The following is a 118,212-nucleotide window of genomic DNA, read 5'->3' as shown; positions in this document are numbered from 1 at the left end:
TAGAAGCCCTCCAGAAGGGGCAGAGTGCTGTGATGTGAGGGCTCCACCCACTATTGCTGGCTTTAAAGATGGAGGAAGGGGGCCAGGTGCAGTGGCTCATGCCTGTAATCCTCGCATTTTGGGAGGCTGAAGTGGGCAGATCACCTGAGGTCAGGAGTTCGAGACCAGCCTGGCCAACATGACAAAACCCTATCTCTACTAAAAATGCAAAAAATTAGCTGGGCGTGGTGGTACACGCCTGTAATCCCATCTACTTGGGAGGCTAAGGCAGGAGAATGGCTTGAACCTGGGAGGCAGAAGTTGCAGTGAGCCGAGATTATGCCACTGCAATCCTAGAACTTTAGGACGCCAAGGTGGGAGGATCTCTAGGACCCATGAGTTCAAGACTAGCCTGGGCAATATAGTGAGACCTCGTCTTCACAAAAACAATTTGAAAACTTAGCTGGACATCGTGGCACATGCCTGTGGTCCCAGCTACTCAGGAGGCTGAGGTGGGAGGATTGCTTGAGCCCAGGAGCTGGAGGCTGCAGTGAGCTATATGATTGCACCACTGCATTCTAGCCTGGGCAACAGAGTGAGATCCTGTCTCAAAAAAAAAAAAAAAATGGGGCTGGGCATGGTGGCTCATGCCTGCAATCCCAGTACTTTGGGAGGCCGAGGTGGGTAGATCACCTGAGGTTGGGAGTTCGAGACCAGCCTGACAAACATGGAAAAACTCTGTCTCTACTAAAAATACAAAATTAACCAGGCGTGCTGGCACATGCCTATAATCCCAGCTACTCAGGAGGCTGAGGCAGCAGAATCACTTGAACCCAGGAGGCAGAGGTTTCAGTGAGCCGAGATCACACCATTGCACTCCAGCCTGGGCAATAAGAGCGAAACTCCATCTCAAAAAAAAAAAGGAGAAACGGAGAAAAGGACCAAGAGCCAAGGACATCAGGACATCAGTGGCTGTTTCAGTCTTGGGAAGCTGAGGCAGGAGAATTGCTTGAACACAGGAGGCAGAGGTTGCAGTGAGCCGAGATTGTGCCACTGCACTCCAGCCTAGTGACAGAGTGAGACTCCATCTCAAAAAAAAAAAAAAGGTTTTTAATTAGCTGGATGTGGTGGCACATGCCTATAGTACCAGGTACTCAGGAGGCTGAGGTGGGAGGATCCCTTGAGCCCAGGAGTTGGGAGGTTGCAGTGGGCTATGATGGTGCCATTGTACTCCAGCCTGGGTGACAGAGTAAAACCCTGTCTTTGAAAAAAAAAAAGAAAAGAAAAAAGAAAAGGCCTTCTTATGTGTACCCCATCTGTCCTGTCTGATCAGACAGAAACTTAGTCCTAAAAATACAAATATATTTTAAAACAACTTTTTCTGAGATAGACTATCACTCTGTCATCCAGGCTGGAATGCAGTGGTGCAATCGTAACTCATTGCAGCCTTGACCTCCTGGGCTCAAGTGATCCTCCTACCTCAGCCTTCCGAGTAGCTGGAACTACAGGCACACACCACCATGCTTAGCTTTTTTTTTTTTTTTTTTTTTTTTGTAGAGATGGGGGTCTTGCTACGTTGCCTAGGCTGGTCTTGAACACCCGGCCTCAAGTCATCCTCCTGCCTCGGCCTCCCAAAGCACTGAGATTACAGGTGTGAGCCACCGTTCCTTGCTAAAAAAAAAAAAAAAAAAAAAAAAAAAAAATTTTAATTAGAAAAAAAAAAGAAAAATTTGGCCAGGTGCGATGGCTCATGCCTGTAATCCCAGCACTTTGGGAGGCCAAGACGGGTGGACCACCTGAGATCAGGAGTTCGAGACCATCCTGGCCAACATGGCAAAACCGCATCTCTACGAAAAAATACAAAAAGTAGCTGGGCGTGGTGGTGCATGCCTGTAATCCCAGCTACTCAGGAGGCTGAGGCAGGAGAATTACTTAAACCTGAGAGGCAGAGGTTGCAGTGAGCCGAGGTCACGCCATTGCACTCCAGCCTGGGTGACACAGTGAGACTCTGACAAAAGAAAAGAGAAAAGAGAAGAGAAGAGAAGAGAAAAGAAAAGGGGAAGAAAGGGAAGGAAGGAAGGGAAGGGAAGGAAGGGAAAGAAGGGAAGGAAGGGAAGGAAGGGAAAGAAAGGAAGAAAGAAGGGAGGGAGGGAAGGAAAGAGAGAAAGAGAGAAAGAAAAGAAAGAAAGAAAAAGAAAGAAAAGAAAGAAAGAAAGAAGAAGGAAGGAAGGAAGGAAGGAAAAGAAAATTGTCATAGTGAAATGTTGGGGTTCAGGTCATGGTTGCTGCCCTCCTGGGACCCACAGTCTGGCAGAGAGAGGAAGTGGTGGTGAGGACAGATAGAGAGGGTGTGCCCACATGGTGAGGTTTGACATGAACAATTCTGGAAAAGCAATGCCCTCTCCGCTGCATTTCTGGCCTGGGGAGTGGGGTGCTGGGAGAGAAAGTAGGGTCTGCCCTGGAGAGACCAATAGGGGTTTGTGCTGGAAAGCAGGGCATGGAGGCAGAGAGGAGCACCTTCCAGCCACTCCCTGATTCTTTTTAGGGGGTGACCCCACCAATAGCCCCCTGAGTGACCACAGGACAACTCTCTCTGGGGCTCAGTCAGCAAGTTGTTGGTGACTTTGGAGCCCAGCTAGGGTTTCCTGGATAGAGTAGCCCCATGGTGATCTCACTTTCCAAGGTCATGACTTTGAGACAGAGTAGTCTGTTCTTATCAGCCTCCCACCCCTCTCCCCCGATCCCAGGAAACCCCCTCAGATCCCGAGGGCTTCTTCCTAGGAAGGCTGGGGAGTGTGGGGGAGTCCCCAGGGGGCTCTCCAAAGAAGCGGGGGCAGACAGTCTCCTCGTCAGGCCTGTCCCCCAAACCCCCATGAGGATTCTTACCTTTCCTGTGTCCCCAGAGCCAGACACAGCTCAAAAAGATGAATGTAGCAGACGCCAACAAAAAGCCCAGAGTTTGGGCCGGGCGTGGTGGCTCACTCCTGTAACCCCAGCACTTTGGGAGGCTGAGGCGGGTGGATTATTTGAGGCAGGAGTTCGAGACCAGCCTGGCCAACATAGGGAAACCCCGTCTCTACCAAAAATTAGCCGGGCATGGTGGTGCATGCCTGTAGTCCCAGCTACTGTGAAGACTGAGGCACGAGAATCACTTGAACCTGGGAAACGGAGGCTGCAGTGAGCCGAGATCACGCCACGGCACTCCAGCCTGGGCAATAGAGCGAGACTCCTCTCAAAAACAAATAACAATAATAATAATAACAACATCTGTCTCCTAGAGTGTAGTGGTCAGCTGAATAACAGCTCCCCAAAGATGTCCACATTCTAATCCCTGGAACCGGTCAATAGGTTGCCTTATGTGGCAAATGGGGCTCTGCAGATGGAATTACGTTAAGGGTCTTGAGATGGGAGATCACTCTGGATTATCCAGGTGGCCCAATGTCATCACAGAGTCCTTACATGAGGACACAGGAGGATGAGAGTCAGAGAGAGACTGGAAGAGGCTGTGCTTCTGGCTGTGAAGATGAAGGAAGAGCAGGACATGGTGGCTCATGCCTGTAATCCCAATGCTTTGGGAAGCTGAGGCAGGAGGATTGCTTAAGGCCGGTAGCTGGGGACCAGCCTGGGCGACATAGCGAGACCCTCATCTCTACAAAAAAACAATTTTTTTTTTTTGAGACAGAGATCTCGCTCTGTTGCCAGGTTGGAGTGCAGTGGTGCGATCTTGGCTCACTGCAACCTCCGCCTCCTGGGTTCAAATGATTCTCCTGCCTCGGCCTCCTGAGTAGCTGGGATTATAGGCATATGTCACCACGCCCAGCTAATTTTTGTATTTTTAGTAGAGATGGGGTTTCACCATGTTGGCCGGGATGGTCTCGATCTCCTGACCTCGTGATCCACCCACCTCGGCCTCCCAAAGTGCTGGGATTACAGGCGTGAGCCACCACGCCCGGCCTACAAAATAATTTTAAAATTAGCTGGGCAGGTGGCCTGTGCCTGTGGTCCAAGCTACCCAGGAGGCTGAGGTGGGAGGATCGCCTGAGCCCAGGAGGTAAAGGATGCAGTGAGCCGTGATCATACCACTGCACTCCACTCCAGCCTGGGCAACAGAGTGAGACCATCTCTCCAAAAATAAAACAGAAAGGCAGGCCATTGTCACTGGACGGGCATACAGAGGCAGCAGTACAGAGGAGAAGGTGTCAGCCACACAGGGCCTTGCTGACTGCCGGGTTGGGAGCTGCTTAATTATGTGTGAGATATTTTTCAGGAAATTGAACTAAAAATGCTCCCATTTTTAGAGCCTCCCTATATCTGGCATTGGGCTGAGGGCTTTATGCACACAGCAACCTATGTGAGAGATTTTACAGATGAGGTTATCCCCATTTTACAGATGAGGAAACTGGGGCCCAGAGAGAATTAAGTCACACAGCAGGTAAAGGGGTGCAGCTGGGCTGGGAACCCATGGCCTTTAGTCACCCACATCAGGGTTACACAGTGGTGGCAGTGACCAGGTGTGTCCAGCAAATAGGCAGCACCCGTCACTGTCCTGGCAGACCCAGAAACCGGCATGAGATCAGCAGGGACAGAGGAGAAAAACACACGATCCCACAGCAAAGTCCCTAGGGGTCTGGGGGCCTGGGTCCCTGAAGATGAGGTCTGGGGGCCTGGCTTCCTGGGTCTTTAAGATACTAAGCCTCACTCACGCCTGTAATCCCAGCACTTTGGGAGGTCAAGGTGGGTGGATCACCTGAGGTCAGGAGTTCAAGATCAGCCTGGCCAACTTGGTGAAACCCCGTTTCTACTAAAAATACAAAAATTAGCTGGGTGTGGTGGTGGGTGCCTGTAATCCCAGCTACTCGGGAGGCTAAGGCGAGAGAATCGCCTGAAGCTGGGAGATGGAGGTTGCCGTGAGCTGAGATCACGCCACTGCACTCCAGCCTGGGCGACAGAGCGAGACTCCATCTCAAAAAAAAAAAAAAAAAAAAAAAAAAGAGGCTAAGCCTGGGTCTCTGAGGGTGGGGTCTGGGGGCCTGGCTTCCTGAGTCTTTAAGAGACTAAGCCTGGGTCCCTGAGGATAGGGTCTGGGGCCTGGCTTCCTGAGTCTTTAAGAGGCTAAGCCTGGGTCCCTGAGGGTGGGGTCTGGGGGCCTGGCTTCCTGGGTCCCTACGGGGCTGGAGGCGTGGGTCTCTCAGGGATTGAGAGGCTGGAGTCCTAACCTCCTGGGTCCCTGAAGGGCTGGGGATTTGAGTTCCTGAAGATGGGGTCTGGGGGCCTGGCTTTCTGATCCTTAGGTAGCTTAGCCTGAGTCCCTGAGGGTGGGGTCTGGGGGCCTGGTTTCCTGAATCTCTAAGGGGTTAGAGGGCCTGGGTCTCTGAGGGTGGGGCCTGGGGATCCGGTTTCCTGGGTCCCTAAGTAGCTGGGTCTCAGTCCCTGAGAGTGGGGTCTGAGGGCCTGGCTTCCTGAATCCCTAAGGGGCTAGGGGACCTGAGTCCCTGAGAATGGGGTCTGGGGACTTGGCTTCCTGGGTCTTTAAGGGACTAAGCCTGGGTGCCTGAGGGTGGAGTCTGGGGGCCTGGCTTCCTGGGTCCCTAAGGGACTAGGGGGCCTAGTTCTCTGAGGATGGGGTCTGGAGACCCGACTTCCTGGGTTCTTAAGTGACTGGGCCTGGGTCCCTAAATGGGAGTCTGAGGGTCTGGTTTCCTGGGTCGCTAAAAGGCTGGGGACTTGGGTTCCTGAAGATGGGCTTTGGGGCCCTGGCTTCCTGGATCCTCAGGGGGCTGAGCCTGGGTCTCTGAGGGTGGGGTCTGGGGGCCTGGCTTCCTGGGTCTCCAGGAAGGTGAAGGCCTGGGTCTGTGAGGGTGGACCCCGGAGTCCAGGATTTCAGGGTCTCTGAGGGCATTCTTGGAGAGAAATCCCCAAGTCTCCCAGGCTGGGCCTGCGCTGCCCTCAGAAGTCTCAGGACCTGCTGGCTCAGCAATCTGGTCCCTGGAAGTATCCTGGGGCCTTGAGGGGAGGGGTCAGGGAGGCAATGAGTGGTCCAGGACTCCCCTCCTGGAGTTCTGGGGGGCCCTCTGGAGGGAAGGGTGTGGACAAGCCCATCTCTGTGTCCCCTCTTAGCCTGAGGATTCCCAACCACACATACCAGTCCCCCCAAGCTCTCCCCGCTCCACTGCCACAATCCACACCAAAAAAACAGCCTGGGTTTGGGCTCCAGATCCCGAGGTTCCCGGAAGACGAAAGTGCACATCCAGGCTCTTCTCATCCCACACACCCCTTTCCTCTTCCTGTTGACTGGCTCTCTGCCTGAGTGGGGGTTGGGAAGCGGAGGGAAAGGGGTGCATGTGACTGTGACTCAGGGCCGCCCTCCTGGCCCTTCTAGGAGTGGGGCATAGGTCCTGCCCCTGGGGAGCCCCCAGTCCTAGGAGGGGCCCATCCAGTGAAGGAGCTCAAGGCTGGGAAAAGAGGGGGCCTTAGGACTATGGGTGGCAGGGAGGGGTGTCAGGAAGGCTTCCATGCAAATTGGTGCTGCGGGTTGCCTCAGCACTTTAGGCAGGGAGCTGCCCGTGCGAAGGCTTGGAGGGAGCCTGGTGTTTCAGAATTGTGTGAAGTTCAGGCACTCTGTGGAGTCTTGGAGGAAGAGATACAGGTGTGGCTGGAGAGACCAGCTTCCAGGCCTGAGCAGGCAGGACCCTTGAACTCCAGGACATCGGGGAGCTGGAGCTTTGGGCCCAGGGCAGAAGGGAGCCATGGATGGTTGTAGGCAGAGAGAAGATACGGGCAGGTGGTTGCCGTTCAGGGAAGACACAGAGGAGGGGTTTCAGGGAGACCCTAAAGAAGGCTGTCATGAAGGTCTGGTGGGGTTGAGGACCCTAAGGGGAGCCGTCATGGGGGCTGGAGTTGGGTAAATACGGAGTGAGTGTTTCATGGGGACACAGTTTCAGTTTGGGAAGATGAGAAAGTTCCAGAGATGGATGGTGGTAATAGTTGCACAACAGTGCGAAAGTGTTTCATGCTGCTGAACGGTGCACTTAAAAATGGCCACGATGGTAAATTTTATGTTATGTATATTTTGCCACAATGAAAACAAAATAAAGCGTGATCTAGGAATCGTGTTTTCAAAGCAGTGCTTTTCAACCACGGTGACTCTATTGGCGACTAGTGGCCAGAGATGCTTCTAAACAGCCAACAATGCACAGGACGGCATCCCAATGAGGAATCATCAGCCCCAAAGTCAACAGTGCAGTGCGGGAGAGACCCAGCTTTGAACATACCTCCTCCTGGAAGCCCCCCTGGATTTGACACACCTACCGTCCTTCCTCCCCACCCCTGCACCCTTTCCTTCTCCCCTTCGTAACCCCAGGAGAGGTTAAACAGGTAGGGGAGCCCAAGGCTGTGCTGGGATGGGGTTAGAGTCAGGGTCGCCAGGCTCCATCCCTTTGGGACACAGCGCCAGGCCCTGTCCCAGTGTGGGGGTTCTGTGATTAGAGCCGTGGACGTGCCTCCGTCCCGTGCAGAGCAGAGGTTAGGGCTGGGATCAGAGCATCATGGGGTGAGGGGATCCAGTTGTAGTTGAGCTGGGGTTACAGTCAGGGCCGGGGCTAGGATGAGAGCTCAGCTGGAGGTGGTTTAGGGTTGTCGTCGCTGGACGCCCTGAGCTCCTTCCTGTTGAATTCTGATCTAGGTCAAAGGAGGAGTGAGACGCGGCCTCCCCCAACACACAGAGGATCCCAAATCAGAAAGAAGAACCGACACCCACAGATCTGGGGCCCACATCCGCACAATTTTCTGTTTTTCCCCCGAAGTGAGCAAGAGGCGTGTTAACACCGCAGAGGGGAAGCGGGTGGGGCAGTCCCGTGACTGAGTCCCTGGGGCCCCAAAGCATCCAAGTGTTTGAGCTGAGTCTTGGCAGGGACCCAGCAGGCAGGGGGCTTTCACCCCTGGGAAGGACATGATGGAGCCGGTGGGGTTGGGCTGGGGCACCTGGGCTTGTAGAACTCAGAAACACCAAATTCCAGCTGGGCACAGTGACTCATGCCTGTAATCCCAGCACTTTGGGAAGCTGAGGCAGGAGGATCACTTGAGCCCAGGAGTTTGAGACCAGCCTGGGCAACATAGTGAGACCCCATCACTACCAAAAATTTAAAACATTAACCAGGCGTGGTGGTGCGTGCCTGTGGTCCCAGCTACTCAGGAGTAGAAAGTAAGAGGATCTCTTGAACCTCAGGAGGTTGAGGCTACAGTGAGCCGAGATCACACCACTGCACTCCAGCCTGGGAGACAGAGTGAGACCCTGTCTCTAAAAAAAAATATGGACAATTTTGTTGTATAGTTTAATTTAGTAGCAACGGATGCTGGGCACAGGAATTTGTTTGTTTGCTTGTTTATTGGGATTGCCCAGCCTGGAGTGCAATGGCACAATCTCAGCTCACTGCAACCTCTGCCTCCCAGGTTCAAGCAATTCTCCTGCCTCAGCCTCCCGAGTAGCTGGGATTACAGGCACCCGGCACCACTTCTGGCTAATTTTTGCACTTTTCGGTAGAGACCGGGTTTCACCTTGTTGGCCAGGCTGGTCTCAAACTCCTGACTTCAGGTGATCTACTCGCCTCAGCCTCCCAAAGTGCTGGGATGACAGGCATGAGCCACCACGCCCAGCCGGACACAGTTCTTAGTGTCTCGTGTGCATATTAACACATCTAATTTTCACCACCACCCTAGGAATTTGATGCTTTGGTGATCAATGCTGCCTTATGTGAGGCACAGAGAGGTTAGGTGACTTGCCAAAGGTCACACAGCACTTCAATGGAAGAACCAGGAATTTGAACACAGGTAGTGTGGGTCAGGCATCTGCAGCCCTAGCCACTATGCCACCTAGACTTCTATATACTAAGACCCCTTGGCACTTTGCCCACCCTCCTCATCCTTCCTAAAATGTGTCTCCTGATCCTTAACCCCCTCCCCACTCTCAACTGGGGAACTCCAAATCCCCACTCCTGGGTGGGCTACCTCCCATGTCTCTCACTCCAGAAGACACCCACCTGTGCCCCTACGACCCACCTCCCAACCAGGAGGAGGTTGGGCTGGGCCATCCACTAGGGCTGAACGTTCCCACCATGTCAGGGAGGGGCCTGGCTGAAATGTCCCCTGGACCCTGCACTCCAGAACAGCTGGGACCATGCTGCCTTGTCTGTCACCCTGGACCAAGTGGACCTTGGTGCATGCCTGTTGAGTGAATACTGACTCTGGTGGTCTGAGGCTGTTCATTTTGGGTCCCAAAATGTCCCCTCCACCTTGATCTGGGGTAATGGCCAAGGACCGAGATGGTAAAGAAGTGAGGGAGGGGCCGGGTGCGGTGGCTCACACCTGTAATCCCAACACTTCAGGAAGCTGACGTGGGTGGATCACTTGAGACCAGGAGTTCAAGACCAGCCTGGTCAACTTGGTGAAACTCCATCTCTACTATAAATACAAAAAATTAGCCAGGTGTGGTGGCACACACCTGTAATCCCAGGTACTTGGGAGGCTGAGGCAGGAGAATCACATGACTCTGGGAGGCAGAGGTTACGGGGAGCTGAGATCGCACCACTGTACTCCAGCCTGGATGACACAGCAAGACTCTGTCTCAAAAAAAGAAAAAAAAAAAAAGGAAGGGAAAGAGTTGGCTGCTGAGCATTGGAGAGGTCACTGGGGGCTGCTGGGTGGACATAGGGACAGCATTTGAGGCCAAGCAAGGGTGGGGTCACTGGGGGATTTGTCATGGGGGCAGGTAGGGTTGGGGACCCTAAGGAGGTCCACCGTGGTGGCCAGGTGGGAGTGAGGACCCTGGAGGGTCTGTTTTGGGGGACAAGACAGGAGGTGGAGCCCCAAGGAAGGCTGTCATGGGGGCAGGATGGGAGTGGGGAGGCCATAGAGGAGGCTGTCCCAGGAACAAGGCAAACCAGGCAAGGGGAACCCTAACAGGGGGATGTCACCTGGTCCAGGGGGAAGAGGGAGTGGCCAGAGGCAGCGGCTGTGGGGATGGGGAGAAGCAGGTTATTTTTTTGAGAAGAGCCAGGCCCTAGTGTTGGGTGAGCAGTGGGGTGGAAGATCAGGAAGTGCTTGGACAAGGCCTGGGCCTGGGCCGGGGTGTCTGGGTGGATGGACGGACTGTCCCACCAATGCGGACACAGGAGGAGGAGGAGGAGGAAGCTTGGGCATAAGTCCAGCTGGGCCATGTTGTGAGGACATGGGGATGAAGTCTTAGTTCCAGGATGGGGCTGGGATGGAGTATGGTGTTTCTTTTCTGTTTTTCTTTCTTTTTTCTTTTCTTTTTTTTTTTTTTTTTTGAGACAGAGTTTAGCTTTTGTTGCCCAGGCTGGAGTGCAATGGCGCGATCTCGGCTCACTGCAACCTCTGCCTCCTGGATTCAAGCGATTCTCCTGCCTCAGCCTCCCGAGTAGCTAGGATTACAGGTGCCCACCACCATGCCTTGCTAATTTTTTTTCTTTTTTTGTATTTTCAGTAGAGACAGGGTTTCATCATGTTGGCCTTGAACTCCTGACCTCAGGTGATCCACCTGCCTCGGCCTCCCAAAGTGCTGGGATTACAGGCGTGAGCCACTGCACCCAGTCTCTCTCCCTCTCTCTCTCTTTCTTTCTCTCTCTCTTTCTTTCTCTCTTTCTCTCTCTCTCTCTTTCTTTCATCTCACTATGTTGCCCAGGCTGATCTTGAACTCCTGAGCTCAAGTGATCCACTCACCTCTGCCTCCCCAATAACTGGGACCACAGGCATGCACCACCGTGCCCTGCTAATTTTTATGGTTTTTGTAGAGACAACGGCTTGCTATGTTGTCCAGGCTGGTTTTGAACTCCCAGACTCAAGTGATCCTCCCACCTCAGCCTCCCAAAGTTCTGAGATTACAGGCGTGAGCCACCGTGCCCAGTCAAAATTGTCCATATTTGACCTGAATATTATCTCATGGATCTTTCTTTTTCCCCCTCTTCCCTCCTTCCCTCCTGCTGCTCCTTCTTCCTCTCCTTCCGTCTTTTTTTCCCTTCCTCTGCCTCTCTCCTCGTCCCTCTTTTCTTGCTGGGACTCAAACCTGGGACATTTGACCTGGGAGCCTATTTGCTCTATCATCAAGAGACATAATCTCATGGTGGGGTGTCTGCTGGTAAGTGTTGGCTGGCAGGATCCCAACTCCAGGCCGTCCTTCTAAACCAAGAGGCCCTGCCTCTGCCTAGAGCCTTCCGTGGCTCCCCAGGGCCCTCTGTGATCGGCCATAGTGGTATAATGATTCAGTGTGCAGTAACAGTGGTTCAAATCTTGACACTACCGCTCACCTCCTTCAGCCCTGTGGGAATTTGCTGCTTAACATCTCTGGTTCTCACCCGATTCTCTTACCTGAGAAATGTAGATAATAATAACACGGATGTCACCGGGGTGTGGGGAGCACCAGGAGAGGCCATGCATGTAATGTTATCCGGGTGGCAAGCCCATATTTAGGTCTATGAAAATAGAGGCTGTCAGTGGCTCTACTTTCAGAAGAAAGTGTCTCTCTTCCTGCTTAAACTCTGTCCCTGACGGTCCCTGCCAATCTCTCTGGTCGACCCCACCACACTAGGAGGACAGACACAGGCTCCAAACTCTACTAAGTAAGTACGTATCTGTCTGTGTCGGGGGTTGGTCATGGGAAGTGGAGATCGAAGCGCCCTTGGCAGAAACGACCTTGGGCTGAGCCTCAAGGGATGACCAGGAGGAGGTCACAGTCAGAGAAGGGAGGTGGTGGGTGGTGAGGGGGCAGGGGTGGGGACCGCAGTGTGGACAGAATCTCGAGGCATTCAGGTCCTTGATTTGGGGAAGTGAAAGCAGGCCATCTGGTCTGAGATGAGCTTGGTGAGTGTGCTGGGCTGCTCATAGAGGGCCCTGGGGAGCCACGGAAGGCTCTAGGCAGAGGCAGGGCCTCTTGGGTTAGAAGGACGGCCTGGAGTTGGGATCCTGCCACCCGGCACTGACCAGTAGACACCCCACCATGAGATTGTGTCTCCAGATGATTGAGCAAATAGGCTCCCAGGTCAAGGATCCCGGGTTTGAGTCCCAGTCCCACCACTGCATGATGGGGACAAATGACTTATCCTCTTGGAACCTCAGTTCCACTGAGAGAGGCCCCACAGAATGAGGACACTCCCCCAGCAACCTGCCAGTAGGTTTACTGAGCACCTACTGTGTGCTGGTGCTTTGAATACTCCCAATTTGCAGATGAGCAAACTGAGCTGCTCATCCAGCGAGAAGCCAGGACTCGGGCTCAGGTCTGTCCAGCTGCCTCCCTGGACAGTCCCAGTCCCAGGATGGTGACACCTCTGGGCTCCTCTCACAATGTCAAAAGGGCCAGCTTGAGATGCCGCTAATGAGAGCCTAGCCGCCCCACACCCCACCTCCCTGAGGCTCTGAGAGAAGGGACTTACCTATAGTCAGGCGGCGAAAGAAGGTAGCCCGTGACCTCCAGGACTGAAGGACCCCAAGTCCCATGCTCCTCAGCACATAGTAGATGCCTTAAAGTCAGAGGACTTGGTTGGGCGCAGTGGCTCACGCCTGTAATCCTAGCACTTTGGGAGGCTGAGGAGGGCAGATCACCTGTGGTCAGGAGTTCGAGACCGGCCTGATCAATATGGTGAAACCCTGTCTCTACTAAAATACAAAAATTAGCCAGGTGTGGTGGTGGGCGCCTGTAATCCCAGCTACCCGGGAGGCTAAGACAGGAGAATTGCTTGAACCTGGGAGGTGGAGGTTGCAGTAAGCCAAGATGGTGCCCCTGCACTCCAGCCTGGGCAACAGAGTGAGACTCCATCTCAAAAAATAAAAAAATAGGCCATGCACAGTGCTCACGTCTGTAATCCCAGCACTTCGGGAGGCCGACGGGGGTGGATCACGAGGTCAGGAGTTTGAGACTAGCCTGGCCAACATAGTGAAACCCCGTCTCTACTGAAAATACAAAAATTATCTGGTCTTGGTGGCACATGCCTATAATCCCAGCTACTCGGAGGCTGAGGCGGGAGAATCGCTTGAACCCAGGAGGCGGAGGTTGCAGTGAGCCGAGATTGTGCCCCTGCACTCCAGCCTGGGCAACACAGCGAGACTCCATTTCAATAAATAAATAAATAAATAAATAAAGTCAGAGCACTTTACAGATGCCCTGGGGACATTGGCAGAGGAGAAGGCTGAGGCCTGGGTTATGGGCTCTTAGTATTTCTCAGTGGGACGTGGCACAGAGTAGATGCTTCATAAATGTTTAGAATCTGAAGACCCACTGTGCGCAGCCCGCACCAAAAGCCTCAGGTATACTGTGGTCTCATTGGATCCGATCTTGGCCTCATGAGTTGGGTGCTGTCATCAGCCCATTTTACAGAGGGGAAAACTGAGGCTGAGAATGGTTGAATCCTTGGCTGAGGTCACACAGGCAAGGCAATTATAATAAAAGCTGGTGATATTTTTAGCACAGATCACCAACCAACAAACAGTATAGGTGTTCTCAGTGTCATCATTTTACGAATGAGGAAAGAAGTTTCCAGGTTAATTAAGTCATTTGTCAAGATCTCATGGGTGCACCTGCTGTATAGCTCAGCTGTGATGGGCTCTGGAGTGCCCCACTTCTGATCTCAGGCTGCTATCTCTCCACACCAGCTGTGTCTCCCCGCTAACCACACTAGTGAGTCCAGATTGTAGACTAAACAAAATCAGCAAATGGCCACTGAGTCCCACCAAGTCCCAGATGCCATCTGGTGCTGGTAACTAGGGTTTGACGCCTCACCCTAACCATCATTAAATCCCAGATGAGCCAGAGCTGTGATTGTGCCCGCTGAGTGGACTGCGTTGTCAGGGAGTGAGTGCTCCATCATCGGGAGAATCCAAGTAGGACCGCCATGGAGGAAGGTCAATATTCAGGTAGGAGGACTCTCTGGTTCTAACATTGGCAGAAGCAATGACCCTTAGCTACTGCCTTTCACCCAGAAGAGAAGGGGGGCTCCCCACTCCCTCTCTGGGAAAGAGGGTGAATTTCTAAGAAAGGGACTGGTGTAAGGAGGTGAGGCCGGACTGACTTTCGTGGCGCAGAGCCAGGAAGGAGTGGAAAATTGAGGGCCCCCCCTTTTTCTGACTCAACACCCTCCTGACAAAAAAAGAAAAAGAAAAAGAAAAAACGGCTCCAGCTAGGGAGCTGGGAGCCCAATAGATTCAGAGGCCAAGTAGAACAGGAACTTGGAACAAGCAGAATTTAGCATAATGAATCCTCCAAGCCAAGGTGAGTGCAGAGGGCCAGGGGCTTGGGGTGGGACATCCAGATAAACCTTTGGATGGGGCCTGGGAGAGCTTTGGAGGTCTGGATGTTGGATGATACCTGGGAAAGCGGCTGGGGAGTGGCTCCGATGTTGGGGAAGAACTGGGACTCAGTGTCCTGGGTTTAGGGAAGGGACTCCAGGATGGGGACAGGTGCAGAGGTGTAAGGGTGGGCGTTGGGGGTCAGAGGGGAAGGAAAAAGCAGGACCTAGTCTTCTGGAAGTGAGGCTGGGGGCCTGGCATTGGTTGTGGGGGCTGAGAGAGTCTTAGCTCTTGGTCCCAGATCTGTCTCTGTGGACAGTGACCCAGCTCTAAGTCAGGTAAGGAAGCTGTGCAAATGGAGCTGGGGGTCCACTGAGACCCTCTGCTTCAGTGTGGGCTCTGGACAGGCTCCCAGGCTGTCGGGGGTTCTGGGTAATGGGGAGATGGACAGAGCCAGCGTCCAGCTTCACCCTGCACCCATAGTTAGTCCCTCCACCCCCGGCAGAGATCGAGGAGCTTCCTAGGAAGCGGTGTTGCAGGCGCGGGACTCAGATCCTGCTGCTGGGGCTGGTGACCGCTGCTCTGTGGGCCGGGCTGCTGACTCTGCTTCTCCTGTGGCGTGAGGACACCCCTAGCCCCATGTGATCCCCCCAACTCATGGGGCCCTTCTGTGTTCCCTCCCACATCCCCATCTCAGAGCCATCTCAATGCACCCCTCAAAGCCCAATTTTCCCATCCTGCCTCCCACCTTGCCACTGCCAGCCCTTTCCCATCCCCCACCCTGCAGCATCCCTGTCCTCCACCCTTTCAGCACCTCCATGGCTTATACCCAAGACCTCCATCCCCAGCTAGGAGGTGGGATGCAGGCAGGTGGGGGCACTCACAATCCCCCCTCTCCACTCCTCTTCTCTCCCCCTCCCCAGACTGGGACACCACACAGAGTCTAAAACAGCTGGAAGAGAGGGCTGCCCGGAACGGTATGAAGGGGTCAAGGTGGAGGGGGGTGGGGTTGAGGGTTAGGACGCCCAGCTCTCATCCTGCTCTTCTCTGGGCCTCAGTGTCCCCTCGATAAGGAACTGAGGGTCAGCCTAAGTTGCTCCCTGTCCTAGGGAAGGCAGGGAGCCAGAGAAGCTTGGAAAAGTGCCTGATAGCATCTTATACAGATGCTCTTCCGCTTGCAATGGGGTTATGTCCCCACAAGCGCATAGTACGTTGAAAATAGTTTAAGTCAAAACTGCATGGGTGGCTGAAGGCTTTGGCTGCCTACCACTGCCCAGCATTGCGAGAGAGGTAAGGTTTCCACTAAATGCATATTGGTTTCAGACCATTGTAAAGTCGAGCCATTGTAACTTGAGCTATTGTAAGTTGAACCATTGTAAGTCGGCAGCCTTAAGCATCTGTAGCGTAAGGATTTTGTAACTGCTTTGTGCCTCCATTTCCTCATCTGTAAAATGGGCATAATTTTAGTGCCGTGAGACGGAAACAAGCTCTAAGATTTGTGAAGTGCTCTGATAGTTGCCTACTGCTTTTATAGTTAATCCTGGGTAGGGGAAAGGTACACAGGTTCATTATATTCTTGCATATCCCTTCCTGAGTACGCTCCTCCTGCTCCAGTAAATGAACAAACAGCAACAGCAGCTGTTGTGACTATGTGAGGGGGTCCCTGAGCCTGGGGCAAGGGCGGGGTCCAAGGACCTGCCTCTGAGGTTCCTGGGATATCTCTTGTCTCCCGCCGCTCCAGTCTCTCAAGTTTCCAAGAACTTGGAAAGACACCACGGTGACCAGATGGCGCAGAAATCCCAGTGTGAGTGACTCCTGGAGCTGGGGTTGCAGGGGGAAAGGCGAGGGGGTCTTGGATGACTTCCTGGACCCAGAGCGTTAAGACTCACTGTGCCCCATCCCCAACACCCGGGAACTGCAAACTGAGCAGGTGGTTCTAAGAACCCAGGCAAAGAGGCCAAGGGATGGGTGGGGGTAGATGGGGGAGACAGCGATGACCTGCTTACCATGAAGCCCCCTCCCCTGCAAACAGCCACGCAGATTTCACAGGACCTGGAGGAACTTAGAGCTGAACAGCAGAGATTGAAATCTCAGGGTGAGAGACGGGGATCGGGGGTATGGAGCCAGATTGGGTGGGAAGGAGGGAGTGTCTCAGAGCCCTGGGGAACCACGAGGCTGGGGGGGCCAGGCTTGGGGGACACCCTCGGCCTGTACACGTCCTCCCTGAGACCAGCCCTGCGCTCCTACACACACCAGACTCGGAGATGTCCTGGAACCTGAACGGGCTTCAAGCAGATCTGAGCAGCTTCAAGTCCCAGGGTGAGACTTGGGAGGGGATGGGGCAGTGGGGGAGGGAACGGGCAAGGAGGGGGCCTGCCAGTCGGTCTCTGAGCACCGCCCCTTGTCAACTCCCCAAGAATTGAACGAGAGGAACGAAGCTTCAGATTTGCTGGAAAGACTCCGGGAGGAGGTGACAAAGCTAAGGATGGAGTTGCAGGTGTCCAGGGGTGAGTGTGTGAGTCTCTGCTCAGGATGACGCGATGACGCGTGACCGCACCTGGGGCTCGGGTGCGTTGGCGAATGTGAGTGACGGCATGCATGTGTGACTTGAGGCAGCATGTCTATAGGTTTGTGTGACCCAAGTGTCATCGGGAGGACACAAAGATATAAGCGCAGGGCGGGTAGTGTGCTTGGATGCGAGGCAGAGGCGTGGGTGACGACGGAAATAGGACTAAGTTTCTGATGGGGCAGGACACATGGGGCATACATAAAACACCCCTTATTTTATTTTTTAAGAGAAGGGGTCTTGGCCGGGCATGGTGGCTCACACCTGTAATCCCAGCATTTTGAGAGGCCGAGGCAGGTGGATCACCTGAGGTCAGGAGTTCGAGACCAGCCTGACCAACACGGTGAAACCCCGTCTTTACTAAAAATACAAAAATTAGCTGGACGCGGTGGCTCACGCTTGAATTCCCAGCACTTAGGGAGGTCGAGGCGGGTAGATTATTTGAGGTCAGGAGTTCCAGACCAGTCTAACCAATATGATGAAACCCCCATCTCTACTAAAACTACAAAAATTAGCTGGGTGTAGTGGCGCATGCCTGTAGTCCCAGCTACTCGGGAGGCTGAGACGGGACAATTTTTGCTTGAACCCAGGAGGTGGAGGTTGCAGTGAGCCAAGATCACGCCACTGCACTCCAGCCTGGCGACAGAGTGAGACTCCGTCTCAATAAAAATAAAAAAAAATTTAAAAAATTAGCGTGGTGGCGGGCATCTGTAATCCTAGCTACTTGGGAGGCTGAGGCACAAGAATCACTTGAACCCGGGAGGCAGAGGTTGCAGTGAGCCGAGATCATGCTGTCTTCACACCACTGCACTCCAGGGCAACAGAGCGAGACTCTGTCTCAAAAAAAAAGAGAGATGGAGTTTTACTGCTTTGCCCAGGCTGAAATGCAGTGGTGCAATCATAGCTTACTGCAGCCTCCAACTCCTGGGCTCAAGAGATCCTCCCACCTCAGCTTCCAGAGTAGCTGAGACTACGAGTGTGTGCCACCACGCCGGGCTAATTTTTTATTTCCCTGTAGCCACGGGGTCTCACTTCGTTACCCAGGTTGGTCTTGAACTCCTGGACTCCAGCGATCCTTCCGCCTCAGTCTCCCAAAGTGCTGGGATTACAGGCATGAGTCATTGCACCTGGCCCTAGCTAATTTTTTTATTTTTTGTAGTGACAGGATCTCGCTATGTTGCCCAGGCTGGTCCTGAACTCCTGGGCTCCAGCAATCCTCTCGCCTCGGCCTCCCAGAATGCTGAGATTACAGGCATGAGCCATCTGGCCTGGCAATATCTTTCTGATTCCAGCTGCGTCCTTTCACAGACTTGGCGGCTCCTACAGTTTCTTTCCTCTTCTGCGTTAAAGCAGTCCAGTGTTGACCCTCACTGGGTTCTCCTTGCTGGTGTCCTCTGCCTGATGTGGCCCAGTGAGGAGTTATTAGTAGGATTCCCATACACAGAGCCCTCCTGGTAGATTGTCTGACCAGGCCAGGGATCCGGACGGGGCTAATGTCTGCAGTGATGGGACAATGGAGATGGTGGCCTCTTTCCCAGGGGTGGCAATAATGGAGGCCGTGTTGACCTCAGGAGGCTAGCAGGCTGCAGAGAGAGCAGACATTCAGTCACTGTACCCTTAATGTGGGGTAGGGACCAGGTGCACTGGCTCACGCCTATAGTCCCAGCGCTTTGGGAGGCCGAGGCAGGAAGATCACTTGAGTCCAGGAGTTTGAGACCAGCCTAGGCAACACAGCAAGATCCCACCTCAACGAAAACATGAAAAAATTAGCCAGATGTGGGGATGTGTACCTGTAGTCTCATCTACTTGGGAGGCTGAGGTGGGAGGATCACTTGAGCCCAGGAGTTTGAGGCTGCGGTGAGCTAGGATTGAGCTACTGCGCTCCAGCCTGGGCAACAGAGTGGGACCTTGCCTCGAAAGAAAAAAAAAAATTTAATGTAGGATAGGAACTGGGGTTTTACAGCCCTACCATTCCCCCAACCAGTGCCCCCACCCTTGATTTTTGGTCTTTGACCTCTGGGAAGCCCCAGCTGCCCTAACTGGGGCAGAGAAGAGGAAGTTTCTGTGCTTGGTGTGATGGAGTCCTGTCCCCTGGGATGTGAGGTGGCTTTGGGAATCCCAGCCAGAAACCTCAGTGTGGTCCCTCAGGGAGAGGCACAGGGGAAGAGCACTCTGGACCATGACTGCTTCTGACAGGTCACCTCCTAATTCTTCCCCAGTCCCTGAAGACTCCCCGAAATCCAGCCCCACAGCCTGGGATCTGAGCCTGGCTCTGAGGTTGTCTCTGGGTGACTATGTAACAAACAACCAAGACACCTTCCCCTGAAGTTTTCTTTAAGGGCCAGAAATGTCCTCTTCCTGGTTTTGGGGGTTTGGGTTTTTGTTGTTGTTGCTTGTTTTTGTTGTTTAGAGACAGGGCCTGGTTCTGTCACCAAAACTGGAGTGCAGTGCCACAATCATGGCTCACTACGCGTCAAACTCCTGGGGTCAAGTGATCCTCTCATCTTGGCCTACCAAATTGCTAGGATTACAAGTATGAGCCACTGCACCTGGCCACCTCTTCCTGTTTTAATGCTGCACCTCCAGAGGGCTGAGTACTGGTTACCATTTCATGGGTGAGAAGCACACCCATCTCAAGCTACTGCAGACCCTAAGCCCCTTAGAAAAATCTGACCACGTGAGGGTGGGCATGGTGGCTCACTCCTGTAATCCCAGCATTTTGGGAGGCCGAGGCAGGAGGATCACTTGAGCCCAGGAGTTCGAGACTGGCCTGGGCAACATGATGAGACCCTGCCTCTTTAAAAAAAAAAAAAAAAAAAAAATCTGTGGCTGAGCGTGGTGGCTCACACCTGTAATCCCAGCACTTTGCGAGGCCGAGGCAGGTGGATCACCTGAGGTCAGGAGTTCGAGACCAGCCTGACCAACATGGTGAAACCCTGTCTCTACTAAAAATACAAAAATTAGCTGGGCATGGTGATGCATGCCTGTAATCCCGCTACTCGGGAGGCTAAGGCAGGAGAATCGCTTGAACCTGGGAAGTGGAGGTTGCAGTGAGCCGAGATAGCACCACTGCACTGCACTCCGGCCTAGGAGACAGAGCAAGACTCTGTCACAAAACAAAACAAAACAAAACAAACAAAACAAAACAAAAAACATCTGACCACGTGTAGTGGAACCCTCCCTGCATATCACTATAGGAAAACTTACTTTTTTAAAGCGGGTTTTTGCTATGTTGCCCAGGCTAGTCTCAAACTCCTGGGCTCAAGCGATCCTCCTGTGTCAGCCTCCCAAGTAGCTGGGATTACAGGTGCACAGCGCTGCTGAAAATCTATTTTGAAGCAAGAAAGATTTGATCCAGTAAGAGTGGGCTTAACCTCCCACCTGGGAGGTGATAGCAACAATGTCTGGGAGTCTCCTTGGGGTGAGGGGAAGGGGAGAAAGAGACCATATTGAGGGATCATGGGACCTAGTCTCACAATCCCATTGGCTCTCCTGACCAAAGCCCCCCACTGGAAGAAAATCATCTCCGTTTCCCAGACGTTAGCTAGGAGTGCTGGTTTGGGGGGTTCTGCCAGTGATGATGACCAGGGCTGTTGGTGGGGGTGGTGCTTGGGGAAAGTAATCGCTGGTGGACCTGGCCACAGCACTGGTTTTGCTGTTGGTGCCAGTGAGGAAGACATGGCTGCTGTGGTTGGTAAAGATGGTGTTGGCTGTGGTGTGGGTGGTGGAGATAAGCTGCTGCTGGTGGTGGGTACCTCTGTTAATGATGTCAGTGATGAAGGTGTTGCTGACCTTGGAGGGGTTTGTTGGTGGTTGAAGTGCTGCTGGCCATGAGGTGTTTGTCACGATGGGGTTGATGGCTGAGGCACTGTTGGTCATGAGGTGTTTGTGGTGATGATAGTGGTTGAAGTGTTATTGGGTATGAATGTGTTTGTGGTGACAGTGATGGCCGCTGATGTGCTGCTGGTCATGGTGTTGATGATTGAAGTATTGCTGGCCATGGATGTATTTATGGTAATGGTGTCAGCAGTTGAAGCATTGATGGTCAAGAGTGTATTTATAATGATGGTGTTGGTGGTTGAGCTGCTTCTGGCCTTGAGGTGTTTGTGGTGACATTGGCGTCAGCTGAGGTGTTGCTAACCACGAAGTGTTGATGGCGATGGTATTAGTGACTGGTGTTCTGCTGGCTGTAAGGTGTTTATGGTGACAGTGTTAGTGGTTTACGTGTTGTTGGACATGAATGTGTTCGTGGCGCTGGTGTTGGTAGTTGATGTGTTATTGGATGTGAATGTATTCATGCTGATGGTGTTGGTGGTTGATGTGTTGATGGACGTGAATGTGTTCGTGGCGATGGTGTTGGTAGTTGATGTGTTGATGGACGTGAATGTGTTCGTGGCAATGGTGTTGGTAGTTGATGTGTTGATGGACATGAGTGTGTTCGTGGTGATTGTGTTGGTAGTTGATGTGTTGATGGACGTGAATGTGTTCGTGGCAATGGTGTTGGTGGTTGATGTGTTGATGGACGTGAATGTGTTTGTGGCGCTGGTGTTGGTAGTTGATGTGTTGTTGGATGTGAATGTACTCATGCCGACGGTGTTGGTGGTTGATGTGTTATTGGGCATGAATGTGTTCGTGGCGGTGGTGTTGGTGGTTGATGTGTTGATGGACGTGAATGTGTTTGTGGCGATGGTGTTGGTAGTTGATGTGTTGATGGACGTGAATGTATTTGTGGTGAATGTATTTGTGGTGGTTGAGGTGCTTCTAGTTGTGAGGTGTTTGTGGTGACAGTGTTTGCAGTTGCAGTGTTGCTGGCTGTGGAACTGGCAATGTGGTCATGGTGTTGGTGACTGAGGTGTTGCTGGGCATGGGTGTATTTATGGTGATGATTACATCAACCATTAGGTGGTTGAGGAGGTGTTTGTGGAGATGATGTTGGTGATTGATATTCAGCTGGCTGGAAGGCATTTGTGATGATGGTGTTGGTGGCATTTTTGGCCCTGAGGTATTTGTAGTGCTGGTGTTGGTGGTTGAAGTTCTGCTGGCATGAGGTGTTTGAGGTGTTGAGGGTGGTCAAAGTGCTGTTGGCGATGGTGCTTGTGGCTGAGGTGCTGCTGGCTGTGGAACTGGTGATGTGGTGATAATGTTGGTGATTGAAGTGTTGCTAGGCATGGATGGATTTATGGTGATGTTGGTGGCAGTTGAGGCACTTCTAACTATGAGATGTTGATGGCAATGGTGTTAGTGATTGATGCTCTGCTCTCTGTGAAGCATTTGTGATGGTGGGATTTGTGGCTGAGGTGCTGCTGGCTGTGGAACTGGTGATGTGGTCATGGCGTTGGTGATTGAAGAGTTCCCAAGCCATGGTGGATTCAAGGTGATGATAATGACAACTGAAGTGCTTCTGGCCATGGTGGTGCTTGTGGTGATGGTGCTGGTGGTTGAAGTGTTGCTGGACATGAATGCGTTTCTGGTCATGGTGTTGACGGTTGAGGGGCTCCTACCTGTGGGGTGTCTGTGGTTATGATGATGGTTGAAATATTATTGGACATGAGTGTGTTTGTGGTCATGGTGTTGATGGTTGAGGGGCCTCTAGCCGTGAGGTGTCTGTGGTGATGATAGTGGTTGAAGTGTTGTTGGATGTGAATGCATTTGTGGTCATGGTGCTGGTGGTTGAGGGGCCTCTAGCCGTGAGGTGTCTGTGGTGATGATGGTGGTTGAAGTGTTGGATGTGAATTCATTTGTGGTCCTGGTGCTGGTGGTTGAGGGACCTCTAGCCGTGAGGTGTCTGTGGTGATGATAGTGGTTGAAGTGTTGTTGGATGTGAATTCATTTGTGGTCCTGGTGCTGGTGGTTGAGGGACCTCTAGCCGTGAGGTGTCTGTGGTGATGATGGTGGTTGAAGTGTTGTTGGACGTGAATGCATTTGTGGTCATGTGCTGGTGGTTGAGGGGCCTCTAGCCGTGAGGTGTCTGTGGTGATGATGGTGGTTGAAGTGTTGTTGGACATGAGTGTGTTTGTGGTCATGGTGTTGACCATGTTGGACATGAATGTGTGGTGGCAGTGTTGGTGCTTGTGGTGCTTCTGGCCATGAGGTGTTTGTGGAGATGCTGACGGTAGTTGAGGTGTTGATCGTCGACACCGTGCTCTGCTAACCATGAAGGTGTTTGTGGCCATGGTGGCTGAGGTGCTTCTACTATGGACCTGGTCAGCATCATAGCTCCAGCAGAGAACACAGCCATGAGGCCGTCTGTGAGGCCCTGGGGTGGGTCTGCTTTTAGCCAGGACCCCAGGAGTGGCCCTAGAGGGGCGCCGCCACCTAGTCTGTCCAGGGTGCCCAAGGCACCTCCGTTGGCACCGCCCCTGAGCCTCTCCTCCACCCCAGGCTTTGTGTGCAACACGTGCCCTGAAAAGTGGATCAATTTCCAACGGAAGTGCTACTACTTCGGCAAAGGCACCAAGCAGTGGGTCCACGCCCGGTACGCCTGTGACGACATGGAAGGGCAGCTGGTCAGCATCCACAGCCTGGAGGAGCAGGTGGGCCCGGGCTCTGCAGAGGTGGTGGGCAGCATGGCGAGGGTTGGGGGGACCCCCACCCCACTCTACCCAACCTCTGGAAGTGGGCTGGAAGGCCCCGGGCACATGTCTCTGGTCCTCCAGCCCTGTCCTGCCCCCCAGGACTTCCTGACCAAGCATGCCAGCCACACCGGCTCCTGGATTGGCCTTCGGAACTTGGACCTGAAGGGGGAGTTTATCTGGGTGGATGGGAGCCACGTGGACTACAGGTGAGGAGAGGGCCTCTGGGATCCAGGGGAGGAGGCGGAAATACCGTGGAGGGAGGAGGTCCCTGGATAAACTGCACCGGGATGCGGGTGAGGGCTCAGAGAGAAGGGTCTCTAGGGTGCAGGGGAGGAGGACGCCAGTGGGGGCTAGGGGACCTGGCCAAGGCTTCTCTGACCTGGAGGAGGGGATAGAGGAAGAGGCTCAGGGAGGAAGTTCCATGCACAGATTAGAAGGGTGAGTCTTGGCCGGGCAGGGTGGCTCGTGCCTGTCATCCCAGCACTGTAAGAGGCCGAGGTGGGTGGATCACCTGCCAGGAGTTTAAGACCATCCTGGTCAACATGGCGAAACCCCTCTCTACTAAAAATACAAAAGTTAGCCAGGCATGATGGCGGGCGCCTGTAATCCCAGCTATTTGGGAGGCTGAGTCGGGAGAATCACTTGAACCCAGGAGGTGGAGGTTGCAGTGAGCTGAGATTGCACACTGCACTCCAGCCTGGGCGACAGGGTGATTCTGTCTCAACAAAATTAATTAATTAATTAATTAGGGTGAGTCTTGGGCTGCAGGGTATGGGGCACCAAAGTGAGGTACAGGTCCCCAGGCACAGACTCAGGATGGGGGAACCTGGGGTGAGAAGGGAGGGTGCAGACTCAGAGAGCTGTGTCCAGGCTGCCGGGAACTGGGCTCCTTCTCCCCGCCCCATCCCCTGACCCAAAGTCTTTTTCTCCAGCAACTGGGCTCCAGGGGAGCCCACCAGCCGGAGCCAGGGCGAGGACTGCGTGATGATGCAGGGCTCCGGCCACTGGAACGACGCCTTCTGCGACCGTAAGCTGGGCGCCTGGGTGTGCGACCGGCTGGCCACGTGCACGCCGCCAGCCAGCGAAGGTTCGGCGGAGTCTGTGGGACCTGATTCAAGACGGGGCCCTGACGGCCGCCTGCCCGCCCCCTCTGCCCCTCTCCACTCTTGAGCATGGATACAGCCAGGCCCGGAGCGAGACCCTGAAGACCCCCCAACCACGGCCTAAAAGCCTCTTTGTGGCTGAAAGTTCCCTGTGACATTTTCTGCCACCCAAATGGAGGCAGCTGACACATCTCTGGCTCCACTATGGCCCCTGCCTTCCCAGGAGTACACCCCAGCAGCACCCTCTTCAGATGGGAATGTCCCCCAACCGCACCCTCTCCAGATGCAGCCCCATGTCCTCAGCACCCCAGGACCTCAGTACCCCCAGCTCAGGTGATGAGTCCTCCTGTCCAGCCTGCATCAATAAAATGGGGCAATGATGTCCTCCCACATTTGTCCCCTTCTTGGAGGCCTGGCTGGGTCTGGTCTCTGGGTGTGGCACGTGGGAGCTGGGAATTCCAGAGTCTGATGCCTGAGACCATCTTTGAAAGTTGGGACATCATATCTTTGGCTGGGCGTGGTGGCGCATGCCTGTAATTCCAGCACTTTGGGAGGTCGAGGCAGGTGAATCATCTGAGGCCAGGAGTTCAAGACCAGCCTGGCCAATATGGCAAAACCCCGTCTCTATTAAAAATACAAAAATTCAGCCAGGCGCGGTGACTCATGCCTGTAATCCCAGCACTTTGGGAGGCCGAGGCGGGCGGATCACAAGGTCAGGAGATCGAGACCATCCTGGCTAACACGGTGAAACTCCATCTCTACTAAAAATACAAAAAATTAGCTGGGCGTGGCAGCGTGCACCTGTAGTCCCAGCTGCTGGGGAGGCTGAGGCAGGAGAATGGCGTGAACCCGGGAGGTGGAGCTTGCAGTGAGCCGAGATTGCGCCACTGCACTCCAGCCTGGGCAACAGAGCGAGACTCCATCTCAAAAAAAAAAAAAAAGTTCACTGGGTGTGGTGGCGCACACCTGTAATCCTAGCTACTCAGGAGGCTGAGGCAGGAGAAGTGTTTGAACCCGGGAGGTGGAGGTTGCAATGATCCAAGATCACGCCACTGCGACAGAGTGAGACCCCAGCTAAATAAATTTAAAAAAATAAAGAAAGAAAGAGAGAGAGAAAGAAAAAGAAAGAAAGAAAGAGAGAAAGAAAAAGAGAAAGAAAGAAAGAAAGAAAGAAAGAAAGAAAGAAAGAAAGAAAGAAAGAAAGAAAGAAAGAAAAGAGAGAGAGAAAGAAAAAATTGGGAGCAAGCAGACGTGGTGGCTCACGCCTGTAATCCCAGCACTTTGGGAGGCTGAAGTGGGCCGATCACTTGAGACCAGGAGTTCGAGACCAGCCTGGCCAACATAGTGAAACCCCGTCTCTACTAAAAAAAAAATACAAAAATTAGCCAGGCGTGGTGGCATGCGCCTATAATCTCAGCTACTCGGGAGGCTGAGGCAGGAGAATCACTTGAACCTGGGAGGCAGAGGTTGCAGTGAGCCAGGATCGCGCCACTGCACTCCAGCCTGGGTAACAGAGTGAGACTGGATCTAAAAAAAAAAAAAGAAGAAGAAAAAAGAAACAAATTGAGGAGCAACTGAAGTAGAATGCTATCTCCCGTTTTTATTTTTTCCTGCTCTATTACAAGGAGAATGTGCAGGACATGAAGACTCTGAGGTCCAATGGCGCCTTGGAATATTGTAGGGGAAGGCGGTGGATCACCCTGAGGTGGGGAGGGCATGAGTTGACTCATGGAAGTACCCAGAACAGGGCTTAGTACACAGAAGGCGCTCAGTAAGTGCTGACTGGCTGGACAGGCTGATGGGGAGTTGGCGTGGTCAACCGGAGGCCATTTCGGCTCTGGAGGTGTTAACCCTACTCAGGGTCTGGGAGGCTGAGGTGGCAGCAGCCTCAGGCTTGGCCAAGGTCAAACCATGCCCGAGGTCATGGGAGGGAGGCCAGGAGCACAGGGTCCCCTCTCCACACTCCTCTACCAGTGGCTCAGGCCAACAATGGGGTCATTGCGCCTCTTCCCTTTCCCCTGACACCACCTCCAAGACCATAAGAAATGCCTGTGGGCTCTGCTGTCAAACGGCGTTCACAATCACTCACTGCTCACCCCTCCCGCCACTGCCTCGACTGAAGCAGTCACCTCCACCCGGGGCTCTCTCTTCACTGCCCCCTTTCCAGAACTTTCCTCCAGCTCAGATAAAAGCCCAAAGCCAGCTGGGCACAGTGGCTTGTGCCTGTCATTCCAGTGCTTTGGGAGGCCGAGGTGGGAGGACTGCTTGAGTCCAGGAGTTTGAGGCCAGCCTGGGCAACATAGTGAGGCCCTGTCTCTACAAAAAAAATACAAAAATTAGCCAGGCGTAGTGGTGGGTGCCTTGATCCCAGCTGCTTGGGAGGCCGAGGTGGGAGGATTGTGCCCCTGCACTCAGCCTGGGCGACAGTGAGAACCTGCCTCAAAAAAGAAGAGAAAAAGCCAGCTGGGCATGGCGGCTCACGCCTGTAATCTTAGCACTTTGGGAGGCCAAGGCAGGCAGATCACTTGAGGTCAGGAGTTCCAGACCAGCCTGGCTAACATGGTGAAACCCCATTTCTACTAAAAATACAAAAATTAGCCGGGTGTGGTAGCAAACACCTGTAATCCCAGCTACTAGGGAGGCTGAGGCAGGAGAATTGCTTGAACCCAGGAGGCGGAGGTTGCAGTGAGCCAACATCATGCCACTGCCACTCCAGCCTGGACGACAGAGCAAGACTCCATTTCAAAAAAAAAAAAAAAATTAAAAACAAGAGCCAACATCCTATAGGTTCCCCTGATGCCGCAAAGCCCCCCCCCCCACCCCCACCGTTCCTTGAACAGGCCAGCTTGCTGTTGCCACTGGGTCTTTGCACCTGTTATTCACTCTGCTCCATCTTCCAAGCCTCTGCTCTCCGAGGGGCCTGTCCTGAGCGCCTTCCCATCCCTGCCCACACTTCAACTACACGCTGACTCCCCAGCCCTCATTCCCCACCTCTCGATGCACATTCTCACCACAGCCCTCCTTTCAACAAAACCCGCCATCTGCTCATTTGTGTGTTGCTGGTCACCCCAGGTAGAATGAGCCTTAGGAGGTCACTGCCTTTGTTGTTCCCAGCTGTGTCCCCGGGGCCTGGCACACAGTAGGTGCTTGATAAAATACTTGTCAAATTAATAAATCTGGGCTGGGCACGGTGGCTCACATCTGTAATCCCAGCACTTTGGGAGGCCGAGGTGGGCGGTGACCTGAGGTCAGGAGTTTGAGACCAGCCTGATCAACATGGTGAATCTCCGTCTCCACTAAAAATACAAAACTTAGCTGTGTGTGCTGGCGGGCGCCTGTAGTCCCAACTATTCCGGAGGCTGAAGCAGGATGATTGCTTGAACCCAGGAAGCTGAGATCACACCACTGCACTCCAGCCTGGGTGACAGAGTGAGACTCCATCTCAAAAAATAATAATAATAATAACAATAATTAATCTGTGTGACCACGGGCACATGACTTCTTTTGGAACCTGCTTGTGAAATAAGGTGATGCTGCTTGCCCAGCTCACCAAGGGCTGGTGCCCAGCTCCTCCTCCTCCTCCTCCTCTCACCCACCCACCTGGAGGGTCCAGGGCAGACCTTCCTTGCAGCCCACTCCGGGCTAATGTTTTGTATTTTTAGTAGAGACGGGGTTTCACCATGTTAGCCAGGCTAGTCTCGAACTCCTGACTTCAGGTGATCCACCTGCCTCAGCCTCCCAAAGTGCTGGGATTATAGGCGTGAGCCACCGCACCCGGCCCTTCCTGGCAATTCTGATACCCTAAAGCCTGCATCTCAATCTAAGGTCCCCAGGAATCCCCTGGGGGCCTGGCTAAAATGCAGCCTCAGATTCAGCAGCTCTGGGGTGGGCCTGAGACTGCGCTATAGACCAACTCCCAGTTGATGCTGCTACTGCTGATCTACAGAACACACTTTGATTTGGCTCACATCTGTAACCCTAGCACTTACGGAGGCTGAGGTGGAAGAATCGCTGGAGGCCAAGAGTTCGAGACCAGCCTGGGCAACCTAGTAAGACCCCCATCTCTACAAAAATTTTTAAAAAATTAGCTGGGCATGGCTGGGAGCTGTGGCTCACGCCTGTAATCCCAGCACTTTGGGAAGCCGAGGTGGGCAGATCACGAAGTCAGGAGATCAAGACCACCCTGGCTAACATGATGAAACCCCGTCTCTACTAAAAATACAAAAAATTAGCCAGGGGTGGTGGTGGGCGCCTGTAGTCGCAGCTACTCAGGAGGCTGAGGCAGGAGAATGACATGAACCTGGGAGGCGGAGCTTGCAGTGAGCTGAAGCCGAGATCGGGCCACTGCACTCCAGCCTGGGCGACAGAACAAAACCGTCTCTGAAAAATATAATAAATGAGGGAAGAAGGCAAACAATCCCCCTCAGCCTGTTTTCTAGGCACATGGTGACACCCACTCCTTTACATGTTGTCTGTGGTTGCTTTCAATACATCAGCAGAGTAATGGGACAAGACCACATGGCGGCCGAGCGCAGTGGCTCACGCCTGTAATCCCAGCACTTTGGGAGGCTGCAGTGGGTGGATCACTTGAGGTCAGGAGTTCAAGACCAGCTTGACCAACATGGCGAAACCCCATCTCTACTAAAAATTAAAAAATTAGCCGCGTGTGGTGGCAGGCGCCTATAATCCCAGCTACTTGGGAGGCTGAGGCAGGAGAATCACGTGAACTCCAGAGGTGGAGGTTTGCAGTGAGGTGAGATGGTGCCACTGCACTCCAGCCTGGGCAACAGAGCAAGACTCTATCTCAACAACAACAACAAAAAAAGACCACATGGCATAAAATATTGCCCATCTGGCACTTTGCACAGTTTGCTCACCCCCAGTCTAAAGGAGTCTGTCTCAGCCTGATGCGTCTCCCAGGACCCCATGCCCACTCCAGCCTGCAGACAGCCTCCAACCGCGATTCCAGAACCTGCCAGCATTTTCCACCAACTCCTTCTGTCCGGTTTATTTCTCCCCATCACTCCTGGTCTCACTCAACCCCCCAACCCTATGGCCAGACCTGCCCTCACCGCCCCACTCTACTGTAAACACATTTGGACCTGGTCTCCCTCTCCAGCCTGGGGCAAGGCTGTGGCTCAAAGTACTGAGTGGATCTGAGGCCCCCACACAAGACACAAGACACACTTGGAGAGGGGCTCTCTGTATCCTTTATCTCCGGCAGGGTCAGCGGCCCTCCAGGGCCCGGTCTCGAGCGATGACCGCCTCCTCGAACTTGATCATGAGCGTGGTGCCCTTGTGCCAGTGCGCTGTGACCTTGGCAGGGAAGCCGCTGTGTGTGAGCACCGCCTCCACGATGCCCGCCGTGAAGCTGGCGCAGTTGAGCGTGCTATTCTCCTTGGGTACGGAGATGTAGGTGTTGATGAGCGGCTCGCGCTCGATGATGTAGAAGGTACGCGCGTCATCGTTGGCCTGCTCCAGCTTGTCCGCCTCCTTGCCGAAGAGCGCCTTCCACACGGCGCCTTTGACGAAGAGCAACGCGCCCAGCACCTTCGTCTCACGCCGGGCACCCTTTTCGCGCGCCACCAGCGCATCCAGCACGCGCGCGCCCACCTGGCGGCCCAGCGCGGCCAGGCGCGCCTGCAGCTCGGCCACGGAGAAGACGCGGCTCTGGCAGTGCTGTACCAGCTCGGAGAACAGCAGTGCGAAGGCGCTCAGGCTCACCTCGGTGCGCGGCCGCGCCAGCGCGCGCTCCAGCAGCGCCGACTTCCCGCGCGTAAAGCGCGCCTCCATGCCGCCGCCACCCTGCGGGGAGACCAGGAAGAGCGGGTGTTAGGGGCAATGGGAAGGGGACCAGGCCGGGAGGGAAGGAAGGAGAACAGTAAGGGGCCCTGGGACACCCTTGCCCCACACCACTGTTGTGCGCTCCAGTGCCGACTTCCCACGTGCAAAGCGATGCGCGTAAAACACGCCTCGATTATACGTAACCAGATAAATCAGGGGAGTGGGGACAAGGTGGGAGGAGAGAAACGAGGGGGAACAGAAGAGGGTGCCGAAACCACCCAACCCTCGGGCATGCAGACGGTTCAATTGCGAAAGCGCCTTCCGGACCGCTCCGCCACCTACGGGAGTAACTAGAAAACTAGTGTATGGGGGGAGGGGCGTCAGATCTAGGGCAGGGAGATGAGGCACCACGAGGGGATATGGGCAGTCGCTCCTGCCCCGCCCTGCGCTCCAGCACTGACGACCCTGGGGAACTTTCCTGCCGGCCCCCTGCGGAAAGCCAGAGTAACGGGGGTGGAGGGTGGGAGTGGGGTAGGAGCGTGTCAAGACCAAAGGCCAGGAGGGTTGGGGGCTTGAACAGGGGAGATCCGTGGGGCCAGGCAGAAGGGGCGGGGAACCCTCAACCGCAAGCCCTCAGGCAGCTCCGATGTGTCACGCAGGAACCCTTCGTCCTTTGAGACGCGGATGGGCCTGGGTTCTGAAGGCTGGGAAGAGGGGCCCAGAGGTGTTGGGAGCCTCCCACCCCGGTGCTCTCCAGAAAGGAAGCTGGATGCTGAGCAACTGTGGTCCTCCCATCAGCTGTCGGTGCGGGGAGAGGGAGATGGGGTAGGGGGCTCCTGGAGAGAAATGGGGTGAGGGGCGGGCGCCGAGACGGGATCGGAAGGGCAGCTGAGAACCCGCCCCCACCATGCATGGGGAGGTCTATGGATGCTAAGCCGACCCCAACGAGGTCTGCGTGGGAGGTGGGAGAACCAGCGGGGAGGGGGGTCTCAGGGGCTGCGGGCCGCCCCCGCCCCAGCATGCAGATCCGTCCGTGGCGAGGGCCCTGGGGGCGCGAGATGGGGCAGGGATCGCTGAGACCTCACCACCGGGCTGCGATGGGGGCTGAAGTGAGCTGAACTGCCGTAGGGTCAGGGCCCCGCGACCCTCGCCCCGTACCTCTACACTGGGGAGAAACCCACCCTCCTCGCAGCCTCCTGAGAGGGGCCGAAGCGAGCGGGCCCGGGATCGCGGACGCCGAGACCCCAGCCCGGGACCCACACGCCCGCGGGGAAGGGGCCGGGGAGCGGACAAAGCCCGGCGCCGGCAGTGGGGGCGGGCAGGGTCTCACCAGGAACCGCAGCCGTCTGCTCGGCCGAGCTGCTTTACGGCGCCGTAAAAGGCGCTGCGTGCGCAGGCGCGCGACGGGCCAGGCATGTGGGCGGGGCGCGCGCGGCGGTGCCCGACAGTGGCCGCAGGGGGGCGCGCGAGTCCGCGGAGCCAGACCCAGGGACGTGGCCCACGGCTGTGATCGCTGCTCCGCGCGTGGCCAGGGTCTCGCTGGCTCTGGGTGGTCCACGCTGGAGGGGACGCTTGCAGGCCTAGTCACCTGCTCAGGGCACACGTATGACAATGGGCCCACGTATACCCTTGCACTTGGACACACCTGTTCGCGTTTCCAGGCACTCCTATGTCCTTGGGGATGGGTTCAATTGGTCTCAAGTGCATCCATGTGGCCGGGCGCGGTGGCTCCCGCCTGTAACCCCAGCATTTTCGGAGGCCGAGGTGGGAGAATCACTTGAGGCCAGGAGTTTGAGACCAGCCTGGCCAACATAGCTAGACCCCCACCTCTTAAAAAAAAAATTAGCCAGGTGTGGTGGTGTGAACCTGTAATCCCATCTACTCGGGAGGCGGAGGCAGGAGGATCGCCTGAGCCCAGGAGGTCGAGGCTGCAATGAGTCATGATCATACCACTGCCCTCCAGCCTGGGTGACAGAGCGAGACCCTGTCTCAAAACAAACAAACAAACAACAAAAACAACAACAAAAGAAACAAAAAACAAATCAAGTGCATGCATGAGCGGTGGACATAGTACATTAGGGTCATGTACACTCATGGATTCATGCTCAGTGGCATAGATACACTCATGGGCACAATTACACACGTGGGTACATGCTTAGGGCTTGTATATATCCGTGGTCCCAGGTACACTCAGGGAGATGTTGTATACTCAGGGGCACCCACTCTGGGACACAGGGAAGACATAGGGAATGGGAATGAGTTACTCATTCACAGACGCACAGGTACTCACGCAGGGCACTCAGTCTCGCCCACCCTCGTGCCCCGGGGTCATTGTCACGTGCAGACTCTCCCTCTCCCCAGGTCCCGAAACCCCTCCCCTTGCCCCAATAAAGGGTCCCATAGCGACACTGTTTTCCCTTGACTTTATTTATCTTCATAAGTCACAAAATGTGAGTGCAGAGATAAATGACTGTCTGTGTGCATGTGCCCTGAGCACACAGGGTGGCATAACTCAGCACACTCATAATGACACAGCCGTTCACCCAGGCACAGATACTGACAGGGCACACATGGCGACACCCACATGTACAGAGATAAATCTCCCCCACCATGACATGGGTAGACACAAAACACGCCTCAGTACGCTCTAGTATGTTTACACAAACAGGGAGACAGGCCCGTGCAATGCATGTCACCAACACCCACACTCAGAGTGACACCTGCTGGAGGTCCTCAGACACAGCCACCCACCGTGACATGCCGAGACTCACATACGTCACATGACACAGGCATGCATGCCACATTCACTGTGACTCTCAGTCCTATTCATTCATCACCTTTCTGGGAGATACACTGAAATGTCCACCCTTTGCAAAATGCACACACACACACGTGCACACACGTGCACACACGCACACACACGCACGCAGGTGTACACACACACAAGCAACTCCGAGACACTCATTCACCCTGACTGGAGGTTTTTCTATATGTGGGACGAGGGGCAGGTTCACACTAGGCTGGAGGGGGGTCATTTCCCGTCTTCATTGGCAGGTGCAGCCCCATCTTCCAAGCTGTAGCTTTGGCTGCCACAATGTCCTCTCATTTATTGAGGTGTGGTCTCTGGGGATGGGGAGAGATCCACAGTGAGGCAGATCCCGCCCCTGGGAGAGGAGCTGTGGCTAAATCTGAAGCCCCACCCACCCTCCTCCACCTCCCCTCGGGGCTCCAACTTACGTGGCATTTTCTGTAGCACCTCCAAGATTTTCTGTACCTTTGTGTCAATGTTTTTTATGCCTGGGGGCGGGGAGGGTTGGGTGGGAACAGATAAGTCAAGCTGCAGTGGAGCCTCAAACAAAGCCCTCACCTTCCTTGGAAGCCCCCTCCCTGCCCCACGCCCGCCCTGGGGTACAGCAGAGCCCATGGATTTGGGGTTCCCAGGAGCCTTTAAATACCCACAGAGAGACCCAGAGGGTAACACCCATCGCCCCTCCACAACTTGAGCTTTGGGAGGGTAGGACCCCGGCTTTCTCCTCCCCTGAATCCCTTGCCCCCAGCTCAGCCCCTGGCATTGGTGACAAATTCCCTCCATAGAAGGCGAGGCTACACAGGCACCTGCTGAGAGCGTCTCTAATTTCTCCACCTTGCTCCTGACCATGGCGATGCTCTTCTGAACGGAATCCCAGCCTCCCTGCTGTCTCTCTTCGCATGCTTGCATGGAGTTTGAGACTGAGGGCATGAAACAGGGGTGTCTGTGCATCCATCCCTCTCCAGACCCCCATCATGACCCCGTGGATCTCCCTCAGACCCTCCGCTTACCATTCCAAAGCTCCCTTTTAAAGCCCAGCAGCTCCTTGGACATCTCAGCATCTGTTCAGGAGGGGCAGGAAAATCCTTGAAGCACCCAGGGAGAGAGAGAGAAAAGGGCAAGGGAGAAAGTCTAGGCCCCCCAGCACCCTCCTCCCAAGAAGTACTCACTCTTCACCATGATGAAGGCTGACAGGATGAGGCAGAGGACAAAGGCCAGGGCCAGGAGGATGTACAGGCTCAGGATGGCTCTGTACAACCAGGAGGGGACCTGGGTGGAGTCTGAGGGCGGCCTGCACTGGGCTGGGACTGGAGCAAAGAGGCAGCGAAGTGACCTTGAGGGGCCAGCACCACCACTCAAACTATCCTCACTGTCTCTAACACCATGGACACCTCGCTCCTCCCAAAACCATCAGCAGCTGTGGTCATGCAGCTTGCCATCATCGTCAACAACACTGCCGCCACCAGCCACCCTCAGCGATCTAACACCGTCACCATCACAGACCCCCTCTCCAGCATTCCCCAACATTGTCATCATCAACAGACCTCATTAGCACATCAACAGCTGTCACCTCTTCCTTCCCCATCGCCTCCTCCCTTCCACGCAGCCCCGGGGGCCCTGCAGTTGGCCGCCCACCTGCCCCTTCCCAAGGTGATGGGATGTGAGCAGGTGGGTGTCTGCTCACCTTGGCTCGTTGGTCGTGAATGACCACCCTTCGCATGGTCCTGGTTTTTGAAGGCCAAGGTGATATTCTCATAGTCTGGGTCATGGGCACCTGGGAGGGGTTGGAGACCTGCTCAGAGCTCTGTGGTGTGGAGAGTGGCTCCGGGATCTTGCTTTACCCAACGCTTTGCTCTCAATAAATTGTAGGGGGTGACAGATAAGGAGTGAGAAGCTAAAATCTGTTTTTTCGTTAAGCAGAGCGGGTGTGTGAGAGTTTGAGTGATCACACCACACAGACATCCACACACACATCCACACACACACATACACACATCTTGGAGGGGAAGGAGCCCCCGGCCCCCACCTTTGACCCCTTACCTCTCCCATCTGAACTCTCCTTCTTTTTTTATTTTTATTTTTTTTACAGACAGAGTCTCCCTATGTTGCCCAGGCCAGTCTCCACCTCCAGGGCTCACACAATCCTCCCGCCTCAGCCTCCCAAAGTGCTGGGATTACAGACGTAAGCAACGGCCCCTGGCCCCCCAATCTCTCCTTCTTAACCCCTCCCTTCCACCTCGAGGTCCCTAACCTTGATTCTTGGCTGAGACCCCCCGTTTCTTGTCCTTGAAGTCTGGTGCTTGCATCTTGACTTCCTGGTGCTTGTAGATTTCCTCCACTTCCATGGTCCCCAGCCCACAAATTTGTCCATACACGTCCCCGCCCACCGGAAGGTGTCAAGGCAGATGAGGAAATCTGGAGGTGGGGGGAGGAAAGAGGGGGAGCAGCCTCCTCTTTTCAGGGATCCACGACTCTCACACGCTGGAGCACCCTCATTCCTGCCCTGATCAAGAGGGTCTTGGGAGCCAAGAGGTCTCAGGAAGGACCAAGAAGAAAAACCTCTAGACCGGGAGATGGAATTCGACACTCGGAAATGTTACAGGAAGCTGTGGTCTCTGTGTGTGTCTGTGTCTACCTGGATGGACCTCACCCTCCTACCTCCTCTCTGTTTCAAAAGAGAAGCTGTGACACCTCAGTGTTCCAACTTTTAGGGTAAGAGCAACCAGGCTTGGAGACAGGACCCCTGGGTTCCCCCCACCTTCCTCCCTCCAGCCTCAGCTCCACCCCTCAGCTCCACCCCCAAGAAGTTCTTCTACTTCTATAAGTCCCCGTGGAGGAAAAGCACAGATGTGAGGCAACGGGAACTAACCACTGGAACGCCACACCCACATCTGGGACTGAGGACAGACCCACTTCCTTCCCTCCCTCCCCAAATCCCCTGCTTTTATACAACCCTGAAGAAGGCCGGGCGCGGTGGCTCACGCCTGTAATCCCAGCACTCTGGGAGGCTGAGGTGGGTGGATCACCTGAGGTCAGGAGTTCGAAACCAGCCTGGCCAACATGGTGAAACCCCGTCTCTACTAAAAACACAAAAATTAGCTGGGCGTGGTGGCGAGCGCCTGTAATCCTAGCTACTTAGGAGGCTGAGGCAGGAGAATCGCTTAAACCTGGGAGGTGGAGGCTGCAGTGAGCGGAGATCGCGCCATTGCACTCCAGAATGGGTGACAAGAGCGAAACTCTGTCTCAAAAAAGAACCCTGGAGGAACAGTTTTCTCTGCACCTGGAAACTCCAGGTTTCTCATTCTCATCCATCCATCTGCTTATCTACCCAGATATTTCTCTCTCTCTCTCGCTCTCTGTCTCACACACACACACACGTACACACACAGGTCTGCACACGGACACACATCACAAACTCATTTGCATACTATTTGCATTGTGACACTCAGAAAAATAGACACAGGCATGCGTTCACATGCCCGCACTCTGTCTAGAAAGTGTCTTAGTTCACTTTGTGTTTATCTGATCTTGAAAACTGGGGTTACAAAAGGCACAAAGTAGCTGGGTATGGTGGCTCGCTCTATAGTCCCAGCTACCCAGGAGGCTGAGGTAGGAGGATCATTTGACGCCAGGAGTTTGAGACCAGCGTGAGCAACATAGCAAGACCCTGTCTCTTTAAATGTTTTTTAATAATAATTTTTTGAGACAGGGTTTCACTCTGTTGCCGAGGCGGGGGTGCAGCAGCGTGATCATGGCTCACTACAGCTTTGACCTCCCCGGCTCCAGTAATCCTTCGGCCTCGGCTTCCTGAGTAGCTGAAATTATAGGTGGGCACTACTCCACCTGGCTAATTTTTCTCCTTTTCTCCTTCTTTGAGATGGAGTTTTGCTCTTGTCACCCAGGCTGGAGTGCAATGATGCTATCTCAGCTCACTGCAACCTCCACATCCCAGGTTCAAGTCATTCTCCTGCCTCAGCTTCCCAAGTAGCTGGGATTACAGGCCTGCACCACCACCCGGCTAATTTTGTATTTTTAGTAGAGAAGGGGTTTCACCATATTGGTCAGGCTGGTCTCGAACTCCTGACTTCACGTGATCTACCCGCCTTGGCCTCCCAAAGTGCTGGGATTACAAGCATCAGCCACCGTGCCCGGTCTAAATTTTCTTATTTTTTGTAGAGATGAGAGTCTCAATATGTTGTCCAGGCTGGTCTTGATCTCCTGGGTTCAACCGATTCTCCAGCCGTGGTCTCCCAAAGTGCTGGGATTACAGGAATACATTCTTATTTTTATTTTTTTCTGGCCAGGTGTGGTGGCTGACGCCTGTAATCACAGCACTTTGGGAGTCTGAGGTGGGCGGATCACCTGAGGTCAGGAGTTAGAGACCAGCCTGACCAATATGATGAAACCCCGTCTCTACTAAAAATGCAAAAATTAACTGGGCGTGGTGGCAGGCACCTGTAATCTCAGCCACTCAGGAGGCTGAGACATGAGAATCGCTTGATTTTCCTCGGGAGGTGGAGGTTGCGGTGAGGTGAGATCGTGCCATTGCACTCCAGCCTGGGCAACAAGAGCAAAACTGCGTCAAGAAAGAAAGAAAGAAAGGAAAGAAAGAAAGAGAGAGAGAGAGAGAGGGAGAGGGAGGGAGGGAGGGAAGGAAGAAAGGAAGGAAGGAAGGAAGGAAGGAAGGAAGGAAGGAAGGAAGGAAGGAAGGAAAAGGAAAGGAAAGGAAAGAGAGAGAGAGAAAGAAGGGAGGGAGGGAGAGAGGGAGGGAGGGAAGAAAGAAAGAGAGAAGAAAAGAAAAAAGAAAAAACAAGTATAAGACTGTCTTATGTGCAGAAAGTGATGATGTTTTGTTTTAAAATATGTGGTTAAATTTCAGACAACTTGAATGTTGAGAAATGAGCGTCGAGATCTGGTGAGGATAATGTTCTGTTTCCTAAAATATTGCCAAATCCTGTGTCTCCAAGAAAGATCAATTTGATAATGACTTCATGCCAGCTCCTCTATTCGGTCTTAGAAAGAAGTCAGTTACTGAGCTATAGGACCGCCTTCTAATAGAGCATACGGACCAATTGGATGTGGGCTCTGCCTTGATGGACAGGCGTAGGGGGTAGAGCCACAGCGTTGCACATTTCCCGGGCTTGGGTAGGGCTGAGACCTGGCTCCAGGCTCTGGATTTCCTTTGAGAAAAAGGTCACAGGCAATCATGTCACGTGGGAAACATCAGCAAAGCCCCACAGGCAATCATGTCACGTGGGAAACATCTGCAAAGCTGCCTGACCAGCACCCTTCCCTTTCATAGGGTAACATTCTCAATTTTCTTTTAAGAAAGAAAATGTGTCCTAGGTCCAGCCAACCATGAGCTAGGGACGAATGATCCAGACCCAGCCAATCAGAGTCTAAGACTGCACAGAGAGGCGGGCATTTGAGCAAGACCCAGCCAATGAAACTCTGGTCTGGGACTTTTATTGGTTTAACCAGGGGGAAAAAAGCATTCTCTTTTTTTTTTCCAACCCTCACTAGGGCTGCCACAATGGGAGGATGTAATGGGAGCTGTGACAGGGAAGAATCTACTTGACAGCGAAGGCAGGGCAGAGAAAATGAGACCTGAGAGGAAATCTGGGTCCTGGAGACATCATTTGAGACCCTGGTTCCAAGCCATACCTGAACCTGTTGTTATAACCCTGGGCTTGTCAGTTACACAAACAAGAAACTTCCTTTTAGTTTTGCCCAAGCTAGTTTGAAGTGGGGACTGTTGTACTTGCAAGCAGAAGAATCTTGCCTTGGCTGGGCTCTGTGGCCCATGCCTGTAATCCCAGCACTTTGGAAGACCGAGGCAGGTGGATCACTTGAGGTCAGGAATTTGAGACCAGCCTGGCCAAAATGGCGAAATCCCCGTGTCTACTAAAAATACAAAAATTAGCCAGGAGTGGTGGCGGGCGCCTGCAATCCCAACTACTCAGGAGGATGAAGCAGGAGAATCACTTGAACCTGGAGGTGGAGGTTGCAGTGAGCTGAGATCGTGCCACTGCACTCCAGCCTGGACAACAGAATGAGACTCCATCTCAAAAAGGAAGAAGGAGGAGGAGGAGGAAGGAGGGAAGGAGGAGGGAGGAGGGAGGAGGATATCTTGCCTACCACAGGGAGTCTAGGCATTAGCTATAGAGGAAATTGAGGCTCTAATAGGGGGTTTGCCTGTCCACATCACCTGGGCAAATATGACCACATCATCTGGGGCAGGAGAATGTCTATGTTAGAATTGAGGAACCTGAAGAGATCTCTCTTAGGGTTCAGATACAGGACTATGGATGGGGGTTGGAGACGAATAGTTCTGGGGACAATGGAGTATCCCCGCCCCCAACACACACACACAGAGCAGTAAGGGGCAGGGACACACACAAGGCACTAGACTCACCCTCTCTGGCCCTGGCCATGCTTCTGACTCAGTGGTCCCGCCCTACCCTCATGACCACTGTGGAGTCAGGAGAGAGGGTCTGGGATGGGAATCCCTGGGCTGGAGTCTGGGTGGGGTCCCTGGCACCAGAAGTGGTTGTAATCTCTGCTCATGGCCACCAGCATCAGACAGGGGGCTGGGACCATCACAGGGGGTGGGTGGCAGTGGGAGGAGAGTCCAAAACATCCTGAAAACCAGAACCTCACTCTATCATCTATTGTCCAGGTGTGACATTTGAGTCTGAGATACCTTTCAAGACTAGGTGCTAGGAACTCTGAAGTCTGTGGTGGGAAATCAGGGACTGGATGTCAAGACTCCTGGGTCAGGCTTCCTTTAGAACTGGACCCTGAATCACCTGAATTTGTGCCCCCAGGGAGCTGGGGCAGGGGATGCTGAGGCTTTTGCCCTCTAGAACAGGGGTCACCAGCCACCGGGCGTTGGGAACGGGGCTGCACAGCAGGAGGTGAGTGGTGGGCGAGCGAGAGAAGCTTCATCTGTATTTACAGCCACTCCCCATCGTTCCCATCACCACCTGAGCTCCACCTCCTGTCAGACCAGCAGCAGCATTAGATTCTCATAGGAGCAAGAATCTCATTGTGAACTGCGCATTTGAGGGATGTAGCTTTCTCACTCCTTATGAGAATCAAATGCCTGAGAATCTGTGGCTGTCTCCCATCACCCCCAGCTGGGACCGTCTAGTTGCAGGAACACAGGCTCAGGGCTCCCACCAATTCCACATTACGGTGAGTTGTAGAATTATTTTATTCTATATTACAATGTCATGATAATAAAAATAAAGTGAAAAATAAATGTAATGTGCTGGAATCATCCAGAAACCATCCCCGCTCCCCCCACCCCCACTTACACACACCAATTGTCTTCCTTGAAAACAGTCTCTGGTGCCAAAAAGGTTGGGGATCGCTGCACTAGGACATTAGATACTTATCCAGGGTCCAGTGGGGACTTGAGTCAGAAACGCAAGAGTCTGCCTGAAGCATGTGTGTGTTTGTGTTCCTGCATCATCTCTGCCCACCATGGTCAAATCTGCGATTCTCCGTGCATTGGCCGGGGGGCAGGTGCCTTTCTGTGTCTGAGTGTCTGTGGGCACATGGGTGTGTCTGTGGATGTGGTGTCTCCGTGTGGCCGTGGTAAGTGGGTTGTGTACTCTGTATGTGCACGTGGCTGTGTATAGCTGTGTGTGCATGTGCAGTATGTGCACGTCGGTGCTGTATCTAAGTGTACACGTGGCTACTGATCAACAGACATTTACTGAACATCTATTGTGTACCATGCTCTATTCTAAACCCTGCGGGGGTTGGGTGCGGTGGCTCACTCCTGTAATCCCAGCACTTTGGAAGGCCGAGGTGGGCGGATCACCTGAGGTCAGGAGTTTGAGACCAGCCTGGCCAACAGGGTGAAACCCGCTCTCTACTAAAAATACAAATTAGCTGGGCATGGTGGTGGGCACCTGTAATCCCAGCTACTTGGGAGGCTGAGGCAGTAAAATCACTTGAACCCAGGAGGCAGAGGTTGCAGTGAGCTGAGATTGTGCCACTGCGCTCTAGCCTGGGCGCCAGAGTGAGAAGACCTTGTCTCAAAAATAAAAATTAAAAAATAGGCCAGGCGCGGTGGCTCATGCCTGTAATCCCAGCACTTTGGGAGGCTGAGGCGGATGAATCGCTTGAGGCCAGGAGTTCAAGACCAACCTAGCCAACATGGTGAAACTCCTTCTCTACTAAAAACACAAAATTTAGCCAGGCATGGTGGCGAGTGCCTGTAGTCCCAGCTACGTGGGAGGCTGAGGCAGAATTGCTTGAACCCAGGAGGCAGAGGTTGCCGTGAGCCGAGATCGCACCACTGCAATCCAGCCTGGGCGACAGAGCGAGACCCTGTCTCAAAAAAAAAGAAAGAAAAGAGAAGAGGGGAGAGGAGGGGAGAGGAAGGGAGGGGAGGGGAAGGGAGGGGAGGGGAGGGGAGGGGAGGGGAGGGGAGGGGAGGGGAGGGGAGGGGAAGAAGGGAAGGGGAGAGAAGGGGAAGGAAGAGGAGGGGAGAGGAGGGGAGGGCGGGGAGGGGAGGGGAGGGAAGGGAAGGGAAGGGAAGGGAAGGGAAGGGAAGAAACAAAACTCTGGGGGGATCTAGGAGCAGACAAGTCCCCTGCTCTGTGTTTTCATAATCTAGTATCCAGGAAGGGGTAAGCACCCTATGTGTCTCTGGTTGTAACTGACTACTCACAACTGCATTTGCCTGTGTGAAAAACGTGAGCTTGTGATGATGCGTGACATCAGGTAGGCATCCCTGACTGTCTGTAACCCAACTTTGCCTGTGCCTTGGGGGTTCCTCCTTGCAGGTAGGAAGTGAGGGGTACAGGTTCCAGCTCTGGGCTGAGACATGATTCAGGGGCCCACCCTGACCTGGGGCTCCTGGAGTCTTGGGGCCCTGGAGGGTCCCGTCCACTGCCCAGACTGACCCAGGTCCTCGATGAAGCCTCATTATGAGGACTGGGGGAAAATGACCCAGCCACTTCCTGGGGAGGCCGGAGACCCCAGGGTGAGCGTCAAGGTAGCCTCAAAGGTGAGACGTCCCCTCTTGAAGGCAGCCATGAGCCTTGGGTGGGGACGTCACTAGAGGAAGTTCAGGCCCTATTTTCGGAGGAAGCAGTTGGAGACCCCATAGGAGGAAGGGGGATGGGGCAGTAGAAAGTCGCGGTGTCCCCGCCCCCTCCAGCAGCTGCGCGCCCCACTCTCTTGGAGACGCTAGATCAGTCCCTCCCGGCCTACTAAAGAAACCACGCAGGGCTCAGATCCGCTCCATCATCATCATCATTATTATCTCCAGGTGTATTTCCAGCTCCCCCGCACCTCCTCCGGACCTGGAGCCGCCTCCGCCTGCGCTGTGCAGGCGCTGCGCGCGACCTCAGGGCTGCACACGACAGCAGCGCGCTCCGGTCCAGTCCATGCCCGCGCACTGGCAGTGACATGTGGTCTCGGCGCGCACATCCCACGAGCCACAGGCAGAGCCACAAGTGCAGCCGGTGACGGCGAAGCCTGCAGCCCGGAACAGAGGAGCGTGGACTCAGCTGGGAGGCTGAGGGTGGGAGCGGGGGGGGGGGACGGGGACGACTGGAGGTTCCAAGCACGGAATAGGCACTAGAGGCAGGGAGTGAGGGTGGATACCAGTGTCCAGATGGTGGACGGAGAAGGCTGGGAGTCAGGACCAAGATCCTAGGGGAGTAGAGGCTGGACATGGGGAACGTGGCGGGGAGGGGGCATTCCCAGGGGACTTGGAACCCAGATGGGCGCCTGGACAACAGTTTTCTGCACTCACCTCGGGGGCAAGTAGCCAGGTCCCCCCTGGAGGTGACGCTCTGGCACTCCAGGCCAATGCTCCTTATTGCCCTAAATACTGGGGGGCAGGAGGAAAGAAGACAGGGGAAGCTGTGAGACCAAACGGTCCCTCCCCCATCCTCCCCCTACGTTCGCCCTGTTGGTTTGGAGCTAGCTCCTTGTGGACACAGGAGCTCACTGGCCTCCAGAACCCTGTCTTGAGTTGGGTGTTTTGGAGTAAGGGAAGGTTTGGAGTGAGAGCGGGGATTGGGTTTGGAGCTGTGGATAAGGTGGGGACAGTCGGAGGGGTTGGGAATGGGGTTGGGGTTGAATTTATGATCTGGTTGGATTTGAGGATGAGATTTGGTGAGCGCTGGGGCTGGGTTGGAGTCAGGTCTGTGCCAGGAATCAGTGAGGTCTCTGAGACCCTTGGGGAGCTTGCCTAAGTGGGGGGTCCTCACTTAGGGAGCTGGCGCCCTCCTGGATCTTCTCATTGATGGCTTCTTCCATGGAGCACAGGGTCTTGCTAGACACCAGCAGCCCCAGGACAGGGAGGAGGAGGAGACAGAGAGCTTTCATCCTGCAGGTGCTGAAAGAGGGAACCAAGAGACCCACAGCTGGGTCAGCCCTGCCCATATGGGGAAGATCCGGCCTGCGGAGGGAGTGGGATCTGGACCCCTGGACCTAGACCCCTGTCCCCCCGTGTGGGGGACAGGGATGGAGGCTCAGCTTTGACCCCAGCCTCCCCGCTGGTGCCATGGCAAGGGCAGGAGCAGCTGTCACTTACCCTCTCGGTGGGCTCAGCTAACCAAATCTGGCACACGAATTCCTGCACCGCAGCTCTTTCTTTGAGGCCTCTTGGGGTGGGGCTTCCTGTCTTGGCTAATAAGTCCCTGGGCCCCCAACCCTCCGGTCCCACATCCGGGGCCAAGAGGAAGCCCCTGAGCAGACAGTAAGGGCTGGAGGAGGGAGGGAGCCTCCCCGCTTCCAACAGGGCCTCCCTCTTCATGTCCAGAGGCTGGTCAGGAGGTGGTGCCCCAGGGATAATGCCAGGAGCTGTGGTCTGGGGAACAGGTAGACAAGCGGAGTTTTGCATGCAAGGGTGGCTGATGCAAACATGATAAAAATAATGTCTCTTGCTAGGCATGGTGTGGACAAGCACTCGTAGTCCCAGCTACTAAGGAGGCTGAGGTGAGAGAATTGCTTGAGCCCGGGAGTTCGAAGCTGCAGTGACTTATGATCACACCACTGCACTCCAGCCTGGGCAACAGAGCAATACCACTTCTCTAAAATAGTAATAATAATTATGTCCCTGGGTGAGAATGACATACCATACCACATTCATACCCAAATGCCCATGAGCAATAGAACTGGTATATAAAATCATGGTTTATGGCTGGTGGCTCATGCCTGTAATCCCAGCACTTTGGGAGGCTGAGGCAGGCGGATCACTTGAGGTCAGGAGCTTGAGACCAACCTGGCCAACATGATGAAACCCTGTCTCCATTAGACATACAAAAATTAACTGGGCGTGGTGGCGTGTGCCTGTAATCCCAGCTACTTGGGAGGCTGAGGTGGGAGAATCACTTGAACCCGGGAGGCGGAGGTTGCAGTGCGCTGAGATCGCGCCCCTGCACTCCATCCTGGATGACTAGCTTGGGCATCCATAGCAAGACTCCATCTCAAAAAAAAGAAAGAAAAATCATGGTTTATTCCATCAATGGCATCACCTACAACAGAAGTTGGAAAGCCATTGCTCATGGGCCAAGGTCCAGCTCACGTTTCTTCTTGGACCACCCATGAGCTAGGAATGGTTATTACATTTTTAGTTGTTCTTTGTTTCCAATACAATGGGCTTTTTTGTGGTAAAATACATATAACATACAATTTACCATTATAACTTTTTTTTCTTTTTTGAGACGGAGTCTTGCTCTGTCGCCCAGGCTGGAGTGCAGTGGCGCAACTCGGCTTACTGCAAGCTTCGCCTCCTGGGTCCATGCCATTCTCCTGCCTCAGCCTCCCAAGTAGCTGGGACTACAGGTGCCTGCCACCATGCCCAGCTAATGTTTTGTATTTTTTTTTTTTTTTTTTTTAGTAGAGACGGAGTTTCACTGTGTTAGCCAGAATGGTCTCGATCCCCTGACCTTGTGATCTGCCCGCCTCGGCCTCCCAAAGTGCTGGGATTACAGGTGTGAGCCACCGCGCCCGGCCTTTTTTTTTTTTTTGAGATGAGATCTTGCTATGTTGCCCAAGCTAGTCTCAGACTGCTGGCTTCAAGTAATCCTCCCACCTTGGACTCCCCAGTAGCTGAAGCTACAGGTATGCACCATCTTGTTACATTTTAACCATTGCTTTTGTTTGTTTCTTTGTTTCAGAGTCTCACTCTGTTGCTCAGGCTGGAGTACAGTGGCTCAATCTCAGCTCACTGCAACCTCCACCTCCTGGGTTCAGGCAATTCTCCTGCCTCAGCCTCCCGAGTAGCTGGGATTACAGGTGTGCACCACCACGCCCGGCTAATTTTTTGTATTTTTAGTAGAGACAGGGTTTCACCATGTTGGCCAGGCTGGTCTCAAACTCCTGACCTCAAGTGATCTGCCCGCCTCAGCCTCCCAAAGTGCCGGGATTACAGGTGTGAGCCACCATGCCCGGCCTATTTTAACCATTTTTCAGTGCACAATTCTGTGGCAATAAGCACATTCATGTTGTTGTGTAGCCACCACCGCCATCCATCTCCAGAACTTTCTCCTCTTTCCAAACTGAAACTCCATCCCCATGAAACACTCACTCTCTATCCCTCTCCCCAGCCCCTGGCACCCTCCTTCCTACTTTCTGTCTCTATGGATCTGATGACTCTAGGTACCTCCTAGGAGTGGAATCACACAGTGTTTGCCCTTTTGTATCTGCTTATTTCACTAAGCATAATATCCCCAAGGTTCATCCCTGCTGTAGCCTGAATCAGAGCTGTTTTCCTTTTCATGGCTGCATCACATTCCCGTGTGTGGATGAACCACATTGTGTTTATTCCTTCATCGATGGACACTTGGGTTGCTTCCGGCTTTTGTTTTGTTTTTTGTTTGTTTCTTTTTGTTAGTTCACATCTTTTTTTTTGTTTTTTTGTCTTTTTTGAGAAGGAGTCTCACTCTGTCCCCCAGGCTGGAGTGCAGTGGCGCGATCTCGGTTCACTGCAAGCTCCGCCTCCCAGGTTCACGCCATTCTCCTGCCTCAGCCTCCCGAGTAGCTGGGACTACAGGCGCCCGCCACCACGCCCGGCTAATTTTTTTGTATTTTTAGTAGAGACGGGGTTTCACCATGTTAGCCAGAATGGTCTTGATCTTCTGACCTCATGATCCACCCGCCTCGGCCTCCCAAAGTGCTGGGATTACAGGAGTGAGCCACCGCGCCCGGCCATCTTTTGTTAATTCATGCAGTTACTTGTCTTCTGGTTTGTTGAAGCAGTAAGTCAGACAACATTTGCCACAATAATGTCTGTCAAAGTGGCTTGCCATAAACAGTGCAGCACCACATTCATCAGAAGGGCAACCTCGACGAAGGTGACTAATTTTGCTATTCTCATCCACCTTATAATATTTCAGGACAGCCAGCTTCACCTTCTTTCTCTTGTGCTTATTCTTCTTGCAGGTAAGACTTCTTCTTCTGGCCAGGCTCAGTGGCTCAGGCCTGTAATCCCAGCACTTTGGGAGGCTGAGGCAGGTGGATCACAAGGTCAGGAGTTCAAGACCAGCCTGGCCAACATGGTGAAATCCTGTCTCTACTAAATATACAAAAATTAGCTGGGTATGGTGGCACGTGCCTGTAATCCCAGCTACTCGGGAGGCTGAGGCAGGAGAATTGCTTGAACTGGGACCTGGGAGGCAGAGGTTGCAGTGCGCCGAGATTGCACCACTGCACTCCAGCCTGAGCTACAGAGTGAGACTCTGTCTGAAAAAAAAAAAAAAAGAAAAAGAAAAAAAGACTTCTTCCTTTCCTTAGCACTACCAAGAATTCTCAACACAAGATGAAAAGGAGACTCCTTTTGAATGTTGTAGTCAGACAGAGTACGTCCATCTTCCAGTGCTTGCCAGCAAAGATCAGTCTTTGCTGATCAGGAGGAATTCTTTCTTTACCCTGGATCTTGGCCTTTACATTTTCTATGGTATCGGAGGGTTCCCCCTCGAGGGTTATGGTTTTCCCTGTAAGCGTTTTCAGGAAAATCGACATTTTGGTGGCGGCTCCACCACAGATGGCGGATCGAAAAGGTTTTTGTTTTTTGTTTTGTTTTTTGTGTTTTTGAGACAGAGTTTCACTCTTGTCACCCAGGCTGGAGCGCAAGTGGCACAATCTTGGCTCACTGCAACCTCCAACTCCTGGGTTTAAGCGATTATCCTGCCTCAGCCTCCAAGTAGCCGGGATTACAGGCATGTGCCACCACCACACCCAGCTAATTTTTTTTTTTTTTTTTTTTTGTATTTTTAGTAGAGATGGGGTTTCACCATGTTGGCCAGGCTGGTCTCAAACTCCTGATCTCAAGTGACCCGCCCGCCTCGGCCTCCCAAAGTCCTGGGATTACAGATGTGAGCCACTGTGCCTGGCCTGCTTCTGCCTTTTGGCTATTGTGAATAATGCTGCTATGAACATAGATGTGCAAATATCTGTTTGCAGTTCCTGCTTTCAATTCTTCTGGGCATATGCGCAGGAGTAGCACTGCCTGATCATATGGTAATTCTATGTTTAACTTTTTGAGGCATTGCCAATTTTCACATTTTTAAACTATAGGGAAAAAAAAAAGTTGTTTTTTTTTTTTTAAAGACGAAGTCTGGCTCTGTTTTCCAGGCTGGAGTGCAATGGTGCAATCATAGCTCACTGCAGCCTCAAACTCCTGGGCTCAAGCAAGCCCCCCTTCATTGGCCTCTTGAGTAGGTGGGACTACAGGCATGTGTCACCACACCTAATTTTTTTTATTTTTTTGTAGAGGTGGGGTCTCACTATATTGCCCAGGCTGGTCTCAAACTCCCGGCCTCAAGAGATCCTGCCACCTTAGCCTCCCAAAGCACTGAGATTACAGGCATGAGCCACTGTTCCTAGCCAAAAAATATTTGTAATGTTTAGTGAAAATAAAAATCATATAAAATTCAAATTCATATAATTTTCATAAAGAGTCCATAAAGAAAATTTTCTTAAAACATTGTCAGCTGGGTGCGGTGGCTCATGCCTGTAATCACAACTCTTTGGGAGGCCGAGGCGGGTGGATCACTGGAGGTCAGGAGTTCAAGACCAGCCTGGCCAACATGGTGAAACCCCATCACTACTTACAATACAAAATTAGCTGGGTGTGGTCGCACGCAGCTGTAATCCCAGCTACTTGAGAGGCTGAGGCAGGAGAATTGCTTGAACCCGGGAGGTGGAGGTTGCAGAGAGTCAAGATGGTGCCATTGCACTCCAGCCTGGGCAACAAGAGCGAAACTCTGTCTCAAAAAAAAAAAAAAAAAAATATTGCCAAGCTCAGTGGCAGGCACCTGTCATCCTAGCTACTTGAGAGACCAAAGCAGGAGGATTGTTTGAGCCCAGGAGTTTGAGGGCAGCCTGGGCAACATAGTGAGATCCCGTCTCTACAAACACACACACACAGTTTGTTCCCCTCCCCCTTTTTTTTGAGAGGGGGACTCGCTCTTGTCACCCAGGCTGGAGTGCAGTGGCGCGACCTTGGCCACTGCAACCTCTGCCTCCTGGGTTAAAGCGATTCTCCTGCCTCAGCCTGCCGAGTAGCTGGGATGACAGGCACATGCGCCACCGTGCCCGGCTAATTTTTGTATTTTTAGTAGAGATGGGATTTCGCCATGTTGGCCAGACTGGTTTCAATCTCCTGATCTCAAGTGATCCGCCCGCCTTGGCCTCCCAAAGTGCTGAGATTATAGGCATGAGCCACTGGGCCTGGCCCCACTTTTTAACATATCATCAATGACTGCTATCACATGTCCATGGCAGAGCTCAGTAGCTGTAGAGTGGATGGACAGTAGGGCCCCCAAAGCTGAGAACGTTTACTCTCTGACTCTTTACAGAAGACATTTTTTTGTACCCCCGGTATGTGGTGATGAGTGAGAATGAGACAGCAGTCCATGGATTACAGCTGTACCCAACCACATGGCTGATTGTCACAAACATAATATTAGCATAGAAGCCAGACCCCAAAAAGAACATATCATACAAATCCATTTATTTAAAAAAAAAAAAAGGGGGGGTGCCGGGCACGGTGGCTCCTGCTTGTAATTCCCAGCACTTTGGGAGGCTGAGGCAGGCGGATCACAGGGTCAGGAGATCAAGACCATCCTGGCTAACACGGTGAAACCCCATCTCCACTAAAAATACAAAAAAATTAGCCGGGCGTGGTGGCAGGCGCCTGCAGTCCCAGCTCCTCGGGAGGCTGAGGCAGGATAATGGTGTGAACCCGGGAGGCGGAGCTTGCAGTGAGCCGAGATCGCGCCACTGCACTCCAGCCTGGGTGACAGAGCGAGACTCCGTCTCAAAATAATAAATAAATAAATAAAAAGGATGACAGCATGGGCAACATGGTGAGAGCCCATCTCTACAAAAAAATTACAAAATTTAGCCAGGCATGGTATTGTGCATCTGTGGTCCCAGCTACTCAGGAGGCTGAGGCTGGAGGATGACTTGAGCCTGGGAGGTTGAGGCTGCAGTGAGCTACGATTGCGCCACTGGACTCCAGCCTGGGTGACAGACCAAGACCCTATCTCGAAATAATAATAATAACAATAGGCTGGGTGCGGTGGTTCATGCCTGTAATCCCAGCATGTTGGGAGGCCTAAGAGGGAGGATCTCTTGAAGTCAGGAGTTCAAGACCAGCCTGGCCAACATGGTGAAACCCTGTCTGTACTAAAAATACAAAAATTAGGCCAGGTGCAGTGGCTCACGCCTGTAGTCCCAACACTTTGGGAGGCTGAGGCAGGTGGATCACTGGAGGTCAGGAGTTCAAGACCAGCCTGGCCAACATGGTGAAACCCTGTCTCTACTAAGAATGCAAAAATTAGCCAGACATGCTCGCTTGAACCCAGCAGGTGGAGGTTGCAGTGAGCCGACATCATGCCACTGCACTTCAGCCCTGGGCAAAAGAGCGAGACTCTGTCTCAAAAAACAAAAACAAAAACAAAAGCAAAAAACTAAAAATACAAAAATTAGCTAGGTGTAGTGGCAGGTGCCTGTAATCCCAGCTATTTGGGATGCTGAGGGAAGAGAATCACTTGAACCAAGAGGCGGAGGTTGCAGTGAGCCGAGATCATGCTACTGCACTCCAGCCTGGGCAACAGAGAGAGACTCCGTCTCAAAATAATAATACTAATAATAAATGAAATACAAACAAACTAATTTATGCTGTTGGAAATGAGGATGGAAGAGTCCTGGGGAATCAGAGATAGTGGTGATAAAAGGGTACCAGGAAGGCCCCTGGTGAGGGGGAATTTTGTAAAAATTTTCAGCTGTAACTCTCATTTGCACAATTTTCTCTGTGTATTTATATATCAATCAACATGATGTGTGTGTATTAAATCCCTGTGTAAATGCAACCGCACACACAGGTTCAAAGCGCAGGCAGTATTTATTGACTACATACCCCATGCATACAGTAGGAAGCAGAGGGATGCTGCCCTTGCCTGGGACCAGTTGGCCCTTGTCAGTCAGGGGAAGGCAGACACCAACAAAACAGCAATAAAAAGGCTGGGCAGTGGGCCGGGCGCGGTGGCTCACGCTTGTAATCCTAGCCTTTTGGGAGGCTGAGGCGGGCGGATCACCTGAGGTCGGGAATTCGAGACCAGCCTGACCAACATGGAGAAACCCCTTTTCTACTAAAAATACAAAATTATCCAGGCACAGTGGCACACCAGGTGGGTAGCTGTAATCCCAGTTATTTGGGAGGCTGAGGCAGGAGAATCGCTTGAACCCGGGAGGCGGAGGTTGTGGTGAGCCGAGGTTGCACCAGTGCTTTCCAGCCTGGGCAACAAAAGAAAAACTCCATCTCAAAAAAAAAAAAAAAAAAAAAAAATTCCGGGGGCCGTGGCTCACACCTATAATCCCAGTGCTTTAAGAGATTGAGGTGGGTGGATCGCTTGAACCCAGGAGTTCAAGACCAGCTTGGCCAACACAGTGAGATCCCCCTCTGTACAAAACATAAGAAAACATTAGGCAGGCATGGTGGTGCCTTCCTGTAGTCCCAGCTACTCAGGAGGCTGAGACAGAAGGACCGCCTGAGTCCAGGAGGTGGAGATTGCAGTGAGCTATGATTGCACCACTGCACTCCAGCCTGGACAACAGAGCAAGACCCCATCTCTAAAAAAAACAAAAAAACAAAAACAAAAAAACACCAATAGAATGCTCAATCAGCCATCAGCCTCAAGGACCCTTCCATCTCCCAAGGAGAGGAACCCTTTTCCCTGAGAACCTCTGACCTAACAATCAGCCCCACATGGGGGAATCCAGAAAGTATCTGGGGGGAGGAAAAGATGTCAGAAGGGAGGGTGGAGGATGCACAAGTGTTAACCAAGAGAGGCAGTTAGGGAGGGCCTTCTGGGTGGAGGGAGAGAACTGTGTGTTCCAAGGCCCTGAGGCAGGATGGAGTGTGCGCATTTAGAGGAACTGAAAGCAAATTTGTGGGACAGGGGATCTGGAGGGGAAAAGTGAATCCCACAGGCTCCCTGTCTCTTCTGGTCCTAGCAGGAACTTTCAAGTCCACTTTTGTCCAGATATTTCCCCACGCTCAAGTCCCAGCTCATCCTGCCTCCTTGAAGACATGACTTCTGTCTCTTCTTGAGCTACTCTTTGACACACCCTGGATAAAGGGGAGCTTGGAAAGAGGCAGAAACCATGTTATTGCCAGGTGCAGTGGCTCACGCCTGTCATCCTTGTGCTTTGGGAGACTGAGGCGGGAGGATCGCTTGAGGCCAGGAGCTTGAGACCAGCCTGGACAACATAACAAGACCCCATCTCTCCAAAGATAAAAGGGAAAAAGCCAGGCACAGTGGTTCATGCCTGTAATCCCAGCACTTTGGGAGGCCAAGGCGGGCAGATCACCTGCGGTCAGGAGTTCAAGACCAGCCTGGCCAACATGACGAAACCCCGTCTCTACTAAAAATACAAAACTTAGATTGGCGTGGTGGTGGGCACCTGTAATCCCAGCTACTCGGGAGGCTGAGGCAGGAAAATCGCTTGAACCCAGGAGGTGGAGGTTGCAGTGAGCTGAGATTGCACCACTGCACTCCAGCCTGAGTGACAGAGTGAGCCTTGGTCTTAATCAATCAATCAATGGAAAAAAATTAGCTGGGTGTGGTGGTCCATGCTGGTGGTCCCAGCTACTGAGGAGGCTGGGTGTGAGGATCACTTGAGCCCAGAAAGGCTGAGACTGCAGTGAGCTACGATGGCATCACTGCACTCCAGCCTGGACAACAAAGTGAGATCCCGTCTCAAAAAAAAAAAAAAAAGAAAAAGAAAAATCATTTTTTGAGAGCTCTGATTTTCAAACCCTTTGGTCTCAGAACTCTTCGGGTAAAACCTTTTGGAGGACACAAAAGGAGTGGGCGGCTGTGATGACAGATTGAGAAGAAAGCAGGGTAGGCATGGAACCCCTAGGGTTATTTAGGGTCCCAGTCTGAAAACTCTTGGTTCAGTAGCAGGAAAAGACAATATGCCCCTTAATTCTCTTCTAAAACATAAAATCCTTTAACTTCCTCTGATTTCTACCAGTAAAACTGAGCTCTACTGACCTCAATTTTGTACCTAATGCTATCTAATAAAATCCCAGAAACAGTGATATTTGAAAAATCCATTTTGTTGATGTGTAATTTACATACAGTAGAATGTGCCTATCTTATGTGTTTGATTTCATGCATTGTTTTTCTTTTTCAACTTTTTAAATTTTTTTTTTTTTGAGACAGGGTCTTGCTCTGTTGCCCAGGCTGGTGTGCAGTGACACAATCTCGGCTCACTGCAACCTTCGCCTCTCGGGTTCAAGCAATTCTCCTGCCTCAGCTTCCTGAGTAGCTGGGACCACAGGCATGCACCACTACACACAGCTAATTTTTGTATTTTTAGTAGAGACAGGGTTTCTCCATGTTGGCCAGGCTGGTCTCGAACTCTTGACCTCAAGTGATCCACCCACTTAGGCCTCCCAAAATGCTGGGACCACAGGCACACACCACCACGCCCAACTAATTTTTGTATTTTTCGTAGAGATGGGGTTTCACCATGTTGCCCAGGCTGGTCTCAAACTCCTGGCCTCAAGTGATCTGCCTATCTCGGCCTCCCAAAGTACTGGAATTACAGGCATAAGCCACCATGCCCAGCCCTCTTTATCAACTTTTATTTATTTTTTCATTTTTTGAGACGGAGTCTCGCTCTGTTGCCCAAATTGGAGTGCAGTGGTGTGATCTTGGCTCACTGCAAACTCTGCCTCCCGGATTCAAGCGATTCTCCTGCATCAGCCTCCCAAGTAGCTGGGATTACAGGTGCCTGCCACCACACCCAGCTAATTTTTGTATTTTTAGTAGAGACAGGGTTTCGCCATGTTGCCCAGACTGGTCTCAAACTCCTGGCCTCAATGCGATCTGCCCGCCTTGGCCTCCCAAAGTGCTGGGATTACAGTTGTGAGCTGCCGCGCCTGGGACCCTCTTTATCAACTTTTATTTTAGATTCAGGGGATACCTGTGCCAGTTTCCTACCTGAGTATATTGCATGATGCTGAAGTTTGGGGTATGAGCGATTCTGTCACCCAGATGGTGAGCACAGTATTCAACAGTTAGTTTTTTAACCCTCATGCCCCTTTTTCTCACCCCTCCCTGGTAATCCCCAGTGTTCATTATTGCCACCTTTATGTCGATGAGTACCTGAAGTTTAGATCCCACTTATAAGCGAGAACAGGCAGTCTTTGGTCTGCTGTTACTGAGTTTGATGCATTTTGACAAATGTGTCTACCTGCCTGCTGCACGTTTTGTTTTTCCCAAGAATTATTTTCTAAAAATCAGGTTTTATTAAGGTGGCATTTATATACATTAAAATTCTGCACACAGTCTTCTAACCATCACCACCAAATACGTATTTATTTATTTATTTATTTATTATTTTTTAGAGATGGTGTCTCACTCTGTCTCAATCTCCCACGCCGGGGTGCAGTGGTGCCATCAGAGCTCACTGCATCCTCCAACTCCTGGGCTCAAGCGATCCTCCTGCCTCAGCCTCCTGAGTAGCTGGGACTACAGGCACCCACCACCACCCCCAGTTAATTCAAAAAAATTGATTCTTCTTTGTAGAGACAGGGTCTCATATGTTGCTAGGATCCTTGCTCTTTGACCTCCCAAAGTGCAGAGATTACAGGCATGCACCACTAATGCGGGGCCAAATACTTGTAATTTAAATTATCGTTGGGCTGAGCGCAGTGGCTCACGCCTGTAACCCAGCACTTTGGGAGGCCGAGGGGGGAAGTTCACCTGAGGTCAGGAGTTCCAGACCAGCCTGGCCAACATGGTGAAACCCAGTCTCAACTAAAAATACAAAAATTAGCTGGACATTGTGGCAGACGCCTGTAATCCCAGCTAATCGGGAGGCTGAGACAGGAGAATCCCTTGAATCCGGGAGGCAGAGGTTGCAGTGAGCCGAGATCGCACCATTGCACTCCAACCTGGGAAACAAGAGCGAAACTCCATCTCAAAAAATAATAATAAAATAAATTATAGTTGGAAAAAAGGGGTTTCCTAAAGACCCAAAGGAAATGGCCTCTTTGTTCCTGAAGTCACAGAGAGGATTTTTCTGCTCCCCACAGCTAGCTTTCCTTGTGAAAATTCATAATTGCTACCAGCTTGTTCTCCTCTCTGTCACTATACAACTGTCCTTGAAGCCTTATTTGAACAAAGAGTTCTGGTATCACTCAGATGCCTAGAAACTGTTGCCGTTCTGTGAAACCAACCACCAGAGGAAATCCGTGCTTCTCACTGGTCGCCTTACTAAGATGGTAACTTGTTGCCCTGGTGACAATGCTGCAATGACAGGTGGCTCTGCCAAATCAGAATGCAGTGATACTTGCTTCCCCTCCAGGGTGAAGGATGGAAAATAAAAGTAAAAGCCTTGGCGGCTGTCAGGCTTCTTTACCAAAGAGCTGGAGAGCACTCCTTGGCCCCATTTATGCAAACACTTCCCATCTACAGATGATCCAGCTTCGGAGTGGGAGTCTAAGCGGCTGCCAGGACCACCGCTTGGCAGAGGACAGGCTGGGGGCTCTGGCATGACCTGCTGGGGCCAGGCTGTGACTTGGGGCAAGAGGTAGCAAGAACCTTGAGGCAGTGAACATCAAAAGAGAGATTTCCAGGGCTAAACACCCTAGGTTTTTTCTTCCTTCTGAACCCTAACCCTAACCCTCTTGGCTCACTGCAACCTCCACCTCCCGAGTTCAAGCAATTCTCATGCCTCAGCCTCCCGAGTAGCTGGGATTACAGGCGTGCACCACCGTGCCCAGCTAATTTTTTTTTTTTTTTTTTTTTTTGAGACGGAGTCTCGCTCTGTCGCCCAGGCTGGAGTGCAGTGGCACCATCTCGGCTCACTGCAAGCTCCGCCTCCTGGGTTCACGCCATTCTCCTGCCTCAGCCTCTCCGAGTAGCTGGGACTACAGGTGCCCGCCACCACGCCCGGCTAATTTTTTTGTATTTTTAGTAGAGACGGGGTTTCACCGTGGTCTCGATCTCCTGACCTCGTGATCCGCCCGCCTCGGCCTCCCAAAGTGCTGGGATTACAAGCGTGAGCCACCGCGCCCGGCCCCAGCTAATTTTTGTATTTTTAGTAGAGGTGGGGTTTCACCCTGTTGGCCAGGCTGGTCTTGAACTCCTGAACTCAAGCGATGTGCCTGCCTCAGCCTGCGAAAATGCTGGGGTTACAGGCGCCACGCCAAGCATCTTATTTTAAAGGGTTACAAAGAATATAGATGTGGATAAAATAAAAGTTTCTTTGCATTACTACTTTCCTGCAAGAAATGAGGGGGAGGGGCTTATGAAACAACTCACACCCCCCCAGTTGAGGAACTGTAGATGCAAGGGAAGGTGCTGACGGCCCGTCTGGCCACGGTTTCCCAGAATAAAGTTGAGCCACACACCTCCACAAATCCCCAGCCTCCGGCATGTACCCCAGAAGTACTCACACTCCACCTCCTTCTGTGATCGCAACAGCCCTACGCAATATTACAGAGGGCAAAACCCACGCTAGGGAAGGCGGGGCTACTGTCAAAAGGTCACCAGGGCCAGGCACAGTGGCTCACACCTATAATTCCAGCTCCTTGGGAGGCCAAGGCGGGAGGATCCGTTGAGCTCAAGAGTTTGAGTTCAGCCTGAGCAACATAGGAAAACCCCCGTCTTTACAAAAACTTTTTAAAAATTAGCTGGGTGTGGTGGCATGCCCATGTAATCCCAGCTGCTACTTAGGAGGCCGAAGGAAGGGGGAGGATCTATTGCTTCAGCCCGGGAGTTTGTGGCTGCAGTGAGCTATGATTGCACCACTGCACTCCAGCCTAAGTGACAGACAGAGACTCTCAAAAAAAAAAAAAAAAAAAAAAAAAGGCAGGGCACGGTGGCTTATGTCTGTAATCCCAGCACTTTGGGAGGCCAAGGCGGGCAGATCACCTGACGTCAGGAGTTCGAGACCAACCTGGCCAACATGGTGAAACCCCACCTCTACTAAAAATACAAAACTTAGCTGGGCATGATGGTGGGCACCTGTAATCCCAGCTACTCAGGAGGCTGAAGTGGGAGAATCACTTGAATTTGGGAGGTGGAGTTTGCAGTGAGCCAAGATTGTGCCACTGCACTCCAGCCTGGGTGACAGAATGAGACTCTGTCTCAAAAAAAAAAAAGAAAGAAAAAGTGGGGCACATTGGTGGCTCACACCTATATTCCCAGTACTTTGGGAAGCTGAGGCAGGAGGATGGCTTGAGGCCAGAAATTCAAAACCCAGCCTGGGCAACACAGCAAGACCCCAGCTCTATGAAAAAAAAAAAAGTCACCAGGCCAGCTAGCCTAGATTTCAGAGCCAGAATCTGTCTAATGCCATTGTCTTTATTTTTTTTTTTTTTTTTTTTTTTTGAGACAGTCTCACTCTGTCACCCAAGCTGCAGGGCAGTGGGACAATCTCAGCTCGCTGCAACCTCTGCCTCCCGGGCTCAAGCGATTCTCCTGCCTCAGCCTCCCGAGTAGCAGGGATTACAGACATCCACCACCATTTCCAGCTAATTTTTGTATTTTTAGTAGAGGTGAGGTTTCACCTTTTTGGTCAGGCTGGTCTCCAACTCCCAAGCTCAGGTGATCTGCCCACCTCGGCCTCCCAAAGTGCTGGGATTACAGTTGTGAGCCACCACGCCTGGCCTGCTCTTCATTCTTTTTTCAGAACTTTCCCAGCTGCCAACAGAGACAGAAACTGAATCATCTCAGAAGGGAATGAAGGAGGCTGAGGGCGGGTGGACTGCTTGATTAGGAGTTCGAGATTCGCCTAGGCAACATGGCAAAAGCCTGTCTCTGCTAAGAATACAAAAATTAGCTGGGCGTGGTGGCACATGCCTGTAATGCCAGCTGCTTGGGAGGCTGAAGCGGGAGAATCACTTGAACCCGGGAGGCAGAGGCTGCAACGAGCCGAGATTGTGCCACTGCTCTCCGGCGTAGGTGACAGGGCGAGACTCCGCCTCAAAAAAAAAGAAGAAAAAAAAAAAAGAAGGGAATGAAGGACACCCAAAATGGAGGCTCTGTCTGCCAGGGCTTTGCTATCCTGGCCTGCCCACCCCAGCCCTGGAGACCTCATCTCCGATCCCACCAGAGCCGAGCCTTCCCATTCACAGGGCCATTTCCTTACCCAGAAATCTTTTCACAATGTTCTTGGCAGCAGCTGTTGGTCAACTGTGTTCTAAGGTTTTTGAGCAACTTTACAGAAAAAAAAAAGGGAAGCTCCCCTCAATGTCTGGGTCTCCCCCTGGGTGGCCTCTCTTTGGCACCTTACTCATTTCCACAAGATTTCCTTGCTTCATTGAGTTACATCACCTCCTTTTCCTGTCTGGGGCCAGGACGCCTCCTCTGCAGGTCTCCAGCACTGATTCCTTTGTCCCCGATTTCTCTGCTAGTATCGCTGGCTTCACCATCCCACCACCACTGCTGCTGGCCCAGCCTGCAGCTTTAATTTCCCTGGACTCTCACGTTTTTGTTATTTGTGCTTTTTTTGGAGATGAGGTCTTGCTCTGTCACCCAGGCTGGAGTGCAGTGGTACAATCACAGTTCACTGTAGCCTCCACCTCCCAGACCCAAGTGATCCTCCTGCCTCAGCCTCCCAAGTAGCTGGGCATGCACCACCAGGTGCAGCTACATTTTTTGTAGAGGCAGGGGTCTTGCTATATTGCCCAGGCTGGTCTCAAACTCCCAGCTTTAGATGATCCTTTCACCTCAGCCTCCCAGAGTGCTGGGATTACCAGCATGAGCCACTGCACCGGTCCGCTCGTGTATTTTTTATTAATCGATTTATTCATTTACTTATTTTGAGACGGAGTCTTGCTGTATCACCCAGGCTGGAGTACAGTGGTGCAATCTCGGCTCACTGCAACCTCCGCTCCCTGGGTTCAAGTGATTCTCCTGCCTCAGCCTCCCGAGTAGCTGGGATTACAGGCGCATGCCACGATGCCCAGCTAATTTTTGTATTTTTAGTAGTGACGAGGTTTCACCATGTTGGCCAGGCTGGTCTCGAACTCCTGACCTCAGGTGATCCACCCAACTCGGCCTCCCAAAGTGCTGGGATTATAGGCGTGAGCCACTGCACCCGGCCTCCCTCATGTATTTTTAAGTGGAACAGGTTCAAGGTCACAAATGTTTTCCTCTCACTATTTCAATGAGTTTCTATTCTAGAATCTCCTGCACACCACAGGAAGGAGAATTCTCACCCTGTAATGCACATAAATACATGAGATCACCATTGTTCTCACCCAGTAATCAGAATCGTTAATGACAATAATTAGTAATAAATTTATTTTTACTATATCTAATAAATTAGATAGTAATTATTATGGCAGCCAATTGTTCCTGGGTGCTCCCTAGATGCTTCCAGTGGAGCCACACATGACCCTCTGGGCTGTGCCCATTCCAGGCTCTTCGGCTGAGCTCGTGTAACCACTTGCCTCAAGGCATTCCACAAATAATACATAAGTCAATGTATCACGTTGTCACTTTCTGTACAAACCAGCTAGTTCCTGAGGGAAGCAGAAAGCCTTTTTCAGAAGAACCACAGCTAATTCCAGTAGAAGGAATGATAAAGTTGGACATAATCCTTAAGAGAGTAAAGAATCAAAAATGGATGGCGGGCCAGGCAAGGTGGCTCATGCCTGTAATCCCAGCATTTTAGGAGGATGAGGCAGGTGGATCATTTGAGGTCAGGAGTTCAAGACCAGCTTGGCCACCATGGTGAGACCCCCGTCTCTACTAAAAATACAAAAATTAGCTTAGCATGGTGGCTCATGCTTGTAGTCCCAGCTTCTTGGGAGGCTGAGGCAGGAGAATTGCTTTAACCCTGGAGGTGGAGATTGCAGTGAGCCAACATTGCATCACTGCACTCCAGCCTGGGCAACAAGAGCGAAACTCTATCTCAAAAACAAACAACAACAACAACAACAACAAAATTGATGGCTGCTAACAACTTTTTTTCTTTTATTTCCTTTTTTATTTTTACTTTTTATGAGACAGGGTCTCACTCTATCGCCCAGACTGGAGTGCAGTGCCGAGATCATAACTCAGTGCAGCCTCAACCTCTTGGACTCATCTTCCCACCTCAGCCTCCCATGTAGCTGGGACTACAAGCAATTGCTGCCACATCTGGCTACTTATTTTATTTTGTTTTATTTTATTTATTTATTTTTTGAGGCAGAGTCTTACTCTGTCACCCAGGCTGGAGTGCAATGGCATGAGCTCAGCTCACTGCAACCTCTGCCTCCTGGATTCAAGTGATTCTCCTACCTCAGCTTCCTGAGTAGCTGGGATAACAGGTGTGCGCCACCATGCCTGGTTAATTTTTGTATTTTTAGTAGAGACGGGATTTCACCATGTTGGCCAGGCTGGTCTTGAACTCCTGACCTCAAGTGATCTGCCCATCTCAGCCTCCCAAAGTGCTGGGATTACAGGTATGACCACCGTGTCCGGTCTTTATTTTATTTTTAGTAGAGACAGGGTTTTGCTATGGTGCCCAGGCTGGTCTCAAATTCCTGGGCCTAAGTGATCCTCCCGCCTTGGCCTCTCAAACTGCTGGGAACTACAGGCGTGAGCCACTGGGCCCAGCTCCTGCTAACATCTTTATGTGGAGAGTTACTGGGGACCAGGGACATTCCCCAAAGCCACCCATCAATCGTAGTGACATGACATTATGGACCCCCTGATGTGATGCACCAGGAAGTACCCGGCCCCACCAGCCCAGCATGATATTATTCTGGCTACAACTGACCCTTACTCCAATAGAGCGTGTGGTTCTAAACCATTTATAGGGTAAACATCGGGGCAGGGATGGGGAGAGAGGAAGCAACCTGCCAAATCCAGAATGAGGATCGTTCCTCAGTACCAGAAGGGAACCAGAAAGAAAGCACCCTAAGTGGGGGTACCACAAGGAAGTAAAGCAGGGGCCTCTCCCAGCTGGGGAAGGGAAGGAGGAAGGAGTACAATAGCTTGCGAGGCACAGCATTGTGGATGATGGGAATAGCAGGTGCAAAGGTTCTGGGGCAGGGACAGTGTGGTGTGTTTGAAGAACAGCAGCCAGGTCCACCATGAGGTGGGAAATGGACTTGGGGGAGGGATCTCATAGGATAATTTTTTTTTTTTTTTTTTTTTTGAGACAGGGTTTCGCTCTTGTTGCCCAGGCTGGAGTGCAGTGGCATGATGGCTTACTGCAACCTCTACCTTCCGGTTTCAAGCGATTCTCCTGCCTCAGCCTCCCGAGTAGCTGGGATTACAGGAGCCCACCACCGCGCCCGGCTAATTTTTGTATTTTTAGTAGAGACGGGGTTTCACCGTGTTGGCTAGACTGGTCTTGAACTCCTGACCTCGTGATCCGCCCGCCTCGGCCTCCCAAAGTGCTGGGATTACAGGCGTGAGCCACCGCGCCCGGCCCCCCAACTTTTTTTTTTTTTTTTAACACAACTTCTCGCTTTGTCACCCAGGCTGGAGTGCAGAAGCACGATCATAGCTCACTGCAGCCTCGAACTCCTAGGCTCCAGCGATCCTCACAGGAGGGTTTTGAGGATCTGCATAACGCGTGCAGAGGGAGCTTGACTTTGTGCTCGTTAGGACCTGATATTGTCAGCTGCCGCCGCCCACAGGGACACATAAATATTTGTAGACTCAATATTTGCCTTTAGTGTGAAGACATTGCATCACCTGAGTATAAGTAAGGAGCAGAGGCAGAGGCGGTTTAAGCAACAGACTTTTGTCTCCGCTGAGAACCACGGAATAACCCCTGACCTACTTCCCCGTCGTCTCTAATTAGGGTCACCTCATCTCCAGTTACAGACTCGGAAGATCAAAGAAATCGGGAAATTGCGCCGCAGCGCCCCCTGGCGCTCGCAGCGCGTGCCTACACAAGCCACTCCCGGAGCAAAACTGCGGCTTCCCAGGAAGTTGAGTTTAAATGTTTTTCTTTTTTCTTAATCTAGAAAAGATCATTTATTGTATCAAGTAACTACCCAGTTAGGCGTGAATACATTTTTAAATTTTTCTTAAAACGAGTATTGGCCGGGCGCGGTGGCTCACGCCTGTAATCCCAGCGCTTTGGGAGGCCAAGGCAGGTGGATCACGACGTCAGGAGTTCGAGACCGTCCCAGCCAACATGGTGAAACCCCCGTCTCTACTAAAAATACAAAAATTAGCTGGGCGTGGTGACGCGCACCTGTAGTCCCAGCTACTCGGGAGGCTGAGGCAGCAGAATCAGTTGAACCGGGGAGGCCGAAGTTGCAGTGAGCTGAGATCGCACCACTGCACTCCAGCCTGGGCGACAGAGCGAGACTCAGTCTCCAAAAAATAAATAAATAAATAAATAAATAAATAAATAAATAAATAAATAAAATAAAAAGAGTATTGTAGAGATTGGCTGGGCGCAGTGGCTCACACCTCTAATTCCTGCATTTTGGGAGGCTGAGGTGGGAGGATCTCTTGAGCCCAGGAGTTCCAGACCAGCCTGGCCAACATGGCAAAACCCCATCTCTACTAAAAGTACAAAAATTCGCCGGGCATGGTGTCGCACGTCCATGATCCCAGCTTTTTGGGAGGCTGAGGCGGGAGAATCGCTTGAACCCAGGAGGCAGAGGTTACAGTGAATCGAGATCGCACCACTGCACTCCAGCCTGGGCAACAGAGTGAGACCCTGTCTCAAAAATACATACATTTAGGAATTTGCTATGTTGCCCAGGCTGGCCTCAAACTCCTGGCCTCAAGCAATCCTCCCACCTCACCCTCCCAAAGTGCTGGGATTGCAGGCGTGAGCCACCGTGCCCGACCTTGAGCTTAAGTTTTAAACATTAAAACCACTTCCCTCCCACTCCCTGCACCTCCCGTAAGTTAAAACGCATCCCTGCTGAGGCCCTGCAAAGGCATATCCAGGGCAGGCGGACCCCAGGGGTCCACAGCTGACCCACTTTCTTCCCCACACTTCATCCCCTTCACAACTCTCCTCATCCATCTCCCTGCCCTGGTGGGAGATTCGGATAAATCCTAATTATGGAACTGCTGAATCAGAGGGGGCTGCATTTTCCTCAGGCCCCACCAGCAAATTGTGTGTGCAGTTTTTCTGGGATGAGTGTCCTTAGATTTCCCTGAATTCTCAAAAGGATCTGTGACCTCAAAATCAGGAGAGAGGCCGGGCGTGGTGGCTCACGCCTGTCATCCCAGTACTTTGAGAGGCCGAGGTGGGCAGATTGCTTGAGCCCAGGAGACCAGCCTGGGCAACATAGCCAGACCCAGTCTCTACAAAAAATTAAAAGATTAACTGGGCTTTGTGACGTGCACTCATGGTCCCAGCTACTCAGGAGGCTGAGGTGGGAGGATCGCTTGAACCCAGGCGGTAAGAGAGGCTCTACCTCTGAAGAGGCTGCTTCCCCACCCTCTGCCCCCTCTCCAGGCACCCACTCCAGTAGCGAGAATTTCACCGCCAACATGAGACATGGGTCCCCACCTGTCCCAACTCAGACCCTGTCTATGATGTCCTATGTCCTCAGCAGGGACCAAAACTCTCACCATGGCCTGTGTGGCTCCACATGGTTCTCAGATTGGGGTGCAGGTCAGTACCCTCCCCTCCAGCTCCTCAGGGGCCTCCTACATTCTCTGGCCTTGGCTTCTGCTCTGCCCTCCCCTCCCTTCCCTTTGCCCTCTTCATTTTCATTTTCTTTGCAAATGCCGCCTCCTCTAGGAAGCCTTCCCTGATTGCCCCCAGTCTGGGTGGATTAGATGTGATATGGGCTCCCACAGCCCCTTTTGCCTCAGATTACTCGTGTGGCTGGCTGTATATCTGTGCCCCAGAGAGGTTTCTTTTCCTTTTCTTTTCTTTTTTTTTTTTTTTTTTTTTTTTTTTTGAGATAGGGTGTCACCTTGCCACCCAGGCTGGAGTGCAGTGGCATGATCATAGCTCATTGCAGTCTCAACCTCCTGGGCCCAAGCGATCCTTCCACCTGAAAGTCCTGAGCAGCTGGGACTACAGGCATGTGCCACCAGGTGCCTGACTAATTTTTCTTATTTTTTGTAGAGATGGGGTCTTGCTATGTTGCCCAGGCTGGTCTTAAACTCCTGGGCTCAAGCGATCTCCCACCTCAGCCTCCTGAGTAAATTGGACCCCAGGTGCAAGACACCACGCCCATAAAAAAAATAATAATTTAAAAATTTTTTTGTAGAGACAGGATCTGGTTGTGCTACCCAGGCTGGTCTCGAACTCCTGGGCCCAAGCGATCCTCTCACCTGGGCCTCCCAAAGCACTGGGATTACAGGTGTGAGCTACCTCATCCAGCCTCTCCTGTTCTATTGGCGCTGAGAGATTCACACCTCACTTGAGTGCTATGGGCTGAACTGTGTCCTCTCCACAAATGTCTATGCTAAAGTCCTGCCCCGCAACTGCCTCAGAAAGTGACTATACTTGGCGATAGGATCTTTAAAGAAATAATTAACTAAAAATGAGGTCATATGCGTGGGACCTAATCCAACATGACCAGTTTCCTTGTAAGAAGAGCAGATTAGGACACAGACATGCATGGGGGCGGGGGGAGGAGTCTGTGTAAGCACACTGGGAAAAGACAGCTGTCTACAAGGAAAGGAGAGGAGCCTGGGAAGGAGTCACCCTGTGGACATCTTCATCTTGGACTTCCAGTCTCTAGAAACATAAGGCTATAAATTTGTTTGTTTGTTTCGAGACAGAGTCTTGCTCTGATGCCCAGGCTGGAGTGCAACGGTGCGATCTTGGCTCACTAAAACCTCCACCTCCTGAATTCAAGTGATTCTCCTGCCTCAGCCTCCCAAGTAGCTGGGACCACAGCCATGCACCACACCTGGCTAATTTTTGTATTTTTAGTAGAGACAAGGTTTCACCATGTTGGCCAGGCTTGTCTTGAACTCCTGACCTCAGGTGATCCATCCGCCTCAGCCTCCCAAAGTGTTGGGATTATAGTTTTGTTTTTGAGATGGAGGTCTCGCTCTTGTCACCCAAGGCTGGAGTGCACTGGCACGATCTTGGCTCACTGCAACCTCTGCCTCCCAGGCTCAAATGATCCTCCCACCTCAGCTTCCTGAGTAGCTGGGACCACAGTGCACACCACTACACTCAGCTACTTCTATTTTTTTGTAGAGACAGGTTCTCACTATGTTGCCCGGGCTAGTCTTGAACTCCTGGCCTCAAGTATCAACCTGCCTTGGCCTTCCAAAGTGCGACTACAGGCATGAGCCACGGTGCCTGGCAATTTCTGTTAAGTCACCTAGTCTGTGGTACTTTGTTATGACAGCCCTAGCAAACAGATACACCCACTGAAGGCCCTGATAGTTCCTGCAGTCAGGAGCCTCTGTGAACCCCGTGGAGGTGGGAGGAGAAACCAGGGAGAGTTTGCTGTGTGCCTCACATGAATACAGCAGAAGCTGAACACAACTCCTGGCATCGTGTGCCTACAGGTCCCTTGGAACAGTTCTAGGGGGGTTGGAGTTCCAGGGTCCATTCTGCTTAATAACAATATTAACGGAGCAGCCAAAATGGTTCCAGTGAAAATGGGGTAGCAGCAGCTGTCATGCTTGCATGCCACCAGCCTTCCTGCACTATCTCCCTTCTCTCCTCTGCAAAGCAGCTGCTATTTTGGGCTCCATGTTTTTAGATTGGGAACCCCGTAAGTTGGCCAGGGCCTCACCGCTAGAAAATCTTAGAGCTGATATTCAAACGAGAGTCCAATTTTTTTTTTTTTTTTTGAGACGGAGTCTCGCTTTGTCACCCAGGCTGGAGTGCAGAGGGGCAATCTCAGCTCACTGCAGCCTCCACCTCCTGGGTTCAAGCGATTCTCCTGCCTCAGCCCCCCAAGTAGCTGGGACTACAGGTGCCCACCACCACGCTCGGCTAGTTGTTTTGTATTTTTAGTAGAGATGGGTTTTCACCATGTTGGCCAGGCTGGTCTTGAAGTCCTGACCTCAAGTGATCCTCCCGCCTTGGCCTCCCAAAGTGCTGGGATTACAGGCGTGAGCCACTGTGCCCTGCCGAAAAGTCCAAGTTCTTAAACTCCATGAGGGCTTGAGATGCCCTCGGGGACAGGGAGAGGCTAATTCTCCTTCTGAGAGGATAATAGGGGTTGGTGGGGCCTGGGGCACGGGCCTGGCTCAGCACAACTCCCAGGGGCTCCCTTGGAAAGAAAGTGAGGTGGGCGCTGGCTGGCAGAGACACGGCAAGAGTTTATTTCTCTGGAAAGGGAGGGGCAGGGGGCGGGGCCAGGAGTCAGGGCAGGGCAATGTCTTCCAGCTTCTGGTCCAGCATCTTCAGGTCATCCAGGAAGCGGGTCGGGGTGAGGATGTGTGAGGAGCCTGTGCAGGAGCAGAGGTTTGGGGATGATGTTGGGGGGCGCTGCCTTCATTTTTGGCAGGCTCCCGCCAGAGTCCCGGCTGGTGTGGCGCTGTCCCTGTCCCTCAGCAAACCAGGTCCCTGACTCGAAGGACTCTGGAGTCTAGAAACCTAGAAGGTACAAGCCTAGCCCCCGGGAACCCAAGCCCCAGAGCCCCAGGGTCCCAGTCCTGGTGACTTACCAATGAGTACCTCCCACTTGCCCTCGGTGGCCCTGGTCACCTCGTAGGCAGCCCTCATCTCCGACATGGCCACACCGCCCATGACGTACACGATGAGCCGGGGGCCCGCCCGGGCCTCTACGCCGGCCTTGTTCTTGTGCCAGTGACCGAAGCGGGCACTGTGCAGGGCAGGGCAGGGGCAGAAAGCACAGGCAGGAGGCCGTCACCGCCGCCAGGCAGCGCACCTAACACAGACCCAGGCGTGGGTGGGGGCAGCCCCGGGGCCTCACCTGACTGCAGCCTGGGAGCTGGCCGTGGGGGCGGGGTCGGATACGAAGGGCCACACGTTCCTGTCCAGCCTGTCCTCCACGGCGTCCTGGCGGCCGAGAGGGGGTTTAGGGGAGGAACCCCAGGCATGGGCCTGGGGTCAGGAGAACCCCCCACGGGGTATTCAGGGGCCAAGATCCTGGCAGACAGGAACCAGCATCTCCACCTCCTGTCTCTGGGGGACCCAGGAGTCTAGGCCTCTAGTCCATTGGAGATCTAGAAATCCAGACCCATAACTCATTGGGGACCCACGAATCTAATTCCATAACTCCTTGGGTACCCAGAAGTCTAAACCCACAGTTCCTTGGCGACCCAGTAGTCTGGGCCTCCAGCCTTTGGGGACCATCAGTCAATACCCCCAGCCCTTTGGGGAACCCAGCGTCTGGGCTCTCAGCCCCTCAGAGCCCCAGAATTCCAGGTATTCAAGGTCCATGGGGATGAGGAGGTCCAGGCCTCTGGCCCCCAGGCAGAAGGAGGGGCCAGGGCTCTTAGAGGGACAAGGAGGAAGCCAGGAAGCCGCCCCGGGCCCATTACCATTGGATGGTGCTGCCCTGGGATCCTGGGAAGGCCAGGGCTGGGGCTCAGGGGGGCTCCTGGAGGGGCAGGAGAACAGACTAGAGACATAGCGGAGGCAGCCGGCAGGTGGGGAGGAAGTGAGGCTCCCCAGCACAGGCCCCGCTGTCGCCCCAATTCCTCAGCTGCGGGTTTGGCATGTCCCCCTCAGCAGAGCAGATCGGTGCCAAAGGAATGCCAGCAATGAGCATTTTCCCCTAAGCCCTGAGGCTTAGCGCCTCAGCAGGAGGGAGGCTGAGCCGCCAGCTGATGCGGAGGGCCGACCCCCACCCTGACCTGCCCACCCAGTACCTCCATTACGTCCTTGATGACCGGGGTCCAGCGGGACAGCTGATAGGTGGGCTCCATGCGTTCTCTCGGCTCCAGCCGGCTGGAGGAGCCCTACAGGCAGGGCAGGGAGGGCCGCAGGGGGATTGAGGGGGAGGAGGCTGGTCACAGAGGGGCTGGGCCTGGTGTGGCTGGTAGGGTGGGGGATGGCAGGCAAAGATGGGGAAGTAGAACAGAAAGCCAGAGAGAGCGAGAGACAGCAAGAGAGCGAGAGAGAGGAACAGTGAGCCAGAGAGAGACAGAGTGAGCCAGAGAAAGACAAAGACAGAGGCAGAGACAGGCAAAGAGATACGAGGCAGTGAGACAAAGTATGAAGGCAAAGAGAGAGACAAGAGATGAAGCGGGAAACACAGAGAGAGGAAGACGGGAACAGAAGGGGGACAGAGAGGGGAGGGGAGCGAGAAAGAGAACAGAGAGAAAGGGAAAGGCAGAGAGAAGGGTAAGAGAAATATGGAGAAACAGTGCACAGCGAGGTGGATGAGGGATGGGGGAGAGATGGGGATGGGGTGAGGGCACCCTGCAGGGGGACGCACAGGGCCAGAGAGAGATGGGAGAGGCTCGCCCGAGAGTCAAGCACACACATGGCTGTGTGCGGGTGCTGGATGGGTGCGGGGCACCCTCAGAGACGCCTGGGAGCCCAGATAGACAATGTGTCGTAGCCCCCACGCTGGGGACCCTACTCCCCGCCTCTAGCACTCAGACCACCCGCCCCCAAACGCACCACTGCCAGGACCAGCCTGGCAGCACCCATGTCTCACTCCCCCTGCCTATTGTGTGAGCTGGGACTGGGGGAGGCCCCAGTGTCCTCTGGGCCCCAGACCAGACCCGAAACACTGCTTTTGGCCTCCCAGCAACCACACCACGCCAGGAACCACACCGTAACTGTGCACCACCGGCCCTCTGCCTTGCAGGGCCCCTGCTGTGATCGGCACCCTCTCCCCGGGTCCCCCCACGCCCGCTCCTGGCGTACCCCGGGGTTGGTGACAGTGCCTCCCAGCTGCTCCAGGTTGCGGATGAGGCTGCTGTGCGCCTGTACATTGGCATGCTGAATCAGCTTGGCCAGGTTCTCCTCACTCACACCTGGGGGACGGGAATGGGCGGGCTGGAGGCGGCGGCCAGGTGGGCTCCCAGGTTTAGGGGAGTTTGGGGTGGGCTGAGGAGCTCCCAGGACTGATAGGAGAATCTTGCAGTGGGGAGGGCCTCAGGACCCCGGGTTAGTGTGAGCAAAAGTGGGAAACCTGGAGGGGGTAGATCAGGGGCTCCTCCGGATGAGCTGAGGGAGCCCCACATCTATAGGAATCACAGATGTGAGGGTTTCCACATCAGCAGGGAGCCCTCACCTCAATGGAGAAATCCCCAAGCCAATGTAGGAGGGTTCCCGGGTCCAGAGGGGTAGCTGTGGGGGTTGGTGAGCCCGGTGAGTGGAAATGACCCAAGGAGAGCTGCGGAGTTCAGCAGTTCCCAGGATCGTGGGAGACGCTGGCAAATGGGGACGTTCCAACTCCCCACAGCCCCCACCCACCATTCCGAAGGAGGATGTAGAGCAGCAGGACCCGGATCTTGTCGTAAGCAGGCACCGCCGCGTCCAGTAGCACCGGCACGATCAGCTTCATGGAGTCCTTGATCTTCTCCCCCTCTGCGTCGGAGCCCATGGCCAGGTCCTGCGGGCATGGGGTCAGCCGTCCACCGGCCACTATGTGTCAGGGAAGGGGACGGGAGAGGCGGGCCAGGGACATCCCCAGAATCCTTGACAAGAGGACATTTGGGTCCTACCTTATCTCAGCACCAGGTCTCTCAAGGTCCCACCCCTGTCCAGGGACAGTCTCTCCACAGGCCCTGCTCCTCACCCAGGTCCCACCTTTCCAATGCCCCACCCACCTATGCACAGGCCACACCCCTATCCTGAGACTACCTCCCCAAGGCTCCATCCCTTACCCAGGTCCCACCTCTCCAAGGTTCCACCCCTCACCCAGGTCCCACCTCTCCAAGGTTCCACCCCTCATCCAGGTCCCACCTCTCCAAGGTTCCACCCCTCACCCAGGTCCCACCTCTCCAAGGTTCCACCCCTCACCCAGGTCCCACCTCTCCAAGGTTCCACCCCTCATCCAGGTCCCACCTCTCCAAGGTTCCACCCCTCATCCAGGTCCCACCTCTCCAAGGCTCCACCCTTCATCCAGGTCCCACCTCTCCAAGGTTCCACCCCTCATCCAGGTCCCACCTCTCCAAGGTTCCACCCCTCATCCAGGTCCCACCTCTCCAAGGCTCCACCCCTCACCCAGGTCCCACCTCCCCAAGGCTCCACCCCTCACCCAGGTCCCACCTCTCCAAGGTTCCACCCTTCACCCAGGTCCCACCTCTCCAAGGTTCCACCCCTCACCCAGGTCCCACCTCTCCAAGGTTCCACCCCTCATCCAGGTCCCACCTCTCCAAGGTTCCACCCCTCATCCAGGTCCCACCTCTCCAAGGTTCCAACCCTCCCCCAGGTCCCACCTCTCCAAGGCCCGGTGCCTCACCCAGGTCCCACCTCTCCACAGCTCTACCCTCTCCCAGGTTCTACTTCTCCAAGGCCCCACCCCTCACTCAGGTCCCCCCTCTCCAAGCCTCCACCCCTCACCCAGGGCCCCATCCACCTATGCCCTCATCCTAGGCATAGGCCCTCATCCTAGGACCGTTTCTCCACAAGACCCACTCCTTCCCCACTAGGCCCCACCTCTCTCCAAGGCCCCTCCACCTCTCCACTAGCCCTGCCCCCCACAGGCCCTGCCCCACCTGCTCCACACTACACAGCTTCTCCACCGAGCCCTTGAAGTGCTTCATGCAATCATCTGCTAGATGCAGGTGCGTAGAATACTGCAGGGTGCGGGGTGGGGGTTGGGGGTAACAAAGGCTGAGTCATGGCAGAATGCAGACAGAGCATGGGGTTGAGGGGCCGAGGTGTTCCCGCTCCCTGCCCACCCGAGCGCACCTTATTCAGCTCCTTCTGGTACTGCGGCATCTTTTTCAGGATCTGGGATAGGTCTTTGATGTTCGCCTGGGGGAGTAGGGGGAAGAGGGTAGGGATTGGGGGGGCGAGGCCAGGCAGTGCCCACCTGGGCCTCAGTCCAGGTTCGAAATCCAGGCTGTGGCCCTGCACCCATGGGGAGGGGGGCTTCCTTCCACCAGCACCTTTGGTGACCTGGGTCCGCCCCTACCTTGTCCGTGGTCAGCCTCTTGCTCTCACAGAAGGTCCTCAGGAGCTCCGTGACCTTCCTGGCCATGAGGGTGGGCAGGGGTGAGATTGAGGGGAGAGGAGCCACAGGCCATGTGTCCCCGCACTGGGCCATGGGTAAGCCCACTCAGGGGGCACAGGGGGAGGTGGGGTGAAATTGGAGGCCAGTCTGGAGTCACACTGAGGGGTGCTCATGAGGGCCAAAGACTTGGCAGCAGCCAGGGATCCCAAGGCCGCTACCAGGCCCACAGCGGGGGAGGGGGGGATCCAGTCTCCATGTGCACCCACTTGGACACATCTGCGATGTGCATGTGGCGAAGCTCCACCCACAAGTCATCGTCTTCGTCCAGCAGGACGGCCTTCTCCCGCGCCTCGCTCAGCCCGGTGGTCTCATACCTGGGGAGGAAGGAGGGAGCCTGGGGGTCAGGGGAGCTATGGACTGGGGAACCAGGTTGGTGGCAAGGGTGGGGATGGGTTCCAAGTCTGCAGACCTGTATGTGTCCTGCTCTATGTCCAGCAGATCATAGGCCATGGCCTGGAACGTGAGCTCATGTAGTAGTGGGGACACGGGGTCAGCTGCCCGGTCCATGATCAGCAGCTGGGAGCGGGTTTTCTCTGGGCCCTGGGGTGGGGTTTAGGGCAGGAATGAGGCACTGACCCTGAGCTGGCTGGGGCTGCCCCTCCCCCTCACCTCCCAAGCACGCCCCCTCACCTCGCCCAGACTGGGAGTGTCTGCCTTGAAGGCGTTCAGCTTGGCCAGGACAGCGTGGGCCAACTGGGCTGTGTCCTCTGGGCCCCTGGCGGGGAGGTCAGACACAGGGGACATCATTAGGGGATGGGGTCAAGGATGGGTTTGAAGGTGGGAGTCAGGGGCCAGGGTGAGGGCCGGGGCTGGGGTCACAAGAGAGGTTAAAGGTTAGGTGTTGCACGCGGTTGGGGGGGGCGGCATTGGGGTGTGGCTGGGTGGGGTCCCCACTTGCGGTAGCGGATGGCCGGGTACTCCTGCAGGGTGGCGCACAGCGTGGCAATCTGCTGGGCCAGCACCTCGAGCTGCCGCATGCGCTCCCCTGCCCGGAAGGGGCAGTAGAGGTTGTAGGTGCTGTGGGGGGCATCGAGGGAGAACACCTGGGCGTGGAGAGGGACATAAGCAGAGAGAGAGGGGCCCAGTGGGCTAGAACTCAAGGCAAGAGCTCCTTGGACTCTGTGGGTACCTCCCTTTTTAAAATTTTACTTTATGTATCTGTTTTTGAGACAGGATCTCGCTCTGTCGCCCAGGCTGGAGGGCAGCGGTGCGATCATAGCTCACTGCAGCCTCGACCTCTGGGGCTCAAGCGACCCACCCACCCCAGCCCCATGAGTAGCTAGGACTACAGGTGCATGCCACCATGCCAGGCTAATTTCTTTTTTTTTTTTTTTAAGAGACGGGGTTTGCGTTGTACCCAGGCTGGTCTCAAACTTCTGGCCCCAAGTGATCCTCCTGCCCTGGCCTCCCACAGCGCTGGGATTACAGGTGTGAGGCACTGCGCCCAGCCTCAGTGTCTGTTTCTGAGGGAACAGGGGACATTTGGTCACAAACCCCCACCCCCTGCCCAGGATGAGCCTGGGCTGTACCTGGGCCTCGTAGGGGAGGAAGGCAAGGTGAATCTCCTTCAACGTCTTCACCACCTTTGCCAGACGAGAGCGGCCCAGTTCACTGAACAGGGGCTCGGGGCAGGCTGGGGTGAGGCAGGAGTGGGGCATCAGGCCAGAGCAGCCCCCACACCTCCTGACCCCATCCACCAACACCCTAGGCTCTCCTCACTCACTGTCAGTGAAGAAGATATGGGCCGCTTTGTAGGTGAAGGTTGGGGTCCCCCGGAAGTCTTCAATCAGGGCCTGAACTGACTGGGGAAGGTGGATCACTCTCTGGGCCTGAGCCTGCACACCCAGGCTCGTTGTCTGCCTAGGCCTCCCAGCCACCTCCCATCTGCCACCATATGCAAACATGGATGGACAGGGTCATGTATATGTGCACATGCACACTAGTGTCGCATCCACATGGGCACACGTGCACACACACACATGCGCACAGACACACACATACATACACACGCATACACACACGCACACACACAAATGCACACACAGACGCAGATACACACACACACAGACACACACATGCACATGCAGACACACATGCACACACAGACACAGAGACACACACATGCACATGCACAGACACATACACAAACATGCAGACACACACACAGATACATGCACACACATAAACAGATGCACACACATACACACATGCACACACACACATACACATGGACACACGCACATGTGTACACAGATGCACACACATACACATATGCAATCACACATGCAGACATACACACGCACATGCGCATGTACACACATGCACGCACATCCACACACGCTCACTCATGTAGGCACCTTCTTCGTGGGGCTCAGCAAATAAATGGCCTCCAGGCTGGGAATGGGTTCCCGCCGTTTGTTGATGTCTTCAACAACTAGTAGGAACAGAGGAAGGGACACAGGTGGGTGGCATCCAGGCAGGGCCACGTGGGGAGTCTCAGGTGTGGGGCGGTTGGAGGCTTGGGGAGGAGGAGTGGATGCTTAGGAGGGGACTACAGGAGAAACCCACTTAGGGATCACCAGCTAAGAGCCACACAACAGGGTTCTGCAGGGATTGTGCAGCCAACTGGGTTCCCCAAATTTACAGACAGGGAAACTGAGGTTCTGAGAGGACAGGCTCCCTCAGCACCTGTCCCTCAATGGCAAAGTGACTGGGACACCACCTGGGGTCACCCATAGAAGGCTCTGCATTCTTGGGACCCCACATCCAGAGTCCACCCTGGGAGTCCCACACAGGGCTCCATGTGGGGGCTGCACTGTCAGGAAGGGGCTGCAGCCAGGGAGTCCTGCAGGGGAGGCCTGCAATCCATGGGCTCCCGCAGTCAGCTTGCAATGTTTAAGAATGGATTTGGTCACAGGATCCGGGCTGTCCGTGCAGGGAGCTGCATACTTGGGAGTTCTGGACGATTTGAGGGGATCCTACATTCAAGGACTAAACCCTGGGAGCAGGGCACAGTCAGGGGTTCCCACGCTGAGGTCCCATCTCACTGGGGACCCATTCACTCACTGGTGATGCCCTCAGCCAGGATGTCTGACATTTTGCAGCAGGAAGACAAGATGCGCATGCTGGGGTGATCCATGATAAGCACCTGTCCAGATGGATGGACAGATGGATGGAGAAGCAGGCGGAAGAGGCCACAGCTGGCCCCAGGAGGGGCCAAGGCAGTGGGAAGGGCAGTTTCAAGGGCTGGCTGGGTGGGAGGACCCAGGACGCATTCACCCAACTCCACCCATGTGGACAGGGAGTTCTTGGGGGTCTCACATTCAGGGTCTTCCCCATGGGCCTGATGATGGGCTGCCTCTGGGTACCCAGCCATCTGCCTCGCCCCTACCTTCCACTCCCCATCCTTCTTGACACTCCGAATAACTCCGCTCAGAATTTCTGCAGGGAAGGGAGGGGAGGGGTCAGAATGCTGGTTCTCTGGTCCCACCACTGCCCCAAGCCTTCTCAGCCTTGGGGCTGAACCCCCATCTTAATTCCCATTTAGTTTTTTTTTTTTTTTTTTTTAAGAGAGGAAGATCTCACTCTGTCCCCTAGGCTAAAGTGCAGTGGTGTGATCATAACTCACTGCGGCCTCCAACTCCTGGGCTCCAGCGATCCTCTTGCCTCAGCCTCCCGAGTAGCTGGGACTACAGGTGTGTGTATCACCCACAGCTAATTTATTTTTATTTCTGTATAGATGGGGTCTCGCTATGTTGCCCAAGCTGGTCTCAAACTTTTGGCCTCAAGCAATCCTCCTGCCTCGGCCTCCCAAAATGCTGGGATTACAACAGGCGTGAGACACTGCATAGTAATCATCTATTTTTAGCCCCCAGTTCTGCAAATTGGCTTCTGGGGTCACCCCCAATTTACAGACAGGGAAACAGATTCTTAGGCAACATGCAACTCACCTAAGCATCCTGAGTGTCTAAGTGGCAGAGTGCTGGGGCAAAAGGTGCCATTCGATAAGCATGTTTTAGATAAATGAAAAGAGGAGAATAGGGATCATCTACAGCTCTATCTGCCTCTAGAGCCAGGCTCTCGGCTTCCCCACCTGCTACCTCAAGTATTCCTGCTGTGAGGGTTTCAGCCAGTCCCCCCACCCTGGTCTAAAATGTAGGACCCCTGGTTCCCAGCTCTGAGGCATGCCTAGCTGAGGCTATCCCACTGACCTCCGGCCTCAGTTTCCTCATCTGTAAAATGGAATCACTTTTTTTCCAATCTCCCCCAATTAAAGGGGTTTGAACTACAGACTGCCCTGCCTAGAGGAGTGGAGAGAAGTAACGGGGTGGCCCCGCCCAGCCACGTCCACTGTGTCATGTCCACTGTTATCAAGACGGCCAGGGCGGAAGGAGCAGCTGAGGCCGGAACTCCCCGGGGTGGAGGAAGAGGCGCCCTCCACCCTTCCCCCAAGAACCGGGGCCGGTGAGGCCTGGACGCCTGTGTCCTCCAGCTTGCAAGGCACTCCTGGGAATGGGGCAAGGAGGAAGGCATCCTCTACACCACCACCCCTCTGGGGCCTGGACACGTCCCCTGAGCGCTCACAGCACCTAGGGTCGCTGACCAGAGCCCCAGGAGGCCCCAAGAATCCAGCCCCTGAACTTTGCCCGGCTTAAGAGATCCTAGAGTGTGGGCATCCAGCTGTGCTCTCCTCCACCGGCAGGCACCCTAGGAGGCCCAGGAGTCCGGGCCCCAGCCTACGCCACACTCTAGCCGTCCCCTTTGGGTCCCCGGAGTCCGGCCCCCCAATTTTGTTCTGTTCTGGCACAGGAGAGCAGGGGCGTCCAGCTGGCAACCCGTCCCCGCCCGCCCCCTCGAAGGTCAGGTGCTCGGACGCCCAGCCCGGCCCCCAACCCCCAGCCGCCACGAACCCAGGATCCCAGAGCCCGTGCGTCCCCGACCCCCGTCCCCCACCGGACGCCAGAGCCCGGCCCCGGAGAGGCACTCACTTTCCCCCACCACCGCCTTCAGCCCCGAGGGCGCCATCTTCCCCGAGGGGCGCCGCCGCCGCCGCTTCCGGGTGTGTCCCAAGGTGGGGGCGTGGCCCCGCGCGTCACCCACGTGGACCCCGCCCCGCGGGCCCTGGCCCCGCCCCCTGCGCACCTGGCCCCTCCCCGCCGTCGGTTCTCGCCCAGGCCCAGGAAGTTGAGTCCCTGGCGGAGAGGACGGGCAGGTGCGTCCGCGCTGCCGAGCACGAAGTCCCTGGAGGGGCACACCTCGACGACACGCTCACAGACGGGAGTTCAGACACACATTTCCTGGCTTGCGTGCGAAGCAGGATCGCAGGGCAATAATCCCTCCATCTTCCCCGGGAGGTTGCGTGTCTGCAAGATACACGGCGCCCACTCGATGCCACCGGGCCGCCACTGTCTGGGCCTGGGATCTTGACCCACTTGCCTTCTGTACTTCAGGGTTTAGAGGCAGCAGCAGCAGCAGCAGCCGTCTTGGATAACTTTCGATGGATTCAGGAGACCTGGAGACCTCGTGTGGAGGCACCTGAACATAATTTTCATTCAGTCCTGCCCGATGTCCCGACGAGGAAACCGAGGCTTAGCGGGATCCCTAATCCAAGGCCACGACGAGTGAGCCTGCTGGGATTCAAGCCAGGATCCTGTCCCCGGGGATCATTTGTCACAGCCTTACCCTCTTCCGGGAGGAGCCACGCTTACCCTCGTGGACCAACAATCGAATTAACATGCTGATACACACATGGGGTGAGTGACGCCCTCAAATGCTTGCAAACACACACACACACATACACACACAACTCAACTCGGAATTTCAGAAGCTGCTTCTGCTGTGTGTCCTGTTGCTTGGAAGGCACAGCCCCAGCAGCACCCATACAAAATGAGGTCTCCGATTTAAGGTGCGAGGTATGTGTGTAAACAGACTCTTGCTGGTCTGAGCTGGTTCCTTCGCTCGGCTGTGTTGATGAAGGTACCAAGCCCCTGCCACTTACATGGGACATAGGGAGTGAATCAGACCCGAAGGTCTGGGGGGGAAAGGATCCATGCTGCCCTAAAGGAAATAAACTAATGTGACAGCAAGTGCCATGGAAGGTAGGGGTGGGAGGGGACTTTATTGAGGATGACACCCGAGGGCCTCTCTGAAGAAGCAGCCTTTTGACATTATCCCTGAATGAATTCTAGAAGCAGCCACACAGCATGTCCAGGTAGAGAAGGGAGGAGACCCGAGCTTAAGAAGGCTGGAGGGTAGGGGCAGCAGGGGCCAGACTTCTGTAGGACAAGGTCAGGCTGACCCATCCCAGTGCCAGGATGCAGGACTTTCAGTGCTAAAAATAGGACAGTCACAGGCAAACCAGAACGGTTGGCAACTGTAGGTAGGAGTTTGAGCTATTTCTTCCTTTCCTTTCCTTTTCCCTTCCTTTCTTCCTTCTTCTCCCTCCTCCCCGTTTTTGTTTTATTTCGTAAAGAGATGGGTCTCGCTCTGTTGCTCAGGCTGGAGGGCAGTGGCACGATCATAGCTCACTGCAGCCTCGATTTCCTGAGCTCAAGGGATTCTTCCACCTCGGCCTCCCAAGTAGCTGGGACTATAGGTGCATGCCACCATGCCCAGCTGATTTTGTTGTTGTTAAGAGACAGGGTCTCCCTATGTTGCCCAGGCTGGTATCAAACTCCTGGGCTCAAGGGATCCTCCTGCCTTGGCCTCCCAAAGTGTTAGGATTTTAGGTATGAGCCACCGCACCCTGCCCTTTCCTCCTTTTTTAACAGCTTTACTGAGATATAATTCACATACCATACAACTCGTTGACCTAAGGTGCATAAGTCAATGGCTTTCAGTATTTTTGGAGTTGTGTGTCCATTACCACAATCCATTTTAGAACACTTCCACGATCCCTAGGTGTTTGGGTTTTGTCTTGAGAAGGGAAGAGTTTTGAGCAGGAGAAGGCGGGGAACCCTCCAGATCCTGGGGAGATGGAAGCCAGGACCGCCTCCAGCTTCTCAGCCTGACCCCTTGGGGGAACGGAGAGCTGATAGGGCCAGCCACCCCACCACTAACCCCCAATAGATATGAAGTACTAATCCCCAATACCCCACAATAGGATCTTATTTGAAATGGGGTTATTATAGATATTATCAGTGAGCGTGAGGTCACACTGGAGTAGAGTAGGCCTCTAATGCAATCTCACTCGTGTCCTTGTAAGATAGTTATATGTCTGCCTGATTCTGTGTAGGTGGTTGGTGGGGGGTGGGGAAATGGGTATATGAAGACTGGGACACAGAGGGAGAATGCCATGTGACCACAGAGGCAGGGAGTGAAGAGCTGCAGTGACAAGCCAAGGACACCAAGGACGGCAGGCCACTGCCAACAGCCAGGGAGGGGCAAGGAGGGCTCCTGAGACCTGCTTTTCAGAGGGAGCACAGCTCTGCCAACACCTTCATTTCAGGCTCTGGCCTCTGGAATGTTGGCTCAATAAATTTCTGTTAAAAAGAAAATTTAAAAGGCTGAGCATGGTGGCTCATGCCTGTAACCCCAGCACTTTGGGAGGCCCAGGCGGGAGGATCACATGAACCCAGGAGTTTGAGACTAGCCTGGGCAATATAGTGAGACCTCATCTCTATATAAAAATATATAATAAAAGTCAACTTATGTTGCTTTAAGCCATCTGGTCTATGACACTTTGTTCTGGCAGGCCTAGGAAAGGGATACACATGCTGAGGAGGGGGACACTTCGTTGGGATAGAGGGAGAGAGTGTGAACTTGGCCCTTTGTGGAACAGGGGAGCCTCGGGCAGAGGTGGTGATAGCGCAGCCCATTCATTCTGAGATGAAACTTCCACTGGTTTCTGTAAAGGCGTCTTGGGGAGCGCAGGGAAGGGGATGGGGACCTCCCAGTGGCATCCCCTGCTTGGGCACTGAGGGAAAGCCACAGCGGCTCGAGGGAGAAGGCAGGGACGTCCTCTCCCCACCTGCCTCTGTCCCCAGGGAGTCTCGCCTCCTGTTCCCACCTGGGGCTAGGGTGATAGAGGAGAGGAGATAGCTCAACCTGGCATTTGGGTGGTGTGGGAACAGGAGACCCCAGACTTTCTTGTTTTGGGGTCTGGGGCAGGCAACCAGGCTCCAGGAACAGTGAGTTGAAGGAAGGGTGGCTGGGAGACCCCTTAACTTGCTGCCAAGGAGACAGAGCTGGAGCTAGGGTGGCCGGTGGTGTCTGAGGCAGGTGCAGAGAGGGAGGGAGGGAAGGGGCCTTTGACTCCAACCTCCTCTTTCTGTACCGACTGCAGGTGGCAGCTGCCCTTCCAGGAGCCAGTGGGGGAACCTGGGTGGCTGGGTGGGGACACCTGCAAGTCCTCACCTAAGCCAGCTACCACCCTACACTGTTGGCCTCCCTTCTCCAACTGTGGGGACGCTGCTCAGGCCTTTTGTGACATCACACCCGAGAGTCCCTGGGGTCCGGTCATTGCTGCTGGGCCCAGCAAGGTCCAAGCTCAGGTCGCCCTGCCCCCTACCCCCCATGCCAGATCCAGCATCGTTGTGGGCAAACAATTATCTGGATGATCTTTATGGGGCTTAAGCTTGGGTGGGAGCAGATGGGGCATGAGCTGGGGATTTGGGGATGGGGAGAATCCACACCCCCACGTCCTGGACGTTTAAAAGGCCCTCTCTGGCACTGGGCCGGGGCAGAGGCCAGCAGAAAAGTGACTGGAATCCAGGGACATGATGGATCAGGAGGAGAAGACGGAGGAAGGCTCAGGCCCCTGTGCCGAGGTGAGAGGGCCCTGCCCCCACCCCACCCCCAGCTCAAGGTCTCAGAGCCCATGATTGACAAGACTAATTAGTTTGTAGGGCACCTAATTAGCGAGTGAGTCTCCTAGGACCCCCTGACCCAGTTGTGGCTGTAGAAAGGGGCTGGTGGGCTTGGAGGTCTGAGTGCCAGGCCCCAGAGCAGAGGGCAGGGCTCTCCATGTGGACCCCTATTGACAGGAGATGCTGGGACCTAGGGGTAGCTCCTGGGCCAAGGAGAGCAGTTTCCCTGATTCGTGTTCCAGCTCCCAGGCCACACTCATCAGGCCCCAATCTAGGACGGCGGGACACTGGCATCGGAGCCTGTCCCTTGAGGCGGTACCACGTGAAGTGGCACTGCTGGCCAGGCCCCTGGGGCAGGGGCCAGGATTGGGAAGGAGACTCATGTCTCATTCAGAACAGCTCTGCAGAGGATCGGCGGGGACTATGGTGAGGGCTGAAGAAGAAGGGACGGCAGGCCCCGGGGTCAGGGTGTGAGCAGGCTGGCTGGGAAGGTTGGGGAGAGGCCCCCAAGCTGAAGGGCCAACCAGACTGAGCGGGTCTGTCCCCAGGCGGGCTCCCCAGACCAGGAGGGCTTCTTCAATCTGCTGAGCCACGTGCAGGGTGACCGGATGGAGGGGCAGCGCTGTTCACTGCAGGGCGGGCCGGACCAGACCACCAAGAGCCGTGAGCGTGGGCACAAGGGTGCTGTCCATGGGGCGTGAACAGGGTGGGAGTACAGGGCAAGTGGTCATCTGGAGAGCCTGGGGGGCACGGGGTGTGGGAGGGTAGTTGTGCACCCTGAAGCATCTGCGTGGGGGTGAAGGGGTAGGGTTGGGGGCCCCTAGTCCGGCTGTGTCCTCCCAAGTCTGTGAACGTCCACGCAGAGAGCGACCCCACCCCCGAGATGGACAGCCTCATGGACATGCTGGCCAGTACCCAGGGCCGCCGCATGGATGACCAACGTGTGACAGTCAGCAGCCTGCCCGGCTTCCAGCCCGTGGGGTCCAAGGTAGGTGATGTTCTGGCGATGCCGAGGAGAAACCCGCCAGGCAGTGCTCTCCGATCCTGCCCTCCACCCCAGCCAGGAGAAAACAGGGCCTGTCCCACCTCTGTCCATCCACTGCCCTGACTTCAGATGGGAGGACGAAGGCCCAGGCAGTGGCTAGAGGGGCCCAAGGTTACACAGGGGCCATGCTAGTGTCAGACCCGTGGCTGGAACTTGTGGCTCCTGCCCCCAAGTCTGAAGGTTCTGGGGAGGCCAAAAGGAGAAAGTAGGACCCCTTCCTAGGAAGGTACCCTAGGGAGGAGGGCACGTAAGCTCACGCATAGGATATATACATTTGCATACTCACGTGTTGACTTCACACACACACGAAGCTTGGGTTCTGATCGAGACCCCAGCGAGGGCCCCAAGACCTGCCACCTCACACTCAAATGCCACCCTAAATGGCAGATATTGAAGGTAAACATAGACCAGTGCTCATGAGGAGGTGGGACACGGTGCCTACCTGCACCCTCTCTCCAGTGTTCGCCATCTCTGGCCGGCGCTGCCCTTGAGCCCTCCCACTGGCTGACCCCTCTTCATCCACAGGACGGAGCACAGAAACGAGCTGGGACCCTCAGTCCCCAACCCCTGCTCACCCCTCAGGACCCGACCGCTCTCGGCTTCCGTCGGAACAGCAGCCCCCAGCCCCCGACACAAGCCCCCTGAGGGCCTGAGGCATCCTGGGTCTCACTCGGCCCCAAAAGCTGATAAATGAATAAAACACTTCCATAAGTAACAAAGAACTGAGTATATGTATATTTCATCAGGGAGGGGCTAGAACTCCCACTTGGAGGCCTCAGGAGTTCTGCTGGGCATCGCGAAGGAGCTTCTCCTCCCGCCGCTTCCGTAACCTCTCTTTGAACTCCTCTATCTCTTGAAGCTAGGGGTGGAGAAGCGGGTGGGACAGGAAGGGGGAAGGGGCACACACCTCAGAGCTGGGACCCCCCTCCCACTCTCCCACCACCCTGCCCCAGACCATGTCTTCAGGGTTCAGTGTCTTCACTGGAAGCCCCCTGCCAATTACAAAGTGGTCCAAGTGGGATCCGCTTCACTCTTCCAGGAGAAGGCAATAAGGAAACCATCTACTCCTCGGCTCTCGGTTCCTTACTCATGGCTGAGAGTAAAATGTTCCTTTTTGAGACAAAGTCTCGCTCTACTGCCCAGGCTGGAGTGCAGTGGCGTGATCTTGGGCTCACTGCAACCTCCACCTCCTGGGTTCAAGTGATTCTCCTCCCTCAGTCTCCCAAGCAGCTGGAATTATAGGCGCCTGCCACCACGCCCGGCTAATTTTTGTATTTTTGTAGACATGGGGTTTCGCCATATTGGCCAGGCTGGTCTTGAACTCCTGACCTCAAGTAATCTACCCACCTCCACCTCCCATGCCCTGGGATTACAGGCATAAGCCACTGTGCCTGGCCTAAAATTTTCATCTAAAACCCATCCCGCATACAAGAATCCAGCCTCTTCCATCCCTCTGGCAGGAAGAAGAGATCACTTACCTTCTCAGGTGGCCACAGCTCCCTCTGTAAGGAAAAGTCACAACTGGGACACCAGCCAAGAGCCTCCAGAGCCCCACATCAGGGTAGGGTCGGCTTATGGGAGGCAGACATTGGTCCCCATAAGATTGGTGCCCCACACCCTCTCCCACCCCTGGAATGAACCCTCAAACACTCCTCTTATGCCCACCTTGCGCTGTATGACATGGTCCTCAAACCACTCGGCCTGATTGGAAACCCAGAACATAGCCACAGGGAAAGTGAGGTAGATTATCATCTGGAATGGCAGAGGGTGGGTGACGTGAGCCCCCCCAAGCAATGTGCAGAGGCTCCTCAGAGCCTGGGGGACCCATCCTACTGCAGAGTCCAGAAGCGCCTCGTTACGGCCAACCCAAGAACTCCAGAACTCCCACCAATGGTACAGAAACCTCGCACCCTAAAACCTAACTCCTATAATCCAGGAGGCCTCATTCCTGAAAGTCCTCCCTGAGCTGGAGTCTTCCTCTCAAAGACAGACAGACATACAGAGGCCCCAGCTACAACCAAAAGCATCTCCTCGAGACCTCATTACCAATCCCCACTTAAGATCCCGGGAGCACCCCCAAACCCAGGAGGCGTCACTCTTCAACTCTACTTCTCGAAGTCTAGGAATCTCCCTGTCATAGACACCCACCCACCACGAGCCCGAGAGCTCCCCCAGGATCTTAAGTCTTCCTTCTTTAGAGCCCCCTTCTCAGCTCACCCCTCTCTGAGGTCCTTACTCGGACCAGCCCTCCCACAGCCCCTAAACCCAGAAGCTCAAATCCGAGAACGCCCTCAACCCAGCGTCCTTTCCTCTCAAATCTTAAGAGCTTTCTCCTTGGAGTGCCCTCTTCCTTTGAAGTCCCCCCATTTCCAACCTCATCTTCAGATCCAGGAAGATCCCCTGCCAAGCCTGCCAACCCACTCCTGTGTCCACTGACCCGAAATATCTCCAGCTTCACCCCCATCTCGTTTCTCCCGGTCAACAAAGCCACTTCCGCCCAAAGCCGACCCTCCAGCAACACAGAAGCTCACTGGTGTTTTGCACGCTCCATTGCTGAAGCTGATTGGCCAATGTGTATCCTGATGACGCATCTTCGGGCGCCTCTATTCTGCTTCCGTTCGCTGGCGTCTTCGAAACGAAGTCGGTAACGTGAGCCTGTCCGTCAAAAAGGATTTAACCAATAGAAAACGAGTCTGGCTTGGAGGGGCGGGCCGTCAGTGGTAGACGTCATAAGCGCGCGACTCTTCGCCTGTACCTGGGCATCCAGAAAAATGGTGGTGATGGCGAGACTTTCGCGGCCCGAGCGGCCGGACCTTGTCTTCGTGAGTCCACAGAGGAGCCAGGGGTGGCCTGCGTTGGGGCATTGGGACCTGGACGCCGCAGGGGATCGGGGCCGGGTCGCCAAGGGGATTTAGGCCGAAACCGCCAGGACAAGGGCTGGGAACCCTAACGGGCCGGAGACCGGATCGTCATGTCCGCACCGAACTGTCCAGGAGTAAAAATATGGTGTATCTTAGGGTCTGAGTAGAAAACTACTGTCGAAGGGAAGCGTCTAGCGTCCCGAACCAGGGGCGGAAATGGCGTGCAGGGAATGGGAGAGGAGGGAGATCGCATAACTGAACCTTGAGAGGTGAAGACCGGTGTCTGAAGTAAAAGCGTGAATACGAGGCCAGGGTTCTGGTTTCTGGGATGAAGCCTTGGTTTTCTGGATAGCGGTCTCTAGGCCTGGACTGCAGCATGACAGTTTCTGGGGTGGTGGCCAGGCTAGAAGAACCCTGGTGATGTGGAGCTTGTCAGGCGATGGCCAATGAAATACTTACTGTCTGGAGTAGAGGCGTGACATCTTCACCAGATTCTTGGTGTGCAGAGTTAAAGGCTTGGCTTCTGGTGTATAACTCCTCTTATGAGATAAAGGCCTAGCTTTTAACTTCTGGGCAAAGTTGAGCTAGATGCTGGCTAGTGGGATCCTGGGGGCGGGACTAGTGGCTTGGAATCGGGACCTGAGAGCCCTGGTGGCTGGGGTAAAGATCTGGTCATCTGGGCCTGGGGTGGAGATGGGTCAGATGGTGACAGTGGGAGTCTGAGGGGCCAAAGGCCTGGTGTCTGGGAAGAGGCACGTTTTGAAGAAGTGGGGTCTGGTGTCCAGGACAGAGGCCTGGCATCTGGGCCAGGGCCTTGGTAACTAAGGAGTCTGACCATCTGGGGCAGAAAGCGGGTGGTGATGCGGACTCATTCCTGGCCCAGAGCCCTAATGACTGAGAAGTCTGATGATTTGGGTTTGGTTTTGGGTAGTTGAATTCCGAGAGGTAAAGGTCTGGGCCACTGTCTTGGTGTCTGGGCATCTGGTTTGGTGCCTGGGCATCTGGTGACCTGACTTCCTTTGTGGGTGGTGGGATCTAGGTGAAAGTCCGGAGTTTGGACTTGAGCCCCAGCAGTAGGATGGTGCTGCACACAGGCTCTGAGGGTAGGCCTCTCTTCTTCCCATTCCCTGGCCCTGGCAGGAGGAAGAGGACCTCCCGTATGAGGAGGAAATCATGCGGAACCAGTTCTCTGTCAAATGCTGGCTTCGCTACATCGAGTTCAAACAGGGCGCCCCGAAGCCCAGGCTCAATCAGCTATACGAGCGGGCACTCAAGCTGCTGCCCTGCAGGTGGGAATGGCTCCAGCTGCCCTGCCCACCAGCCCCCACCCCACCTGGTCCAGTTATAACAAAACTGCCAAGTAGGTCCCGGGTGATTGCTTCATGTTCCATCACTGACCTGTACATCCCTTGATGGGTCAGCGCACCTTCTCTGATGTCCCAGTCTGTCCCTGTCATTGCTGAGACATGTCACCCCTTCCACACCCCCCCCCACATTTGCCAACTGGGGCAGGGCAAATGGTTCTGGGGGGGTCCATAAAGCTGACCGATCGGCATCTGTCCCCTCCTATTCCCCAGCTACAAACTCTGGTACCGATACCTGAAGGCGCGTCGGGCACAGGTGAAGCATCGCTGTGTGACCGACCCTGCCTATGAAGATGTCAACAACTGTCATGAGAGGGCCTTTGTGTTCATGCACAAGGTTTGGGGCTAGGCGAGGGGATGAATCGGGAGGTGGGGCTCAGTCCATGGTGGTGGGTGGAGCAGGGACAGGGGCTGGGCTCAGCATGTTAGGGATGGGGGCTTGGATTCCTGTTGCTTCTTTGCATGGGAAGTTGGGCTGGACTCAGTCCTAGAGCTGGGGGTTTCTGGGTCCTGCTGCATTTATGTGGAGGCCCCAGGTGTGGCTCAGCCACAGGACATCGAGTGTCTATGGCCAGGCCATGGAGTCCGTGGCTTAGCCCCAGCTGCCTCTCCCCACACCCCCAGATGCCTCGTCTGTGGCTAGATTACTGCCAGTTCCTCATGGACCAGGGGCGCGTCACACACACCCGCCGCACCTTCGACCGTGCCCTCCGGGCACTGCCCATCACGCAGCACTCTCGAATTTGGCCCCTGTATCTGCGCTTCCTGCGCTCACACCCACTGCCTGAGACAGCTGTGCGAGGCTATCGGCGATTCCTCAAGGTGAGCTGAGCAGTTGCACTGGTTCCCCAGGTTAGTTTCCAGAAACGGCCTCACCGTGACACTAGCTCCATGTAGGATATCACCTAGCAGACGGGATGTGGGAAGAGGCTCCTGGAGATGCATGTGTTTTGTTGTCCATGATTCATGTCTTTATTTTCCAAATAGTTTGCTCACACCGGTTTCACATTAGGCATAGTGATTGGTGCTGAGGACAGTGTAACTAAGACACTCCCTGCCTGCACGGAGCTTTTAGTCTAACTAGGAAGACAAGATGCATATGAACTGATGGCATGAACTAGAGTAAAACCACAGCCATGATGAGGGCCAGGAATAGGGGTGGGGAGAAGCAGGCAGAGTGGAGAGTGGAGGCACCAGCCGGGCAGGAATGGGGCATGGTTTGCTCAAACTTACAGTATCTGTTTTGTGACATTTGGATTCTAAGCTGGCCCAGTCAGGACTGAGGCTGGACCCATGGGGCCCAGGCTGGACACTTTAGTCAAGGCTAGACCCATGTGATCAAGGCTGACCCAAAGGGGCAAGGCTAGACCAGTTAGGACTGAGGCTGGACTAGTGGAGCCAAGGTTGGACCCATTGTGGTTTGGGGGTCAATTCTAACCCAAAAGGACCAAGGCTGGACCACTGGGGCTGAGACTGGACCACTGCAGTCAAGGCTGTGCCCTTGCGGGTCAAGGCTAACCCAAAAAGTCCACAGCTGGTCTAGTCAGGACTGAGGCTGGACCAGTGGAGCCAAGGCAGGACCCATAGGGGGTTGAGCCTAACCCAGTGGGGCCGAGGCTAGACCAGTAGGAACCGGGCTGGACCAGTGGGGCTGAGGCTGGTTTGACAGGGCTTGCTTTTGCCCAAGACAGTCGTAAATGGGTGTGTGGGGGGGTGGGGGGGCGCCCCAAAGCCACTGAATCGGGAGGTGGGCATAGCCCTGCCACCCCACTGACTGCCTGAGGGGTGGCTCGGTCCCCAGCTGAGTCCCGAGAGTGCAGAGGAGTACATTGAGTACCTCAAGTCAAGTGACCGGCTGGATGAGGCCGCCCAGCGCCTGGCCACCGTGGTGAACGACGAGCGTTTCGTGTCCAAGGCCGGCAAGTCTAACTACCAGGTGGGCCTGCCGGGAGCCGGGAGCCGGGTGGGAGGGCCACCGCCCTCCGTGGCTGAGCCTGAGACTCTCCCCCAACTGCCTCATGCCCTGCAGCTGTGGCACGAGCTGTGCGACCTCATCTCCCAGAATCCAGACAAGGTACAGTCCCTCAATGTGGATGCCATCATCCGCGGGGGCCTCACCCGCTTCACCGACCAGCTGGGCAAGCTCTGGTGTTCTCTCGCCGACTACTACATCCGCAGCGGCCACTTCGAGAAGGTGCACGCTGGCACACCGGGCTCTGGGTTCGGGGCGGGGTCTCCCTCCGACACTCAGCGACACATGTCGACACATGCACAGGCAGAAAACGTGCCATTTATGGCCGGGCGCGGTGGCTCACACCTGTCATCCCAGCACTTTGGGAGGCCGAGGCGGTAGGATCACTTGAGGTCAGCAGTTCAAGATCAGCCTGGCCAACATGGTGAAACCCCATCTCTACTAAAAATACAAAAATTAGTCAGACATGGTGGTGGGCGCCTGTAATCCCAGCTACTTGGGAGGCTGAGGCAGGAGAATCGCTTGAACTTGGGAGGTGGAGTTTGCCGTGAGCTGCGATCGCGCCACTGCACTCCAGCCTGGGTGGCAGAGCGAGACTCCATCTCAAAAAAAAAAAAAAAAAAAAAAAAAAAGGTGCCATTTGTGACAGACATGCATGTCCCTGCACATGATTGCCATCCTGGTGAGGGGAGGGGAACACTCCGGCCCGCAAGCACATCAGCCTTGGAGTCAGCCACATTTGTGTTCAGAGTTCACCCTCTGGCTGTGCGGCCTTGGCCCCACTAAGGTGGAGTGTCTTCTTTTGTAAAATCAGAGTGACAGTTACTGCCTGTCACCAATCAGCTCAGTGACGCAGGCACAGCACTGAGGAGCTATGTGGTGTGAGGGCCACTCCATCAGGGGTTAGCTGACTATGGCTCTTGGCAGGCAGGGGAGTGGCAAGCTCAGGGGATGGCCTGGGGGCAGGTGGGTGCAGAGGGGGCCGGAGCCGAGAGCGAGGAGGCTCAGGAACCCAGGGAAGATAAGTTGGGAGCCTCGAAAGCCAAACGGGCTGGCCGTGCTGCTGGCTGGGGGAGCCACCAGTGGGGTGTGGGCGGCATGTGCTTCACAGCGCCCCTTCCAGGGGCACGTGTAGGCCAAGGCTGTCGGAGGCAGCAGGGCAAGACCTGTCAGGGCTGGGTAGAGAGAGGGGACCTGAGCTGGGGTGGGTGAGCCAGGTGGGGGACAGGCGGGCTGGGGAAGAGGGTCAGGCAAGCGAGAGGAGTGCTTTGGAGCAAATTCTGAGCCCTCGGAGGATGAGCTGAGGCGAGGGTCCCTGCAGGGTGGACCCATAGGTGCTGGGGGGTTTTTGGCCACCTATTGGGTGCCAAGTGCTTCACACATGTGTCTCAGTCGCGTCTGAGGTCACTGTGCACAAAGGGTAGTCACCCGGTTTACTAAGGAGGTCCTGAAGCTCCCAAGATCACCCTGGCAGTGCAGGGCAGGGTGGGGGTGAGAAGGCTCTACTGAGGCTGTGTCCTGGAATCACTGCCCAGAGGTGCTGGATGGGCCCCCAGAAGGTTCCAGATTGGGGCTCGTGCTAAGAGTGCTACTGCCTGTCCCCTGCATCACTTTCCTCTCACCTCCCCTTCCCTGGGTCCCCACAGGCTCGGGACGTGTACGAGGAGGCCATCCGGACGGTGATGACCGTGCGGGACTTCACACAGGTGTTTGACAGCTACGCCCAGTTTGAGGAGAGCATGATCGCCGCAAAGATGGAGACCGCCTCAGAGCTGGGGCGCGAGGAGGAGGGTGAGCCTCTGGGGGCCCTGGCTGGTGGGGAGAGAGCTGAGTGGACATTAGCGGTAGGGGCGGGACACATCTCAGTTGGGGCAGCCCCAGGAGGCTCAGCTGGGGGCCAGCAGGGAAGGAGGCTGGGTGGATGCAGGGGGTGTGGGGGTCTTGGAGGAGCCAGGAATGGGGACACGTCTTAGGCCTGGGCCAGAGCCTGGCAGGGCAGGAGGGCTAGGGGAACAGTGGGGTAGGAGGGGGTATCTGCAGTACCTGGGGCTGGAGGTGGGGCTCAGGTGGACACCTGAGCTGAGTGTCTAGGGCCCAGAGCACTTGGCTGGGGACTGGAGCGGAGTGAGGGTGGGGAGCAGAGGCGGTGGCATCCGGCGACCTGCATCCTGGGTCTCCGCCCCTCACAAACATGTTCGCGGCTCCCAGATGATGTGGACCTGGAGCTGCGCCTGGCCCGCTTCGAGCAGCTCATCAGCCGGCGGCCCCTGCTCCTCAACAGCGTCTTGCTGCGCCAAAACCCACACCACGTGCACGAGTGGCACAAGCGTGTCGCCCTGCACCAGGGCCGCCCCCGGGAGGTGCGTGAAGCCTGCCCCGGTCCTGCCCCTGAGGACCACAGTTTCCTGCAGAACTGGGGAGCCACCCACCTTCACCCATAATGTCACCTTCTAGGGACCTGACTCTGCTTAGTAGGTCCAATTCCACCCCTGTTCTTGGGGTTCTCGTCCTGCCCTAGCCCCGCCCCTCAGAGCCACAGCTCCCTCCTGGCCCCACCCCTTGGAGGGCCACAGCTCTCTCCTGGCCCTGCCCCTTAGGGCCACAGCTCTCTTGGCCCCGCCCCTTGGGCCACAGCTCTCTCTTGGTCCTGACCATTGGCAAGGGCCATAGTTCCTTCCCGGCCTCTCCCAACAGGGGCCACAGCACCCTCCAGGCCCCACCCCTCAGAGCCACAGCTCTGCCCCGACTGTCATCTGCAGGGTCCTGAGTCCTATATGACCTCCTCCCTCCTGTCCCTAGATCATCAACACCTACACAGAGGCTGTGCAGACAGTGGACCCCTTCAAGGCCACAGGCAAGCCCCACACTCTGTGGGTGGCGTTTGCCAAGTTTTATGAGGACAACGGGCAGCTGGATGATGTGAGCACCCTGTTGCGTGTGCCTGTGTGTTCATGCATGTGTGCGTGCTTGTATGTGTGTGTACCTGTGTGCGTACGTGTGTGCATGGATGTGTGCGTGTGCATGTGTGTGTGCGCGCGTGTGTGCATGTGTGTGTGCGCATGTGTGTGCATGCATGTGCATTTGGGTGCATGCATATGTGCACACATGCGTGTGCCTGTGTGTGCGCCCATGTGTTTGTGCCTGTATGTTTGTGAGCACAGTCGCCTTTCTGACCCTTGATGGTGGGAGCTGTCCAGGTGGGCAGGGTCTCAGCCTCGCCTCTGCCCGCCCCGGCAGGCCCGTGTCATCCTGGAGAAGGCCACCAAGGTGAACTTCAAGCAGGTGGATGACCTGGCAAGCGTGTGGTGTCAGTGCGGGGAGCTGGAGCTCCGACACGAGAACTACGATGAGGCCTTGCGGCTGCTGCGAGTGAGAACAGGCCCAGGCTGTGGGGTGGGGGCTGCAGGTTGTACCGCCAGGGCCCGGGACAGCCCCTGAGCACCTCCTCAGCTGCTGTCTGCCCCTGCAGAAGGCCACAGCGCTGCCTGCCCGCCGGGCCGAGTACTTTGATGGCTCAGAGCCCGTGCAGAACCGCGTGTACAAGTCACTGAAGGTCTGGTCCATGCTCGCTGACCTGGAGGAGAGCCTCGGCACCTTCCAGGTGAGCTGCCTGTGGCTGGGGAGGGACAGGGTCCCGGACTCAGCTCCAGAACCAGCTCCGACCTGTCCCCATCCCCCCCCCCCCCCCGCAGTCCACCAAGGCTGTGTATGACCGCATCCTGGACCTGCGCATTGCCACACCCCAGATCGTCATCAACTATGCCATGTTCCTGGAGGAGCACAAGTACTTTGAGGAGAGCTTCAAGGTGAGGGGCTGGGGCAGACCCAGAGGCCCCTGATGGCGGTGTCCCCTCCCCAGGGGGCCTCGGCAACTTACAAGTCTGCTGGGGCTTGTGTGACACAGTATACAGACTGGGTGACTTAAACAACAAAGATTCAGCTTCTCCCCGTACTTGAGGCTGGAAGTCCAGGATGGAGGCATGGGTAGGGCTAAGGCCTCTCTCCTTAGCTTAGACAGCCGCTTTCTCCCTGTGTCTTTGTGTGGCCTTCTCTTTGTGTGTGTCACTTTCGAAATTTCCTCTTCTTAAAAGGACCTCAGTCATAATGGATTAGGCGGCCCCTAACGACCTCAGTTTAACTTAATGATCTCATCTTCAAACGAATCTACTTTTTGAGGTACTGGGGGTTAAGATTTGAGCATATGAATGTTTTGGGGGGGCACAGTTCATTCCATAGCAGGCAGAGTCCTACTTCCGTATGCACCCATGACTCGTCGGGAGGGTGTTGGTGTCAGTGTGTGTGGGCTCTCCCTGCCCCGCTGCTCAGGAGACGGGTTGTGGGGTCCAGGGGGTGTGTCGTGTGTCTCCGTGGCAAGGCCCTGTCCCACGGCCGGAGCAGTCATGTTTGAGTGTGTGTTTCTATGGATCGTGTGGGCGTTATACAGATACACAAATGGGGAGGTCGTACATGCACATGCATGTTACTGCCTGTCCCTCTGTCTGGGGGTGCGGCCTTCTCCCTGGGGATGGGCAGCCAGCGTCAGCGGAGCTGGGGAACCACCTACCTTCACCCGTCATGTCACCTCCTATGGGGCCAGACTGTGCTTAGCAGGTCCCATTGCACCCCTGTTCTTGGGGTTCTCACAGAGGGAGACAGTGCAGAGGACGGACCCCCACAACTGCCATTAGGGACAGGGAGGCGTGGACAGGGAAGGGCCCCAAGGGAGATCCCGGCGGGCTCCCTACAGATGTCACCCAAGGACATCCTGGGTGCCTGGTGGTCTCTATCTACAGACTCTCACATGTGACTCTCCCTCTGGTAACAGGCATACGAGCGCGGCATCTCGCTGTTCAAGTGGCCCAACGTGTCCGACATCTGGAGCACCTACCTGACCAAATTCATTGCCCGCTATGGGGGCCGCAAGCTGGAGCGGGCGCGGGACCTGTTTGAACAGGCTCTGGACGGCTGCCCCCCAAAATATGCCAAGAGTGAGGCGGGCAGAGGGCGTGGGAGGGGGTGCGCAGAGGGCATGGGGCGGGCGGGCGGGCTGGGTTTCTGACTGGCCCCAGCTGACCGTGCTCCCCTCTCCCCCATGCCCCACCCAGCCTTGTACCTGCTATACGCACAGCTGGAGGAGGAGTGGGGCCTGGCCCGGCACGCCATGGCAGTGTACGAGCGTGCCACCAGGGCCGTGGAGCCCACCCAGCAGTACGACATGTTCAACATCTACATCAAGCGGGCGGCCGAGATCTATGGGGTCACCCACACCCGCGGCATCTACCAGAAGGCCATTGAGGTACCCACCGCGGGGGGCTGGGCTGGGGCCAGAGGTCCCTGAGCAGACGGAAGGGGTCCAGGCAGGTGGGAGGGGCTGGGGAGGAGCCTTCTGGAAGCACAGGGATGGCCATGGTGTGTTGGGAGCCCCTGAGCTACCCCGGCCTCACTCCCGGCCTCCCCAACCCCGGTGTCCAGGTGCTGTCGGACGAGCATGCGCGTGAGATGTGCCTGCGGTTTGCAGACATGGAGTGCAAGCTTGGGGAGATCGACCGCGCCCGGGCCATCTACAGCTTCTGCTCCCAGATCTGTGACCCCCGGGTAGGGCTGGGGGCTAGGGAGGGACGGGCATCAGGGTTGGGGGCTGTGGCGGAGTCAGCCAGCTCACGGGCACACACACCCACCCCTGCCCTGCCCTGCCCTGCCCTGCCCCGCCCCCCACACAGACGACTGGCGCGTTCTGGCAGACGTGGAAGGACTTCGAGGTCCGGCATGGCAATGAGGACACCATCAAGGAGATGCTGCGTATCCGGCGCAGCGTGCAGGCCACATACAACACGCAGGTCAACTTCATGGCCTCGCAGATGCTCAAGGTCTCGGGCAGTGCCACGGGCACCGGTGAGCCGTCCCAGCTGGCTGGGTCCCTGATCCAGGGCATCTCAGCCCGGCCTGACCTGGGCTTTCTGGGTCTGAGAGCCTCGGATCCTGACGGCAATCTCCTTGAGGGCTGGGCCATCACCTGGGGGACTGGGACAGTGCAGCGTCTGATGTGTGGGAGGGGCCCCCGTGGCGCTGACCCCCTGCTCCCACCCGCTAGTGTCTGACCTGGCCCCTGGGCAGAGCGGCATGGACGACATGAAGCTGCTGGAACAGCGGGCAGAGCAGCTGGCAGCTGAGGCGGAGCGCGACCAGCCCTTGCGCGCCCAGAGCAAGATCCTGTTCGTGAGGTGAGGGCGGATCCTTGGACGGCATAGGACTGGGACAGGTCCTGAGGGGGCCCGGGGTGGGGAACTGAGGCAGCATGGCCCGTCCCCAGGAGTGACGCCTCCCGAGAGGAGCTGGCAGAGCTGGCACAGCAGGTCAACCCTGAGGAGATCCAGCTGGGCGAGGACGAGGATGAGGACGAGATGGACCTGGAGCCCAACGGTGAGGGCTCGGCGGGGGCGGGGACGGGGACAGGGCTGAGGCGGGCCTCGGGACAGGCCAACGCCAGGAGGGTGACTGGCTCCCGCCTTCCCCACAGAGGTTCGGCTGGAGCAGCAGAGCGTGCCAGCCGCAGTGTTCGGGAGCCTGAAGGAAGACTGACCCGTCCCTCCCCCATCCCCCCTCCCCACCCCCTCCCCAATACAGCTCCGTTTGTACATCATGGTCTGAGCCTCCTTCCTGCTGCCCAGGTGCCCGAGGGAGTACAGCTCAGGAGTGCCTGGCCCTGGGCCGGGATTGGCTGCTGTGGGAGGTGGGGCGGCTGGGCCCCAGGCCAGACACTGCCCAGCCTCACCCCGCAGAGCCAGTTCTGGACTCGAGAGGCCAGTCCCTCCGCTGCCTGGGGCCTTGGAGTGGGTCCTGCCCGGAAACTTCCTTGAGCCTCTGTAGCCTGGGAAGGGCGATCCAGCCCCTGGCTGCCCAGGTCTTGCCAGCCCCTGCCTCTCAGAGCCCTTCTGTGGCCCCAGGCAGCTGCCGCCTCCCTGGGGTGGCACCCACTGTCCGCTCCCCACCAGGGACTGGCCCTTGCCCTCAAGTCTTGGAGTCAGGCAGGCTCTGGCCCAGCTCTGGGAACTGATTAGTAAGGCGCTTCTGTGCCTGGAGGGGGGCCAGGTGCCAGACCTTGTGCACAGCCCAGGACCAGGGTGTGGTCCTTAGTCCTAAGCCTGGGAAGCCATTAGCGGGCTCCAGGCTATTAAGGGGTTTTAAGCATCAAGGGATATAATCAGATTTGTGCTACGAATGGGTCACACAGGCTGCTGTGTGGGCAGGAGGCAGCTGGGGACATGGGGAGGCCCAGGCCATTGGCTTGGACTTTGCAGGGAGGTGACAAGGCTGGAGAGAAGTGAGTGAGACAGGAGGGGAGCGCCGAGCTGTGTAGAACTGGGCGGCAGCTGGGAAGCCAGTGCTAGCCTGGGTTGCAGGGCAGGCCTTGCATCTGAGACACCCAGGCAATGCCTAGGGGGCAACTGGATTGTCAAACACAGATCTCAGAGAAACCTGGAATCGCTGGCCCAGAGGTAGACGCCAGGCCTGGAAACACCAGGCTGGCCAGGGGAGACAAGATCAGGTTAGAAGTTGGCCCCATGCCAAATGCTGGTTAGGGCCAGTAACAACAGCCACACAGACCAGGAGAATCCAGCAAGCGGGGGTGGCCAAGGCCACAGGAAGGGCCAGTCGGACACCTCGAGCCCGAGAGATCAGAGGCAGCTTCGAAACAGCCCTGGTTGGGGGCTGGGAGTGCCCTGGCTGAAGCTGCATTAGGGGATTATGGGGGTTGAAGACAGGAGTTGGTCTGAGAACAGGAGACTAAAAACACAGCCAGGGAGTGTGGGACCCCGGCCAGCCTCAGAGGGGACAAGTTTCAACTTCTCTTTAATTCAAGAAGTGGGGGAGGACAGACAAGGGGACTGAGCTGAGCCCTGAGTCCCTGAACCTCCCAGCTCAGCCCCCACAGCAGGACTGGACTCAAAGTCAGAGGGTGGAGACTCCAGCCCCACCCAGACACGGTTGGGGACAGACAGGACCCAGGAATACCGACTGACTGTCCTCCAGGGGATGGCGGCCGCAGCACACAGGGCCCGGCCCGTGGACCCCCCCCGGGTGGGGCTATTTGGGGGTGCCGCCACCCTTCTTGGGAGTGGTGGGTTTCTTGCCCTGCCAGAGGTGTCCCTGGATGGTGAAGGCATCGACGCTCATGGACATGGTCTTGGCGGGGATCTGGGTGAAGCGCTTGCGGTCCGAGTTGTACTTGTAGATGCCTTCCACCATGGCGGGCGTGACGGTCCGGGGCCCGTACCCTGCCAGCCGCGACAGCTCTTCTGTCTCCCCCGACAGCGTGTAGAGCGCCCGGAACTGGCAGCTCGAGTCGCGAAAGAGGATCAAGAAGTGGTTGGCCTTGCTTTTCTCAATTTCCTGGGCAGGAGTGCTGGAAATGGTCAGCTGGCCAAGTCAGGCCACCCACCCACCCACCAGCCCCCAACTCTCGTGTGGGCGGGCTCACCTCCAGAATTCGATTCTTCTGCGGTTCGTTCACCTTGCCCGCCAGGCAGCAATGTGATAGGGCGTTGTGGATGATGAACTTGTTGGACTTGGCGCTGGGCTCCTTGTACAGCCGTGGACCTAGAGGGTGAGGCGGGGGAGGGGGTGGGGGGGCAGCAGGAATGAGCAGGGGCCGTGGAGAAGGGTGCCTTTTGCTCCTCACATCACCCAGAGCCCCTGCTTACCTGTGTACTCAGGCACTGACGCTGGGGAGGAGGCATTGCTGCCATTTTCCCAGTCCCGTTCGCGGCTTCCAGGCAGGCGGCTTGGGGACATGAGACCCGACGGGGAGGGAGCCCTGCAGTGGGGGAAGGATGGGATGGCGGTGGGGTCAGAGATGGGAAGCTTCCCGATGTGCAGAGGGGCCAAGGAAAAGGGCCATGGCTGGGCATCGTGGCTCATGCCTGTAATCCCAGCACTTTGAGAGGCCAAAGCGGGCAGATCACTTGAGGTCGGGAGTTCGAGGCCAGCCTGGCCAACATGGTGAAACACCATCTCTACAGGCACAGGTAACCCCAGCTACTCGGGAGGCTGAGGCACGAGAATCGCTTGCACCCAGGAGGCGGAGGTTGCAGTGAGCCAAGATTGCGCCACTACACTCCAGCCTGGGCGACACAGCGAGACTCCCTCTCAAAAAAACAAAAAAAAGAAAAGGAAAAGGCGGGCCACACACACTGCAGAGGAGGCGGTATACACTGCACACCCTCCCAAGTCCATGCAGTGCCCCGTGCTGTCCTCCTCCCTCAGGAACACCTGGCACTCAGGTGCACTGAGGCACATGCTTGAGTCCTGTCTGCCAGGTACAGACTATCCCCCATGCACACGTGCCCCCACTCGTCCCTCCATCTCTTCATGGCGTATCCATACACTCAAGCCACATCGCCCTCTAGGTTCACCCAGATGCCCACACACCTCCCAGGCTCTGGGAGGCCACCTGGCACACGAACCCCACCTGTGTGGGCTAAACTCACCGAGACGTGGGCCTCTTCACCCCGAGGTTATTGTGGGCCTCGTTGGCCACAGTGGACAGTGACAGGGTGGACTGGGAATAGATTTTGCTCAGCCGAGAGCCTGGGGACAGAGAGTGCAGGTCAGTGCCCACCAGAAGCCCCTGCCCTCCACAACACCCGGTCCAGCAGGCTGTGGGGGGACACAGGAGGAGTCAGCCCTGCCCAAGACCCCTCGGCCCTCTGTAGTACCCCTGTGGGGTGGCCCGTCTATGAGGGAGGATGCTCTGCCCAGCAGGCAAGTGGGGAGCAGCACTGGGTCAGCCCCTACTGGCAACGCCTCACCCCAAACATACTCTCAAAGGTTCCTATCCATTAAGCCACAGAAGAAAGACCCCTCATCGCACTGCACCCCACATCCCTATGGAAGTTTTTTTTTTTTTGGTCTTATTTTTGAGATGGAGTCTCACTCTGTTGCCCAGGCTGGAGTACAGTGGTGCAATCTTGGCTCACCACAACCTCCACCTCCCAGGCTCAAGCGATTCTCCTGCCTCAGTCTCCCAAGTAGCTGGGACTACAGGCAGGCCACCATGCCCGGCTAATTTTTGTATTTTTAATAGAGATGGGTTTTCGCCATGTTGGCCAGGCTGGTCTCGAACTCCTGACCTCAGGTGATCCGCCTGCCTCAGCCTCCCAAAGTGCTGGGATTACAGGCATGAGCCACCACGCCTGGCCCCCTATGGAAGTCTTTACGCAAGAGACAGTGTCCAACCCCACCTGAGGCCCCCTGTCACCCCACATACCCGCCCCCTCCCAGCACCCCTGCTTACATCTCCCTCCCCCTCCCCCCTTACCCATGGGGGCCTCACCCAGTGAGCCCCGGAAAGGGTACTGGGCAGGCCCCATCCCCCAAGGGTCCTCACCCAGCAGGCCACGGGCTGGGCTTCGTGCCAGGGCCGAGTCGTCACAGCAACCCGAGCGAGGCCGGGTGGCCCTCCGCCCGCCCCGACCTGGACCCCCGGACCCCGCAGCCCGGGGCCGCAGCACCTTATCCAGGTCGTCCATCAGCTTCAGCTGGGCCCGGCGCTCGTACTCCTGCCGCGTGAAGTCCCCCTTCCGGGGGCCCACCTCCTCCTCGGCTGGAGCCCGGGCAGCAGGGGCTGGGGTCGCCATCGGGGCTGCGGGGACTGCGGACACAGGCGGGGCTGGGCCGAGGGCCTCCTCTTGGGCCAGTCTGCAGATCACAGGGAATTGGCATCAGAACCCCTCACGGGGTCCGCGGTGGCAGACAGGCCAAGGAGCGGGCGTCCCGGGCAGGCCCGGCCTCACCTCGCGGCCTCCTCCCTCCGCTGTTCCTTCTCCACCTCCTGCCACTGCTTGCGCCGCCGCGCCTCCTCTGCTCGCCGCTGCTGCCGCTCCAGCAGGCTGGCCCGCTTTTGGGCCATCTCGTCCTCAGGCTTGTCTTCATCCTGGGGACAGATGCCGAGTCCAGCCAGCCACCCCCTCCCCCAACATGGCTGGAGGCCCATCTTCCGTCCACCCAGCCAGCCCGCCACCCACCTGTGCTTTTGTTTTCATCATTGTTCTAAATGCACTTAGTTGGTGCCTACTGTATGCACAGCCCCACACTAAGTACTGGGACACAACAGGGATGGGATACACTGGGTGCCGCTCACACACACAGTGCTTAACCCAACGGGGAAGACAAAGGCAGCAGACAGCGGTGAGTGCCAGCAAAAGCTCGTGTTGGGCACAGACACTCTACACTGCGGGAGGACCCCAGCCTGGCCTGGAGACACCCAGGAAGGCTTCCCAGAGGAAGTACCCTGTAGAATGATTAGGATTTAACTAGGTAGGCGTACAGGGGTACAGAGCAGAGCGTTCCAGGCAGAGGGGACAGCTAGTGCTGAGGCCCTGAGGCTGGAGCAAACCTACTGGGGGGCACATTAGTACAGGGGGACCAGTGTGGCTGGGACACAGAGCTGAGGACAGTGGCGCAGGACTAAGTCAGAAGCGAGCACAGGCCAGGCGCCGTAGCCCACACCTGCAATCCCAGCAGTTTGGGAGGCCAAGGCAGGTGGATCACTTGAGGTCAGGGGTTTGAGATCAGCCTGGCCAACATGGAGAAACCCTGTCTCTACTAAAAATGCAAAAATTAGCTGGGTGTGGTGGCATGCTCTTGTAGTCCCAGCTACTCAGGAGGCTGAGACAAGAGAATCACTTGAACCCAGGAGGTGGAGGTTGTAGTGAACCAAGATCATGCCACTGCACTCCAGCCTGGGCCACAGGGCGAGACTCCATCTCAAAAAACAAAAAACAAAACAAAACAAAACAAAAATGAAAAGAAAGTCCTCCCCAGGGCTTTGGGCTGTGCTCACTTTTTTTTTTTTTTTTTTTTTTGAGATGGAGTGTCGCTCTGTCACCCAGGCTGGAGTGCAGTGGCGCAATCTCGGCTCACTGCAAGCTCCACCTCCCGGGTTCACGCCATTCTCCTGCCTCAGCCTCCCAAGTAGCTGGGACTACAGGCGCCCACCACCACGTCCGGCTAATTTTTTGTATTTTTAGTAGAGATGGGGTTTCACCGTGTTAGCCAAGATGGTCTCGATCTCCTGACCTTGTGATCCGCCCGCCTTGGCCTCCCAAAGTGCTGGGATTACAAGCATGAGACAGTGTGCCCGGCCACCCTGGGGGAGGACTTTCATTCTAAAAGCAAGGGTAAGGGGAGCAGTCAAAATCCCCGACCACTCAGTGGAAAATGGCCTGGGATGGAGGCGGGCAGCAGAGGCCAGTCAGAAGGTGACCCTAGGTGTCCAGGTGAGACACTGTGGTAGCCCCGGCTGGGAAAGCCATGGGAATGGAGAGACAGTGGACACAGGACAGTGCCAGGAAAGGGGGCCAGTAGGAGCGTGCTGGGGGCGAGGGGGTACCCTGAAGATCCTGGTCCTGTCCGTCTATCTGTCCATCACCCACCCATGCAACCAGCCATTCATCCATCTGTCTATCCATGACTCCTCCCTGTTTCTCCACCCCTCCCCACATCTATCTACCCCCCTTGTCTGGCCACCCGTACCTTGTTTGGGAGGGACATGACTGGGTCAGCCCCCACTGGAAACCCTCACCCCCAAACATACCCGAGGGCCTCACTCATTAAGCCATAGGGGGAGGACCTCTCACCCCACTGCACCCCCACAGTCCCTTGTGGAAGTCCTTACCCAACAGACAGGGTCAAATCCCATCTGAGGCCCCAATCACCCCACATACCTGCCCCCCACCCGTGCAAATGTCCCTTTCCCCCCTCTCCCACCCATGGAGGCCTTACCCAGCCACTCACACCTCTTCTGTCCACTCATACCTGGCTCCCCATCCATCCCCCACCCGCCCACCCATCCTTCAGTAAAGCCCTATTCATCTAACAGTGGGTCTGTCCACCTCCCCCCTGCCCCCACCCGCCCCCGCCCCAGGCCCAGGACCCTCCAGCCACCTGCTCAGGGACTCACCTTATAGAAGAACCCCAGCCCCACCCGGGGCTCCCCCTCCGAAGACGCCTCCTCCTCCAAGGAATCCTCAGCACCAGCGGGGCTCCCGTCTCCCTCGTCCTCGGCGGCGGGATCTGCCAGGCTGCCCAGCGGGATCTCGATGAGGCCCGGCCGGGCGGCTGGCTCCTCGGGGGGCGTCTCCTCCGCCAGGAGGATGGAAGAGCGCGTCTGCACAGGCACCTGGCTCGGTGAGAACTTGCGCAGGTGGGGGAGGCTGTCTACGTCGTGGGGTGGCGTGAGCACCCTGGTCAAGGGTGCCAGCCGCAGCTCCGCCGGCCGTGTGTGTTTCGGGCTGCGGGGTGACTGGCTGGGCCCGGGCCCAGGGCTGCGCCGGGTGGCCGGGACCCGCCGGGCGGGGCTGGGGGATGCAGCTTTGGGCCCCGTCGTGGGGCCAGGGATGACCCACGCAGCAGGTGGTGGGGCGGATCCAGGGGCCTCGGGCGGGGCCAGGAGCCGCTGCTGCTGGTCCGTGAGCCTCTGCATGTCCCGCTGCAGCGAACTCAAGGCGGCACTCAGCTTGCTGACCGCTCGATTGTATTCCCCCAGCCCCTCGGGGGGCACCGGGCCCAGGTCTGGAGAGAAGGTCACTGCCTTGGGCCGTGAGGTTGGCTCACCCTGGCCCTCGCCGGCCGGCCGCTCCCCACCAGGGACTGGGCCTGAATCGGCCTCCGCCTCTGCCTCCACCTCCCCGGAGGCCTCCCGCGGCTGCACCTGCAGGAAGGCGCTTTTGCCCAGCCGCTGGCGGTGCTTGGCGAAGATGGCCTCAATCCGTCGCTTCTGAGCCTCGATGGCTCTGCGTTTCTCCTCCAGCCGGGCGCCGAGCTCACTCATCTCCGAGCTCAGGGCCTCTGGCGGGGCCGGAGTGGACGTGGGGGACCCCGCTCCCGCCTCAGCCTCTGCCTTCACCAGCTGTTTCTTGCGTTCCGCAAAGCTGGTCATTTTCACCTCGGAGTTGGTGGCTGCTGGGGACGAAGCCACCGCCTTCGGGGACCCCTCGGATGGGGCTGGCGGTTTCGATGCCTCCCCCACCAGACAGGGAGATGGTTTCGAGGGGGTCTCGGAGTGTGGCATGTACACCAGTGCTTTGGTGGGCCTGTCGGACAGTGGTTTGGAGGTCCCCTCGGGCAGGTAGGGGGAGGCCAGGGATGGCTTGGAGGGCCCCTCAGGGGAGTGGAGGTAGAAGCTGCCATCCGCCGCCCCATCTGGGAGGAGCCGGGGCTCGGCACTGTGGATGATCTGCAGAGCCTCCTCGATGGTGGGCAGGTCACCAGGCTCCGGGGGTGGCTGGGTGGGGGTCCTGGCCGGCGCAGGACGCGGGGGGCCCAGGCTGTCCGAGCTCACAGAGCGGAGGAGCACAGGGTCTCCCATGACGACATCCACGTCGCTGTCCAGGCCAAAGGGGGTGCTGAATGACACAGCCTGGGAGAGGGGACGGCTGGGCGGCCAGAGGGAGGGGTCAGCCCCTGGGACCAGCCTCGGCCCCAACCCGCCCTAGCCTGCTCCACCCCCTACCCTGGCCTGTGAGGTGCACTCACCTGAGCTGCCGGTTCCAGGCCTTGCCCAGGGCCTCCATATGGGACATGGATGGGGAAGACTTCAGGGAGCCTGGGGGAGGCGATGAGTGGTCACTATGGGGACCCTGGGGACCATGAGTGGGGTCAGCCAGCATCTGGGGACAACCTCTGCAAGGTCATTGGGTGAGTCACTGATGGCTCATTATGTGGTCTAGTGAGACCAGAGGTTTCCAGAAACAGATACCCGGGGCCATTTACTGTCACTACGGGGTACTGTGGGGCCACTGGGGAGGCCATTCTGGGGGTCACCTTGGGATGCGCAAGGGGGATCTGATGGAGAGGCTACTGGAAGGCTCACGAGGAGACAACATGAGGCCCACTGGAGCAGTCTGTGGGTGGGGGGGGTCCCCCGTGACAGAAGCCACCTACCCCCTCCTCACCTGTGGATCCTCGGAGTGGGGACTGGGGGCCCCCAGATGACAGAAGCGGGTGGCGGAAGTTGAAGACAGGAGAACTGTACAGAGAGATGTACTTCAGCCTCAGGACCCCCACCTCCTCCTCCGCCTCTCCCCAGGGGGGATACAGCATCACCCAGCTGCGTCCCAGTGCTCAGCAGGGCAGACATGGAGCCCCCCACCCACAATGCCAGAGACTCGCCCAGTGTGGGGAGCGTACCTACTGCCGCTATTGTTCTGGGGTGGGGAGGCCTCAGTGCCCCGGGGGGAGGCAGCTGCAGTACAGAGAAGAGGGTCAGGCGGGGGTTTGGCTCTCCCACCCGCCCCCTACCCGGCCCCCAGGCCCCCAGGGCCTCACCGTGACCATCGGGCAAGTCCTTCACTTGCACAAAGTCGGGCTTGAGCACCTCAAAACACATGAACAACTCGGCCAGCAGCACCACCAAGTTGACCTGGAGGTGGCAGGCCGGGTCAGCAGATGGGACCCCTGGACCCAGACGCCCGCCTCAGCCCAGGAGGCCCCAGGATGGCCTTACCTTGAGCGGCGGTGGGACGTACAGCAAGTCCTCAAGGGACAGGGGGCAGCCACGAGGAAGGCGAGAGGCACAGAAATCCTGCACGAGCTGGAGGTTGTACAGGCTGTCCGCCACAGACATGGGGTCCTTCAAGCACACCTCTGTGGGGACAGGAGGAGTGGGTCCCCGACTCTATGAGGAGGAGGACGGGGCCCCAGGGAAGCCAGGGACCAGCAGCCCCCACACACAGAAGACCTCCTATGAGCCCGGCTTCCGCCAGGTGTCCTTCGAGGGGTGAATTCTTTTTATTTATTTATTTTTGAGACGGAGTCCCGCTCTGTCACCCAGGCTGCAGTGCAGTGGCGCAATCCCGGCTCACTGCAACCTCTGCCTCTCGGGTTCAAGTGATTCTCCCGCCTCAGCCTCCCGAGTAGCTGAGATTACAGGAGTGCTCCACCACACCAGGCTAATTTCTTGTGGTTTTACTAGAGACGGGGTTTCACCGTGTTAGCCAGGATGGTCTCGATCTCCTGACCTCATGATCTGCCCGCCTTGGCCACCCAAAGTGCTGGGATTACAGGCGTCAGCCACCATACCCGGCCGAGGTGAATTCTATGATAGACCATCCTTAGGCCAGGGTTCCTCAACCCTCAGGGCGTGGCCTATTAGGAACTGAACCGTACAGCAGGTGAACTGTAGTGAGTGTGTTTACAGCCGCTCCCCATCACTCACAGGACCGCCTGAGCCCTGCTTCCATCAGATCAGCGGCGGCATTCGATTCTCATAGGAGCGAGAACCCTATTGTGAACCTCCCATGTGAGGGATCTAGGTTGCACCCTCCTTATGAAAATTGAATGCCTGATGATTTCTGTCACTCATCATCAGGTGACAGTGATGTCACTGTCTCTCATCGCCTCCAGCTGGGACTGTCTAGTTGCAGGAACAAGCTCAGGGCTCCCACTGATTCCCCAAGATGATGAGTTGTAGAATTATTTCATTCTATATTACAACGTATTAGATATAAAGTACATAATAAAGATTAACATGCTTGAATTATCCCAAGACCACCTCCCTGCCTCCGTCCGTGGAAAAACTGTCTTCCACAAAACCAGTCCCTGGAGCCAAAAAGTTGCCTTTGCATCTTTCTAGAACACTCTCCCCCAAGACCTCAGCTCAAAAAGCTTTTCCGGGCCAGGTGTGGTGGCCCGCATCTGTAATCTTAGCACTTGGGGAGGCTGAGGCAGGAGGATGTTTGAGCCTAGGGGTTCAAGACCAGCCTGGGCAACATAGCAAGACCCCATCTCAATTTTATAATTTTTTTTTTTTTTTTTTTTTTTTGGGATGGAGTCTCGCTCTGTCGCCCAGGCTGGAGTGCAATGGCGTGGTCTTGGCTCACTGCAACCTCCACTGCCTGAGTTCAAGTGATTCTCCTGCCTCAGCCTCCTGCGTAGCTGGGATTACAGGCGCTTGCCATCGCACCCGGCTAATTTTTGTATTTTTAGTAGAGACAGGGTTTCCCCATCCTGGTCAGGCTGGTCTTGAACTTGTGACCTCATGATCCACCCACCTCGGCCTCCCAAACTGCTAGGATTACAGGCGTGAGCCACCACGCCTGGCCCTATAATTTTTTTTTAATAAAAAAGAAAAAAAGGTTTTTTTTAAAAAAGCTTTTTCTGACCACCCATTGCCTTTAGGAGTACCCAATATCCAAAAAGTACTTCTGGGCTGGGTGCAGTGGTTCACGCTTGCAATCCCAGCACTTACAGAGGCCAAGGTAGGCAGATCACTTGAGATCAGGAATTCGAGACCAGCCTGGCCAACGTGGTGAAACCTGTCTCTACTAAAAATACAAAAATTAGCCGGGCGTGGTGGCGTGTGGCTGTAGTCCCAGCTACTCAGGAGGCTGAGGCAGGAGAATGGCTTGAACCTGGGAGGTGGAGGTTGCCGTGAGCCGAGATCGTGCCATTACACTCCAGCCTGGGCAACAGAGCAAGACTCCGTCTCAAAAAAAAAAAAAAGAAAAGAAAAAAGTACTTCTGGATAAACTTAGTATCTTTCTCCCCCAGCTAGAGCCCTCTGTGAGGTTGGGAGTGTGTCTCTATTCTGGCTGGATCCCCAGTGCCTAAAACAAGGTCTGGCACACAGTCCACACTCCATACGTTTCATCTGCTGCAGGAATGAATTCCTGGAAGCACAGAGAGGTTTATACACTTGTGTGAGGTCACACAGCTAATTGGAGAAGACAGAGACACAAACTCAGGCCTGCCAGTTCCAGAAGCTGCCCTGACCACTGCATCATTGCTGGTCTCACGGACCTGGGGATGGAGGGTCTAGGGGCTGGGACTTAGGATGCCCAGCTCCCCAGCACAAGATCTGGTCCACATCCATTTACTCACCCTCAAGTCGAAGCAGCTGGGGACAATAGCAGTGGATGGTGGCGGCCAGCGCGGCCCCACTGGCCAGGTCCTGGAGGCTGGTCACCGTCGGGAAGCAGGGGGCACGTCGAGCCACCACACGGTCCTTGCGGTATCGGATCTGCAGATGGGAGCCAGGTCAGGTGAGCGGCCAGGCTGGCCCCCCGGGTCAGCGGTCATGCAGGCTGGGCAGGGAGGCCTGGGGGTTTCTGCCATGAGGGGGCGGGAAGCTGGGGGTCCCAGAGACAGAGTTGGGGGGCCAGCCTGGAGCAGGGGAGGGGCAGCAGCAAGAGGCAGAGGAGATGTCTTCGAGCAGCCAGGCCAGCAGCGGGGGCTGGGGACAGGGACTCCTGGGACCCCGGGGCGGGGGATACATTACCATGGGGGGTTTGCTCCCCGACTCCTTCAAACAGAAGGCAATTGCGTGCTGGGGGGAGAGGAGCAGCCATCAGCAAGGGGGAGGGGTGCTGACCTGCTGGGCCCCCAAGCCCACCTTGGGGGGGAGGGGGTAGCCCTGACCCTGGTCCTGAGCCCCGGCCGTCCAGCTCCCTGACTGCTCTGGCCGGCTTTGCGAACCCCACCTCCTCCCAGCCCCAAGGCATCCCACAGAGTAGGGACCCCCTCTTATGTGGGGGATCGTCCTTCCACAAAAGACCCAGGCCCCCAGCTTGGGGAGAGGATGCAGAGGAAGCAGGTAGGCAGGAAGAGAACCTCCCAACCCAGGCCCCAGGGTGAGGGGAAGGAGTGAGCAAAGGTGGGGACGCCAGCCAGCCCAAAACCTCCCCCACTTCCTCCTTGTTTATCTACTACGGGAGTAATTTATATGAAGCACAGAGAGGTTTAGATACTTCTGCAAGGTCACACAGCTCATTCAGAGAAGAGAGAAATTTCAACTTCCAGCTTCAGGGATGGGCCTCCTCCTCCTCAAAGCTGGGCTTTTTCTCTAGGGAAGCTGGGGGTCTCAGTTAGGAAGGTTATTCTATCTTCTTCTGCATTGGAGGGTCTTCCCCTTGGCTAGAGGGTGCCCTGCCTGCTAGGGTCGGGATCCACGTTTGTGATGGGCTGCAGGTCCCCTTTGCAGAAATTTATGTGGTCTCCCCACCTCAGCTAAGGGGGACAGGTTCAGGGGGTCCCACCCTCTTCATTAATGGGAACGGGGGAGAGTTTGCCCTTCTGAATAACGGGAGGGGAAGTTCGTCCCCACCCATCAGTTCGCTGGGGAGGAGTCCACCCTTTCAGTTAATGGCCGAGATTCTACCTTTCTCTTAGTCCTGTCTCCCAGGACTGGGGTCCAACCTCCTTTGCTCACAGCTTGGGGAGGTATGAGAGGGCGCGCAGACAGGCAGGCAGAAACAGACATACAGACAGAGAGAGCTACAAGCAGGGCAGGCAGACGGGGCGGACAGACAGCCCCACTTACAGGAACCAGCTTCCAGTACCAGCGCGTAGGGCACTGAGGCCAGAGAGGCAGAGAGGAGGGCAGCGGGTACCGGCACAGGGGACGGGCGGGGCACAGAGAGATTGAGAGAGAGGGGAAGAAAGAGAGAGTGTGTCACCTCTAGCCCCCTCCCCACTTCAGGAGTGGCCAGGAAGCACAGCCCCGCCCTGCCCTCCCAGATCTCCGATCCCCCATCCTTCCGACGGTTCTATGCCCTGGCCTCACCGAGGGCTGCGCCGGGGCCGCCCCGTCTGCAGGGGCTGCTGGAGAGGCTCTCTGGGCCGCTTCCTGCTCTGTCTTCTCCTGCAGCCGCCGGACGGTCTGGAGGGCAGGGAGGGGGTCAGTGGTCTGGCCACAGGACGATGCTGGTCCCCGAACCCACCCCGGGCCCAACCCAACCTACCGTGTCCACCCAGAAAAGCAGCTTGTGCTCCAAGCTGGTCAGGGCCAAGGGACCTGGCAGGGTCTTTGTCCACTCGAAGGCAAAGGCAGCCATGAGGGCATCAATGACAGCTAGGTGGGCTCCCTGTGGGGGAAAGCGCCAGAGGGTGAGACCTGAGAGCTGCAGGAAGCGCACCTCGGCCCCCAAGGGCCTGGGAAAAGGAAGAACCTGGAGATGGGAGGGACTTGATGGGGGGTGGGGCTTGAGGGGGCGGGGCCAGTGGTTCATGGGTGGGGCCTTAAGGGAAGGAACCAGAAATGGGGTCCTGGAAGAGCCACGCACGATGGGCGGGACTTTGAGGTCAGACGCTAGGCCTTAGGATAGGGTGGGCTGTGTACGCAAATCCTCAAGGGCCAGAGTAGCGCCTTTTTGGGGAGCTGAGTTTGATGGGAGGGGCCAGGCTTGATGGGAAGCGCTTGAGGGGAGGAGCCAGGGCTGGGGGGAAGAGCTAGGCTTAATGGACAGAGCTTGAGGGGAGGAGCCTGGACTGGTGGGAGGAGTTAGGTTTGATGGACGGAGCTTAAGGGAAGGAGCCAAGACTGATAGGAGCTAGGCTTAATGGATAGCGCTTGAGGGGAGGAGCCAGGACTGATGGGAGGAACCCGGGGGAGGAGCCAAGCCTGATGGGAGGAGCTAGGCTTAACGGACAAAGCTTGAAAGGAGGAGCCAGGACTGATAGAGGGAACTTGGGAGGAGCCCGGCCTGGTGGGAGGAGCTTGAGGGGAGGAGATGAGCATGGTAGGCGTGGTCTAACAGGCAGTCGCGGGGCCTACCATGAGAATGGGCTGGTGCCTCAGGTCGGCCTCGCGCACCGGGCGCTCGGGCAAAGCAGGCACTGTGCCCCTCCGCGCCAGCAGGGCCAGCAGTGCAGAGGGGTTGGGGGGTGTTTCAAGCTGTGGCAGTGCCTGGCGCCAGGCTCTGCAGTAGAGCTCGGCTGAGAGCAGCAGCCGTGTCACCGGGGGCTTCACATGCTCCTGCGCGTACTGGTCGGTATAGAAGGGCTCCCACAGCTCCGGGGGCACGTGGTCTGTGGGGGCATAGAGGGGAAACACGGGGGTCAGGGTCACCAGATACAACACACACACACACACACACACACACACACCACATGGCCCAGATTAAGAGTGGGTCTGGACCAGGGAGGATGGCATTGGGAAGGGAGAGAGGGGATCTGGGCTGAAAGTGCAGATGTGCAGGAGTTTGCTGGAGGAAGGGGTGATGGCGTTGTAGGCAGAGGGGCCTGCACATGCAAAGCCCAGGAGGTGGGAGAGAACACGGTGCCTCAGGGAGCTGATAGGCACTTAGAGTGGAAAGGAGGGGAGGCTACCCCCAATCCCAGGCCAGCTAGACTGGTTCTTGTAGGTCCCAGGAAAGACAATAACATCGGCAATCCTAAGAACTTTCCTGCTCTCGCCAGTGTAGACTCACTGAGCCTTACGTCAACGCTAGGAGGCAGCCAGGGCCCAATTGGCAATCCCCATGTTACAGAGGAGGAAACTGAGGCACAGAGAAGGAAAGTCCCTTGCCCCAGGCCAAATAGCTCTTCAACGCCAGGACTGGGGTTAGACCCAGCAAACTGGACGCCCTCTCTCAGTTTGCAGGCAGGGTGGGATGAGTGGGGGGCACACAGGTGAGCAGGGGAGGTGGGCACACCACAGGCACATCAAGGGAGTTGAGTGATGTAAACCTGGTGATTGAAGGGAGGAGGCAAGGGACAGAGAGGGAGGTATCCAGGACCTTGCTGGGTCTGAGGGGGAAGATGGAACAGAGGGGTAATGACTGAGCTGGGGTGCAGGAGGAATGGGAGGTGAAGGGGTGAAATTGAATGTGAGGGGCTCTGAGGACATCCTTGACGCAGATTATATGAAAGGCTGGGGCTTAGGGAGACGATGAGGTCACATCATAGAGGCAGCCAGAGGTCCCTGAATAGGACAGTGGGAAGAGGCATGAGGAAGCCCCAGGTGGACAGTGGGCTGGGCGCAGAAATCCACGTAGGACCAAGAGTGGAGAGGAGAAGGCCAGGAAGGCCTGGCAGGGGTGGGGGAAGAGGTGACTGAAATAAACAGCAGGGAATCTGTCCAGCTCTTGTTCTAATCTGCATAGCTTTTGTGGTTTTTTGGAGATAAGAGTCTCTCTGTCGCCCAGGCTGGAGGGCAGTGGTGCAATCTTGGCTCACTGCAACCTCTGCCTCCCGGGTTCGAATGATTCTCCTGCCTCAGCCTCCCGAGTAGCTGGGATTACAGGCGCGATGCTGCCATACCCGGCTAATTTTTGTATGTTGTAGAGACAGGGTTTCACCATTTCAGCCAGGCTGGTCTTGAGGCTGGCCTCAAGCGATCTGCTCACCTCAGCCTCCCCAAGTGCTGGGATAACAGGCGTGAGCCACCACGCCCAGCCTGCATAGCTTTCTCTGTTTGTTTGAGTTTTTGCTGGAGTGCAGTAGCACGATCATGGCTCACTGCAACCTGGAACTCCCAGGCTCAAGGGATTCTCCCTGCCTCAGCCTCCTGAGTAGCTGGGACCGCAGGCGCATGCCACCACACCCAGCCCATTTTAAATTTTTTTATAAAGATGGAAGTCTCACGATGTTGCTCAGGCTGGTTTCGAATTTCCTGGCCTCAAGTGATCCACCTGCCTCGGCTTCCCAAAGTGCTGGGATTATAGGGGTAAGCCACTGTGCCCAGCCTTGTTTTGTATATTGAGGTTCTGTGTATGTGTTTGAAAGCACGGGGTGGGGGCCGGGTGCAGTGGCTCACACCTGTAATCCCAGCACTTTGGGAAAACAAGGCGGGCAGATCTTTAAAGGTCAGGAGTTCAAGACCAGCCTTGTCAACATGGTGAAACCCCATCTCTACTAAAAATACAAAAATAAGCTGGGCATGGTGGCACACACCTATAATCCCAGCTACTTGGGAAGCTGAGGCAGGAGAATCGTTTAAACCTGGAAGGCAGAGGTTGCAGCCAGCCGAGATCGCGCCACTGCACTCCAGCCTGGGTGATACAGCAAGGCTCTGTCTCAAAAAAAAAAAAAAAAGGAAAAAGAAAAAGAAAGAAAAGAAAAGAAAGAACAGGGTGAGGGGTTCTAGTGCTTCAGAACACATTTGAATGTGACTTCTCCACTCGTGAGGACCCAGGCACTCTTGGCTGCCTTCTGTCCCTCCCTGTCCTGGCTCCTTTCCCACCTTCTAAAACCACACTGGACCGTCCCATTTAACACGCCAGCCGCATGTAGACTTGGGCCTTCTTTTTGCCCCTCTCATCTTGGCTCCTTGAAAGAAGAGGTATTTCAGGCTCACTTTCTCCCTGCCCTCCCAGCCCCCCTCCACCTCTCCCTCAATTTCCCTGAGCTCGGTGCTGCCCTCATGGCTTCCGGCCTCCCCAAGGCCAGCAGGGACCTCTGAAGCACATCTGTGGGCCCGTATCTCGCCTGGGCTCTGTGCCCAGTGCCTCCTTCTTCCAGAAACCTTCCTCCCACAGGCGTCTCCTTGTAAATGGACATGCCCCACCCCCACCCCAGGCCACCCTACCCCGTGACAGCTTCCAGGGCCACCTGAAGACTGCAACAGCGGCTGTCGTGAGCCCCACTGCGCCCTGGGCATCTCCCACAACTCTCAACATCTCACCCACACCTCCCCTCCTCCCTGCCCCCAAGGCAGTGAGAAATCACCCTCCCTCCCTTTCTTTACGCCCTCACCCCACATTTAATGCGTCCTTGGCTTTCAACTTCCTGATATCTCCCAAATCTAAACCCTCCTCTCTACCTCCCCAGCCCCAGCCTTGGGCACGTCTTGCTCCCACCGGCAAAATCACATGTGTTTCTTTCCTACAGGACTTCTCAGGGCCTTTAAGATGAAAAACAAGAAACAAAAAATACCAAAACCTTGAGCTAGGGCTACACTGACATTTATCAGGCACTTATTACAGACCGATGTTCTTCCACCTTGGTTCATTGGTACTTGGGGCTGGAAAATTCTTTGTATTCAGGGGATGCTGTCCTGTCCTGTACACTGTAAGATGTTTAGCAAAATCTCTGGTCTCTACTTACTAGACATCATTAGTACATTCCTCCCAAGTAATGACAACCAGAAATGTCCCCAGACACTGCCAAATGTCAATTAAGTCAAAATCATCACCAGTTGAGAACCACTTCCTTATACTATAAGCTTATTTCATTTTTCTTTCCTTTTTTTTGAGACAATCTTACTCTGTCACCCAGGCTGGAGTGCAGTGGTGCCACCTCGGCTCACTGCGACCTTTGCTTCCCAAGTTCAAGTGATTCTCCTGCTTCAGCCTCCCAAGTAGCTGGGACTACAGGCGTGCACCACCATGCCCGGCTAATTTTTGTATTTTTAGTAGAGATGGGGTTTCACCATGTTGACCAGGCTGGTCTCAAACCCTGACCTCAAGTGACCCACCCACCTTAGCCTCCCAAAGTGCTGGGATTACAGGCATGAGCCACCACACCTGGCCCCACTTTCTTTTTATTTTATTTATTCATTTATTTTATTTTATTTTAGAGATGGGGTCTCACTATGTTGCTCAGGCTGGTCTTGAACTCCTGAGTTCAAGGGACCCTCCCACCTCAGCCTCCTGAGTAGCTGGGACTACAGGCATGTGCTACCATACCTGGCTAAAATGTTTACTGAGCATTATTTACAGCAGAACACTGCTGTCTGATAGAAATTGTGCCCAGACTGGCCAACATGGTGAAACCCCATCTCTACTAAAAATACAAAAATTAGCTAGGTGTGGTGGCGCATGTCTGTAATCCCAGCTACTCAGAAGGCTGAGGCATGAGAATCACTTGAACCCAGGAGGTGGAGGCTGTGGTGAGCCGAGATTGTGCCACTGCACTCCAGCCTGGGCCACAGACCAAGATGCTGTCTCAAAAAGAAAAAAAAGAAATAGGCCGGGCGTGGTGGCTCAAGCCTGTAATTCCAGCACTTTGGGAGGCCGAGGCGGGCGGATCACGAGGTCAGGAGATCGAGACCATCCTGGCTAACACAGTGAAACCCCATCTCTACTAAAAATACAAAAAATTAGCCGGACGTGTTGGCAGGCGCCTGTAGTCCCAGCTACTCGGGAGGCTGAGGCAGGAGAATGGCATGAACCCGGGAGGCGGAGCTTGCAGTGAGCCGAGATCGCGCCATTGCACTCCCGCCTGGGAGACAGAGCAAGACTCCGTCTCAAAAAAAAAGAAGAAAAAGAAATATAATGCATATAATGTAAGCCCACATTAGCCGTCAAGTTTTCTAGAAGCCACATTACATATGTAGAAACAATAAGAATAATATATTTTATTGACCCAAGACATATTCAACTCTTATTTTAACATGTAATCAACATAAAAATATTATTAATAAGATATTTTACACTGGTTTTTGTTGTTTGTTTTTGTACCAAGTCTTTGGAATCCTGAGTATATTTTACATTTACAGCGCATCTTGGTTCAGATCAACCACATTTCAAGTGACTCAGTAGACACATCTGGCTGGTGGCCACCATATTGAATAGCACAGGTCTACAACATAGCTAGGATGGATGGATGAATAGATGGATGGATGGAAGAATGGATGAATGGGTGGGTGGATGGATGGATGGATGAATGGGTAGGTGGATGGATGGATAGATGGATGGCTACATGGGTGGGTGGGTGGATGGGTGGATAGGTGGATGGGTGGGTGGGTGGATGGGTGGATGGGTGGGGGGGTGGGTAGATGGATGGGTGGATGGAAGGGTGGGTGGATGGATGAGTGGGTGGGTGGGTGGGTGGATGGATGAGTGGGTGGGTGGGTGGATGAGTGGGTGGGTGGGTGGATAGGTGGATGGGTGGGACGGTGGGTGGGTGGGAGGGTGGGAGGATGGGGGGGTGGGCGGGTGGATGGATGGATGGGCAGGTGGATGGATGGATGGGTATATAGGTGGATGGGTGGGTGGGAGAGTGGGTGGGTGGATGGGTGGGTGGGTGGATGGATGGATGGATGAGTGGGTGGGTGGGTGGGTGGATGAGTACATGGGTGGATGGATGAGTGGGTGGATGGATGAGTGGGGTGGGTGGGTGGGTGGATGGATGAGTGGGGTGTGTGGGTGGGTGGATGAGTGGGGTGGGTAGATGGGTAGATGGATGGATGAATGGGTGTGTGGATGGATGGATGGATGAGTGCATGGGTGGATGGATGAGTGGGGTGTGTGGATGGATGAGTGGGGTGGGTAGGTGGGCAGATGGATGGATGAATGGGTGTGTGGATGGATGGATGGATGAGTGCATGGGTGGATGGATGAGTGGGGTGTGTGGATGGATGTGTGGGGTGGGTAGGTGGGTGGATGGATGGATGGATGAATGAATGGGTGGGTGGATGGATGGGTGGATGGATGGATGGATGAATGAATGGGTGGGTGGATGGATGGGTGGATGGATGGATGGATGAATGAATGGGTGGGTGGATGGATGGGTGGATGGATGGACGAGTGAGTGGATGTATGGATGGATGGAAGACTGATTGAGACAGGGTCTCACTCTTGCCCGGGCTGGAGTGCAGTGGCGTGATCATAGCTGACTGTACCCTGGAACTCCTGGACTCAGGCGATCCTCCTTCCTCAGCCTCCTGAGTAGCTGGGACTACAAGCGCATGCCACCACACTCGACCATTTATTTATACCATGATCTTCCCTGCATCCAGTCATTTAATCCTTATAAAACTTATTATTATACCCCTTGTACAGACGAGGAAACCAAGGCCTAGAGAGATGAGATAACTTGTCCAGGATAAAAATGTCCAACATGAACTCGAGTTTCCCTCACACATCACACAGCTGTTCTGAAGGCGTAAAGAACGGCATGGGGTGTTTTCCAAATGTGTTTAACATGGAACCCTTTTTTTTTTTTTGAGACAGAGTCTCGCTCTTTCACCCAGGCTGGAGTGCAGTGGTGAGATCTCAGCTCACTGCAACCTCCGCCTCACAGGCTCAAGGATTCTCCTGCCTCAGCCTCCCAAGTAGCTGGGACTACAGGCGTGCGTCATCATGCCCGGCTAATTTTTGGATTTTTAGTAGAGACGGGGTTTCACCGTGTTGGCCAGGCTTGAAACCCTTTCTTATCTAATCTCCGAGCTTGTGTTCTGCTTTTATTTCTGCACAGCCTTCTCACACCTGTGCCTTGGAGTTACCAGAACTATCCCTTCCTCTGAGCCATCACTACTCCCACGGGGCCACTGCATCCCTGATCTTGTCAGTTCCCAACACCGTCCGTGGCTCCCCAGTACCCTTGGATCCACAACCAGGGGCCTGAAGGGACTTACTCAGTCTGACCAGCCTCCCTTATCTCCCACCGCCACCCCAGGGACCTGCATCTTCTTCTCTGAGAACTCCCTGCTGGTCCACACTCCGAGCCTTTGCCCACTGCCCACACATCTCTTCTCCGTGTCAAACTTCCATGCATCCTTCCAGACTCAAATCTTTCCACCTGTGGGATCTCTTGCCTCCCTGGAAGATTTCAAGAATTTCCTTCCCCAGGCCCCGCTGGCCAGCTTCCCTATGATCTGGTTTCCTGCCCATCCCCCTCTGCCCCATATCCATCCCCTGCCATCTCCTCTACACCCTGAGCGCCCAGCCGGCACCTGATAGGTATCATACCGTCAAGAGTCCCCAGAGCTCATGAATCTTGTAGAACTCTGCTCCCATTTCCTTCAGCCCCCCTCCTCTTTTTAGGGGAGTTGAACAGGGAACAGATTGAACTTGACCCTCACGGTAGAGGCAGCCACTGCCCTGTGTCACACGGCAGAGGGAGCTGGGTCAACAAGAACAGAACTGGGTGAGTCAGGGCACTGGAGCTCACCAACACCCCTCATCAGAAGTTTGCTTTGCTTTCTTCAAAATGGTATAATTTCTACTCTGATTCCTGGCCAGGGGATAATGGATAACATTAATATTATTCATCAAAATATATCACCGCCAATCACACCAGCAGCGAGCATGTTTCGCATGTATCGCGCGCCCCATGCCACGTGAAGGATTCTGTGGTCCTTATGGCTTTTACGTCTCCCAGCAACCTTGCAAAGAGGTAACTGGGGTCTCCATCACTGGAGCAGTGCCCTACACATAGTAAGTGCCCCTGCCCCACAAACATTTGCAAAACAGATAAATCCGTGAGCGAACGCCTTCTTTTATAGAAGGGGAAACAGAAGCTCAGATAACTGGGATAATTCGCATTCTGGTGCAGCTGGACTTCACATTCAATTCTGACTCTCCACGTTGAGTTCTCTACAGCCTGGTAACCTTGGAAGTGAGGAGCTGGGGCTGTCCTGGCTGTCCAATCCCCAATCTCTTTCTTCCTCAAGCAAATATCTGCAGGCAGGTAGACCCCAGGGTGGGAAATGCATGCATGGAAAGGCGCAGACAGAGAGTGTCTGGGAGAAAGAGGGACAGGCTGGGGCGGAACCAGGAGACGGACAGCTGTCACCAAGACCCACACCCAGAACAGGTTGATCTGGGAAGGCCAGGGAGAGGGGGGATGGGCTGTGCCAACACCAGTGGGCAGAACCAGTGGGAGAAAAGGGTGTACCCCCCACAGCTCCCCGCTGGAAGGCCCAGACCTTAATTAACCCCTGTCTTCTCCGGCCAGGCCCTGACTCCTAGCTCTGGCCTGGGGTTGTGAAGCTGCCCAAAGCCGAGACTGAGTGTGTCCAGGGCCTCTAATCCTGGGGACCCGGGATTACAGCATCCTCCCCATTAGGGTGGCTCGAGTTCTCAGGCAAGCGGGCCTGGGGGAGGGAGTGAAGGATCTGCTCTAATGGGAGAAGGCCCCGAAGCCGGGAGGATGGGGGGGGGGACCCACCCCAGGCGATCTTGGACTAGCCGTTTCCCTTCGGCTGGGCTTGCCAACGTCCCCAGTAAAATGGGGCCATAAGTCACAGCTGCCAGGCGCTGGAGGGGGCTATGGAGGCGAAAGAGGGGGTTCCCAGAGCTCCCCGGTCGCCGCCCGCAGCGCGGCCAGGGCCGACGCGGGGTGTGTGTTGGGGCCTGGGGGTCGTGCGGTGGTGGAGACCGGAGCGCTTGAGACCCCCCCAGCGAGGCCGGGGTCTGGGTCTCCAGGGTGTGTGGCGGGGGAAGAGACCGAGAGGAGATCCTCGCAGGGGCGTGATGTGTGTAAAAGAGAAGAAGGCGTGCAAGGGAAGGCCTTGGGGGTGCGGGAGGCGGGAACGAGAGGTCCGCACGGGGAGACCCGACCCGGCCCGCAGACCCCGCCCGGCTCACCTGGAGGCTTGGACGCCGGGGACCCCCGCGCGGAGCTGGGCCGCGGGCCCCACCCCCACCGCGCTCCCGCAGCCGGCGGGGCAAAGTCCACCGCCCGGGCCGAGCAGGAAGCTCGGAGGCCCCGGCGCGGCAGGGGCCCGAGCCCGGGGACCCCCGGCGGCTGGCGCTATTGTTCCCACGGCCCCCGGCCTTCCCGGCCCGGCGCCCCGCCCCCCCCGGCACCTGCCGCGCCCGGCCCGCCGCCCCCCACCCCGGTCCCCCGAGCCCCGGTACCTGCGCCCCCGAACGCGGCCCGCAGCACCCACGCCAGGCTGGCCGCCGCCTTGGCCCGCGAGAAATCGTACTGGTCCAGCGACTTGATCTCGGGCACTAGAAAGGTCCTCCGCAGCGGCCCGGGCCCGGGGGGCGCCGCCTCCACCATGGCGGCGCCGGGGCTGCGGGCGCCGGGTCCGCGCTGGGACTGGGCTGGGCTGGGCTGCGCCGCGCTCGCGCCCCAGCCGGGCCCGCTGCTGCTACCGCCGCTGCCGCCGCCGCCGCCGCCGCCGCCGCTGCTGAACCAGGTGCGGCCGCTTGCGCTGGCGACGCTGCGTCGGGCCCGCCCCGGGGAGGAGCCCAGGTGCGCCCCGCCCCCGAACCCGGACCCGGACCCTGGCGCGCCCCTGCGCCCCGCCCGGGCCCCTCACTGCAGGGTGCACGGAGCAGCAGGGGCGGGGCGGAGGTGGGCGGCCTGGACTGCGGCGATGGTGGAGGGAGCTTGCGGAGGACTGAATGTGTATGTGTGCGCGCGCGTGTGTGTGAGTGTGTGCGCGCGCGCCTGGCTTACTGGGAAGGATTAGGGACCCTCTGTGTGTGCCAGCCCCAGTGTCTACCCTTAGGCGTAGGAGCTCCTGCAAGTGCTTGCAATAAACGCCGGCCCGCAGGCAGCGAGTGGTTGGGTGCACCTGTTTCTGATCATGTTGGTGAAGGCACAAGAATATGTGTGTCTTCGTATCTGTGTATCTCTGAATGAATTTGGGTGGTGACCAAGTGTATTGGGGGGTGTCTAGGGGTGTGTGTGTCTGAGGTATGTGTCTGGGTACGTGTAAGTGTGTGTTTCATTTGTTGTGTGTACAAGGATCTGTATTATATAGATGTCTGTATCCTGAGGATGGATGGAAGTGATGAGTGTGCGTCTGTTTTTTGTTTTTTGTTTTTTGTTTTTTTTTTTGAGACAGGGTCTCACTCACTCTGTCGCCCGGGCTGGAGTGCGGTGGCGCGATCTCGGCTCACTGCAACCTCCGCCTCCCGGGCTCAAGCGATTCTCCTGCCTCAGCCTCCCGAGTAGCTGGGATTACGGGGGTGCGCCACTACCCTGGCTAATTTTTGTATTTTTAGTGGAGTTGGGGTTTCACCATGTTAGCCAGGCTGGTCTCAAACTCCTGACCTCAGGTGATCCACCCGCCTCAGCCTCCCAAAATGCTGGGATTACAGGCGGGAGCCACCGTGCCCGGCTGTGTGTGTGTTTTTGGAGTGCTGTATGTCTATCTCTGTGCATCTAAACGTACTGGTGTGTTGTATGAGGGTGTTATTGATGCCTCTGTCAATGCAGGAGTATGGAGAGACATTAAGAGTGTGTGTATTTCAGGCCCAGAGCGGTGGCCACGAGTGTAATCCCAGCACTTTGGGAGGCCAAGACGGGCAGATCACTTGAGGCCAGGAGTTCAAGAGTAGCCTGGCCAACATAGCAACACTCCGTCTCTACTAAAAATAAATTTTTAAAAAATTAGCCGGGCATAGTGGTGCATGCCTGTAATCCCAAGTACTCGGGAGGCTGAGGGGGGAGAATCGCTTGAACCAGGGAGGCAGAAGCTGAGATAGTGCCACTGCACTCCAGCTTGGGCAACAGAGTGAGACTCTGTCTCAAAAAAAAAAAAAAGTGTGTATATTTCTGCAGGAGTGTGACTATTTGTGTCTATGAGTGTCCTTGCGTAGCTGTACTGGGTGTATTTGCAAGTGTCTTCGTGTATTCTGGTATCTGCAGTGTGTGCTGGGAGAAGGCTCTGTGTGGAGGTGAGGATGTGTGTCTAAGTGGGCTTGTATTTGAGTATGTGAATCTGGCTATATGCACATGGATGTGTGATTGATTGATTGATTGATTTTTTGAGATGGAGTCTCGCTCTATCGCTCAGGCTGGAGTGCAGTGGTGCGATCTTGGCTCACTGCAAGCTCTGCCTCCCGGGTTCGCGCCATTCTCCTGCCTCCGCCTCCTGAGTAGCTGGGACTACAGGCACCCGCCACCACACCTGGCTAATTTTTTGTATTTTTTTTTTTAAGTGGAGACTGGGTTTCACCGTGTTAGCCAGGAAGGTCTCGATCTCCTGACCTCGTGATCTGCCCACCTTGGCCTCCTAAAGTGCTGGGATTACAGGCTTGAGCCACCATGCCCGGCAGATGTGTGATTTATGATGAGCAGTTCCTGACT

The 118,212-nt window shown here is 55.4% G+C and overlaps 9 protein-coding genes and 1 pseudogene across 50 annotated transcripts; 3 read left to right on the top strand and 7 right to left on the bottom strand.

The window, feature by feature from the left end:
• Nucleotides 1-9,628: 9,628 nt before the first annotated feature.
• FCER2 (Fc epsilon receptor II) lies at nt 9,629-24,902 on the top strand. Of its 15 annotated transcripts, none has more exons than XM_063615004.1 (12): nt 9,629-9,656; nt 11,461-11,609; nt 13,785-13,896; nt 14,774-14,887; nt 15,192-15,245; nt 16,010-16,072; nt 16,301-16,363; nt 16,525-16,587; nt 16,686-16,775; nt 23,216-23,367; nt 23,509-23,615; nt 24,342-24,902. In XM_063615004.1, exons 3-12 carry the CDS (start codon nt 13,875-13,877, stop codon nt 24,577-24,579), a joined length of 966 nt encoding a protein of 321 aa, XP_063471074.1. In that variant the 5' UTR covers nt 9,629-9,656; nt 11,461-11,609; nt 13,785-13,874; the 3' UTR covers nt 24,580-24,902. The 15 variants fall into 15 exon arrangements, with proteins under 15 accessions (XP_063471074.1, XP_063471072.1, XP_055096240.1 ...); XM_063615002.1 differs by having other exon boundaries at nt 23,491-23,615; XM_055240265.2 differs by lacking the exon at nt 9,629-9,656 and adding an exon at nt 9,976-10,043.
• A 4,802-nt stretch (nt 24,903-29,704) lies between these two features.
• On the bottom strand, nt 29,705-31,728 carry TRAPPC5 (trafficking protein particle complex subunit 5). 3 transcript variants are annotated; one of them, XM_055240287.2, is made up of 2 exons: nt 31,627-31,728; nt 29,705-30,317 (listed from the first exon to the last, which is right to left on the bottom strand). In XM_055240287.2, exon 2 carries the CDS (start codon nt 30,303-30,305, stop codon nt 29,739-29,741), a length of 567 nt encoding a protein of 188 aa, XP_055096262.1. In that variant the 5' UTR covers nt 30,306-30,317; nt 31,627-31,728; the 3' UTR covers nt 29,705-29,738. The 3 variants fall into 3 exon arrangements, with proteins under 3 accessions (XP_055096262.1, XP_063471081.1, XP_063471082.1); XM_063615011.1 differs by having other exon boundaries at nt 31,478-31,672; XM_063615012.1 differs by having other exon boundaries at nt 31,455-31,644.
• Nucleotides 31,729-32,704: 976 nt separating this feature from the next.
• On the bottom strand, nt 32,705-35,487 carry MCEMP1 (mast cell expressed membrane protein 1). Its single transcript, XM_055240288.1, has 7 exons — nt 35,357-35,487; nt 34,790-34,879; nt 34,275-34,412; nt 34,116-34,166; nt 33,912-34,025; nt 33,534-33,593; nt 32,705-33,419 (listed from the first exon to the last, which is right to left on the bottom strand). Exons 1-7 carry the CDS (start codon nt 35,448-35,450, stop codon nt 33,403-33,405), a joined length of 564 nt encoding a protein of 187 aa, XP_055096263.1. The 5' UTR covers nt 35,451-35,487; the 3' UTR covers nt 32,705-33,402.
• A 6,878-nt stretch (nt 35,488-42,365) lies between these two features.
• On the bottom strand, nt 42,366-43,752 carry RETN (resistin). 2 transcript variants are annotated; one of them, XM_055240289.2, is made up of 4 exons: nt 43,670-43,752; nt 43,344-43,471; nt 42,884-42,961; nt 42,366-42,603 (listed from the first exon to the last, which is right to left on the bottom strand). In XM_055240289.2, the coding sequence occupies exons 2-4, from the start codon at nt 43,459-43,461 to the stop codon at nt 42,473-42,475; spliced, it is 327 nt and encodes a 108-aa protein (XP_055096264.1). In that variant the 5' UTR covers nt 43,462-43,471; nt 43,670-43,752; the 3' UTR covers nt 42,366-42,472. The 2 variants fall into 2 exon arrangements, with proteins under 2 accessions (XP_055096264.1, XP_055096265.1); XM_055240290.2 differs by lacking the exon at nt 42,884-42,961.
• Nucleotides 43,753-46,297: 2,545 nt separating this feature from the next.
• LOC129461263 (ubiquitin-ribosomal protein eS31 fusion protein-like) lies at nt 46,298-47,127 on the bottom strand (annotated as a pseudogene).
• Nucleotides 47,128-65,808: 18,681 nt separating this feature from the next.
• On the bottom strand, nt 65,809-75,765 carry STXBP2 (syntaxin binding protein 2). 11 transcript variants are annotated; one of them, XM_063614987.1, is made up of 20 exons: nt 75,661-75,743; nt 74,623-74,654; nt 74,064-74,113; nt 73,739-73,820; nt 73,030-73,106; nt 72,396-72,474; nt 72,202-72,305; nt 71,567-71,715; nt 71,303-71,387; nt 71,082-71,212; nt 70,879-70,986; nt 70,574-70,631; nt 70,348-70,413; nt 70,152-70,232; nt 68,905-69,043; nt 68,353-68,462; nt 67,347-67,436; nt 66,446-66,531; nt 66,177-66,334; nt 65,809-65,957 (listed from the first exon to the last, which is right to left on the bottom strand). In XM_063614987.1, the coding sequence occupies exons 4-20, from the start codon at nt 73,809-73,811 to the stop codon at nt 65,872-65,874; spliced, it is 1,680 nt and encodes a 559-aa protein (XP_063471057.1). In that variant the 5' UTR covers nt 73,812-73,820; nt 74,064-74,113; nt 74,623-74,654; nt 75,661-75,743; the 3' UTR covers nt 65,809-65,871. The 11 variants fall into 11 exon arrangements, with proteins under 11 accessions (XP_063471057.1, XP_055096204.1, XP_055096205.1 ...); XM_055240229.2 differs by lacking the exon at nt 74,623-74,654 and having other exon boundaries at nt 72,396-72,507; nt 75,661-75,765; XM_055240230.2 differs by lacking the exon at nt 74,623-74,654 and having other exon boundaries at nt 75,661-75,765.
• Nucleotides 75,766-75,800: 35 nt separating this feature from the next.
• On the top strand, nt 75,801-81,246 carry PCP2 (Purkinje cell protein 2). 10 transcript variants are annotated; one of them, XM_063614993.1, is made up of 7 exons: nt 75,801-75,884; nt 76,123-76,584; nt 78,957-79,440; nt 79,874-79,905; nt 80,028-80,142; nt 80,343-80,467; nt 81,050-81,246. In XM_063614993.1, exons 3-7 carry the CDS (start codon nt 79,227-79,229, stop codon nt 81,167-81,169), a joined length of 606 nt encoding a protein of 201 aa, XP_063471063.1. In that variant the 5' UTR covers nt 75,801-75,884; nt 76,123-76,584; nt 78,957-79,226; the 3' UTR covers nt 81,170-81,246. The 10 variants fall into 10 exon arrangements, with proteins under 10 accessions (XP_063471063.1, XP_063471066.1, XP_063471064.1 ...); XM_063614996.1 differs by lacking the exon at nt 78,957-79,440 and having other exon boundaries at nt 75,822-75,884; nt 76,123-76,425; XM_063614994.1 differs by lacking the exon at nt 78,957-79,440 and having other exon boundaries at nt 75,846-75,884; nt 76,123-76,425; nt 79,722-79,905.
• On the bottom strand, nt 81,233-83,081 carry PET100 (PET100 cytochrome c oxidase chaperone). 2 transcript variants are annotated; one of them, XM_055240293.2, is made up of 4 exons: nt 82,962-83,081; nt 82,190-82,276; nt 82,003-82,026; nt 81,233-81,383 (listed from the first exon to the last, which is right to left on the bottom strand). In XM_055240293.2, exons 1-4 carry the CDS (start codon nt 82,986-82,988, stop codon nt 81,300-81,302), a joined length of 222 nt encoding a protein of 73 aa, XP_055096268.1. In that variant the 5' UTR covers nt 82,989-83,081; the 3' UTR covers nt 81,233-81,299. The 2 variants fall into 2 exon arrangements, with proteins under 2 accessions (XP_055096268.1, XP_055096266.1); XM_055240291.2 differs by having other exon boundaries at nt 82,899-83,003.
• Nucleotides 83,082-83,139: 58 nt separating this feature from the next.
• Nucleotides 83,140-93,361, top strand: XAB2 (XPA binding protein 2). The gene is made up of 19 exons (XM_055240209.2): nt 83,140-83,346; nt 84,526-84,674; nt 84,963-85,086; nt 85,374-85,571; nt 86,551-86,685; nt 86,779-86,943; nt 88,368-88,512; nt 88,930-89,081; nt 89,521-89,640; nt 89,959-90,090; nt 90,191-90,322; nt 90,414-90,527; nt 91,547-91,709; nt 91,827-92,017; nt 92,194-92,316; nt 92,442-92,613; nt 92,813-92,942; nt 93,032-93,141; nt 93,239-93,361. The coding sequence occupies exons 1-19, from the start codon at nt 83,296-83,298 to the stop codon at nt 93,298-93,300; spliced, it is 2,568 nt and encodes an 855-aa protein (XP_055096184.1). The 5' UTR covers nt 83,140-83,295; the 3' UTR covers nt 93,301-93,361.
• Nucleotides 93,362-94,555: 1,194 nt separating this feature from the next.
• On the bottom strand, nt 94,556-116,316 carry CAMSAP3 (calmodulin regulated spectrin associated protein family member 3). 5 transcript variants are annotated; one of them, XM_055240205.2, is made up of 19 exons: nt 116,025-116,316; nt 107,273-107,526; nt 106,461-106,583; nt 106,283-106,378; nt 106,040-106,072; nt 104,999-105,046; nt 104,602-104,740; nt 102,227-102,366; nt 102,049-102,142; nt 101,911-101,965; nt 101,676-101,749; nt 101,257-101,326; nt 99,683-101,156; nt 97,515-97,654; nt 97,109-97,419; nt 96,210-96,309; nt 95,424-95,536; nt 95,201-95,319; nt 94,556-95,112 (listed from the first exon to the last, which is right to left on the bottom strand). In XM_055240205.2, exons 1-19 carry the CDS (start codon nt 116,170-116,172, stop codon nt 94,807-94,809), a joined length of 3,837 nt encoding a protein of 1,278 aa, XP_055096180.1. In that variant the 5' UTR covers nt 116,173-116,316; the 3' UTR covers nt 94,556-94,806. The 5 variants fall into 5 exon arrangements, with proteins under 5 accessions (XP_055096180.1, XP_055096177.1, XP_055096176.1 ...); XM_055240202.2 differs by having other exon boundaries at nt 99,683-101,105; nt 116,025-116,280; XM_055240201.2 differs by lacking the exon at nt 104,999-105,046 and having other exon boundaries at nt 116,025-116,280.
• Nucleotides 116,317-118,212: the final 1,896 nt, after the last annotated feature.

Source organism: Symphalangus syndactylus, chromosome 13 (assembly GCF_028878055.3).
Source record: "Symphalangus syndactylus isolate Jambi chromosome 13, NHGRI_mSymSyn1-v2.1_pri, whole genome shotgun sequence".
In the NCBI taxonomy this organism is placed as follows: domain Eukaryota; kingdom Metazoa; phylum Chordata; class Mammalia; order Primates; family Hylobatidae; genus Symphalangus; species Symphalangus syndactylus.
Note: the sequence above shows the minus strand (reverse complement) of the source record. Positions and strands in the feature narration are given on the sequence as shown.

Bases quoted from the DNA above. Each gene is read 5' to 3' on its own strand.
- FCER2 (XM_063615002.1), top strand. From the start codon at position 13,875: ATGGAGGAAGGTCAATATTCAG. The intron at 14,888-15,191 runs GTGAGGACACCC...CCCCCTCCCCAG, and splicing joins GACTCTGCTTCTCCTGTGGC to ACTGGGACACCACACAGAGT. The intron at 16,588-16,685 runs GTGAGACTTGGG...CAACTCCCCAAG, and splicing joins GAGCAGCTTCAAGTCCCAGG to AATTGAACGAGAGGAACGAA.
- TRAPPC5 (XM_055240287.2), bottom strand. From the start codon at position 30,305: ATGGAGGCGCGCTTTACGCGCGGGAAGTCGGCGCTGCTGGAGCGCGCG.
- MCEMP1 (XM_055240288.1), bottom strand. From the start codon at position 35,450: ATGGAAGTGGAGGAAATCTACAAGCACCAGGAAGTCAAGATGCAAGCA. The intron at 34,026-34,115 runs GTAAGCGGAGGG...TCATGCCCTCAG, and splicing joins TAAAAGGGAGCTTTGGAATG to TCTCAAACTCCATGCAAGCA. The intron at 33,594-33,911 runs GTGCCTGTGTAG...CCCCGCCCCCAG, and splicing joins ATTAGAGACGCTCTCAGCAG to GCATAAAAAACATTGACACA.
- RETN (XM_055240289.2), bottom strand. From the start codon at position 43,461: ATGAAAGCTCTCTGTCTCCTCCTCCTCCCTGTCCTGGGGCTGCTGGTG. The intron at 42,962-43,343 runs GTGAGGACCCCC...CCTGCCCCCCAG, and splicing joins GGAGGGCGCCAGCTCCCTAA to TATTTAGGGCAATAAGGAGC. The intron at 42,604-42,883 runs GTGAGTGCAGAA...TCCGGGCTGCAG, and splicing joins CCTGGCTACTTGCCCCCGAG to GCTTCGCCGTCACCGGCTGC.
- STXBP2 (XM_055240229.2), bottom strand. From the start codon at position 75,697: ATGGCGCCCTCGGGGCTGAAGGCGGTGGTGGGGGAAA. The intron at 71,213-71,302 runs GTGAGGGGGCGT...ACCCCACCCCAG, and splicing joins ACACTCCCAGTCTGGGCGAG to GGCCCAGAGAAAACCCGCTC. The intron at 65,958-66,176 runs GTAAGTCACCAG...GCTCCTGCACAG, and splicing joins CAAGTGGGAGGTACTCATTG to GCTCCTCACACATCCTCACC.
- PCP2 (XM_055240282.2), top strand. From the start codon at position 79,660: ATGCTGGGACCTAGGGGTAGCTCCTGGGCCAAGGAGAGCAGTTTCCCT. The intron at 79,942-80,027 runs GTCAGGGTGTGA...GTCTGTCCCCAG, and splicing joins AAGGGACGGCAGGCCCCGGG to GCGGGCTCCCCAGACCAGGA. The intron at 80,468-81,049 runs GTAGGTGATGTT...CTTCATCCACAG, and splicing joins TCCAGCCCGTGGGGTCCAAG to GACGGAGCACAGAAACGAGC.
- PET100 (XM_055240291.2), bottom strand. From the start codon at position 82,988: ATGGGGGTGAAGCTGGAGATATTTCGGGTCAGTGGACACAGGAGTGGG. The intron at 82,027-82,189 runs GTGGGCATAAGA...TTTTCCTTACAG, and splicing joins ACCATGTCATACAGCGCAAG to AGGGAGCTGTGGCCACCTGA. The intron at 81,384-82,002 runs GTAAGTGATCTC...CTCCACCCCTAG, and splicing joins AGCTGTGGCCACCTGAGAAG to CTTCAAGAGATAGAGGAGTT.
- XAB2 (XM_055240209.2), top strand. From the start codon at position 83,296: ATGGTGGTGATGGCGAGACTTTCGCGGCCCGAGCGGCCGGACCTTGTC. The intron at 83,347-84,525 runs GTGAGTCCACAG...TGGCCCTGGCAG, and splicing joins AGCGGCCGGACCTTGTCTTC to GAGGAAGAGGACCTCCCGTA. The intron at 91,710-91,826 runs GTGAGGCGGGCA...TGCCCCACCCAG, and splicing joins CCCCCCAAAATATGCCAAGA to CCTTGTACCTGCTATACGCA.
- CAMSAP3 (XM_055240205.2), bottom strand. From the start codon at position 116,172: ATGGTGGAGGCGGCGCCCCCCGGGCCCGGGCCGCTGCGGAGGACCTTT. The intron at 106,073-106,282 runs GTGAGGCCAGGG...CTCTGGCCTCAG, and splicing joins CGGCCCCGGCGCAGCCCTCG to TGCCCTACGCGCTGGTACTG. The intron at 95,537-96,209 runs GTGAGTTTAGCC...CCCCCACTGCAG, and splicing joins GTGAAGAGGCCCACGTCTCG to GGCTCCCTCCCCGTCGGGTC.